Source organism: Pyxicephalus adspersus, chromosome 11 (assembly GCF_032062135.1).
Source record: "Pyxicephalus adspersus chromosome 11, UCB_Pads_2.0, whole genome shotgun sequence".
Classification (NCBI taxonomy): domain Eukaryota; kingdom Metazoa; phylum Chordata; class Amphibia; order Anura; family Pyxicephalidae; genus Pyxicephalus; species Pyxicephalus adspersus.
The window spans coordinates 18,213,396-18,357,574 of NC_092868.1; the positions used below are offsets into that span (position 1 = coordinate 18,213,396).

General features: G+C 39.2%; 4 protein-coding genes and 2 long non-coding RNA genes across 16 annotated transcripts in view; 3 read left to right on the plus strand and 3 right to left on the minus strand.

The window, feature by feature from the left end:
* Positions 1-19,877: 19,877 nt before the first annotated feature.
* Positions 19,878-24,777, minus strand: LOC140340692 (uncharacterized). The gene is made up of 2 exons (XR_011922706.1): positions 23,064-24,777; positions 19,878-22,321 (listed from the first exon to the last, which is right to left on the minus strand). It is a non-coding gene; the product is annotated as an uncharacterized lncRNA (long non-coding RNA).
* Positions 24,778-25,046: 269 nt separating this feature from the next.
* On the plus strand, positions 25,047-65,743 carry CNOT3 (CCR4-NOT transcription complex subunit 3). Of its 6 annotated transcripts, none has more exons than XM_072425822.1 (21): positions 25,047-25,202; positions 36,035-36,093; positions 37,992-38,022; positions 38,143-38,205; positions 38,818-38,892; positions 40,401-40,468; positions 40,660-40,734; positions 41,456-41,545; positions 44,042-44,170; positions 46,445-46,540; positions 51,820-52,042; positions 52,808-52,941; positions 53,077-53,136; positions 55,166-55,502; positions 56,625-56,730; positions 59,768-59,951; positions 60,659-60,758; positions 60,903-61,101; positions 62,095-62,227; positions 62,538-62,663; positions 64,874-65,743. In XM_072425822.1, the coding sequence occupies exons 5-21, from the start codon at positions 38,868-38,870 to the stop codon at positions 64,970-64,972; spliced, it is 2,184 nt and encodes a 727-aa protein (XP_072281923.1). In that variant the 5' UTR covers positions 25,047-25,202; positions 36,035-36,093; positions 37,992-38,022; positions 38,143-38,205; positions 38,818-38,867; the 3' UTR covers positions 64,973-65,743. The 6 variants fall into 6 exon arrangements, with proteins under 6 accessions (XP_072281923.1, XP_072281929.1, XP_072281928.1 ...); XM_072425828.1 differs by having other exon boundaries at positions 51,823-52,042; XM_072425823.1 differs by having other exon boundaries at positions 25,193-25,329.
* Positions 65,744-70,809: 5,066 nt separating this feature from the next.
* LENG1 (leukocyte receptor cluster member 1) lies at positions 70,810-78,413 on the minus strand. Its single transcript, XM_072425829.1, has 4 exons — positions 78,019-78,413; positions 75,343-75,528; positions 74,997-75,256; positions 70,810-72,410 (listed from the first exon to the last, which is right to left on the minus strand). The coding sequence occupies exons 1-4, from the start codon at positions 78,148-78,150 to the stop codon at positions 72,191-72,193; spliced, it is 798 nt and encodes a 265-aa protein (XP_072281930.1). The 5' UTR covers positions 78,151-78,413; the 3' UTR covers positions 70,810-72,190.
* A 9,450-nt stretch (positions 78,414-87,863) lies between these two features.
* On the plus strand, positions 87,864-95,855 carry LOC140340972 (uncharacterized). Its single transcript, XR_011922774.1, has 3 exons — positions 87,864-88,077; positions 95,249-95,418; positions 95,581-95,855. It is a non-coding gene; the product is annotated as an uncharacterized lncRNA (long non-coding RNA).
* Positions 95,856-98,726: 2,871 nt separating this feature from the next.
* LOC140340683 (uncharacterized) lies at positions 98,727-114,665 on the plus strand. Of its 6 annotated transcripts, none has more exons than XM_072426024.1 (5): positions 98,727-98,823; positions 106,940-107,165; positions 108,562-108,637; positions 108,782-108,941; positions 112,795-114,665. In XM_072426024.1, exons 1-5 carry the CDS (start codon positions 98,800-98,802, stop codon positions 113,143-113,145), a joined length of 837 nt encoding a protein of 278 aa, XP_072282125.1. In that variant the 5' UTR covers positions 98,727-98,799; the 3' UTR covers positions 113,146-114,665. The 6 variants fall into 6 exon arrangements, 5 of the variants coding, with proteins under 5 accessions (XP_072282125.1, XP_072282127.1, XP_072282128.1 ...); XM_072426025.1 differs by lacking the exon at positions 98,727-98,823 and adding an exon at positions 103,595-103,963; XM_072426026.1 differs by lacking the exon at positions 98,727-98,823 and adding an exon at positions 101,627-101,765 and having other exon boundaries at positions 106,940-108,637.
* Positions 114,666-140,001: 25,336 nt separating this feature from the next.
* The window catches only part of TMC4 (transmembrane channel like 4), a 135,422-nt gene continuing 131,244 nt past the window's right edge, over positions 140,002-144,179 (minus strand). Inside the window, 4 exon segments of the mRNA XM_072426840.1 lie at positions 140,002-140,043; positions 141,569-141,647; positions 141,759-141,914; positions 143,953-144,083. Coding sequence (XP_072282941.1) covers positions 140,002-140,043; positions 141,569-141,647; positions 141,759-141,914; positions 143,953-144,083 — 408 coding nt within the window.

Genomic DNA, 144,179 nt, shown 5'->3' on the forward strand with positions numbered 1-144,179 from the left:
ACTTTGTATCAGCGGAGGGGAGAGATTTATGCCCTCATGTTGAAACATGTTGTTTCTCTATTTCTGAGGTAGTCCTGTAACTAAAAACATAAATATCAGAAGGTAAAGGGATATACATATATATTTTTTTATTATTATTATTTTGGAAGCCCCTCACATTCTGTCTTGATCGCTCCATCGATCAAGACTGAATGGGAGCGCAGATACATATGTCCCGGGAGGCTCCCGGCCTCTTCTTCTGGCATTTTCCTATACTGAAGGGAAAAAAGGGGCATTTCCTACCCTGAATTGAAAGAAATGCCAGTTTCACACATGCACAGTGAGATTGTCGCTCTTATTTTCCCCTTTACAGCAGGCTGCGTCACCCAATCTTGTGCCTGTGCAGTGCAAGATCAGGTGACGTAGCCAGAAGAAGGCTGAAGATGGCCTCTGCGCCGGGATGAAGGAGAAGTCCAGGACGGCGCAGGACATCTCGAGCAATATGTGGAAATCAAGGTAAGTGTCATCTTTTTTTTTTTTTTTTTTTTTTAATTATCAGTTTAGTTCCACTTTAAACTATGAAAATTGCTTTAACATGTGATCAGTTTGATTAGTTCAGCATTTTCTGGAGCATTCAAGTGCTTGGTAGTGCAATTAATAGCAGATATATAACTATGGATGAAAGGCACTGTCAAAAGATCTTCAAAATTTTCAGACTTTATCAGTCCCTGAAAGCTCAGTTGTGCCTATAATTAAAAAGTGGAAAGCCACACAACCACCCAGATTGCAGCTGGCGGTGGCTTCCTTGAAGATATTTTTTTTAATTTTAATTTTTTTTGAGTTTTTCCAAATAATAAACAAAACAACAAATAGAGGAAGGTAGCCAACAAATACAAAGTAACATTTTAACAATTTAGGAATAACCAGGAGCAGAACTGATTACAGATTTCAAGTAGAAAGTCAACTAGTACTGCACAATCCAATGTGTGTTTGTAACATGGGAAGCTCCTTACAATTATCCATAACCCTCCCTCCAACTATCCCCAATCCACCCTCCACCAGTGTCTGACCCCTGACTAAACTTTCTGTCCCACCCCCTCTGTCCAAGTTTAAATATCCCTCCACCATTCCCCTAAATCTTTCCCCTAGCACAGCAGACCCCCTTTCATTTAGGTGCAAACCATCTCTGGCATATAGTTTGTACCCTAATGAAAAGTCAGCCCAGTGCTCTATGAACCCAAACCTTCCCTATTACACCAGGACTTAAGCCATGCGTTTAGCGGTCTAAGCTTCCTCTGCCTTTCCTGTTTTGTGCACGGCACAGGCAATATTCCAGAGAATATAACCTTGGAGGTCCTTTTCTTCTACTTGAAACCTAGTTCCCTAAACTGATGTTTAATGATCCTCCATCTTCCATCTATATTGTCATTGGTTCCAACATGGACCAAGACAGCTGGGTCCTGTCCAGCCCCTACCAGTAATTTGTCCACCACATGCCGAACCCTGGCACCAGGCAGACGGCAAACCGGTTGAAGGGATCCGGGCGACAAACTATTCTATCAGTCCTCCTGATCTTAGAATCCCCTATGAATACCAATTTTCTTTTCCTTCTTGTGTTTCCCTCCCCATCACTGAAAGGATCTGCTTCTATTTCTAGTTCCTCGAATGCACCCTGACTTCCCCTTCACCCACAGAGACAGACGTCTGGAGAGATATGCCAATAACACACACACAGTATGGTCTTGGGGATATTCTCTAATGTTTATTCTGCCGAAACAGTTTTTTATACAAAAAGGATACAGGAAAACATAGGCGTAACAGATGTTCAGCATCCTGTTATTCATACAAATAATATAACTTGTTCTATTTAACCCTTCAATCCCCTCTTAAGTCATGAATATGACTTATCTTCTTTCTATCATAGAGAGGTACGTAGCATATTTTTGTCCAGGATCTGTGGGTTTTGGACACATTGCGCAGAATATCTGTATGAGAGAAGGGATTCATTGGATACAACAACATAAGATAATCAAGGAAGCAATTGTAATTACAATACCGATAAATAATGTTTTTAACCAACTCAAATCTGTCAGCCAGCTCAATAACCAGTCCCACCAGGAGGATGAACCAACATCCTCCTTGATATTATTGGCAATTTCATGTAACGCTGGAATATGGGACTGGATTGATCTGGAATGGTCAGATGAATTAAAGCAACACATTCCTTTAAAATCTTGACACCCTACATTATGTTTAAGTAACAAATAATCCACAGCAAATCTAGTTTCTAGCACTGCTCCTCTTAATCCTTGTAGATCTAAAAGCATGTTTGATAAGGCGGTAGTAGTATGATTCAGAGATTTAGCCAAGTCACATGCAATAGAATTTATAGTACTATATATTTAGAGTATTATATACAGCCAGTCCAGGCATTCCCAATATAGAGGCCCCCAAACTTGTATATTTTGCACGGCTGAGAAGGGATAGAGTAGAGTCACAGTTTTCTGATAAAGTCTTGGTAACCGATCTGTAAGCTCCCCTGATAGGGGGTTAACTGGGAAGAGCCAAAGTCAGCCTGGATAATGCACAGGGACCTCCAATAACATTAGCAGGAATATAATTGTAAGTGCTGTTACAACAGGACAAAAACCTCCTTAGGGAGCATTATATTATAGATAAACCACTCGGGTGGGTGGTCCAAACGGGAACTCAGTCTGTCTTCGTCCTTTTGCCAGGCCAGAAAGGAGAGGCACGAGCAACATCTTTTTCAACTTGATCTAAAGTTTCTACAAGTTTCCTCACATATTCTCCCTGTACTACTTCTAGATCCCCTTTTTCTGTCACAGGGGCCTTTGGACCCCAAGGGGTGGGGAAGGGTCTTCCTATTAGAACCTTAAATAGTGAGTAACCAGTATTCTTGTTAGGCTGCATCCTACAGGTACTACAGGGCTACAGGCAAAAACATTTTCCAATTAGTGAACATGCCTCCAGTAATACTACCCCAGAACTCTGAGGGTGGTAAGAGAGGTGGAACTTCCAGTCAATCCTAAGGGCTTTGGAAAGCTCCTTACATACCCTGGATGCAAAAGCTGGGCCATTATCTGAGTTAATTTGAACAGGACATCCTCATCTGGGGATGAACTCTTGTGACAGAATCTTTACCACAATTTGTGTGGTTTCATTGGTAGTAGGGAAAACCTCCGGCCATCTAGAGAACATATCCACAATTACAAGGGCACACTCCTGCTTTCTTCCTGTCTTTAGGACTGTACCTTTGATCTAAGGCTTGGTATAAAAAAATCTCTCCTAATAAGGTCAGTGGTTGCCTATGCTCCCCTATAGCCAAGACAATGAGTTTGTGCAAATAAAATTGGGACGCTTGCAACTGGAATACATGGTTTCCCCTCTTTGCAGATAAGACCTGTAGCAGGGTCTTCTGCTGCACCTACTGACTGCCATACTAACTTGTCACTATTGTAGCCAAATCCTGGAGGCTTAGCAATAAATTGTCAGTAAGGGTAATTCCTGAAACTAGGGAGGGCATTTGAACTGTTGCTGCCTGTCTAATAGCAGCCTCCTTTGCTGCCTTGTCAGCTAGGGCATTTCCATTAGCTATGTCCGTTTGGAGGCCAGTATGTGCTTTACAATGGACAATAGCAACTTTACTTGGTAATTGGATGGCGGCTAGGAGATCGTGTACTAGGGTGGAATGTGAGATTTGCTTCCCATCTGCAGCTATGAAGCCTCTTCTCTGCCAGATTACCCCGTGATCGTGTACAACCGCAAAGGCATATTTGTAATCAGTGTATATATTTACATCTCTTCCTCAAAAAGACAACAGGCTCTAGTGAGGCAATCAGTTCAGCTGCTTGGGCTGACTGAAAAGGTATAGGATTCAATTCTAGAATAACATCAGGGAGTTGGACCACAGCGTATCCCGCATGATAAGTGTTGTCATTGGGGCGGGAACAGGATCTATCAACAAAAATCTCAGGTGCTCCTTCAATGGGTGTGGACTGTAAGTCAGGTCTAGGTGAGGTGTGTTCATGTATGAGTTCAGTACATTCGTGGGGAGGAGGCAAATCATCCTGCTCTCCCTTATATCCAAGTAGGGCATTTAGTATAGCCATTGGAGCGAATGTGGGTGCTGACTATTTAATATGAAGTTGAGGATTAGATAGCAACAAAACTTCATATCCACTCAGTCTTTGTGCTGACATATGTTGTGTATGTATGTTTTTCAATAGAGCCTGAACATTGTGTGAGGTATGCAGAGTGGTAGGATGACCTAGGGTGATAGGTGTGGCCATCTCAGCGACCATGGGACAGGCTGCCAAACTCCTGAGACACGCAGGCATGCCCTGAACCTGTACCGGTACCATTTATGAAAAAAAGGCAACAGGGCGAAATTTGCCTCCATGTTCTTGCGCCAGGACTCCTGCCATAATTTTACAATTGTCCCTGTCAAATAAGTGAAACATGACGCCATAGTTGGGTAGGCCCAGACCAGGACTTGAAACCATTGCACATTTCAAATGACTAAAAGCTTGTAACATTTCATCAGACCATTTAATGAAATCAGGCATATCAGTTTTAATGGCTTGTCACAGAATATTATCATAGTAGGAACAATCAGCTATCCATTGGCGGCAGTAACCAATCATGCCAAGAAAGGTTAACATGTCTTTCTTGGTTTGTGGGCGGGGCATACCCAGTACGGCGGTAATTCTGGCATGGCTGATTTTCCTCTCACCTTTACCGAGAACAAAGCCCAAATAATCAACACTTTCCGTACACCATTGTAGTTTCTTCCTTGAAACTTTGTGTCCACATTCACATCACCACAGTAATAAACTAACACAGTCTGCCTGGCAGGCCTCCCGAGTAGAACTACATATGAGGAGATCATCCACATATTGTAGAAGGACAGAACCATGAGGGGCAGTCCAAGGGCGCAGTTTAGCTTGGAGGACAATGGAGTAGACTACCGGGGAGTCTACATAACCCTGAGGCATTCTACACCAAGTATACTGGCGATATTTAAATGTGAAGGCAAAGAGTGGCCATGTCTCCTTGTTAACTGGGACAAAAAAAATGCATTCTTTAAATCCATAACAGAAAAGAATTCTGCATGGGCAGGGACGGCTGATAGCAGAGATGGCACATCTGGAACCACAGAGGCTATGGGTATGATCTGAGCATTTACTGCTCTAAGATCCTGGACAAACCTAAAGGTATTGTCAGTCTTTCTCACTGGGTTGATAGGTGTATTAAAGGGGGAAATAATTTCTTCAATAACCCCTGTCCTTAGGAATTCCATCAACATGCTCAATTTCCTTTTCTTTTTCTGGGGAAAGTGGGTATTGTTTAATATAAACAGGTGCAGTGCCGGGCTTAGGCATTGCCTTATATGGTGTACAAGAGATTAGGCCAACATCTTGGTCAGTATTTGCCCAAACCTCAGGAGGAACCTGATCAAGTAGCAGATCCTGTGATTGGCATTCCAAATATAAAAAACAATTACCGTTTGGTACATGGATGGGCATGACTGAAGATGTGACATGTAGGTGTCCCGTCTTACTAATCCCCAACTGCAACCTCAATAGAACAAACAAATCTCTCCCTAATAAATTCACAGGACAATTTGGAATGATCCTGAAACAGTGTGTGAACATTGACTGGTGATTGTATGGATGTTGGATCGAGAGAGGAGGAGTTTTATAAGATCTTGTAAGTATCCCATTAATTCCCACAGAGGGCTCAGCATTCTCTCTTGGACCACTATAATAATCCTCACATAAAGTGCTACAAGTAGCACCAGAATCTACAGGAAAAGGGAGAGGACGTCCCTCTATGTTTAACACAATCAGTGTCTCCTAAACATAAACCCCTTAACCATGTCCATATGAAAGGTGTCATTAGCCCCTTCCTGAGGGAATGGATTTACACTCTTCATCCCCTCTATCCATTCTGTCATATTATCCACCCAAGGAGTAGCTAAATAATAATCTGTCTGTGCCACAGACACGGGCTACATAATCCTTACATGTTTCTCCTACATACGGAGGGGGTGGAGAGACCTTTCCTTGTATTGCACCTATTTCTTGTAACTTAATTGAGACAGAAGCTGAACTCTCCTCAGGACTGGCTGTACTGAACCATAAAGGCTCCGACAATTCCTGTCAACTGGGTACAGAGGACTTATGTCTATGCTCATCTTCCTTCTCAACTGCCTGTTAGTATTATCCCTTAAAACCGTCACTTGCGTTCACCAGTTTCTGGGTCAGCGGGTTTCCCCCCGCCAGAGTGGTGGGGAGTCTTACGGTTCTCCAGGACACACACACAATAAAGTTAGTACAGTTTTCACAGTATCGTTTGCTGCTTACCTTCAGCACAAAATGAAATTACTTAATGCTTCATAACATCATAACATAAAAGAGAGCATAAGAAAGCGACAGATAAGAAGCAGTAGAAATTGGCTGACAAGAGAAACCAGGGTGCAGACAATAGTTAAATTCTTCCCTAAAGAATTCCTCTTTTAAATTCTTCCCCAAAGAATTCCTCTATTTAGACTTGGCCAGTAGTCTATTTAATTCTGGGGACTTCACAAATAAGTCCACAGTTTAGTCTATCTTCCCTAAAGATGGATACTTTCCCTTTCAGTCTACCTTAAGTGGATTCAGGATAGAAGCAAAAGAGAGTCTCGGAAAGGATCGGAATTCCCCTAAGCCTCAAGGCAGGGACTTTCCGTACTTACCAAATTCCTGTGTGCTCTATCCCGGAACGAGCCCCCAGCTGAAAGGATCTGCTTCTACTTCCAGTTCCTCGAATGCACCCTGACTTCTCCTTCACCCCCAGAGACAAACGTCTGGAGAGATATCCCAATAACACACACAGTATGGTCTTAGGAATATTCTCTAATGTTTATTCTGACAAAACGTTTTTTTGTACATACAGGATACAGAAAAACATAGGCATAGTTTACATATGCAGTTATGCTGAGTAAGCAAAAACAACTCCTTACATGTAAATAAAGCTGATGCAGGCACATTTTACCTTTAGTGTAACAGATGTTCAGCATCCTGTTATTCATACAAATAATATAACTTGTTCTATTTAACCCTGCTGCGCGCTCTCCCCCTTCCCTTGCATTAGGATCGGTCGTCGTTCATCGTTCGTGGATCCGCCAGGACGGATCCACAGACGATGAACGACGCTGACTGTACACACGCCAGATTCTCGCCCGATATCTGGCAGATGCCGATTATTGGGCGAGAAAAATCTGACATATGTACGCAGCTTTAGGGGTAGCAGTAACATCTAGAGTTGCCACCACTTGGTCTGCCACCTGCACATCTTCACATAACTTTGCAAACATGTTGGGTGCTCAAACACAGGGCTGGCCTTCCTTTTCTGGGTGCCCCTACCACTCCCTCTAACTACATTAATCCCAACTCCCTACATGTTCATCCTGATTAACCTCTCCACCCTCTACATCTAAGCCATTAACTGCCCGCTCAGTGAGCAGGGGACCCCTCTCAAGGTGATCCAGTGATTTCAGTGTTGCAATGCTCTTCTCCAGCTCTCCAATGCGCGAGATACCAGAAAGGCGACTTGCTCACATCTGTCACAGCCGTATTCACCTTGGAGCTGTTGCTCCATTTGTGCATACATGTGGCATACTGTGCACTGAAACAAACCTTCCACCTGGCTACCACTCATTTTCCCAGTTACGATGTTTGTTTAGAAGGAGTTTTAAAAGTTTACTTACAGTTTGTGGTTACTTTAAGGATTTACCTCCTTTTGTTTTCAAACTCCACTTGATTAAAAAGCCACTTGTTTCACCAGCCAAGCAGTGAGCAAGCTCAAGGTGAGTCTGCCAGAAACTTAAATCACCTGTGAAGCCTTGACTACTCCCCCTTAGAGGTCAGCACGGAAAGGAAAAAAGCTATTTAAAACAAAAACTGACAGTCAAAAGTTTATCAAAAGTTTTCTGCACACACCGAGCAGGGAAGTCCCCTTCGTATCTAGGAGGCATCCATATGTCAGATGTCCTTAACCCAGGGTCTACCTGTAATTCTACATGTTTTGGAACTACAAAACATACTTTCCTCGCAAGTACAACACCGATAAGGTTCCCTTTTACATATTACCATAGTGCTGGATTCTGGTGGAGAGATAAATATCATAAACAAAATAGAAGTAACATTAAATAATTTTAGCACATTGATTTAATGAAACCAAATGAGCCCTGAGTGAAATTGCTGCTGTTTTGCGCTTAGTACATAAAAGAACATTACAAACCCAATTAGCAATAAATTATATTTTAGTAGCCCAGGGTGGAATGTGTATGGTACTTAATGATTCCTGTCGTATCTGTATTTTAAAAATGTTTTAAAAGTTTTCAGAAGTAAATTACAGTAGATACATTGTAAACCAAAGCACATATATAAAGATAAAACAAAACAAATATTCTGCACTTTTACAAAGTAGAACTTCTTGGATATGATGACTACAAATACAAAAAATGTCTCTTCAGCTGAATACAAATAAAATACCAAAGCCTCAAAAAAACTGGAATTACATCTATACAGTTATTTATGAGGGCAGAAGATGTCAGCAATAAACCACAATACCTGAAAAAAAACACAAACATAAAAAAAACTAAAATGATCACAAAAAAAAAAGCAATTTTAAACTTAAAGATAAAGGCATGTACTGTATTAATAGACACAAAGAAAAAAAAAAGTATATAATTTGTTTCCACAGCTCAGCTAGTGTGTCTAGAAGCCTAAAATTAAAAAAACAAATTAGGGACCCCTGGGGCCACTTACATAGCAAGGAGGTGCGACCCCCAAATTTATACAGACCTGTCACAAAACTAGAAAATGCTCATAATACAGTACACTGTCCCCTTCCCTACTTTCAACCCCAATTTCCCAGGAACGGTGTGGTGCAGGTGAACAAAATCATAGGTGCAAGTGGGGGGATACCTGTGGCCAACACCCCCTAAAATTTCATCAAAAGGCCATCGCCAGAACAGGTGGAACTTCACCCATAAAAAAAAATGACCCTGTTACACATTGCTGGAGGCTTCCAGCACCTGAACCCCAATTTCCCTGGAACGTTGCATGGCAGGTGAACAAAACTAGAGGTGCAAGTGGGGGACAGCTGTGGATAACACCCCCCAAAATTTCAATAATAGGCCAATTCCAGAACAGGTGGAATTTCGCCCACGAAAAAAAACTACCATGTTACACATTGCTGGAGGCTTCCAGCACCTGAACCCCAATTTTCCATGAACGATGTGGTGCAGGTGAACAAATTCATAGGTGCTAGTGGGGGATACTTGTGGCTAACACCCCCAAAATTTCATCAATAGGCCATTGCAACAACAGGTGCAACTACACCGATAACTTTTTAAACAGCAACCCTGATGTTCAATTTTTACTACTTTTTATAATTATGACCCCCATATTTTATAATTTATTAAAGGTGTGGAGATGAAATTTGGGGTACTGCTAGCTATGAAGGTCCCCCCTGAAAATTTCAGGTCGGTAGGACCTAGTGTTTAGGAGATATGGCGGTTTGTACAGGGAAAGATGTAAGGCTGCAGTACATGACATGCTGCATTCATACACAAAGTGAAAGTGAAACTATCCTGACGTTTAGGTCATTGTACACACCCACTGGTATCCGCCCCCTGGCAGTTATTTTTCACGGGTAGTTTTTTTTTGTTAGGACACAGGTCAAAAGCAGACCTATTAATTCAGGAATTTTTCCTTCTTGCTGCAGAATGTCCTGGAGCTGGGGTCCAGATTGGAGAAAGAGGAGAAAGATCTCCACCTGCTGCTGATTTGGAAGATGTGTCCGATAAAATTAGGCCCAATTCTTTGAGCAAAGATTCACCCTCAGAAAATGTGGTAAAGGCATAAAATTGGTTGGAGTAGTGAAAACATAGCCGGAAAGGAAATGCCCATAGATACCTTTTATTGTGTGACATCAGAGATTGCAGCAGAGGTTTGAAGGACCTTCATTTTAGTATTGAAAGGATTTTAAAACCCTGCAATCACGCTGTACCAAGTGCATCAGCACCAGTGGGGAATATGTTGAATAAATGTGTTATTTCATAACTCTGGCTCTCTTCTTTCTGGGCAAAGCCAGGAACTTTTCAGCACCCCCTCGTATATTGCTTAATTACATGTACATTATGTATGCATAATTGTTGATAAATGGCCACCGCAGGACCATAAGAAATACAGTTTAAAACCAATGATATTTTAACATATCTTGCATAGATTACATATTGACAATTATACAAAGTGTTGTTAGTAAAATGACAGGTGGGATCTCAAACCCATTTATTTTTTTTCCCCAAACGTATATGCAGTGCAGTCCATTAACTTCTGACGTATGTGCATATTTTTATGTACCTAGATCTCTTGGTTATGTATAATAGGAGTAGGGTAGGTTGGTAAATTTGGTATGTATAGGTGATACAATAACAATTGATAATTTCATTTGGAATTTATAAAATGGTTTATAACTAATACTGTCATTCAAGCCTTGACTTTGTGTGGCTCTTAGTGTGATGAGCCACTTGGTTTTAAGTTGGAGGACTTTTTTTCCTAGATCTCCTCTAGTATTGGGTGGTACATGTTCTAATCCTGAAAATTTTAGCACATTAGTATCGTAATGATGCCTTGTTCCCACATGTTAACATATGGGTGTTAGTAACTCTTTCTACAGTGATTGAATGAATATGTTCATAGATCCTTTTTCTGAAGAGTTGTTTGGTCTTACTGAAAGCCCCACAGTTGCATGTAATCAAATATATGACTCCAACCGTGCTGCAATCTATATAATGTAGGGGTCTATGGTTCTTGCCATTTGGTAATGTGATGGTTAGAGATTCTTTAATCCAGCGGCACTGGTTACAGTGGCCACATTTGAAGGTGCCTGGAGTTTTGGACTGAACGTTTGTTTGGGGTTCGTGATGGAAGTGACTAGATACCAGTTGGTCTTTTAGATATCGTGATTTTCTATATTTAATTGATGGCAATTGATTGTCTCCATTAAAATTACTTTTTGGGGTCTGATTTCAAAATATAAATAAAGTTCTGCATATGAAACTGTGATTCCTATTGTACTTGGTAATGATGCGTGTCGTGGATGGGGTTTCATTGTCTGTGGTGTGTGCCTTAAAGAGAAGTTCATTCCTTTGGTGTTTCAGAGCTTTTTGATAGAATTTAAATGAAAGCTTTATATATTTTTTGTATGTCACAAATAAAATTGTCTGTGGAGCCACAGCACAATATATGAATAAATATATTCTCCTTTAAGAGCCGACATGCTGCAAGACAGTTGTTTACAGACATACAACAGCATGTGTTCAGGTGTGTCTCCTGTTGCAGACAGAAGTGCACTGTCAAGTTCTGTGTTTGCTGCAATCTCACACCTGGTAGGGAATCTCCATGATTCAAGTAGATCTGTTTATGCTCTGTGCTAAGGAGCCTTCAATCAATTAAATGTGTGTGTGTAATGTTATTATGCAAAATTAGAATCAGTCCATGTGGAAACCCCTTTTATAGATGAATGCAGCTCACTTGCCCAAGTGGTGCCTTTCTACACACTGAGCTTTGAAGCTCAGTGTGTAGAAAGGCACCACTTGGGCAAATGAGGTTGTGAATGTGAACCCCTCGTTTGGTTGCCTACATTGAAATTATTGTTATGTTTCACAATGCAATGTGACAGTGGAAGCTCTGGGATGAGTACCCTGCAAATCTGCGTACTGAAATAATTTCCTTGTGCTGTGGATTAGATGATTATTAAGTTCCATTGCTGTGCAGGGTTTAGCAAAGCATGTTCACTAAGCACTGACAACTTGAGTCTGTCAGCTGGTATACATAGTTATCAAAATGTACTTAAGTTTCCAGTTACTGTCCAATTAGAAGAGTCTAAAAATCATGTGCTAAAAAGTAGATAAAATAAGCAAAAAAAAATTGAATTTCTAAAATCTTCCTAAATTGAAGACACTGCTAGGTGAATGTACCTGCAAGAATTTAAGAAGTAATAGCATAAATTAACAAACCACAAACTGTGAAACTTCATCTGAAGGTTTTCCTTTCCAGCAAGCCCTAGGGTTAGGTGAGCTAATACTGGACTGTGTTTTCCCAGATGCCTTTGGCCCACATGTTCCTGAAGTGTTTCTCAAAGGAGCTCACCTTTTTTAGTCATCACGCTCGACTAGCTCAGATGGCCATTGTGTCTGATTCTAAGGCGTGTTTGGGCTCCACTTCATCTCTAAGTTCTTCTGCATCTCCTCTCTCAAAGTCCTCTGTTCCATCTGAAGCACAAAAAGCAAAAAAAGCTGCACCTGATGCTCTGGATCTTGAAAGGCAAAGGCAGATCCACCTAAGTTGTTATGAATAGCCAGAAAAACGATTACCAATACAAACAATAATCATGTTTGAAAATAATTTAGAGCCTTTACTTTCTCCTTGTTAGTAGGGGTTCTATGATGTAAAGTCTAGCACTCTGGAAACCAGTGATCTGAGTTCAAAAATCAGTGAGACCTTCGTTTTGGACTTTTTTTTAAAGATTTCTGGATCAAACTGTGTGTTACTGCCACATAGGTCATTCAGGTCCAGCTTCAGGTTGCTCGTTATGCATAGGGTCAAAACCGCTACCTGATACCATAGGCTCCGCCAAGCACTATTGTAGCAGTCTTCCCACAACTTATTCTGAAACTCTTTCAGATATGGGCCTTGTGTTTAATACATTGAAAGGTCAGGTTTCAGATTTACCATCATTCACCCGTTCACACAAGAAGGGATCCACCTTTTATTAGTATCAGATGCATTCAGACTAGGGTCAAGATCTCACTGGACCTGCTGTTGCTGAAGGAAACCTTTTTTTTGTGGCTGTCATTTCAGCCAAGAGAGTTTTGAAGATTGTATCTCTGGGTGCTTAAGTGCTTTTTACTGCCTTTCTTTTCAGATAGGGGAGTTAAGTTGCCAATGCTTGGCCTCAGCCCAAAGGTTACACCAACCTTTCATCTTATCAGGAGATTGTGCTCCATTCTTCCAGAAGATGGTCAATGGACCAACAATTTTTACATCAGCAGTACTCTCCAATACCTGAATACCTCAGCACTCCTTTTTTTCTGTTGGGGGCAACCAAAGAAAAAATAGACCTCAGTGCCTCCTGGAATATCAGAACCATCTGTATGGCAAACAGAAAACCTTTTAGGGGTTGCAACTCATTCAACCCGCAGCATGTCCTCTTCCTGCGCCATTGGAATCTTCAATTGCCTTTAGACACCTACTGTAAGGCGAGAACCTAGTCTCCTGCTCACACATTGAGCCTGATTTATTAAAGCTCTCCAAGGCTGGAAAACCTAAACTTTTATCAGTGAACCTGGGTGATCTAGCAAACCTGGAATGGATTTCTTGAAAGTATTTTGCTGTTTGTTAGCAAATTTTTTGAATCCTGCACCAGATCCATTCCAGGTTTGCTGGATCACCCAGGTTCACGGGTTAAAGTGTATCTTCTCCAGTCTTGGGAGAGCTTTATTAAATCAGTGTCATTGTCATTAGTGCATTAAATTGGCAGCCTTACCTGTAGTGAGTTTTGTTTGAAAAAGGTGGGCTTTAAGTATTTTTAACTTCCCTTCCTGGGTGTGCTAGTTATTTTACACTGTCTGCTGGCAAAGAGCAATTAGAAAAACAAAAAAATGTGTTTTTTGAGGAGAACTAGTTACGGATCGCTAGGTGTAGGATCGGCCTTGAACTTATCCAGTTAGGTCCTGACAGAGGCAGGGGAAAGGGATTAACCCATCATATGGAGTTTATCAGGAAATTAAAATTACAGTACGTATTACATTTTCCATTTTCTAAACAAGATTTTCTTCACAAACAATAATCCTACTGTTGGTATGGGTAAAGAAACATCCAATATGTAAACATAGCCTAGGATTTGCAAATCAGGACATAGAAAAAATAATAATATTAATAATAATCTGATCCTTAGCAGATCTTAAGAGGGTAATGTCTTAAAATAAACTTTCTGACCTAAGGGAAAACACAGAACACACAGAGTGAAAAAACAACTCAGAATTAACTACTATGTATGCACCTAAACACAGTTAGTTTGTGGAGAAAGGGAGTACTAGTTGTTAGAAAGGATTCTGGGAAGTAAAGATACCACATAACTGTGATAAAAAAATGTGGGGGGTCTGTATAAAGCATATAAAATATACTCTGCTTATATGAAGAATAGTTAGGTTTTGGGGGAAGGAGTACTACCGTGTTTCCCTGATTTTAAGACATCCCCATTAAATAAGCCACCCCTGATTTTTGAAAAAATAATTAAAATAAGACACTCACCCGTGAATAAGACATCCCCCGATATTTGATCCTGTGTGTGTCTCCCTGATGCTGGCTGCAGCACGTGTCTGCTCCTGGCTGCAGTGCAGAGTGAAACTGAAAGTAACAAGCCGGCATTCTGCACCAGGAAGCAAGCTGCTGATCCCTGCACTTAATTACCGGTGAGTGAACAGAAGGGGACAATCAATGGCATAGAGTGATCAGAAGGGGAATATGAACGGCACATGAGTGATCAGAATGGGACAATCAATGGAACATGAGTGATCATGAGTGACTTTCAACAATAAATGTGTACTGTAGTCTTCTTCATGGAAAAATAAGACATCCCCTGAAAATAAGACCTAGGGCATATTTTGGCATTTCAAAAAAATATAACACACTGCCTTATAATCGGGGAAACGGTAGTTGTTGGAAAGGATTCTGGGAAGTAAAGATACCACATAACTGTGAGAGCAACACCTTTAACAGAACCGGTCAGTGGGATGACCCTGAAAGCTGAGCACAGGATGGCCTTGAAGGCTGATAAGAAACCCTTGCAGTTATTACCAGCTTGAACATGAATCCAAGATGGTGGACAATCATTTCTGTGCCAAAAATGTTAGACACGTGGTTTATCAACCCCATTACCTGTTTGTGAACTTTTATGCTTATATGGACTTCTGATTGTACTGTATTGGACAATCTGCTTAATGACAATTACAGTTAGGTCCATAAATATTTGGACAAAGACAACTTTTTTTTAATTTTGGTTCTGTACATTACCACAATTATTTTAAATCAAACAACTCTGATGCAGTTGAACTGCAGACTCTCAGCTTTAATTCAATGGGTTGAAAAAATGTAAAGAACTAAAGCCTTTTTTGATACAATCACTTCATTTCAGGGGCTCAGAAGTAATTGGACTATTGACTCAAAGGATATTTCATGGGCTGGTGTGGGCAATTCCTTTGTTATGTCATTATCAGTTAGGCAGATAACACTCTCCATGAAGTATGCGTATCGATTAGTGTTGATGTTCGAATTCAGGTTGTCCCTATATTCTACCCGAATATGGCTTTTCGAATTCGGATAGACCCTACCTGAAAAACACAGGATTTGACAGCAAAAATTCCGGAAATAAAAAGTTTAAAAAAAAATATATAAATTAATCTTAAATTAATTTATTTGTATGTGTTTTTATTTTAACTTGTTCTTTTTTTTAGTTTTTACAGGTTATCTGACAATGACATTAGGAATCATAATGTCATTGTGGGATTCCCGGACCGTGGGAACTTTGCGGTCACAGCTAATTGAAAGCAGGTGCCTTCAATTAGCTGTAACCGCAAGCAATACCAGGGCAATAGAGGGTGAATGGAGATACGTATCTCCATTCATTACCTCTACTGATCTGTGATTGGCTGGGAAATAGGAAACCCTGATGACAGCTCAAGCATCATCGGGATTTCCCTTTCCTCAGCCAATCAGGGAGGAGAGCAATCAGCGGAGCTTTACTATGCTGACAGCTCTGCTCCCCTGATCGCTCCCGCAGCCCTAGAGGAGCTGTGACATGTATTACACATACAAAACATGTCACAGCTCCTCTAGGGCTGCAGGAGTGATCAGGGGAGCAGAGCTGTCAGCATAGTAAAGCTCCACTGACTGCTCTACTCCCTGATTGGCTGAGGAAAGGGAAATCCTGATGATGCTTGAGCTGTCATCAGGTTTTCCTATTTCTCAGCCAATCGCAGAGCACTAGGGATGAATTGGCACAAGTCTCCCCATTCATCTCTAGTGCTGAATGGCTGAGAAATGTAAAACCTCAGCCAGAACACTAGGGGTGAATGGAGAGGCAGGTTGCAGGGCACTAGGGGTTAAATGAGGACATTTAACCCCTCACTAGGTGTTTAATGTCCTCATTTAACCCCTAGTGCCCTGCAATCCCTCACTGTCAGGAGGATTTCCAGGGCTGTGTTCATTGCAACCCTGGAAATCCTCCTGTCATTGGGATAACCTGTAAAAAAAGTTAAGTTACACAAACACACACACATTATTAAAATAATTTAACATTAAAGCATTGTCCTATTTTTTACTTATATTTTAACCCTTTCAGGGAATGAGTAAGGGGATTTATGTACCCCTGTACTCATTCCCTAGGGTGGGGTGGTGGAGATCTGGGAGTCTCCTTATTAAAGGGGTCTTCTAGATTCCAAAGTCCTCCTAAAAATGTTTATAAAAGCCCCCATTGTTCTCATGGAAGCTTTCATAAAAGCTTAAAAACGCTTGAAAAAGCCTCCATTGAGTTCAATGGAAGCGTTTTCCTGTGTTTATCCAGCGTTTTAATTTTTTAAATGTTGCAAGCAACGTTTAAGATAACGCTCAAAAATGTGCCTGAAGGAAACGTCCTGGTGTAGATTAGCCCATGGGAATGCATGGGGACTTCAAATTTGGGCTTTAAAAAGCCTCAGGTTAAACGCTGGGGAAACAGTCCGTGTAGACTAAAGCTGCATACACACGTCCAATAATTATCAATAGAAACGAGCAACGAACGACCGATGAACAACCGATTGGCCAAAAAGTGTGACCAAGGACGCTGACGAACGAGGATTGTCGTTGGAAATGAACGACAGCCACGGTGGATCTGATTGGGTGACGATCTTTCACTATCTATCGTGTACGGTCATTCAGTGATCGTGCATGTTTCTGCGGTACACTTTCTCCTTTACATGTCCCTCCCTGCATCGTTCGAACGATTGTATCTAGTGTGTGGACACTGTTGGTGGATTATATATGAACGATCATATTGTTACAGCATGCACAGAATTGTGCACAATATGATCATTCAAGTATAATCGTGCATAATCGTTGACCGGTCGTAATCGTTCATTTTCTAACAAAAATTATTGGAAGTGTGTACCTAGCTTTAGCCTAATATTGATGTGACAGGTGCTCTTTAATCTTCATGTGAAGCACAAGGGTATGTAATAGTGTTATGTATCTATTTATAATGTATCTTTTTATGTATCCTTTTACAATGTATCTTTTTACAATGTATCTTTTTATGTATCCTTTTATAATGTATTTTTTTACATCTGTTTGGAGGCTGTAGAAGTGCACACAGTGCTGAAAAAAACCCGAATTTTTCCTCCTATTGACTTTAATGGTGTTCGACTTTGACATTCGACCACACAAATTTTTTTGCTCTATTCGAGCGAATAGCTGCCGAGTCGAATAGTGAGCTATTCGACCAACACTAGTATCGATATCCAAGTCTACCATAAACAGAATACTGCATGAAAGTAAATATAGAGGGTGCACTGCAAGGTGCAAGCCACTCATAAGCCTCAAGAATAGAAGGGCTAGATTGGACTTAGCGCAAAAACATCCAGCACAGTTCTGGAAAAACATTCTTTGAACAGATGAAAGCAAGATCAACCTTTACCAAAATTATGGCAAGAATAAAGTATGGAGAAGGCGTGGAACAGCTCATGATCCAAAGCATACCACATCATCTGTAAAACATGGCGAGCATGGCTGCCAGTGGAACTGGGACAATAGTGTTTATGGATGATGTGACACAGGACAGAAGCAGACGAATGAATTTTGAGGTTTTCAGAAACATACTGTCTGCTCAAATTCATAATACAGAGGGACAATTACCCAAAACATACAGCCAAAGCAACCGGGGCGTTTATTAAAGCAAAGAAGAAGAATGTTCTTGAATGGCCAAGTCAGTCACCGGATCTAAACCCAATTGAGCATGCATTTCACTTGTTGAAGACTAAACTTCGGACAGAAAGGCCCACAAACAGTAACTGAAGGCCTGGCAGAGCATTAGAAATTAGGAAACCCAGCATCTGGTGATGTACATGAGTTCATGACTACAGGCTGTCATTGCTAGCAAAGGGTTTTCAACCTAATCTTAGAAATGAACATTTTATTTTCAGCTTTTTAATTTGTCCAATTACTTTTGAGCCCCTGAAATGAAGTGATTGTGTTAAAAAAGACTTTAGTTCCTCACATTTTTATGCAATCTTTTTATTCAACCCATTTAATTAAAGCTGAATGTCCGCAGTTCAACTGAATCTGAGTTGTTTTATTTAAAATTAATTGTGGTAATGTACAGAACCCAAAAACTTGTCTCTGTACAAATATTTATGGACCTACCTGTAGATAACGGCTTAAGCCCTCCTATACAGGAGTGATTCTGTATGCCAATAAAGACTGATGTATTTCCTTGGTTTAGTTAGAATCTCTTTGCTTTAACTGCTACTTTTTTTTCTAAAAGCATGTTATGTCGAACGTATGGCATATTCTTAGTTTCATTTTGGGGTCGGGGCACAATGACAATTTCTTCAAACCTTAAAAAATCCCTGGAAAAGAACCATGCATCTAGGGTCAGGATAATTCCTTCCAGCCATCCATACATTAACGTGCTTACCTCTATTTGCCATAGTTTGCAGAAATTCCAAACCTTTCTAACTAATCTCTGAAGGTGGTGAAGGCATATTCACAGTTAAGACATTTTTGTTTTGTTGTCAAAAGCACTATTTACTTTTTCATTTTCAGTTCAAAAGCCATGTTGTCAGTTGCAGGGCCTCAACATGGTAGTGACAGGCTGTCCTCTTGAAAAAGCAAGATTCTTGCCCATAGTTTCTAACATGTTTGTAAAAAGATCCAGAGCTAGCATATCCAGTCCAGTGCTACTGCTGTTGTCCTAGCAAATAAGTCTGATTTTTGTGTCCCCTACAAAAAGACAATTGTGAAATTAGAAATATTCTTTCCAGAAAAAACTGAACATATTCCATGTACTGTTTTGCCTTCTTTTAACTAATTTTCCCTCGGCCACTGATAAGCTACCCCCAATACCTCAATTTGATTAAACGATCTGGTGCTTCTTCAATGGTTTATGGGGTTAGTTTTCAACACAAGTTGTCCACAAACCTGTGCCTGTTGTGATGACCAATTACAATTTCAACCTTCTTACACCAGTCTAAGCTGTTCAAGCCTAATGGAACGGATAGCAGAGTCAAGGTACTCCTGTTCCTTGTCCCATAGATTCGATTCTGTAATGGCCTAGTGTACATCTCCACCCATTAGTCCTAACTATTTCATATCCCAGATTGAACACCATGTGGTTTCTTGCATCTGTTGTGCTGGTAGAGCCAGCCTTTGAAATTTGTCTTGGGGTAACTTTATTCTTTGTGCCTTGGAACTTATCATATACCCACAAATCTACTGGGTTATAGTCAGAAGGTTACTAAATTTGGAAAAGTCTCAACTAAGCCTTTTTGCTGCCCCACAGAAATTCAAAAGTCCATTACATGCTGGTTGCTTTACCTGGTTAGGAGAGTAGGCTGTCTAGAGAGGGTACTACCATTTTAAAACTTTTTCAGGGCTGGGCTGACTGACTTGTGAGAAAATTGACACCATACAGAACCTCTTGTAATTATTATGTCATGGATATGATTTGTAACAGTTTCTGTAAATGATGTGTTCAATTTGACATGTACAAAGAAAACAGAGACCTGCATGTAAAATTAGAGAGTAATATTTTTATTGATGTAAAGACAGATAGATGTAACTATGCAAAAACAAAATAATTACATGTGATGATGAACGATACTTGATGATGCAGAAATAAATTACATTCACCAAAGAATCCATCCTAATCTTGATGGCTTGACAAATGATCATAGACACATTGCATGCAGCAAATTCTGGTAGAGACTGCAGTTTAGGTGTGGTGTTTAAATTACACAAAAAAAACAACAAAATGAGGCAATGACAACTGTTTGACTAATGATCATTCTTAACCAGTATCTTATAAGTAATGCCAGCTAAAGGATGACCTCTTGAAAGGTATATGTTTGTTATCAAGGCATTTATGTATTATTGACAAAACACTGTTGGTAAGACATTTTTTTTTTTTACAGTTTTTATATAGTGCCATCATATTGCACAGCACTGTACAAAGTCATGTCACTAACTATACCTCAAAGGGGCTCACAATCTAATGTCCCTACCATAGTTATACGTCTTTAATAGTCTAAAGCTGTGTACACACTGCCAATTTTTGTCGTTGGAAAGGATCTTTCACGATCCTTTCCAACGACAAGGGAGTGCACGATGCATGAACGGTGCTGTACATACAGCACCGTTCATGCTCTATGGAGAGGGGAGGGGGAGAGCGACGGAGCGGCACCCTGCTGCGCGCTCTCCCCTTCACTTTCATTACGATCGGCTGTCGTCCATCGTCCGTGGATCCGGCAGGTCGGTCGTCCGGACGATGGACGACACCGACTGTACACACGGCAGATTTTCGCCCGATAATTGGCCGATGCCGATTATCGGGCGATAAAAATCTGACATGTGTACGTAGCTTAAGGCAGAGCCGAGGAACACGTTCTCTGGATCTGGGCCTGCAATGGGAGAGTGGGCGGGTTGTGTACAGTGACACAGCCCGCCCACTCTCCCATCGCAAGCTCAGAGCCTGCGATGGGAGGGTGGGCAGGGTTATACCATCATGACGTCACGTTCAGTGGCTTCATGATGGCATAACCCTGCCCACTCTTCCATCTGCCCGGCCCCTCTGTCAATTTCAGATTGTGGCCCTGACTAAAAAAAGTTTGCCCACTCCTGTTCTAAGGTCATTTTTTTGGGAAGCCAATAAACCCAAGCAAACACGGGGAGAACCAGCAAACTCCATGCCGATAGAGGCCTGGCAAAGATTCGAACCTGAGACCTAGCACTGCAAAGGCTAGTGCTAACCACTGAGCCAAAGTGCTGCCATTGATTTAAAAACTGTACACAACACTTTACGACTTTGTCTTGTGTTTTAAGATTTATTATAAGACAAAAAGGTGTTCCTATGGAATCGAAATTCCTCTCCCGTTTCTCTTGAGGAACTTCTTGTAAAAACTGTTTGGAATTTAAAATTTAAAATCATAGATCTCCCTGGAGTGGGATACCACATAGCTTTGACTTTGAATCGGGGTTCTGTGGCCAAATTTTCAGCCAATTCATTCCTTACTTACAGGGTAAGCTTCTACTTTCTAGATCATGGATAGGAACCTGGGAGTTTAGCAAAAGAATTTCCCTGATACTGTACATTTGAGATACCGTTACCTACAGAATAAACACTAAACAATACATACAATAAATATGGAAGGCTGGGGAAGCCCCACTGGACCCTACAAGGGTATAGGTATGGTTGTACCACCTTAGTGGCTGGGTTTTTATATGTAAGCTGGTGAGGCCTCACCAGCTTACATATAAAGATGGTGTTGCCTGAATAGCCCATGGAAAACCAACCTGTAGCAGCCTAACATGAACACTTGTCCAGCCCAACTTAGACTTTGCCAGCAGATTATAAATGCTTGCTTGTAATTTTTTTAAGGGTTGAATCCCATCTATGGGAAACACAAAAAATGTATACATGGCTGACATTTATAATGTGTACGATTTGCGTTTCCCATTTAGGCAGAAGGGGACAACATTTTATATGCTGCCTTGACTTTGGGAAACGTTTTTTACTCTGCTAAACTGCCATCACACGCTGCTTCATTTCTAAGCCTTTTCTCTATTTTTGGAAATGGCTGGGCCCTTCCTCAGGTAGTGTGTTAGGCATTTTCTATTGGGGACCATCACAGGGTCATGACCCCCATCAGGATTATAGTTTGTAAAATTTTTAATACATTCAAACATTGCTTACATGACACATGATCTGGTCCAACAAAGAATACACAACAGGTTAAAAATATTGGAAGGTCAAATGTGACTACATTGAATTAGACTTTTTGTATTCCTTCTAGTTAGGATCTTACTTTAAAAGATGTTAAAAGTATTGATAATGTGGGTTTGTATACATTGTTAGTAGTTCTGGAAGGTGTGGGTCTCATGATCTAGGTCAGTCTAAACACAAGAGGACAGTGTGATCATCTGCTTCATTTTCACCAGGATTATTGATCCCCCTATACCTGTAAACAGCATTGTCAAAGAAGCAGGATTTAGAAGAGTATAAATAAAAAAAGCATGATAGATCAAAGAAGGGTAAATTTAGGAAATAAACATTTATTTAATCACTGGTCAAAAGCTCTCTACAGGATTGGGTTGAATGGACAGAGATGATGAGAGAAGAGGTGACACCTTGTTTTAGACTAACAGGGCTGAAGTAGGTTAGGGAAGATTTACAGGTAAAAGAGTTGAAATGGTATGGTGACCAAATGCATCAACTCTGATTTCATGATTTTGTGTGTCCCATTATGTGGCATGGTATACTTCTCATCACATGGAAGGACATGATACCTGACCATGGTTTTTTGCAGTCCTGGTTATTAATGACAGGAGAACAGGAAACAGGGCCAACTGGTTAACAAGAGCAGGATTTTATAATAATATATATATATATATATATATATATATAAATAAAACACACAAATCTGTGCATTCATATATAGCTTATTCATATCAATCTTACAAGCCATTTCATTTGAGTAGAATTTTGTATTAATAAAAGGATCATCACCTACTATCACTCAATTTTTTGGGATTAGATACAAAAGGATTGGCTTAGCTTCAAGGTAATATTCTATGGTGGCCATCAGTTCAAAGTGATTAACCCAGGCTACAAAATTGGTCATGCAATTAATCAATGCTACAAAATTAGTAATGCACATGTGGAGAAGCCACACAAAACAATTATATTTAAGAAGGACTAACCTGAGAAAGAAGAGAAAAGTCCTCTAGGTATTAATTTTGGATTAAATGCACGGTCAATCATCGCCTTGGTTTCCATTTCACTAGGCGGTTGCCCATGCTCTTCTCATTGTGTCTTCATCTCTAAAGCACTAATGCATTATCATGATTCATCATTATTATTATTATTAAACAGTATTTTTTTGTACCAACATATTACGCAGTGCTATACATTAAATAGGTTTTACAAATAAGACAGATACAGACAGTGACACAGGAGCAAAGGACCCTGTTCAAGAGTTTACAATCTAGGAGGAGGGGTAATCAGCACACAATACGAGGGGGGTATGAATTGGTGGGCGAGTAGTGAGGGTTTTGAAAAAGAGTGATTGTCTAAATGAGCAGAAAATATGAGCAATCTGAATAGGAAATGGGAGACCATTCCAGAGAGTCAGGGCAGCTCTAGAAAAGAGGGAGTGAGTTTTCTTGAGGTCAACAGCCCCTCCTAACCCAAGTCATATGATGGACCTGCAGGCAATGGCCCTTTTGGCTGCTCTGTGGACAGCTGGGCATAGCAAGTTAACCCAAGGCAGGCTTCACCAGTAACATGTAGCCATGTGGTTTCAGGCTGCTGCCTTTCGGTGAATGTTATTTGCAACATCAGACAATACTGCCTGTTTTCTACACCTTATAACTAGTAAACAAATGTAACTAGTAAACATATGTATGGGGGGGGGGGGGGGGTGCAGGCAGCTATCCTGAATAACCTGCCTCTTGTCTACAGAGTTTCCCTGCAACAGCAATGATGGAGGCTCTTTTACACACTTGCTACAATGAAAGTGCCTGTTGATGTTCAGGAAACACAAGCATGATGGAGCCATCTCAAATATTGCCTAAGATGAGGACTTTGGAAAATCTATATTACAGCAAGGTGAAGATAAACAAATCTATAATCCCAATATGACCAAAATCAGATTCATCTGTTGTAAAGACCAGTATTTCTTAAGCAAGGTTTAATGGAACCCTAGGGTTTCTTTAGAGGTTGCTAGGGGTTCCATGACCAATTGTTCCATCTGTGGTCAGTTATTACCGACATCAATAGTCTTTTTGGCTATCTGTTATGAAGACATTCCTCCCATGGATCAGCAATTAAAGAGGCGTTCTTCCAACGGACCATCACACTAATGTACAGTGAGTTGCAGATATAGTAACTATAACGGGGGTTTCCCAAAGATCTGAAAGTTATTTTATGGCTTCCCCTGTGTTAAGAAGGTTGAAAAACACTGGTATAAACAGATTCCATACAATCATTACATGTTGCTGGCATATGTTAATTGTCATAATTAAAATAACAAACAGCAATATTATAATTACCCAAACCCACACGACCTACATAGTCTAAAACAATCTAAATATTAATATCATGCTACATTCTGTTTAATAAAGGTGTCTTAGCCGGCAGAGATGCAGATTAACATCTACAACACCAACATTGGAATTAGGACAACTTCAACAAAGCAAAGCTGCACGAGTACCATTAAAACCTCTGCAATTTCGCCAAACCCAGAAGAACTGTCCCACAAGTGATATCGTAGTCCTACAATCTCTTCTTATTTCATCCATCAACTAGTCACTAGCGGCTCACTTTTCAGCTATTGTTGCGGCCTCTGTTAACATTCGTATTCTATTTCCAGTAAACCGTGACTGCCATACTACCAAAAAACTTCTGCTCAGACTGAGCTCTTCCTCTTTAAGTAACCAATCCGCTAGTACTGCATAGCTCCGCCTGCCTTCCCGCTTGCATATCACTTTGATTGACGGCGTCTCTTCCAACAGAATCAGTCCACCCCGCCCCATTTGCTAGCAGGTTCTCCCAATCGCGCGAAGACAGGAAGGGCTTCTCTGGCTGAGAGGCAATCATAGAGAAGAATTCGTGTAACTGACAGGACACTTGTCCAATAGGATTTGAGAACACGTGTGGAGGGGTTGTGTTTCGGTCCCTCCGTGGAGGAGAGTGAAAGACGAGGAAAGAGAGCGAACGAGAGGGAGAGAGAGAGAGAGGGGGAGGTTGAGTTTGTCGCCGCCATTTTGGATCCCTCCGAGCTGTGGACGGAGAGCGAAAGAGGCAATAAAGAAGCCGCCAGAGCCTATGCAGTCACAGAGGTTGCTGTCCCACTTTATTGTGACATTAGAATTACTGACAGAAGCGCTCACGTTGGGGAAATAAACCCAAAACAAGCTCCCAAACCGGAAGCGGCTTTCCCCACCTTTCTGCATCCTTCTGGGGGCGGTGAGAGCTTCTCATTCAACACTGTGTCACTATAGTTGCCTGCTGGGCACGTTAGTTGCTCAGGAATATAACCTGGGGCTTGCAGGTCATTGGCGCATGATGGGCTCTGCTGGCTTCCCAGTGCTAGGCCCCTGCCAGCTTTATTCTGGTTGTTTGCCTTGGCTTAGGCCTAAACCCGCACTGTAGCGTGTGCTAAGAGCTTGGGGGACTTCTAAATTTCAATGTGATTGGCTGGGTGGGCATTGGGCTGTCCTAAAGGTGCTATGATAACTTGAGTGAGGGTAAAGAGGATGTTGCCCATAGTAACCAATCAGGTGTCTGCTTTCATTCAAACCCGCTGTAGATGGTTCTAATAGGAAACAACAAGATCTGCTGATGCACAAAGTGATTGCCTATAACAGTAGGTTGTGTTTACATGTGGTGTGCATGGTAAAAGGTCTTTTGTGGCTGCATGATTTTTCCCATCACAGTTGGAAATTAGGCTTTAGGCTTCCTGTGCTTAATTTTTTGTCAATGTGACCTATGGGTTCAGTATAATAAGATATGTTCATAGCAGCCATTCAGGCTTCACCTTTAATTTTCTAAACCTGGCTTTTAGGTGGCAATCTGGCAGAGGAGTAAAAGTGTTTTTTCTATGTGCAGTATAGTTTACCCTAGCAGTACTTCCTGTGGTTAGTATACACTAGTGGCTTTGCTATGGTATTAAAAATGTGGCAAGTGCTGTATGGATGCTCAGGGCTTTATTGGTCTGCTTCAGGATTAGTTGAAACCTCTTGAAAAGTAATGCTATGCTCTATTCGTCATGTGGTTGGTGAGATTAGTCAATACTTGTGAATATCGCCTATAGGCAACCTACAATAGACTATAGTTTCCTAACGTAGAGGAAACTGTTCTCGTTCTATCACGTGACATTTAGCACATAAAAAAACATCCTTTTGTCATTTATTTGTTTGCTCTTTGAACTTTGCTAATAACGCTTTGATTGTGATAGTATAGAAAATTAGACTGTTTCAGAGATCTATTGGTTGGTTGCTTTGGATAATTACTTTTTGCATCATGTACCTATCATTTACTTATTTTACATCTTCTGTGGTCCCTCATGGCCTTAAGATGTAAGTTAATGTAAATAAATACCAATACATAATGCTGCCTTCTCTTTCTACTTCATATGTAATTGTATCCAAAGCCAAAATATTTTTGGATTCAGTAGGAAAATGTTGAAAACCTATCAGTTTTTTCTTTCAGGTATGTTGGTGAAGATTCCCTGTTTGTTCTGGTAACCATTGTCACCGGTACAGAAAACCAGCACTACAGAAAAGACAGGAAATCTTTCAGTCGGTACACCTTTGTGCTAACAAGGTGTCTTGATATTTAAAGAGTTTTCTTCAAACTTCCTGATCTCTTTTAAAACCTAATATATTTTTTTAAACATTTCAGCCTTTGTTATGCTTTGAAATTTATCTCTGGACATTTCCAAAGCTGTTAGCTCCGTTTTGAAATCCAGCCATAAGAGATCAAAACTCAAAACTGACAAGGTGTTCAACAGTCTTGGTAAATGAAACCTCGCTTTTTTGTGTTGATTACTAGCTAAAACCATGTCTGTAAACATGATGAGCGTTTTCTGCTCCCTTTCTAATGCCCGTATGCCTGCCCACACAAGTGCCCCCACACGGCTTTCTGTTCTTTTCTGACCCCTCCCAGCGATTCCCCACAGTGTCTGCTTTAAAGGATACTCTGCAATGACATTATAAAGTGTCATAAAAAGGCTTTATGTCCACAAAAGATCCAGGTATGAAAAAAGAATATTATTGTTGTACAATGGAGTAAAAATGTATTTAATGTTGTGCCTGAGGGGAGTTTTTATCATTGGGGTTAACTAAATAATTTCAAAGCATTATTACATATAATTATGCACCCAAAGTGCTACTAATTTTTCAAGTTTTGTGCAGAAAATGGTAAGGATAAAATTTCTTGTGACAGTGATCCTTTTTAATGCACCATTTTCTTATTTGACATTTAATGTTGTATATGGGTATTATGTTCTTCATACTACCCAGTTATTAATACAATGGTGCTTTTCATCCTGTAGTTTGGTTACAATTCATAATTTTTTTTCTGTTTTGGATAAAATAGGAAAGGTTTAAAGACTTTTGATTTATTTTTTGATACCCTTTGTGCCCCTTTTGTTTTGGTGACAGCTGTCAAACTTTGGATTTCACATCATGTGCTAATAATGGTCATCTACTCAAAAAGGATTATTCTGATTTATTAGGGCATAGACTTCAATAAAAACGTATTGGTGTTCCAATCCTTACGTATGCCATCCAAAACTAGAATTAAAGAACTCTATTTAAGGGAAAAAAAAAACATTCCTCAAACAATCCCTGGTGGGAATCTGTTACTGCCACTAAAACATGGATCTGGAAGATACCTACAAGGAAATTTTTGAGGTAATGTCTGATTCCCACATTTATAAATAAATGCTTTGGTTATATGTGTTTTTTTTTTTTGGATGGAATACGTTTGTTTAATTTGTAAGGCTGCGTACAGAAATGCTCATTTATTTTTTCTGAAAACAATCTTTCATGATTATTTCCAGTGACGAAAAAGTGACAGATAAAAGAGCAAGTTTTGTACACACAGCGCCATTCTGTTCTATGGGGTAGGGAGAACAAGTGAGCGGCACCTCACTGTGCTCTCTTTCTTTTACTCCTATTGCAGTTGTTCTTCATCAGTTGTTCATGGAACCACAACGTCATTCGACCTATGTACGTACACATGTTAGATTCTCGCCCTAGACAAGCCTGACCGTTTGTGTCGGGTGGAATCATCTGATGTGTGTACATGGATTTACAGTTTTAGTTTTAATATAATTTGTATAGACTACTTAGCTTAGTAGTCATTTTTTTTTTTTACACGTTAGGAAGAACTTTATGTTGTTGACTTACCCTATCCTAGTACAACCTTCCACTTTGTTTTAAAAAGATAAGCTTCTATGCTGTCACATGGTGGGGAATTATTGATGCAACAAAGGGAAAGTAAACTCCCTTGGGAAAACCTTACAAACACTCCAGTAGTTCATTTATCCAGCCTTGTATATTCTTTAAACTGAGAAGAGCACTTAGAGCTTGTTCAGACCTTAGGTTTTCTCAAGTGTTTTTACTGCTCAAAAATGATTACCAAAAACAGTACACATTGGACTGACTAGGTCCATTTATTATCCTTCATTTGAAAGGCGGCAAGAGGGAGCAGCATTTCCATGTGGTTTTCTGGGCACATAACATATTACAAGTTTCAGGGTGGTTTGCAAACTCCATAGAAAAAGTAGTGGTTAAAAATGCCTAGAAAGGCTTTTACAGGCATTTGCAACTGCCTGTACGGGTGTTTTTTCTAATGCGTAGTGCCTTGATTTTCTTTGTATTAAACTAGGCTTTAAAACACCTTTATTAGCATTTTCAAATTCCTGAAAAAGCAAACGTTTTTGCCTGAAATCGAGTCTGGACACCTAGCTGTGCACAGTATGTCTGTGTTTGCCTCTGCGTTTTTTTTAATTGCCGGTCTAAGCAAAGTCCTACTGTTTTGTCAGCAGCACTGGACGGTTCTTGCATTTATTGAGCCTTACACCTTCAGTTGGCATGCTTCATTTCCTTTTCTGCTTTACTCCTTATTCACATCACATAGTGAGCATTAATGTTGTGCTCACGCATTATGGTCACGCATTGGTAAAATGCATTTAAGTGCTTACTTTTTTCTTCCAACTTGTTTTTGTTCATGGCAGCCACTCCCCCTGCTCTGGACAATAATAATGTGGCAGTAGCTATTCCCACTATTGGTGGTCAGAGCATGGTGGACTGCATTGGTTGGGCAAAGAATGGGGCTAGTTGATGCGAGGTGGTAACCAGGTAAACTATCCCTTTTTTTTTTTTTTTTGAGAACCTTCTATACTGCCAGATAATACACTTCTGCGCCACTTTTGAGTTTTTGTGAAATATGTGATTACATCACTACCTCCTGGGAGCCTAAAATTCTTAAAGAAGGCTCCGAAAGGGAGCAGTGACATTTGCAGAACACTTATGTGAGTAATTTTATCCTGTATTTGATACATTTATTTGTGTGGAGGCTGGCAAAGCAGAGGACCTTCACTTTGAAAAACCACAGCCCATGCTATTTCTTCTCGGGCAGCTTGTTGTTGATGGTTTAATTGTAACCTAATTTTTATGTGTTGTAAGCGTGTGCAGTGCACTACAGTTTGACAGAAAAAATGCACTGTTTTTTTCTGCACTCACCAACACTGCCCCTTGGTGTAAATTAAAGTATTAGATATGAGGCATTCGTTCTTGTGTTAGACAACACTGCACAAAACATCCCAATGTTGGTTGTGTAAATAAACCCTAGAATTCACTTCAATATTTTGCAGAACACCTGGTGGATTCTTGCAAATGATCGCCTGTATGCTTACAGTCAGAAAATAATGTGCATAGCACATGCAGTCATAAGGCATACAAAGCACACTAACTGGCCACACACTGGCATGCAGAATGAAAACACAAATTTTAGAGCCATAAACATGTCTTTTTTTTTTTTTTTTTTTGTACAATAGAACAGTTTCTACCCTAATTCAAGAACCAATATTGTGACACAAGGGTTTTTGAAGTTTGAGCTTTTAGCAGATAAGTTTAGATCAGCTGAGCCTTCACTATGTAATACTGTAATGTGATCATATTAAATATACAGTAATAAACATGGGGTCTCTTTTGCTTTAACTAGCAAGTGGGGGACCTTGTGGTGGCAGCCTGCAGGAGAGTCAGACTGCTATTCTCTCATCCAAAGCAGTGACACCCTCTCCCAACACTTGTCCAATTAGCAGCGCTACTCAAGGCGAGTCATTTTTATAAAAAAAAAAAAATTTTATCCAACATTTTTGGGATATAACACTGTCAGGTTTTTATCTCCACTTTTCTTCTATTCTCCACCTACGGCATTTTACTTCTATGTTGCTGTTAGAAATATATCAATTCAGTTCTTGTTTTGAAGACAACCTTTTTACCAAATAGGAAGTCAATTATTCGTTTCAATGGAACCACTGACTACAGAACCCTTCCCACCCTATGCAAAACAAAACATTTTAGACACAAATACATTTTAAAACTGTGTTTTTTTTTTTTCTCTGGTTCAGGCACTTCCTGTTAAGGTGACAACGCTGTTCTCCCATTTGTCCTCCTTCATGATCAGTCAAGATATATCAGTCAGCATAGGCTTCCAGTGTATACTGCGAGTGACTGTTCAAATGCATGTTACCCAAGCTTGTTTACCCATGCTCCAGTTGGGAAATCTGTTTTTAAAATGTCCATCATGAAACAAGCAGAATTGAGATGAATGTCAAAAAGTATTTTGGAACAAAAAGGAAAAAGTGGCACTTCCATTTCAGTGTTTAACCCAGAATTATTTAAGCAGGGTGGGAAGAAATTGTAGGTGGTGGCAGCCATTGTTTTGTGTCTAAACTCTTCAGTAACCATTCAAAAACAGCCAGGTGGATGCTGAAAAGTTCTGGGAGGTGCGCCCGGGTAAAAGCTGCCAAGGAGGACACTGCTTCTGATAAACACAATTTTATCAAACCAAAGATTATTTTTGTTTATATCTGCTTGAAAGCCGTTTTCCAAAAATATTGTAACTTACATTTGCAGTGGAACTATTCCTGCATTGCAAAGTGATATGCTCATTTAGATGCATTGGGTTAGGGTATTTTAACTTCCCCTTTAAGCGGATGATGCACTTTCTTTCCTCCAGTTAGGCTTTAAGAAAAAAAAAGTAGTACAAAATAGTATGTATGGAATGTGGTAGTTAGTAGTAGCCAATTTATTTTGCTTGCTAAGCTCAGATCAGGGCAGTTAAATGTAAATTGTTACTGTTGGTAGGAATTCTTTTTCCATGCCACTTTAAAGAGACACCCTACTCGTCCTTGCAGAGCATGAAATTTGCTACTCATTTTATCTTGTGTTTTGTAATATTTAAGATAAACCTTTATTGAGAAATTTGGGTGTGCTATCTCTTTTTTTTCTTTTTATTTGATTGCATAAATGTTCCCGACAGACAGGCTGTTAGTTTTTGCATGAACAATTTGCAGACTGACATTTTTGTAAAATTTACTTTGCTCCTCTGGATCACACTGCAAGTTTTTAATTTCAGTTGGATGGGCTGGAAAAATGGTTACCTTAATTCTTACCCTCCAATCACTGACACCTGCTCCTGTTTTTCTCCCCTTCCCTGCCTACCTTGCATCCTTCCTGGCTGTCACATCTCCTATTCTTATTGCATCCTATTCTGGTCCAATTATTCCCTGGACAAATGTCCCCCTTCTGGGTTTATGTCCAGCCTGTGGATTGCCAAAAAAAACCCTACACATTTTTGTCTGGCCTCCAAATTCTTAATATTCTTGACTGTATTTTCCTGCTATCTGGGCTTGACACTGGATTATTAGAGACTCTACAGTCCCAACTACAGATTCTGTGGGTGCAAAAAAAGCTCTTTACTCACACCGGTACTCAATTCTCCTTTGATTTGTAGCAACCTCTTCGATAAATTCCAAACAAAATGTTAAGATTGGAGGGGTCTTTATTTTCCTGTGAAGTGTATTAAGCTATAGGCAAATACATTTCTATAGGGGTTTTTTTAGTTGCCAATCTTGACTTTGAACAGAACCTTTTTTGCCTAATTTTTGGATTATGTTCACCATGGATGCAAGATTCTTCTTGGCATGGTAGGCATACTGGCCATTCTGACAGTTTCAATGTCTCCTGCCTCCAGCAGCCTGACACTAGCATTTACCCTTCTAAAACTCCAAACTAAAAGGAATCAACTGGTACATTGAACTTATTGCTTGGAAAGTCAGCTGAGTTGTGAAAGCCTATACACCGGAGAAATGGCCTTGTGACCAAGAAGTGTTCCAACTAACCTGTAGGGAAGTTTCTGGTCTGGACAAATTCTCACTGATTTTTATTCTGTGTAATGATTGATTTAAACAAATTGCAAATTCTTTAAAATTAATCAGGCTTATACATACACACAACCTTTAGAAGCGTTAGAAATCATATTTTATTAACAAAGAGAACACTCTAGAAATTTTCCAGATTTTGTGGAATGAAAGTGGTGGTAATTTAGTGGTGTACTTTTAAGTTAGTAATACTTTAATATACCCTTGCAGCTTTTTGGAAGATCTCGATTTTGTGTGAGTGCTAAAGACAGGGATTAAAGGACCACATATTTCATATTGGCTATTTTTTGTGCTCAACTCACCAGGTGTTAAAGTGGAACTAAAATTCCACTTTAAACATCGTCAAAGTCCCTTCTGTAATAAGCATTCTTACCTGCCTGATCGCTTACTGTCAAAATTGCTGAGCTTTGCATGCACAGCTCAATGTTTGCTGCTGGGATACCCAGCACATCCCTGCTTTCCTTGCAGTAGTTGGGCTATAAAGATGGCCAAAAAAACGCAACAAGGAAGAGAAGGAGAAAGATGGTGATGCCTGAAACAGAGTGGTGACAGGTGAGTATAACAGGCTTTAACATTGATGTTTTTTTGTTATCTCTCATAATAAATAGTTTGTATTAATGTGTACATTATGCAGAAGTTTAATCTTTGGCTCAGGATTAATTTGAGCAGTTGTAAATCCAGTCCTTTTTATACCTTGTCAGGGATGGGCAAATAAGTCTGGTATTTTATTAGACCTCTGTTAGCAGAGAATGGTTTTTGTTAGGCTAACGTTGCTCTTTATTTTTATTTAAGTTGGTTTGATATGTTAAAAGTTTATTTAATCATTAATGTATTGTTCATAGTTTGTACGCGTCAGATGGGTTTTACAATATTTTACTGGTCCACAGGAATTTAATTCCCTTATAAAGCATGGTAAATGCACCTGTAAGTAACCTTTAAAAAGTCTAAAAAGCACCCTTCATGTTTTTTTTTTTTGTTTTTTTTTTTTTTTTTAATACTGTCCTGTAGCCTTTTATTTTAGTAGGGGCTTTGGATTTGTCTAGCTTTACAGCATATTTAGAAATCTGACTGAACTTGTTGACTAGCGAAAATAAATTTGGTAGTGGACAGTTTGGGTATTTATTTAAAGGAGTAGTTGTACAATTAAAGCTGAACTCCAGTTTCCCCCCCCCCCCCCCCTCACCTTTCATTACTGACCATCTTCTAAAAAAATAAACTTAACTATTTAGCATGAAAGCTTCTGTTAAACCACTGTGTTGGGTTTTAGCAGTTTTTTTTATTAACCTTGACCTTTTGCTGTGTGGTTCCACTCCTTAGCCATTGTAAAGTAATTGCAGGGGATCCTTAGAAGCTGGAGGAGTCCAGTATCTGTCGGTCTGTGACCAATGAGAGTCACAGATGTGTCGGTGCAGGGAACACAAAAATTGATTTTTCTACTGCTTTTACAGCTAAGCCAAGTCACTTCGATTGTCTCCAGTGTCATTTTTGGTTCTCCTACACTGCAGGATGCTGTACACTATTTACAATTTTCAACTCGGTAAAGCTAGATTTCTCCTTCTATTTTTATTTATGATTAAATACCCCACTAACTCATCCAAAATTTAGAATACAGAAGCCTATAACATTACCAAAACCTGCACAGAAATAAATCCAATTGAATGATGCAGAACCAATAACTCGAAATGGTTTATTGAAAACATAAATTTTTCCTTGTATCTTTATATATACCAATGGAAAGTAATCTGTCACAGTCTTAGTGCCATTTCAGACTTGCAGCTGACTGCAACATTTTACTGCAGTGTCAACTTTGCTTCCATTCAACCTAATTGGAGGGGTTGGGAACCATTTTGTGCATGTGTTTGCCTGTGAATAAGGTGGATTGCAGAGCAGTTCCTGAAAGCGACAAGTTACATACATCTTCGCTCCCCATCTGTTCTTTTCTGTTCCTCTCCTTTCAGCTATCTGGGTTCTGTTTTGTGTAACAATTATTCTTTGTTTTATGTGTTAGAGTTTCCTTGAGTGGTCTGTATGCAAATGTAGTCTGTCCTGGAATGCCTCTGTTCTGATTGTGTGAGGTAAGGTCTGCAAGCTGAGATACCCCCTTCCAGTAAACTTCTTAGAAAGGAATCACAAAGCAGTTCCGTAAGTTATGATAATGTTGACACAGATGCTAGTACAATATGCCTGCAAAGAAAGTAAACTAAACATCAAGTTTACTGAATTTTCTACTGTCTGGTAGTTGCAGAAGATTTCTGAACTTAAAAACAGAAGTTAGTGTAAAACTGTTTAGGAAACAAGGTATAGAGCGTGTTTAAAGTTTTCCTACAGTTAGTGCTAACACAAAGGAGAGGGTTGTGATGTTTTTTATAGTCCTTATCTCTAAAATGACTGACAGCAAGATCTGTCCCTATATTTCCTAAATATACCAGTCCCTTATTGGGAGAGGCATTGGACTTCTCATCCTGGCTCCAAAGATCAGAACAGACTAGTGATTACAAAGTACATGGGCAAAGTAATTTAAAACAAGTACCAAGGAACAGTACATAGGTGTAGAAGGGGAGGTTTGAGGATACTTAAGGTGCTGATTGGAGTTCAGCTTTAAGCTAATGCAGCTTCTAATATTAAGTTCAGTGTAAAATCTGTGATAAGCAACTCGCTAAATTTGAAGCATAAATGTGGTGAAAAAAAGTGAAATGTATCCATCCAGGTTACATAGTTACTCAGGTTGAAAAAAAGTTGCAAGACCAACCAAGGAAAATAAACATACCTAAAATCTTACATGTTCTGAACTGAAACCACTGTTATACATACAGTTGATCTAGAGGAAGGCAAACAGCCCTTTAGTTCAGTTTGCAGGAAAGGCAAATTATCCAAGGCAATCAAATATTTGATTGATCAACAGTTTCTAGTATCATTCCTTCTAAAACCAAATGCAAAGTATTATACAGGGCATTTTGAAATGTATTCAGTTTTTTGTTCCTAAAACAAACTATTTTGCTTACTACAACTTACTGAGGAAGACTCATCCACATATTTTTCACATGTGCAGATAAATTTCTTTTTAATGCTTACTATACAGTAGTTGGCGAACCTAAAGGCACGTTTTTTATTGTTCCCCCAAATGTCAGGGGAATTTTATTGTTTTTTTTTATTTAATATAACATCAAACTTATTAAACATTTCCCATAGTGTATGATCACCTTAAGTTGTTAAACAGTTTTGCTATAGCTTTTGTGTGGTTCTGGCCTTTACCAAAATAGATATTGCAAAAAGCCAGTGTACAAAGGTGAAGCGGCGATAGGGGATGCAGGCTAATGAAGTTTACATTAATTCTTACCACCTTGAAGGAATGCACTAATCTTAGGTTTTCCACATGCAGTGGGAATCATTGGGTTGTTGTCATAAACACTACACCCCATGTGGAGTAACTGGGTGAAAACACAATGTATAATAAAAGGAAATATAAAGCATTTTCTTGTGGTAATAAATTACATCTATTGAAACGCATGGGCCTGGAAGATTACCATGGATGAATGTTTGAGCGAATGTCAGATTCCTTGTTTGATAAATAGAGCCCAATGTGTTTTTGGTGGAATTTTCTCATAGGCCCATGTCACCTTCAAAAATTTTCCCTATCTTATTTTTCATATTTTGTTTTGGTTATACATTCTTTTGTCTGTAATTATTATACAATGTTTTTTTTTTTTTAATAAGGTGGTGTATCAATGTACTTTGGGAAGCTTCTGTCCATGAGTTTAGCGTTGAAACAGAAGGTGAGCAACCAGATAATGCTTTTTAGTGTTTCCAGTTATATATAAACATTTATTTCTTTATATGTATCATTTATGTGAAGACGAATCTTAATTTGTCTTGGCATGAAAGCATGTAAGTAAATCTAAAGCATTTCTAAATTGGCACTTGTCTCAGATTTGCAAGTCTGCCACAAGTTGTTCACATTGTAATCTACCAGTTGAATAATGTGGCATCATCTGATCCCAACTTTTGTTGTAAGGTCCTTTGGGAACTTGTATAATTTGCAGGCATTTTGTTGTCTCATTTTTGTGTTGTGTTGCCTGCCCTCAATTGGGCTGCCTTTGGATGTCCTGAAAATGAAGACTTGTGTTCTTCAATGAACTAAAAAAAAATTGTACTTGCCAAACAACAATTTTCTGTCCGTTATTAGGAGATTATAGTTCCACCCCATAGTGTTTATGATCATACACTTTTTACTGGTTTTGATAAAAACCTAAAGCATGTTGACAGTGTAAGGTGTAATCTTGAGCTTGTTTGTCTAGTTTGTTTACCCAATTTTTCTGTAGATTTCAGTCTAAGCCTTAAGGTTAAAGACCTCCCTTTTTCCTCAATGGGCTCCAGGAAATGTATTTTACGATAAGCAGGGCTATGTATTCAAAATTGGTACATTTTTACCAACCCTTTGTACACAATAATTGCTTCCAACTACACAGCATTTATGGTAAGTATAAAAACCATATTATCTTATCAGGAAATTTACTAGAATCCAATAAATGGTGTGGCTGGAATTCAAATAGGTAAATACCAAATATAAATAATAGGACTTTTTAATTTACATTTATTGCTAAAGGTCGAATTGTGTTTGGCTATGTACACACATGCAAAAATTGTTGTTGGAAAGGATCTTTTACAATCCTTTCCAATGACTAACGACTATATACTACTCTATATGGAGGGGAGGGGGAGAACAACGGAACAGCACCCCCCTGTTCTCTCTCCCCCTTCACTTCCATTACGATTGTTCGTCGTCCATCATCAGGGTGGTTGTTTGGACGATGGACGACAAGCGCTGTACACACGCCAGATTCTCGTCTGATAATCTGCTTACGGCTCATGAACCATTGCACTTGTGTACCCAGCCTTTGTTGCACATTCCCTGCTTCCTGAAAGTTCTTGTAAATTTTGCTTATGACATCAATTTAGTTTCTTTTTCGTTCATGCCTGGGGCTAGCACTCTTTATAGAAAGGTCACTTGTTTGGTAATGAAAATGAATATTACTGTTTTAAATAGGCATGGTACACCCAAAAATGCTCCAAGTACTACATTTATTTGCTCAGAAGCCAAAAAGACATGTACATCAGTGTGTTCATGCCTATATAAAGGGTCATTGCCGGAGGCGCACATTTTAAATACATACATGTGAACCCTATTGTCAGAAAAGTTGTGATTGTGTTCAGTATTCAAATCTAGGCACCCCAACCAGACCATATATTCTGCATAGTTTTCTCCACTGTAGTTTAACCATTAAAAATTAGTCTAACTGTGTTTTAGGAATAAAAAAAACAGTAGTTCACTGATGAGGTTATCTAAAATTGGTAAGCTTAATAATATAATCCTAATAATGAACAATGCAGTGAAGTCAGATCAACTAACATAGATGCCTTTTCCTCTTATGGTCTATATGTTAGCATTCAGGGGCCTACTAAAAGACTACTACGACAGACTGAGAAACCATTTAAATTGTGATAATGCTTTTGTGCCAATTCTGTCCAGCAGGGAAACTGTTATACACATCTTTGTAGGTTTATGCCTCTTAAATTGCTACTTCTACCATTTTAACTTTTTTCTATAAAAAAAAAATGCCCCCTTGTTGAACTAACCCTAGCTGATAGCTGTTTTTTTTCTTTTCACTTACAGCATCAAGTGTCAAATCCTGCCTGCTAAGTAGGTAAGTATAGTGCTTGCAGGTGTTTTTACTTCACTTGTTTACCATAAAACAGGATGCAGGAAAAGGTTTCATAAAGAAAAGCTGAATAGGATCTTTGTATTTTTTCCCCTTTTATGTCAGGCTATCATCGGATATTTCTCAGGTCTGTGGCCATCACTCGGCTTCTGCTGAGCAGGAGGAAAGGTAAACTCAAAGCCTAAAAATACCTAATTTATATTTTGACATGCAAAGCCTTATTATTCTGGCCATAATATGTAAATGTACTCATTTTTTGGTACCTAATGGCTGAAGTAAAGTTAAAACCGCTCTTGTGATATGGACACAAAAAGGCTTCTGTGGAAAAAAAGCTGTTTAATATTTTACTGTCCTACTCCTCCTAATGCCATTTTCTGGGATTGTGTTGGCTGAAAATTCTTTCGCATTTGACACAAACTGTCTTACACCCCTGTGTGTTCTACAGGATGTGAAGGCTAGTGGAACTAAGTACATATTATCATGGGGAACCAGATGCTAGACACAACCTAAAGCATGCCAGATGCTAGAGAAACTTTAGCTATTTATAAATTGTGAAAAGAGAGGACAGCATAAGAAGCAAGTCTGGTACATATCAAGCCGCTTCTTTTCCTGGAAGCATGATGTTTTATTTTTGTGTCTACATCACAGGGTTGCTTTAAAACTAATTTGGACACCACTGTTGAACAATATGTTGTCATTTATCTGTAAATATGCTTTCTATGTTTAGTGTTTTCGTAGGTTTTGTTTTTTTGAGTTTGTTACATTTGTTCTGTTCTACAGCACCCTGAATTTGTAAAGTATGAAGAAAGCCCCTTGCTAGTGAAGGAAAGATGGCGGACAAGAGAAAACTACAGGGTATGTTAGTAAAGAGCATATTGGTCACTAAAGTCAGTAGTGTATTTTCTGTCTCTATTTCTTATTGACTAGCTGTGATTAGTGGGACTTCAGGAAAACCTGTATTAGGAAAAGTGTCTTTTGCTTGTTGCCTAGCTTTCATGTTGATTTTTGGACTTTAGTGCAAGGTTGCAGATTCAGTGTTTACTGGTTAAATACTTGTTTTGGTTGTACAGCCAGAAGAACATTAAAACCAGAGGAAGCTACGCATTTTACGGAAGTTGGAGAAGTAGCAGATTACATATTTACTGTTTACCTTTTAGATGAATAGATGAATTTGTCCAGTAGCCATGTTGCATGTTCTGATAAGAAGTCTGTTGCATGGAAATGTTGCAGCACGGCTAACTACACAATTTGTTTAATAGCTGCTAATTCTAATTAGCATTATATGCTCTTATCCAAGTATTGATCAGCTTTATTTTAGCCATATCTTGAAATTGGGCTTATGCATTATTCCTTCAGCCCACACATTTTTAGACTTAGGTTGGAAGAGTGAGCCAGGATTGTTACTCTTGAGCACTTTCCAGCTCCAGAGCTACTGACATTGCTTGGTTGATTGAGTAGGCCTTGTAAAAGCGAATAGGGATCTCAAAAGTTTACCTATTTTTTATTCACGTCTGGATTTCAGTATTCTTCCATTTCTCAATTACTCTGCCCTTGCAGAGGGTAACGCTTTGAAACAGAATGCTGACGTCATTCCACTATTAACATGTTTCATGTACACTCCTTTACTGCTGACTGTATACAGCAACTTAACCCAGAAATTTTCTTGAACTGGGTGGGAAGAAAATCTAGGTGGATGGCAGCCCCTGTATTATGACCGAACTCTTTAGTAACCACCCAAAACAGTGCTGGGGAGAGCACTCCCTTTACTGTACACAATGTCTTACAAATATTTCTGTAAAAAGATTGGGAACCCCTAATAGGCCACTTCCTTACCCTAAGCATATGTGTACCCATTGAGTAAGGATTTTGTTCAAATATGGTCTATTCCCACTGTAAATCTGTCCATTTCTTGCCTGATGATTATTATATCTGTGGAGGTTGCTTCAGTGTTTAGGGATCCAACATCTAAGTGGCTAATATCCTTTTTAGAATTGATTTCTTTTTTGGCTGTAATTTTGCATTACCAAAGCTTTTTTGCTCCCTGGTCTCCCCCCTCCCTCCCTCCCTCCCTAAAGCTGGTCTAAAGGAAGTTCAACTGCACTCTTTTAAAAAAAATCTTAATAATCTAAGGATCTTTGCTGGTTGTTGCTGTTTACTGATTCCACCAACACGGGCCCTAAAGTATTTACAAAAGCTTTTTGATTATATCTCTATGTATCTCTATGTCCTTGTATCTGTATGTATTTTGTTTTTGTAAATTCTAATAGATTTGTTACATAATGTAATATTTGACATTTTGAAATAATAATGATTTAAATCCAGCCCGTCTACATTTTTCTAAATGATTATGTTGTTTCTTTAAGGCGAGATTGATCGGTGCCTCAAAAAAGTTTCTGAAGGAGTTGAGCAGTTTGAAGACATCTGGCAAAAGGTAAAAAAAGATTTTAGAAAGCATATCAAACAGTTTATTACATTAAAATTTTACTCAACTGTTGTATATGAGTTGGAGCTTATTTTAGACATAATATAATTTGTGTAGTTATGTATGTTTCATTCTTAAGACTTTGTTTTTTAGTATCTTTAGGTTTAAGAAATTAATAAAATGTGTTTTCTCATTTAAAGCTTCACAATGCAGCAAATGCAAACCAGAAAGAAAAATACGAGGCAGATTTGAAGAAGGAAATCAAGAAACTACAGGTTTGTTTTAAATTTTGTTAGGAAATCACACACTGAGCAGTTGGCAAGATTGGATTTCCTAATAAAGTTGTTTAAAAATATCTTACTTTATAAATATATACTACTGGTGCCGAGAGTTTAACACCTAAAGCTCAGCAGTTTTTGCTTTGTTTAAACCTACGTGCACGCAAAACGACAACAGAGGTAAAAGCTGTCAGTAGTGCAGGTTGTTATTTAAATGGTTGCAATCACAAAACTGTTTTTTCCATCTTAGTAGAGGAAAAATATTGGGTGGGATTTTACATCAGACAAATGCATAACAGAACAGGAAGTAGGAGGTAAATGGGTGGATGGGGGAAAGAAGTTGGTTTTATTAAATAAAATTCAAGACAACTGCCTTTGCAGATTGTGATTTTGATACCTGAATTTTTATGTGCTTTCTTCTTACACACAAATTAACTTTATTGTATGTATATATTGTTGTATTTGGAATATGCAGGTTTGTAGTATGTTTATTTCCCTAGTAGTTGAACTTGATGGACTTATGTCGGTTTTCAACCAATGTGACCCACTATCCTTGTTCTGTCAGCAGGGCAGAAAAAGCAATGTTTTAGATATAAACCTTTTTCTGTAGGTCTAAAAAAATATGAAAGTGTGTCCTACTTGTACTGTAGGTTGTAAATTTTTTTTGGTTGGCATGTTTTCTTTATTTACTAAATTTATTTATTATACCTATTAACAGCGATTGCGGGACCAAATAAAGACATGGGTAGCATCCAATGAGATCAAAGACAAGAGGCAGCTCATTGAAAACCGGAAACTAATAGAGACGGTAGGAATATATATTTATTACTTGTATAGTACAGTACCTGATGTTATATAAATGTGCTACTATTAGAATTAACAGCATTATTCCTGGCAGCCTTAAATAGTCTGCGTGTAGAAAATATATCATCGAGATGAATGCTGGCTTTCCAAGTAGCAAGGAATTGATCAGCTAGGTCTAACTTGAAAAAAAGAAGGCCAGTGAAAATTGTTAATATTTCTCTGCAGCATTTAGTAAGGTTTCATTTACAAGGAATAGAAAATACAAAAAAATTTGGCCTGGCCTGTTTGTAGTCCTCAAGAAATTGATTTGGACAGCCCTGCTCTAGGCAAAACAAGCAGTTACTTTTGCATTAGTTAGGGGAATTACTTAAAGAGTACAGTACATTTACTTAAAGAGGTAGTACATTTTTGTTAATTATTCCAGAGTTATAAAATGTAAGTCTTACATTCGCTTTGTCATTTGCCATGGAGTAATTTTACCTCCAGTACTGAACGTGGCTTGACAGAGTATGAATCATTGTTTTAGTACCTGTGTAATGCATCTTTTTTGTATCTTCTGCCTCTAAAATACACCATACTTACATTATTCATGCCAAGTGTGAAATGGTCCATGCAATACACAGCCTGCTCTAATACTAGGGCAGAATGTGCATTTACCAGTCCAACCAGTCACCCCAGAAATCATGGGGTCTACACCATCTATCCCCAGCATTGGTAATATAACTTGTATTTTTCTTCTTAGTTATGAGTGTCAAAAGTTTGTGCATTAATCCCTTAATAACAAATCTGTAATAGTAACTTTTTATAAACCTTACCTCTTCAGCAACTGGCCCCCATCTCTTGTGTGTTACCCTGCTACATCTCTTCTGTCATATGTCGTTATCTGTAGGCACCCAGTCTTCAAATCATGTGGATTGGCCCCTCAGTCCAAATGTTTTTATTTAACCTTCTTGGCAATCAGTTTTTAGCTTGCGTGCTAACTCCCTAGATACCAAACACATATCCTGTAACCTGAACCTGTCTGTGTCCACTTACCAGCTTGGTTACTGGAACCCCTCAAAACCCAATTCATGCTTATTATGCTTAGTATGAGCTTTGACCTCTCAGAACCCAGCTTGCAGAACCTAGTTTGCAGTGTATGTCCCTGTATAACCCATTTCAATTTTAGCTAATTTCCTGGATGTAGTTTTTGACATTTATTCCACCTCTGTAAAACTTTCTGTGCATGTCTTCTATCTAGTATGCTGATTTTTAAATCTCTTTTGTATATGGGTGCCAAGTTCATCAGTTGGAAGCAGTTTCCCAACCCTGTCATTTTTATGTATGGCTGACTATATTTTTTTTAATGGATTTTGTTCAAATTTTTAAAAGATTGGTAACCACCTTGTGTGTGTGTGTGTGTCGAATGGTTACCTGCACTGCCTTCTGCTCCTGCACATATGTTGTATATCCTTAGAACCTCCATACTCCTCTGCTAGTCACACTGCCTGCTGTCATATCCTCTACATTCCTTTCCTGTACATATTTCTACTATCCTACCATCTTCTCTTTTGCACATACTACCTGCATTTATGCCTTTCACACTCGTCTCTTGCACATACTGCCCTAAGTCACACTTTTTGGCACTACTTCTCTGCATTTACGGCTGACTTTTTTACCTTTTGCACTCCTCTCATTCATACAATGACTGTTTATTTTGCGTTATTATAATCCTGTTTTGGAACAGGCTCATTTGCTAGTATACTAAAAGAAAATTTTAGATCTGTTCTGAATTTAAAACATCTGTTCTGTCAACATTACCAATTGTGAAACTATATATTGTATGCTTAATGGTATGTACATTTAAATAATAAATAGAGAAAAGAATATATCCCTGGCTGTAAGTAGAGCAGGCACTGCTAGATTAAAGCTTTGGTCCAAGAACGCACTTTGTTTCTGCAGCCTGCGCTACATCACAGGAATCTGTGCCTTAACCCTTCAGCTAGAGCTCCTTTTTTCATCCCACATTCTTGGACTAAAGCTTTAATCCAGCAGTCCTCGCTCTACTTACAGCCAGGCATATGTATACCTACATGTGAGGTATTTCCTCCTAAACTGGTAATCTAATATACCTCTGATGAAGCCGCTCGGCAAAACGCGTTGGGTTACAAGACTCTTAATGACTAATTTTTGTCATAACTACCTCCATAGCAAATTTTTGCCTAGCTGCACTTTTTCAACTCCATGATGCCAATGGACGTTGAGATATCGTAATGCTGTGATATAATATGATGGAACTATGGCTTTGTTCACAATTTTGTATACTTTATTTGAATGAAATGAAGTGTTTAAGCCATAAATTCCCTCTTTCTTTTCTCTCTACTTTATTATTGTTTGATTTTTCAAGGGGAGGCTAGATCTAAAAGATCATCCTAAATTAGTGAGTAGATCTAACCAAAACCTACTTTATTTAATATAAATTTACCTGAGAGTTTTTTTTTTCCCATCTTCATGTTTACAGCAAATGGAAAGGTTTAAGGTAGTAGAACGTGAAACGAAAACAAAAGCATACTCTAAGGAAGGTCTTGGCTTGGCTCAGAAGGTGGACCCAGCTCAGAAGGAAAAAGAAGAAATTGGGCAATGGCTAACGGTAGGATGTGTTAACATGACTGTTGTATTTACAGAACAGGTGATTTTTTTATTGAATGAACATTTTCTTTTTATTCTTTGAGAGACATACAGGACTGCTGAGTATATTTCCTGCTACTAGGAGCTTGGGAACTAAAAAATTAGAAGGGCTATACTATCGTGCACAATCAGTCAACCTGATCGTAATTTAGTGTACTAAAGGTAGGACACCTGTCCCAGCTTGCTGTTGGTTTAAGATTCAAGATTTAATTTTACTGACAATGTCACACTTTCACGGCATGTTCAGTGTCCTACCAAGGTCTATTTCAAAAATAGAGGATAGGGTGTACCTGAGAAAAATTATTTAAATTTCAGTAGGATGGCCTTGCTTGATTAGGGCACAGGTATAGGGGACAATGGAAAACAGGTTTATTTTGTGACCAAAGAAATAACAATAGAGTTTTTAGTGAAAATAATAATTTATATATCATGAAGGTTACATAACAAAAGAAAATAACATGGCTATTAAAGCATACAAATATATTTAGTACAAAGTGATTTACCTCATCTCCTGTACAATATAGGGGATTAGAGGTAGATGCCTAGACAGATAACTCTCTGACAGACATTTATATACAACAGTACATCATTTATGATCTTGCACACAGGTGATGAAAGGAATGGTATCATAATCTTAGAGACAGGGTTAGTTGACCCAATGAGTTTTGCCCTTATGGCTTCCTCAGGTTTATAGAAGCAACCGTGAGATAGGATCAGAATCTGGAGATAGATTCATGCCCTAGTGTGGTAGTAGATGATAGTAGATGATAGTAGCACGTGGTAGCAAATTTCTCGAAATTCACACTGGTTGGTTCTGTGCAAGGCAGCTTGCAAGCTATCAAGCAGGTAGCCTTGAATCTCCAGAACAACATAGGTTGCCAGACTGACATCCTGCCTTAAATTCTCGAGGGGATTGCGTCGTCAGTTTGACGCCATTCCCTTGGGAATTTAAGGCAGGACTGTCAATCTGACACAGCCCTTTTGCAACAGATTGCTGACCCATGCTGTTAGAGCTACTTTCCAGATTGGCTGATAAAACCTCTGTTACATGAACTAATTTTAGGAACAGCAAAGAAGGAATTGTGTACACATTTCTTACTGGCTCCTCCTGCACGTTTTAGCTGTTTATTTCAGGCCCTTTGGACACAGTGGACCACTGTCAGGATAGTGTTTCAGGATTGTCTCTGAAGCTTGCCTTTCTGGGCACCATTACCTGAGCTTGGGTGGTGTCTACATTGGCAGTTTTCTTCTTTCCCTGTCATGGCATGTCACATGGAGCAACGTAGTCTCTTGGCCTCATTTGTCCGTTCTTTTAAGCTGGTACCTTCTTCCACATAGATGAGCACATGTAGATTCTTCCCTCTTTTTGCCCATCTCCTTCCCATTAAAGTAGGCAATTTAAAACTACTGTTTATACCTTTTTTTCAACATCCTTTGTGACTATCGCATTGTGGATCTACCTGACACATTTTTTTATTTTTTTTTTGTTATATTTGGTTTTGGGTCGTGTTTCTTCTCTCGTCAGTGCCTATTTCATTAGAGCTGTGGCAACATCTCGAGCTATAAGACATCAGACCTTTTTTGGCTCCCCATTCCTTTGTTCAATAAATTCTATCAAGTTATTCTGATATTGGTCAAAAAAATTTCCAAGTGGCTTTGTGATGGGCTGGGTAAAACTGTACCTGGAAGTTGCCTGTTAGGTGTGAATTGTTTTTCTGTTGTGCTTGGGGGTGTTTTTGGTCATTATGATAGTCTGCAAATGTTCCAAGTCATCTTCTGTCCCCATCTGTGATTGCTGAAAGAAAAAGGACTTTTTTTTACTACTTGAAAAATAATTTATTGTATTAGTTTATTTCCACACAGGTCCTGCCCATGTTTTTCTTTTTTTTTTTAAGTTGTCAAGCATTTTCTTTTTAGAGTTATGATAACCTGGGTTTGTTATGATAACCTGAGTTTGTGACATAAAGCTTCTTCCAAGCAGTCCTGCTATTCAGTTCAGTAGTATAGCTCTTAAGATTCTTAAGTAGGTATCTAGCCTTGCTTTCTGAGTGGCCAACTAGTTGCAAAGCTATACCCAGGGATTTGCTATATCTCCTAGTAAACTGCAAAAAAAAGTTAAAACTTTCTTTTTCAAGTTCTCTTTAAAAGTATCTAGAAATGCTAGGAGACCTTAAAAGGTATCATAAACTGTGAGTGTTGCTGTTAACAAATGCCCATTTTTTCGCCTTTTTTACAGAGCACAATAGACACATTGAATATGGGTGTGGATCAGTTTGAAAGTGAAGTGGAATCTTTATCTGTACAAACACGAAAAAAGAAAGGCGACAAGGATGTGAGTCTACATTTTGGCATGATCAGTGTGTGTTGTATGGAACAGTAAATCATACTGTGTTTGTGAATACCCAACTTTACACTTTTTCTTGAGTGCATTTCTGAAAGATCACATTATAAAGCATTTGCATGTATGTATGTGTTTGTACACTTAGTCACCCCGTGAGAGTTTTTATGTTTTGTTGTCAAAAACTTTACACCTCAGTGGATTTATTTATTTATTTATTTTTTGAGAAACAAGAAATGATTGTTGTGAAAAATCAAAATAACAGATAAGTGGGAACCTCTACAAATAATGTTTAGTAGATTCACCTTTACCAGCAATAACAGCCTTGTTTAGGTAAAACCAACTGTTTTTTGGTAGACTGTACTTTGGACGTTTATGAACATTAACATGTTTATAGTAGTTTGCTTTTATTCTTTGGATTTGACAATTTATATGGAAAACATCTTTACCCATGGCATGAGGTTTACTTAGATTTTCAAACTAGATTTCTGTTTTTTTTTTTTTTTTTTTTACATCATTTGGTCTGCTCCTCGAAAAGCATACCAGCACCTGCCACAGAGAACTATTGCCACAACATGATGCTGCCGCCACAGTTCTTCTTGGTTGGAATGATTTACAATATTGTACTGTGTTGGGGTTACACCAAATAGGCATTAGACTAATGCACAAAATCTAAAGCTATAGACAATGCAGACAACATCCATTTTTGGGTGTCTTGTTTCATATTAAAAGTCATGTGAATTTTGGTTAATAAATAGTCATAAAAAAGGTAATGATGGTGATGTTATATTTTGATTGTGCTCTTTAGTCACCTTGGTGGTTTATTGCATTCATGTTACATTGATACAGTCACTTAAGACCTTTTGACAACACAAAACAAGTCACCAAATAATTTTAACAAATCGTGTGATTTGGCTGCACCAGTGACATATTGCCATATTAGTGGGAGTCTATATGTATGCAATATGTTATTTTGTGTTTATATTTAGTTGAAATTAATTTAGATCATAGACATGTTTTTACTTTGCTTATTTTAAATGGCTTGTAAGGTAATTTGTGTAACAACAAAAGAACCCAAAATTCAAATCCACAGTGGTCTATGACAAAAAAAACAAAACAAACAAAACCCCCAAGAGTTTGGTTTTGAACAGTCTTAAGCCAAATGGCTGTTAATGTTTTACTAGTATCTTTTACTTATTAAAATCTTTATAAGGGTGGGGAAGCGCTGTGAAAACTACAGAGACATATGTTAGGCTGGGTCTACACGTACAGTTTTAAAAATGCATGTAAATGTTCCTTCCGCGTTTATATGTGTTTTATGCACTTTTACCAGCGTGGCAAAGCTTGGCTTTAAGCCACTGGAAAACGTCTATGCCCCATTTTTACCGCGTTTACGTTTCAAGCACCTATAAACACGGGGGAACCCAGGAAAATGCCCCCATTGAAATCACTGGACAAGTTTCCCTGCGTTAACCTTGTGTTTTAATTTTTAAACCGTTGCAAGAAGCGTTAAAGATGATGCTTGAAAACGTAAAAAAAAACACAACTTTTTCTTTAGCAGGGTCCCGCTACCTCCAGTCACACCTTGTGCCACCTGTGTATGCAAACTTGTACCCAGGAAGTGGAGATGTTAACTTTCTTTTACATCTAATTGGGAACACAATTAAGGGTTATACTACTGTCTACAGGAGTACTGGTTGCAACCAAAGGAAAACAAAGTTTTGTGGTTTCAGGAACAACTCTAAACTCTTTTGTTATGCCAATGCATAAGAGCTATTCCTGAAAGGCTTTTCGTGGGACTCCCTAGGAATGCGTTTTCTCTACTGATTGGTTTTTGACACTGTCTTTTCTGGCTTTTGTCCTTAAGACCAGTATAATGGTGTCTCTCATTTAACTTTCCTATTTATCAGCTGCAATTCTGTTGAATCTAGACCTGGTTTTCTATGTTCTGATCTTGATGTTTTCAACATCTCAAACTTCCTCTTCACTCGCTATACTCTGCAAGGTGACTGTTTGATCTGTCAGCCATGCTATGGAACCAACCTCATTTTAGTTCTGCATTGGCATTAGGTGAGTTAAGGCCAACTTCATGACTGACATTTTGTTAGCTGAAGTTCAGGCTGTGAGTTTTTCTCTCTCTGGGTCAGTGGTTTTGGTTCCTGTTTTGTAGTCTCCCTTTATTCATGAAGAGGAAATAAACAGATGGATGTGTTTAAAAAGCCTTTCCATAGTTCCCCCCAGAGGTTTTTAGCTGATTGCTCCGCCTGGCTGCTTTGAATACCCCGCCCAGCTCTCCTGGCAGCTCTCATCCTCTGCACCGATGTAAGCGAGGCTGCTCTGTGCCATCTTTGCTCTGTGTCATCTGTTCAGAGGATTGCTGCTGATGAGAGGTGAGCACACAGTTCAGCCTTCATGTGAAGGAGACACAGGCAGCCCCGCCCCCATCTCATAGCACAAGCTCGGATTTCTGCCTGTGAAATGTATCCACCTCTAGCTCTGCATGTCATGTGTGTACAAAGCTCCATATCTCCTAATATGTATGTCACAATGACCTGTAATTTTCAGAGTGCACAGGGGACCCTCATAGATACTAGTTATTACAATTTCAAGATATTGAAAGATAGGAAAATATCCTATGAAAGATAGGATTTCAAGATATGGGGGTCACAAATTTAAAAAGTTATGAAAATTGAATATATATATATATATATGTGTAAGTATATATAAATATGTACCTACCTGTCACAAATCTATACATATCTATATATATATATCTATATATGAAACTACTGTCTGCTTCTCTTCTTTGTACACCAATTTCTCTGAGGGTGGGGGGTACAAAACTGAAATTATAGGTGCAAGTGTCGGGCACATTCTCCCCCTACAATCTCATTACTACAGCATCATTAGAACATAAAACACTCTGCCCATTAAAATGGGCTTCCCTGCCGTTACGCATTCCTGTCCATTTATCTAACATTCTGAATTTCAACTGGGGAATGGGGAGGTGTAAGAAACCAAAAATATAGGTACAAGTGGGGAACATCTGTGACTAACATCCCCTAAAACTTCATCACTATGGTATCATTAGAAAACAAACTCTGCCCACTCAATTTTATTGAGGTTGAGGTACAGGAAAGTTACAGTCGTGTGTAACAAAGTGCATTTTGATGGCCAGTTTTTTTTTTTTTAAATGCTGTAATGATGTCATAGAGATAAAAGGTGATATCCACACGTGTCCCCCACTTCCACCTATATTTTTGTTTCCCTGCACCTCTTACTTCTGGAGAAATTAGGGTTTGAGGTAAGATGCAGACAGATATGTGTAACTGAGCAGGCAGCACATTTGGCTAGGTAGAGATTTATGTTCTCATAATGCCATATGCCTCCACGTGTACCTTACAAATTTCAAGTTAAAACAACCAACGGTTTAGGAGATATGAAGGTTTGAACACAGCAAGTTTTAGGCTGCAGAATATGACAAGAAGCTTTTACACTCACACAGCCATCACACTGCGCTGCCGATGACATTACACACTGTGTATAAACGTCACAGACAGTGTTTTTATATAGAATATGGGCAGTGATGAGAGGGGGTCACTGTCTGTCTTGTCCCCATATGATATCACATGCATGATGCTATTAAAGCATCGCCCCATTTTTACATTATATTAAAGAGTGACTTTCTCTGTTATATAATGGAAAAATGTGCGTTTTTTTTTGTTTTTACACTTTTGCGTAGAGGACCTCTTCCCTTCAGTCTTTACTTCCATTTCGGTAAAGACCGAAGGGGAAATCCGCAGCATCCTGGGATATTTGTGTCACATATCCCAAAAGGCTCTGCACTGCTCCTTGTGTGCATGCACCTTCAGAGGATTTTTTATAATGTAAAAAAAGTGTTCAATCTCATAGATACGCAGTGCAAGGCAGCACTGGACGTACAAGTGAGCATCAGAGAAAAGGTGGAAGCTGAGCCAGCATGGGCCTGCTGGGCTAATTTTGTAAAAGAATCAGCACTTATGGCCTGTTACCAATCCTAGGGGCCTAGCAGTTGTCAGAAGTCACTCGGGGTAAATGTTTTTTGCTGCTAATATGAGCTAAGCCTAACTTCTTACACCACATTGATTATACTATTACACTACTACAAAGGATTACACTCTTAAAACCTAGAACACTAGGAAGTTGGGTCACAATACACGCCATAGGACAGTTGTGGCAAAATACATAGAATAGAAAAATAGGATATACTGACGGGGCAGGCATTACAAAGTTGTAACAAATAATTGGGAGAAGGTAGAACAATGAAACAATAAGAGGTTACTGGATACCCATGGCATAAACAACTGGGAGCACTAAATTTGCTGTGTTTTGCCACAACCCCTTTTTTACCACCCGGCTGAAAAAATTTCTGGGAAGAACACTGCTTTTTGCAATGCCGTCAAGGTTCCCTCTTTGCAATCGAAGCTTATTTCAACAGGGCTTGGAGTGTTTCTTTTGAGCATCAAGCGACTGGTTTACAGGTTTGTAAGGCTACCCTGTCTGCTTGCACACAATTTTACATATTACAATGAGGAAATTTCTGTCTTATCTAATGGAAGCTTTAGGTGTAAGGTGTTTCAGGTGGCCCTTTGGCACTGTAAACCATCCCTTGTTTTGTCAGGTCTGTTGGCTTTATTGTTTAACCATTTGAATATTCAGAATTTTGTGCTTTTCAATGGCAAGTGAGAAATAGTATTTTTATTCCTAGGGTAAATCCTTTTTCTTGGTGTCCTACCTCTCTGTTCATAATAATGTTTGATACATGGTTTTGCTGGTAGTAAAAAGTAGGTATACCCTGGGCTTGCTACTTTTTCCTTTGTTTGAGTCCTCATAACTGCAGTATAACACAAAGATTTCAAAATTTTCAAATTCAAAAGAATGTTATGGTGAGTACAAAACTATACTATAAAAATAAAACTATTTTATGTTCCTTTTTTGACCTAAACCCTGGGCAAAATTCCATGCTGTGATTAAAAGCAACATAATTGGTGTTTCCTGCAGCAAAACTTGCATATTTGCAAATATGGTTTAAAAGGTTAGGTTGCTAACTCAAGCAGTCATTTGTGAATGGGAGCTTTAGGCCTCTGGCTGATCAGCTATAAATCTAGGTGAAATAGGCTATAGTCAAAGCTAGATTATAATATATAATTAATCTAAAGTGGACCTTTTAAGAAAAGGATATTTATTTGTGTTCTTTGCATTCTCTTTCATGGCATCTTCTTTATCGGTGTTAGCAGAAGCAGGACAGGATCGAGGGATTAAAACGGCATATAGAGAAGCATAGGTATCACATTCGAATGCTAGAAACCATCCTGCGAATGTTGGATAATGACTCTATCAATGTGGACGCCATCAGGAAGATTAAGGATGATGTAGAATACTACGTGGACTCTTCCCAGGAACCTGACTTTGAGGAAAATGAGTTCTTGTACGATGACCTTGATTTAGAAGACATTCGTAAGTGTCTAAATAAAATAATATTTTATTGTTACATGGAATTTACTCGGTTACTGTGTTGTAAACCTAATTATATCTGCACACAAGGAAACTTGAGTAACTGAAATTTTGCAATTGTGGACTTCTGTTTATGGGAACTTTTTAAAATGAAAGTATGGGATCTACTCTGGCCTCTGATGCTGTTGTTACTAAAGGTGCATGCACTTGGGACTATCATCCTTAATTGGAACATGTATGTATCTGGTAAAGTCAGAACTGGTAATATACGTTCTATATCAGAGGTGACTTACTCCAGTCCTTGGGGTGCCACATACATGCCCTTGAGTTAGACACCCCTTTCCTAGAGCTTGCATTTTTAAAACAGGTCTGCAAAAAAGGTTCCTGGCTGTTTCTGCCACAGTAGCTTTCTTTTTGTTCATTTGGAGTACTGTTATAAGCAGAGCCAATCGTTGCTTGATCTACTGAGTACTATGTTATTCAGTACAGATAAAACCCCAAAAAAAGTTTTACTGCTCTTTATTGCTGACATTTTTTGTATTTTGTTTGTAAAATTTCTTAAAAGCAGTTAACACATGGGAAAAAAACCCAGAAAATTTTAACATAAATCTCATTAAAAATGGAAGGTTATGCAAATCATGTCCTTAAACCTTTGTGTGTGTATTCATTCGAAGCTTAAGTTTAACATTTTTAACAAACTCTCTGATGTTGTTCAGTAATGCTCACAAGTTTTATAAAGCATATTCTCATCATCTTTTTCTTCTTTAGCACAGGCACTGGCAGCTACTTCACCACCGAGTCACAGTCACATGGAGGATGAAATCTTCAATCAGTCTAGTAGTACTCCTACCTCCACCACATCAAGCTCTCCTATTCCACCAAGTCCTGCAAATTGCACGACTGTAAGTTCAACTGTAGAAGGAGAGGCCTTGGAAGCTGTTTTATTTTTAATAACTGGTGAATGGCTGGCTGAGAGGTGGATGGGAGGGGGTACAGCTTTGCCTAGAAATGTGATTTAATGTACCCTAAATTGACAGGAAAACTCTGAAGATGACAAGAAAATTCGTGGCAGGTCTACGGACAGTGAAGTTAGTCAGGTGAGCTGTGGTATCATTTATTTTTTCTATTCTTTTGTTTTATGCTCAGTGTTTATTTTTGTACTTTGTGCATTCCTATTCATGCTTTGTGGGTCTCCTTAAAGCTGAACTACGATGTGCACCTGGTTATCGGACATGGAAATATTTCCTTCCTAGCCATAGGGGCTCACATCTGCCTTGATTTACCCATACCTTGCCCTACTAAGGTAACAGAGAAATGATCCATCTTCAATGGACATTTTGGACAGTGACTTTGTTGTCCAGGCAGGAGACGGTGAAGTGGTGGGCTTAGACTCTTACAAGCCTAATGGTCAGTAACGTTTGTCTTTGTGTGCAGACAAACACTTCTCTGGCATTGAAGATGGATCATTTCTCTGTTACCTTAGTAGGGCAAGGTATGGGTAAATCAAGGCAGATGTGAGCCCCTATGGCTAGGAAGGAAATATTTCCATGTCCAATGTCCGACCAGGAGCACATTTTCTATTTAGCAAAGCAGCAATAGCTGTGGTTTAATTTCCTTGCCTGGATAAATGCAAGGCAGACATTTGTAAGCTATCAGCACTTAGATTTTGGGAAATGGTACATTGAACAAGTAGTATTTCATTGGAACTCCCTCTGGTGGGGGTAGTTGTGTGTGGATCTTGTGGTTTGTAGCCAGGTCTAGGTTTTTAATGGCTTGTTCTTGGCCAGTGTGTTCTTCCACACACAGGGGTTTATTTTAAATGGCAATTGTCTGAATAAGCCCTCTTTTTGATGGCAGACTTTTTTCTTCAACTGGGAGTTGTCAATGTTTTGCTTTTGGCACTCTTAACCACCTGGGCGTTACACTGATGTCTAGATTTCTGTACCAAAAGCAGTAAACTGTTTTTCATGAATTTTTTTTTTTTAAATTGTAGACCTGTAAGTTACAGAAATATGTCCGAACAAGGGTCTAGAAGATATCATGAATATAAAAAAAAAGTTTGAAACACAATCATGTAAAAAAACAAAAAAACAAAATGTACTTTTAATAAAATTAAATAAAAAACACAAAAATCAGCTTAACCCCCCAGCGTTCTAATTCTCAGTTTTTTGATGCAAAAAGTGATCCTATTTTTTTGCATAGAAATTTTTGTTTTGTGGGCTTGTAATTTTTAGGATTAACTCCCGGGTATGATAATTATATTTATTATATTATAATCATAAATTCTAAAAATAATACATAATTATAAATAATTTAAAAAAATGAAATATTAGACAACAATGTAATCTAAAAATAAAATATAAAATAAAAATGTACTTTTATTTTTATTTCATGTTGTGTGGTGTTTTTGTACTGTAAAAACCATTTAAAAGCAGATTACATTGTAATCTGCTTTTAAATTTCCCTCCCTGACACACCCCCATACATCACCACTCACATCACCCGGAAGATGACTCATCCTCCGGGTTGATGTGGGAGTTCCCTGCCTACTCACACAGGCACACGCTGGACGCTGGAGCTGCTTCTGCTCGCATCTCCAGAAAGATGCAAAGCACAATGCAGGATTTCTGCATTGTGCTTCACATCTCACTGCAGATGCCAGCAGCAATAGCAAATTTTTTATTGCTGCTGGGGGAGCTGCGGGGACAGGGTAAGTATTTGCTTTCAGTTGTAATCTGATTGTCATACATTGTTTACATTTTTAACCACCTGAGAAAAGTTCGGGTTTAACACTTTTTGCAAGTGTTTTTACCCCGAACTATGTCGGGTTTAACGTCCAGGTGGTTAAGGGCTAAGTTTTGACCTTTTTTTTTTCTAGCAACCTTTGACAAATAATTTGGTCCATTTGCTTTATTCTGAAGGTGGCCCATTTCCCCCTCACTCTTTGACCTTCACTAGAGCCATAAGCGGACAGGAGGGCTTCATTTCCCCCCCCCCCCCCCAAACAAAAAACAAATCTTTTTTTACATTTATTTGTACCCTGTTAATTTAATGGCAGTTGCTCCTACACTTGGCATTAAAACATGCATGTGTTTTTGTTTTTTTTTTTTAATTTTATTTGTTTAGTCACCAGCAAAGAACGGATCTAAAGTTATCCATAACAATCATCATCCACAGTCCCCTGCAGTGACTCCAAGTTACCAAATAGGAAGCAGTTCCAGCACGTCATCTTCTCTAGGAAATGGGCCAGGTACCAACAGCAATGGCACAGTTTCGAACAGCAGCAGCAGTACGAACAGTAACAGCAGTACTAACAACAAAAACAACCCTCCAAGTGGACACACATCTGGTACACCTACCCCTTATGCACAAGCAGTGGCTCCTCTCCCCTCTAATTCAAATGCATCCCAGCCTAGGCCTCCCAACGTCCAGCAAAACACAAGTAAACAAAATGGAGCAACAAGTAAGTTTAAAAACAATGCATTGTTTTACTATTTAATGACCTGTTTCAATGAAATGATGTACATTAAAACTATGGTATATGGTTCGTCACTTAAGACGTAGATTACTCTGCACTTCTGTTGTAAATGAAACCTTCTTTACTTCCTTTGCAGTTCCCATGTTTTGATTGGCTGAGGTGCAGAATACTATCCTCTTTCAGTTTTTTCCTGTATTTAACCTTGCCATACAACATAATTTTGTCTTGCATACTTTTTATACATTTACATTTTTTTGGCATTAGCATTTAACCAAATTATACAGGTAAATACTAATTTAACTTTATAATTCAAAAGTAAAATAGGATTTTGTAGAGGGTTTTTAACCTATTCTGCAGCAATTGCCAAGATACATGCGTCTAATGTTATGATGACCATAAGGTCAGTCTCTGCTCACATCACATTGTAGCACACACCGAGCATTCTATGGTGCCTAATGTTGTCTAATTTTTAAATTGCAGCCAAATGCAGTTTTAGATGTCTAAAGTAAATAGCTTTTACTAACTTAGCAAACCACAATAAATGGTACTGAGGTGCATGCATTATTCAAATAATTTTAGGTGTGAATGGGTTCATTACCTTAACCTAGTCTGTTATACATAAGCTAGTGTACTATCTGTAGTGTTATTTATATTATTGTTCTCAAGGGCTTATTAAATATACCAGCAACCAAACTTTTGCTTACAATTAACAACTTATTCTGTACTAAAGAAAATTAAAGCCGCATACACAAGTGCAATTATAGTCGTAGGAAAGGATCTTTCACGATTGTTCGGGTGATGGACTTGGGGGGTCCTTGTTGGTTCTTACCTTTCACAAATCAGCCCCCTATTGGGCTGTTTGCAGTAGCTCCATTTGTTTCGTTTTGTAAATCCACCCCCAGGGTGGAACTGGAAATTGGCCATGCCCTTTTCTGGCAGGTTTAAGTAATTTTCCTAATGAGCAGCTCATCTTTAGGAGTGCACGTTTGTTTGGGGCCTGTGTTTGTTAGCTGCACTGAATACAGTTAGAGAAAAATTTAACCTAAAATCTGCATAAGTGGGAGAAAATGAAATCTTGCCGCTTACAATGTCTAAATTTCTTCCCAGGTTACAGCTCTGTAGTAGCAGAAAACGCCACAGATGCTGCGCTTAGTAATAGCAGTCAATCACAATCAAGCCAGTCTGTGATTCACAACCCACCAACAAGCACTGCGTGAGTACAATGGGAAGTAAATAGTTATCAGTATTACCCTGGTTCTATGTAATGGTTATCGAATGTGTGGATGTGTAGTGAAAAAATGTCAGACATGTTTGTATAGAGCTGTATTTTGTGTTTGTATTGTAGCATTGTGTGTAATATATGTTTAGATAACTGGTGACTGCATATTTTGTGTGTGTGTGTACACGCACATGGTATTTAATGCTGAAAGTGTTTATTCCTGCATTTTAAAGAAATTAGTGTTAGACCTTGTCATATTTTAGGAATTAGAAAGGCTATAAACTGTGAAAAGTTTATGCTGTCCATTGCAATTGATAGTCAATTTTTTTTTCTTTTCTTTTACTTGTAGACTGCACATAAGAAGATTGCTATCAGATCTTGTTTCCTCTACAAGTGTAGGAAACAGGGCTTGATTAAGTAATTAGGAAAAGGTGTACTGGAGCCAGCTGTTAACCTTATTCATATACCTTAGTGATTCTAGGCTTTTAGTTAACAAAACACAATTTTTAATTCGTTGTGTTCTTATTTTTAGGGCTTAAATGCAGTTGTGTATAGCAACCTATCAGAATTGTCTTGAAATATGTAGACAAATATGTAGTTGGTTGGTTACTTCCCTGAGGATTTGGGCTGTGTATGTATGGGATGTAGCTTGTAAAATAACAGTTTATACACAAGTAATTTCAACACTTTCAGGCAGCTAGGTTGAAACGGTGCCCTTTATTTCCTATTTGGTAAAGTTAAACATAAATTTTAATAGGAGTGTTTTTTGCTTTAGGAAATCTGTTATCAATGTTTAGCACCACTTATTTGAAAGTCAGCAGCGAAATGACGGATAGTTGTTGCTATTATGTTGCACAAATGTTATTGAAATCTATATTTGCAACACAGATACTAAAATTTAAGTGCACACGTGCACAATAAATCTCTAGTTTTTGTAAATATAACAGGTGAGTTTCCTTTGAGTAAATAGATAACAAATAACTTATACTTAAGCTTCAAAATTGTGTACAGTATACCCACAAAACCATACTCGTGCAATACTCAAAATCCTGTGTTGCTGAAATTCAATATTCTTTACTGCATATCACTTTTCTAAACAATAAATGATGGCTCTGGAATTTTTTTTTCCTTCAAGCATCTTGATTCTCGCTCTGTTGAACATGGTGTTTGTTTGTGTTTCCTTGGTGTTTTTTTTTTTTTTGTGGGCAAAACCAGGGCCCGCAACACAGTCTCCTGTGACATTCTAAATAAGCACTTTGGACAGCAGTGGAGCCCACTTACAGAACTTAAAACAAGCTCAGGACTTCTATTGTATTGAACAAATGTATTAATCAATTTGTCATTTTGTGTGTGTGTGTATATATATTTATATTACATACACTAAATTTCTCACCGGTGACTAGAAAAAAAGAAACTGGTAATGTTTGTAGAGATACAGGCTCTTCCAGTGCACCGGACTATAAAGAAGAAAAAAGAAAACACTCTTTGGGCTTCTTTTTAGGTCGGACACATTTGGTAACTACAGTATTTACTCATTGTTTATAAAACAAAATTTGTATTGTTTTTGCATGTACTAACATTATTTTAATGTTTTTTTTTCCAGCAAAAATAAATAAAGGTATACCTGCCCATCTCTTCTATTCAACAGGGCCCTGGCTTTTAGGAAAAATGTATTGTTTTTAGGGGGTCATATTTAGTCTAAAAATGTGCTTGTGTATTTAATAATATAAAAAATTCGGCAGCAAAGGTGTTAAATGACAACTGTGCTTTTGTTTTAAAAATTGTAAACAATCCAGCACACTTATTAAAATGTACCTAAACGCAACATTTTTACTATGCATAGAAGGGTAGATAGCCCTTTTAAAATTAAGAAAAAAAGGGTGTAGCAATGCCCCTTTAAACCTTGATCACATCGGCAATCAAGACTTAATGGGAGCGCATAACCTACCAGAGCATAACGTAACCCTTTGTCATGCATCCTTGGAGGCTCTGGCTGCTCCTAATTTTGGGCATGCGCAGAACGGGCATCTTTTCAACCAAGGAGATAGAGATGCCAATCTCATGCATGCACAGTATAAATAAACTTTTTCTGTTTTTAGCTTAGTTCAGCTTAAAAAAAATAATAGATCCCAATTCAAAGCAGTGTCTACAGATACAGGTGATATACCTGAACCAAATGGCTTAAGATTTACATTGTATATTATTTTGCCTGAACAAAACATTTGTATATGTGGAAAAAATGAGTACATTGTATATACTAGTGTACATACCCCTGTTCAAATGCCAGGTTTTTGTGATGTAAAAAAAGATACCACAACAAATTCAAAACTTTTCTGTGACCTTTTTGTGACCTTTCAGCCTGTACAATTCAGTTGAAAAACAAATATGTTATGAGAAAAATTAAAAATGTTTGAGTGTGCACATCCTTAAACTAATACTTTTTTGAAACACCTTTTTATTTAATTACAGCATTCACTCTTTGGTACACACCTGCCATCAATTAGAGACTCTAAATAACTTCACCAGAAGACAATTAACTTTGGAATTCACAAGCAATATCCTCATACTAAGGAAGAGGTTCATAAGTGCCATGATAGCCTCCTGATAGACTGAATGTTGTAATCAAAAGGTGCTTCAACAAAGTATTAGTTTAGGGTGTGGTGTGCACACTTGCAACCAGCTCATGTGGTCTAGCTCAATGCAATCTGAAGGTGTGTTGAGGGTCTATAAAAATTGAATGTAACCAAATGGTGGGCACATTACTTAAATATTATTATGTGGATGGGCTAAATTATGTAATCTTTTAATATTCAAGTGGTCTTGATTTCATGTGGCTTTTAATTTGACCAGGACTAGCTAGCAAAGTGATATGGTTTACTGGTTTTGTGTAGCTTTTGTTCTCCCATTGTTACCACAGTGAAAGTACATTTATTATGTAAAGGTTTGGAAGGTGTTGAGATTAAGAAGTTGCTGCTTACCATTGTACTTTTATAAGCTTTATTATAAAAGGTATTCAATTTTTTTTTTCTAGGAAAGAGGCAAACAGTGTATCTCTGCCATCCAGCAACAACAGTACTACCAGCACTGGCTCCAGTTTACTTTTGCCCTTATGTGTAAACTCTCCAAGTTCACCAACACCAAGTTTCAGTGACCCTAAACCCAGTCAGCCACTACTTAACGGCCCACCTCAGTTCAGTTCTACGCCAGAGATAAAGGTGAAAGAACATGAAATATGTTTGTGGCATTTCTCTGTCTTTGCAAATCATGGTGGTTAGGACTCTTTGTTGTTTTTGAACAGCTCAATCATGACTTGTGTATGTGTATATTTCTTTCTTTTTTTATATAATATATATATATATATATATATATATATATATATATATATATATATATATATATAGTACGTAAGCACGTGAAGATAATACTTATCATAAAATTTTATTTGTTAATGTCTTAAAACCTATATGTAAATCTGCCTCCAGACCTAAACTAAGTCTCTGAGCAACTGTTTGTAGATTTGAAGGAGATTGTACAGTCAAATTGCAAGGTGTGTGTTTGGCTAATTTAAGATTTTAAGCTAACCTATGCCCTAACAGTAAAGGTATAGTTCGTGTTAAACAATCTTCTGTTCCTTAATTGTGAGGATCTGATATTTTTAATGCTGGAAGTGAATAATCTGTTTTAAATTTGATCTGAATGACAAGTTAAAATTGATAAAAACTACTGCTCTTCAATTAGTGTTGAGAGCAAGTTTTGTCCAGCAACCTCTGTGCAGTAGTACAAATGCTGTATGTGTGTATATGTATGTATGTGTATATATATATATTTATTTACAATATAGAATTATTGTTGAAATCATTACACAGTAATTTGATCGCCAATAGAAGCTTTTCAAACTGACTTTAATTTTTCTTTGTTGTAGACTCCTGAGCCCCTAAGTACACTGAAATCTATGGCTGAACGAGCCGCTATTGCAACAAATTTAGAAGATCAAGTGCCTGCTATCCACCTGGCTGAGCGAGGTAATGAAAACTATTCTGTTTTTCTGATGTGCTGTTATTTTTATTTATTCATACACAGGAATTCTCAACAGTGTTTTGCAAAAATGCAAAAAGTGTGTAAAATGAATGAATAAACTCTCGTTATAACACTGCTTGCCCTTTTAGAAATTCTCATCACTACAACTACAACACAACCACCTGCCAGCCAATCCACAACACAACTTACTGAAGTGAGCATCCCTCTTTCACTGGGTGTGTGTCCTTTGGGTCCTGTCCCACTTACCACAGATCAGCTTTACCAACAAGCAATGCAAGAGGCTGCGTGGCATCATATGCCACATCCATCAGATTCAGAAAGAATACGGTATGCTCCTGCAATTATTTTGTTTCAATTTTGTAATCAGTATTCAACTTCTAATTTTGTATGTTTAATACACTGATTAAGGTATTTTACAGGAAGGTGTGTAAAGTTGTGTGTGTCTGTTTTTTTAAGTTGGTATGTGTGAGGAAGTGTGACCCTAAAATGATAATTTACTCTCTTGCAACAATCTGGGCTATTTTAATCTTACTTTTCCCAGCAATTTATTACAGTAAAAAAAAAAAACAATGCTGTTTAACCAAATTTTGTGTGTGTTTGTCTGTTCATGAAGATAAATTAGGGATTACTACAGACATGACAGAATTTATTCTGATTTTTTTATAATATTTTGAAATGTTAATGTTTTTATTGTTCAGTGAGGGACATGGCAGTCTGCATTGTTCCTGATAGACTGACAACTGATACCCCCCATTTGTCTGGTCAGTTTCTGTAGGAGCTTGGAGTAAAATGCCTTTGACACAAGCAGTTTGCCTTTAAACCATTATGAGGTAGCATTCACACTAAATCCGACTCCAGGAGACACAAGTGCTCTTTGCTATCCATAACCCTCCCATCACAATCTTTTTCAGGGGTCACAATGACCCCTTCTAAAGTTATGTACAGGTACTAGATTTTTGTTGCCTGGGATGAATGATAATGATAGTCTCAGGTGATAAACTAGAATGTGTACAGTGATCCTTCAATGACCATTCTTCCTAGTAGATCAATGAATGACTGAGCACACATAACCACTGTACTTTCCTGTGGAGCAGACCAATGCGGGGTGCCACACTCTTGTCCTCCCCTCATTGTAGAACAGGACAGTGCTGTATATACAGGGCTTGTTCATTCTCCTGTCACTGGAAATGATCATGAAAGATTGTTTTCAGCTACAGAAAACCGACATCTATACAGGGCTCAAGAACATGCAGTGTACTGGTTGGATTAGTCTATTGGTTAAATCTTTCCTGGTGTAAACAGATTCCTTATATTTTACAGGCAGTACCTCCCAAGGAATCCATGTCCAACACCTCAATATCACCATCAGATGCCTCCACCTCATTCAGACACAGTGGAATTCTACCAGCGACTTTCCACAGAAACTCTTTTCTTTATCTTCTACTACCTGGAGGTATTATAAGCCACCAATTAGTGATTGCAATTGATACACATTTATTTTAATTTCTTTTTGCTAAGTTATTTTACTTGCTTATTGTCACTGGCAATATCTGCACTGTAGTCCACTAGCCCAAGTCATTTTATTGTAGAAGGTATGATTTATTGGCTATTACTGTACTTTACAAAACAATTCATACCTTACTTTCACTTCTTCCAGTAATACGAGGGTTATATTTCTATAATTTAGTGTTTTTTCAGAAATATTTTTTTTGTTTTTGGCTTGATGTGCAGGCCTAAGTTTTGTTTTCTGGTTTATCTTTCAGGGCACTAAAGCACAGTATTTAGCTGCTAAAGCATTGAAGAAACAGTCTTGGAGATTTCACACCAAATATATGATGTGGTTTCAGAGGCATGAGGAACCCAAAACAATAACTGATGAGTTTGAGCAGGTTTGTTTTTTTTTTTTTTTTTTCTGGAGCTGCTGATGTACTTCCAACAGTGTCACAACTGTTGCCCAGTCTATTGCAACCAGTAGGAACTTATAGATAAACTTGTGTAAATAATCACTTCTTCTTTACTTTATCATTCTTGTTTGCCTTTAGTAACATACATTTGGTATTTTCAAGCAGAAAACAAAAAAAATTCTATTTTTTTTCATACCTGTGCATTTAAAAAATGCACTGGCCACTACTACTTAAAAGGGGAGAGTATTTTTGCAGTCTTCTTGCCCCTGACTGGCCTATGTGAATTTGGCATGCAAACCTGGTAAACATTTTTCTGTCTCCTGGTCTAATTTGCTATCCTGCTTCAGTCATTGGGCTTAACATCATGGCTGTTTAAAGCCCAGGTGTATACATACAGACACATTTCTTCAGTCAGTGATGCCTATGTCCACATCCCGCAAGAACCATCATCCAACATGGAGGGCATATTGCCTGATATTACCAAGCAGTGAGCTTAAATTGTGATGATATACTGCAAAAAGCTGTTTTAAGACCTAGGAATTCCTTCTTTCTGAAGGTAGTTTCTGCCTTTCACCTTTTATTATTCTTAAACCTTATTTATGAATTCATTGACAATTTAACTCTCTTGGAACTTCTGTCCCTTGAGTCTCCTGTTTTAACAAGCTATTGATATAAATGTGGTTTGAGCTGTGAAAGACTCTCTCAAATAGTGCTTCTTTAGAAAGACTGATTTTAGTCATCTCAGATGAACCCTATGGAGATGAATTGGCTTCTTGTTCATATATCTTTGTGACTTAGTCAGACCATCATATTTCAAGCCAATGGTCTGAAGAATTGTTTTTACCTTTACCTTTTGTGCATCATTCAACATGATTCGCTTCTTGAATTTTGTAGGGTCCACTTCCATGGCATTGAGCATCAGGGTACTGCCATTTGTCTGTGTGCTGTAGTGACTCAATTATAAATTTGCCCGCTCACCAAACTGGACACTTACTTTCTTCTCTGGAACAGAGGGATGTTAGCAACTAAAAATGTGGAAAACACTTTTTGTCCTCATTCCCCCCCCTTATAAAATGTTATACCCATCATATCATGCTACCTTGTCATATAACTATCCCCTTACTCTCTATGAACCCTAATTTCGCTAACATCTCGCTATAGATGGAGCTTTTATTAACACATTTGTGAGCAATCCAATGTGACTATTGTTCTAAATGTTTTGTGTGCTGCATGAGTTTATAACCGTAAAATGAATAAAAAAATTACATAAAAACAACTCAGGGACTTTCTACTTTACAAATAAATAAAATGTGTACATTTTGTGCCGTATAGAAACCGTTAAGTGGCATACACACGTGCAATTATAGTTGTTGGAAAGGATCTTTCACAATCCTTTCCAACTACTAACCACTGCACAATGCATGAACGGGTGCTGTACATACAGCACCCTTCTGCTCTATGGAGAGGGGAGGGGGAGAGCGACAGAGCGGCACACCGCTGCATGCTCTCCCCCTTCCCTTGCGTTAAGATCATCCATAGATCTGCCAGGACGGTCGTTTGGATGACGGGCGCTATACACACGCCGGATTCTCGTCCGGTATTGGCCCTGAGCGGATTATCAGATGAGAATCATTGTCCAGTCCTCCCATAGGGGGTTGTAACATAACGGTTAGCCTTCCTGTTTCCTTCAAAAAAAAATCGTTAAACTTTTAGAAAAATCCTACAGTGGCATTTATAGCTGCAGGCACTGAGGAAGAGTTGTTCTGGTAGGCATTTTGCATTCTGTTTTTACCCTGTTCCTATGCACATTTCACACATGTATTAGATGTTACAGACTAGAGTAACTTTAGTAGTAAAACAATTCCTCGATTTGTACCATTTTTTTAAACTTGCATTCATGTCTGAGCCTGCAGGTGCCATCAGTACTGAAAGCCCTGGTTGCAGTACTTTTTCTTACATCATGATTAGTGTTGGTAAAAGTAAATATAGTGTCTTATGCTATAGTTGCCTAGCATCAAATTTTGTTTAGTTTTCAAGATCAAGTTTCTGATGTAACAAATTTACCCTAAACACTGTCATAACTCTGTGATATCCTCCAACCACTGCAGAGTTCTGGGAAATATGTTGTACGGTGATGATTGTAGTACATTTTGTGATATTTTGAAAGTTTGCAGTGTCTATTTTTCTCTTTACAGGGGACATACATATACTTTGACTATGAAAAATGGGGCCAGCGGAAGAAGGAAGGTTTTACTTTTGAGTATCGATATCTGGAAGACCGCGATTTACAGTGACCTTTTTTTTTTCTTCATCACACTTAGCCTTCCGGTTTCACAGAGGCAAACAACGAATCGGGGAATAAAGCAGGGAGGGGCTAAAGTTACTTCTTCAGTCTCATTCCCTTGAAGAGTTGGGAGGAGGGAAATTTGGACAAACACTTAAATGCATGCAGTTTAAAAAAAACAAAAAAACAAAAAAAAAAAAAAAGGAGTAAGATTATGTGTGGCGGTAAGAGGATAAAACACAATACAGCCAGCATCCCACAATAACCTCTTCACTCTTCAGCAGGCTAAAAGGACAGTGAATGGTGACTGTCTATTTTTAATGTAATTAGTTTAAAATAAAAAAGAAATGAACAAAATGCATAAGTCTTTGTAAGAAGAAGAAAAAGCTATTCTTCCCCTGGTGGTTATTTCTGCAGGCGGGAAGATCTTGTCTCTCTACCCCAAGGGGTTTCTCCTGGCTGATATTTGTTTCCCCTTCTCTTAAAAAATATATATATAAAAAAATGTTTTCTATAATTTTGTCCTTTTTGGCAGATACTGGATCTTTTTGTTTTGATAACAAAGTACATCAAAATTTAAAGTGTCTTTTTTTTTTTTTTTTTTTTTTTTCTTCCCTTGGCACCCCTTCATCACTTATACCCCTCCATCCTCGATATACGTATCTGTACCGAATGAATTAATGGTATGGAAAGCTGGTTTAAAATATTTTTCGTAACCTATTTTCATTTTGGAAAATATTTATGAATAAATAGTTTTATATGATGTCTTCTCATGCAAGAACGTTAATGTGTCTTTTTTTATTTTGACTTTTATTTATTTTTTTTTTTTTTTTTTGAATTTGTGACTGCTACTTTTGTGTATATTATTTTCCATTTAGTGTTCCTAATTTACCCTAAGAACAAGTAAATAATCTAATAAAACAGTGGACAGGAAGGGTGTTAAAAATTTGCACATGCTGCACAGCACATAACCAGGACACTTCAGGTCAGCTTTTCATTTTTTTTTTTTTTTTTAATGCGGAATTTTTTTTTTTTCCTATTGACCGATGTTTAAACATACAGAAAGTTCAGCTAAACCTTTACTGCAATGTAGTCCTAAAGAAAAGGGGTTTCTAACCATTCCCCCACTCTGTTGCTGATATTTATTTTTTCTGGAAAATAATGTAAATGAAATTGGAATTGGGTAGATTTCTATTTACTTATTGTTTTGTAGACACCATAGAAAGCCTGTCAAAATGGAGTAAAATCCTTCTGAGATGGTTGTCACTGTCTCCAAAAAAATATTCATTTTTTTTTCTTTCTAGTAACTACTTGAGTTTTTGTTTTCTCACTTTACTACTTTTTTACAAATATATCTACCCTGGCAATGAAGGACATATGTATAGGACATATATATAAGGTCTTATTATTTACACTTTCAAAATCTACCTTGGAGCTTATAATAATGTGAAACAAGTTTTGAAAGCAGTTTTTTGTATGATCTAAGCCCCACGAAGATAAACTAAGTGCAGCAGGACATATGTCTCTGAATTTCAATAAAGAATTTTATGGTAAAGTACAAAATCCTGTTAGCTTTCTCGTCCACTCATTTGGACACAGATTGTCTAGCTTAGGCAACACCACTAACAACCATTCCCAATGGAAAAACAAGTAACTGGGGACTGTCTACAGTTCAAAAAAATAAGAGCATGTGGCAGCCTTGCCAATCTGAGCAGTAGAAGCTTGAACCTGATCCTTTAAACCAGTGTTTCCCAACCTTTCTTAGTCGCGGCACATATTTTACAATTAGAAAAATCCCACGGAACACCACCAAAAAGTCAGACACGTAAATTAGCTACCTGCTGCTATCTAGTGGAGGAGTTTTTTTTGGTTCTGCCTATCACTATACATCGCTGGTATAGACAAATGAAGACAAATTTTTTGCAGTAAATAAATCATTTTGGGACCAATTAACTGAAATTGGATAATTTCCCACGGTACACCCGAAGATCTCTCAAGGCACACTAGTGTGCCGCGGAACAGCGGTTGAAAAACACTGCTTTACTATAGCCATAAATGATAGTCTTTCTGAACGACCTACTAATGATTGAGTAGCAGAGATTAGTCCGTATGAATAGAGATGCCATATGACATCCACCTAAACCAAGTCGGAGCAATGAGGACCATCAGAATGCCCTTCGTGTTGATCTTGAGGAACAGGCAAGAAATAAGCTTCAGAAGGAGAAAGGCATAGATTTAATGATTTCACAAAGCCACAGCAGCAACCACAGCTTCTTCCAGCAGATCACTGGGCCTGCATCCAAACCTGTTCATGTTGTTGATCCTGGTGGTCCACACCTGGTGTCTACACCCACTTTTGGTCCAAGGTAGGAACAGACCGCTTTTGAACATAGTCCTCATTAGTGGGTTTAGAGATACCACAAGCCTAGGAGGTGTTAACATCCGCATTTGCAGCATCAAAAACCGGGATGATGACTGGCTGACCACCCTTCTGGATCACCGGTACAAATACAAAATGTCACCATAACATGCCACAATCCATTGCACAAGTCTCCAATCTTCCTACAAAGTGAAGGTCTTTGGGGCTCTAGAAGACAGAAACGACATTAGTGTAAGCAACAGACAGATCCTTATGAATCAGTGGTGGATATTGTATTAGTGGGCAGCAGGATTCCAAGCTACATAAATCAACTCCCTAGTGGAGAGTGGTCTGGCGGCACTCTGGGACTATCCCCACCATGTCTAGGTTCAGACATGCTGTAGGTCGGGGGTCGAGGGGGGGTGTTAGTTCACAGGGCACATGCCTTGTGACTTGGTGTGTTCTTGAGGCTGTGACTATCTTTTTTTTTTCCTTCATATTTTATTGTTTTTGTGCAACACCTCTGCACTGTGGCCACTGGCTTTCAACGTTTCCTACCAGGCCTCATATAAAGCAGATGTTAGCACTCCCAAAGTATCCGGCAACTAGGACCAAAAGTTAGTTCAGAAAGTTATAATCTCCTGAACATTGTAGCATTTTCAACCTGTGGAATTATAATCCAATCCCATAATTCAATGTCTGCATCTTTACTGTGAGTCTACCAAACAGACCCAGGACCATTTTTTGAAAAGGCTGGTTTAACGCTCAAAAACTGCAGCAATGCTGTACAGTTTATCTTTCCATGTCCAAGTCCCACCTTACAGCGAATAGTGACCTGCCCCCTTGAATCTTGTCTCCTCTTTTTTTTTTTTTTTTTTTTTATGCAATTTTCCAGTTATTTAAACAATTCAAGCAACAAGTTGCCATAGAAATGCATGCCAATAGAAATTGAATTCCAATGCCATGGAACTGCAAGCGTCATGTTATGTTGTTTTGGGATTGTTCATAATTGTGGTGCCAACAACCCCTTTTTTGACTGCATTGGTGGTTCCACTGCAGCTGGAGAGCAACTTGTCTTCCCTCATTGGCATGCATGCTATAAGGGCTGTGGCTCCAAATGTCCTTTGCTACTGGAAAGTCCTTCTCTCTCCACTTCTAGTACATTCTTGGAATATCCACAATGCAGGGCATAGTATAAAATGTATGCAGGGTGCTATGGGTTGTGCTACAGCCTCTGTATATGTCCAACCCCACAGAAGATAAAAGTAAAGCTGCACTGGGTTTCAAAGCCAGTGATTCATTTCTCAACTGCATCGGAGCTGTTAAAGGCAAACACTTCCAGATCCAGATGCCCCCGTGCAGTATCTCTAAATATTTATTTTATATTAGTATTTTAAATTTTAGTGGCCATGTCAGACAGCTGATATGTGATGTTCTGACCATTGACATTGGAGCCTACCTACGGCTTTAGGATCTTGAATTTTGGTCAAAGATAGTATTCCAGCTGAATGTTACATCCCTTAAGCTTCTTGTCAAGTAATGTCCTAAAAAAGCCAAACCACTAATCAAATCTGAATACAACTAAAAGAGTCTTCAATTACCATCGAATACAAGCCAGGATATATATTGAATGCATTTTGGAAAACCTGGAATATTTTTTTAACACATCCATGATGCCTGTCTCATAGAATGCAGAATGAATGGTAAAGGCAACCCTTTTTTTTCACATCTAAAAAAAACAGACTCCACATGAGTAAACTTAATGAGATTCACTTGTAGGATCTATCTGTTCCCTCTATATCCACACTGTTAAGCAAATTTCTTCCCGATTTAACCAGGCTGAATACCCTAGAAATCACTATTCTGGCAACCCAAAGAAAAAAAACTTTGTAATTTGATTGTAATGGTGTTTGTATGTATTGGTCCTGCTGGTTTGCAGTATTTCTTCTCTTCAGTCCTGGTGTCACACAGCCGTTTGATTCTCTGGAGCTTATTTACTAAAGTAATATTGAATCCCCCCAACAGTAATGGGGGGTATAGATGAGGGGGAAAGGGCCTTATCCCCATAACATGTGCCACAATCAGTTGCATGAGTCTGCAGTTAGGGTGGGGGTTGACATTATCCTAATCTGGTTGCCCATTTTAAATATGAAGCCCTAGATATCTTCCCCACAACCCTGGGAAATGTGTACATGGGCAACAAGGCATATATTTATTCCCTGGTTTTATTGGGTATATAAATATATAAAGTCCCCTATTTTGAGATATGTATGTAATGAACAGTCATGGCCAAAATAATAATTATATGTAATTATAATTACATATAAGAAAAAGTGGTCCCAGATTCCAGTGGAGAGATGTAAAAGACTCACTGATTGTTGCATACAGCGATAAACAGTTATTTCTTACAAAGGGTGTGCTACCAAGTATTAAGTTGAGGGTGCCAATAATTTTGTCCAGGCCATTTCTGCTATTTTGTGTGGAATGTCTTAGATTTTTTTTCTCTCCTGTTTTTCTTTTAGTGCCAACAAAAGAAATAAACATGACCGTACCAAAATATTTGTAATTGCAACAATTCACTGGGAGAAATGGTGCATGTTCTGACATAAGGGTGTCATTATTTTCAACCATGAATGTATGTATATAATCCCTTATTTTTTCCAATATTTAGGAATTTGTACATCCCCATATATTTCTTGTAAAACATAATTAACAAAGCTAAATAAAATATCACATTAGTGGAAGTGTTAAGTAGCACAGCTGAATAGTAAAAATCAAATGGGTTTGTTTTAGCAGTAATTGATTCTCCACCAGGGAATGTATAGTGAATGTCACTGCTTTATAAACAGCAGACAGCTGCAGTGCAACATTGCAATACATATCCCGTGGAAGCAAACAGTTGGCATAACAATAAGGTAAGATCAAACCTGATAATATAAAATAAGCCGAATGCAAATGCTAGAACTTTGAATGCATTTCCTTGCATGAGCATTTGATACCTGCACAATTAATGCAAATGTCACTCAGCTCATCCACCAATATTGTTTTCACCTTGGTGGAATATTTGTGGTTAGACCTTAATGCAGCTTTGCAACAACTTCTCATTTCTGACAGTGATCTGTTTCTGGTTGTAATCAGCCAGCAAAAGATTGCTTTGATCTACAGGGAAAGGGTGGATAGCCTGCCTGGGCCTCTGTACTAGAGAAGAAAAGCTACATTATAATTGTTCATAAATCATACATGACAATAGATATAGTGTACTGACCAGTTCCACTTTCTGTTTTACTTGGATCCTATCAAATAACAATTGGATCATGCACAAATATCTTCTTCTATCCTGCTATCTAACACTACTACTTGTGAGGGGATGTGGTACCGTAACGGTTTAGTGGAAGATTGTAGTAATGTAGCAATGTAGCAGGGATTTATTCCTTAATTACCCAAATAATCTCCCATGGCATTCTTTAAAAAATAAAAATAAAGCTATAGTAAATTAACATCAATTTATTGAAGCAATTCAAAAATCAAAATTTTGACAGAAGTATAGAATTTAATGCTGAAAAGCAAACCTTGGGAATGCGTTTGAGTCACGCTTGCTGGATTTACCGTAAAGCAATAGGCTCAGATGTTTCCCTTGACAAATTCAGGGAATGTTGAGGAGGATTTTCTACAGACCAGTGGCAATGTAGACATTTTTAGAACTTTTTACATTAATGGTAAATCTCTTAGCACCATGAAGCCTGCACAACGAAGCCCATACTTCTATAAAGAAGGATCCATTCAAAACAGTCTATAGGGTTTTATGGAAGAAACTGCTGGATGCATGCAACAAGGAACAGCAGCCACTAGGATCTTGGTTTAAATGTTTGTCAAATGTATTATCCTGTTATACTTGAAGCAAACCTGGATCGTATCCATGAAAAAGACAGGATACATAGAATGTGTTTTGTTTAAAAGTATATCCTTTAAAGCAGCGGTTGCCAACCGGTGGTCCACAGCTCTGAAGTGCGTGTCAGGAGGGGGGAGTGCACTGGCCAGAGCCATGGATCATATACCCTGTATAGATCGCAGGCTCAGGGAAGTGGGCGAGTTGTGTCCAGACCACTCTCCCATTGCAGGCTCAGACCTGCGATGGGAGAGTGGCCGGGTTCTGGCATCATAACGTCACTATGGGGGAAGCGCAGTCCGCAGTAAATTTAGTGGTCAATAGACCACTGCTTTAAAGCAGAACTAAACTCTGTCGGTGGTGAGCTTCAGCCATAATCAGCAAGTATGCACAGCAATGCAACCAATGTGCAGGGATGCTGCACTAGATCCTTGGAAGGCATTATTGGACCTTTAGGTCCACTGCATACTTATATGTGTCATACAGTGGGGAGCTTGAACAGAAAGCCATCAAAAGCCAGGAATTTTTTTATTTATTTTTTTAACAAAAAAAGACATTCCTCCTGGTTATTTTTTTCTGAGTTTAGGTCCTTTTTAACCTTCCTGGCGGTATTCTCGAGTGTGCCTCGGGGTGGAATTTCCAGGGAGGTTGTAAGTCCTACCTTGTTCCCACGTTCCAGTGGCGTCCTCCAGCGGTGTCCACGATGTCCTCCAGCGATGTCTGGTGTCTTCTTTCCCTGCCATTTGCGGCCGAACATCTGTGCAAGCTGGCGAATGTTGGGAACGGGAGGCCAGGGGAAGTGCGTGCCTGGGCGTGAAATTTAAAATAATGAGGATTTTAAATGCACTGCTTTTGCATTTAAAAATCCTCAATTATACTGCCTGGGGGGTTAAGGAGAGGAAAAGATTGGGGGTTTGGGCTCTTCTGTAACTGACTCGAGAAAAGACTTGTTATAAAATAATTTCAGGTACAAAAATATATATTTAGTCCATATGTTTAGTCCAGTGCTCTTCTCGTAATTTGGGTTTTCGAGCAGCCTGTGAATTGAACTGTGAGTTGTATTGTCGCTTTCTGTCATCCATTTCCTGCTTTGGACTAGAGGATTTTTTTCTGTTGGACAGTAAAGCTTTAGCGCGTTCCCGCTCTGCAGCTTCCCTTTTCAAGCGTTCCTGTCTTAGTTGCGCAATGGATGGTTTTGAAGCTCTACATTAGTTTAAAAAAAAAATAAATATTAACTTTGGCATAGTACAGACTTTAAAACTTTAAATACGATTGCCCCAAAAGTATATCTTAAAGATAAAACGTATGTTAACAGAAAGAAAACATACAATGTAGTACAGACCTACATTATATACACATTTCTCCATGTAAAACTCTTTAAAAACCCTGAAAGTATAATAAAAGTTTAAATTAAAGTCAGTTCTTGGGTTCTCCCAGTCTTGGATATCTACAACAAGTCTTTAGTCCTCCTAGTTATCTTGGGCTACAGGACAAAAACAGATTATTTAAGGCAGGCATGTCCAAAGTCCAGCCCAGGGGCCAATTGCCACTGTGTTCAGATTTCTACCGACCCGCAGCCTCTGTCATAAAATCAATAATATGCAGCCTATCAGCACTGTTGACCACAGTATAAAAAACACACATACAAAAAGCTATTTTATATTTCATTAGAGCTGATCAACCGCCTTGCAATTATCGGCCCGCTACTCGGTGGGCATAATCGGCAGGACGGGAGTCCACATGTGTGCACAGGGAATACCCTACATCATTATAGTGGGTGTGTGCTGTGTGGGACCTGCGCAGACCATGCCCACATTAACCCGGAGTACGTGCTGAATGGTCGGCCCCCACACATTTTCACCTCACCAAATCTGGCCCTTTTTGCAAAAATTTTGGACACCCCTGCTTTAAGGTAACCCAAAGTATGCAGAGAACACATGGTGACAAGGCCAAAATATTTTTTGACCTTACAAAAAAAACATAAATTGCTTCAACAGTAAAAGAAACCATAGGGCTTGGTCTACATGGACGTTTTCCCCAGCGTTTATTCCGAGGTTTAAAATTCCCATGCATTCCAGGGCATTTCCTTGAGGCACGTTTTTGAGCGTTAAAGATAAAATGAAAAGTTAAAACACAGGGTTAACGGGGGAAAAGGCGTCCATTCATTTTAATGGGGGCATTTTCCCACATTTATAAGTGCTTAAAACATAAACGGGGCATAGACGTTTTCCAGTGTTTTAAAAGGAAGCTTTAAAATGCTAGTAAAAATGCATAAAAACGCATATAAACCTGGTAGGAACTTTTACATGCGTTTTTAAAACTGTCCGTATAGACCCAGCCTAAGAGGTCCCCTTGGGTCCCTGAAAGTACTTTAGTTAGGAGTTGATTCTATGAATCTGTTTCTGTGTCATGGTGCAAAGAGACTTAAAGCATACTGTATACAGTTGTCCAACATTAAAATGGTTTAAGCTCCTGCCACAAAAAACTTTGCTATTTACCTGTCTTATAATGAAACTCATAAGACCAGAGATAGGGATATTGGAATACTAAAACATTGAGTAGGACAAAATATTCAACAAATAACACAGGTGTTTCAGCATTTTTAAGGTAATCAGTAAAGTCTAAATTTTTAATACCGTTGGCTGTTAAGCTGAAACTCTAGTTTCAATACTTTTCATATAGTTATGGTCAGTGAATTAGACCATACAAGATGCTTGCTGATTTCAGACAAATTACTAAATTCCTTTCAATATAATTGTTATATGAGTCTGCAAGGGTATCCTAAACATGCCCTGAGACCCCAAGATTCTTGAACATCTAGGAGTCCAAAAGCAATTCTATCTGAGAGCTGAGCAACACAGGCTAACAGGCCCAAAAACAAGAACTGTATGAAAAAAAAAAAAAGCTGCCCCCAAAACTTTTACACCCAAAGCTGTCATCAGATGTAAACGTCCACTTTTTAAAAGACTGGGTGGAGGCATTACAAACCCTCACAGCTCCAATACAGTGAGCTTTGACAGGACAGAAATGAAACACTATCATAGAGAGGCACAAACAATTGTCTTACATAACAACCAAGAAAAAGTTCAATGAAAAGTCAGGGCATCCTCCCTTGACAAAGGCGATGTGTAGAACTATTGTCACACTGCTAGTTCCTAAAATGGAACTAGGGAAATAGGATAACTTCAGAATAAACTACCATCAGACCCATGACTTTCATGCTTTTGGATGCCTCCCTGACTGTGCTGTTGAGACGGCCAACATCTCTGAAAGTAGTAGGTAATAGCACAGTGGCGCAGTGGTTAGCACTGTGGCCTTTGCAGCCCTAGGTCCCAGGTTCGAATCATGGCTAGAACACTATTTGCAGGTTCTCCCCATGTTTGTGTGGGTTTCCTCTAGGTTCTCCAGTTTCCTCCCTCATTCTAAATACATGCAGTTATGTTAATTGGCTTCCCCCAAAATTGATGTTAGATTGTTTTAAAGATTATAGTAGGGACATTAGATTGTGAGTCTCTGTGTAATACCAATTATAACCAACTCAATCCTCCTGAAGAAGCTGGTATACTTGCCTGACAAGCCCGCACAGAATAGGCAGCACTATGGTGAACTTCTGGTAAATGTTGCAGTTTTACACTAATTATATTTAAGCTGATGTAAAATAATATGTATGAATACAATGAATTTGTACTGCCTTAATAACAAACCTTAATGGGTACATCATGTCAAGTGTTCTACATCATAAAATATTAAACCGCACGCATATAAAGACAAAACAATCGTCACACATACCTTTCTTCTCGTTTCATTGTTTTATTTTTTATATATTTTTTTTTTGAGCACTTCTTTTTACCCCTAGTTTTTTGGTGGAGGTATTTCTCCATTTTATGCAATGGATCAAGCTTTTCTTTCAGCTTCTCATCCTTAGGAGTGTTAGCAACTTCCTTCTTATAATGGGTTGGAGCCTCCTGGTACCAAGGGCGACTGGTCTGAGCTTCTGATGCACTTTGACCCAGATATGTCAAAATTCCCAATGCCTTTTCTTGTCGCTCCTGCTCAGGTTAAAAAAAAAGAAAAAGGCTTTTAGTAGCATCCTAAATATTGTAAAATAAAACAGATCTGTATGCAAAAGTTGTACCTTTTCTTTTTTTTTATCCTCTTCATACTCCTTGTTTCCCTGGTTAGTTCCTTTGCCATCTTCAACATCCTGAAAGAAGTTTATGTGGGACGATTCTCTGCCCACTTCAAACAATGCAACTGAATCACTATTTGAGGTATCTGGCAATGACAGACGAGCCTTCTTACGCAGGAATTCAGTCCTTGCCTACAGGAATGGGGAAAAACAAAATAAAATACTGTTTCAGTTTCACTAAAGCATTGCCACTTACAAAGAAAAGTTACACATGAGCAGGGTTTCTGGCAGTATCATCTAGAATTTTTTTGTACTTCCAAAATTAATAAAGAGACAAAACATGGAAAAATATGCAAGCATTGCATATATACAGAATATGTGTATTTTGTCCAAATATACACTTTCAAGCTCAAGCTGTTTTTTTCAGTGTAATGCAAGAATAAAAGCTCTGGGCATATGTTGAAATTTAATGTGCGTTTCATTAAAACAGTTCATTAAAAATTATTGGGCAGGCCCAGCAGTCTAGTGTGGGGGTTGCGGCGGCCTGCTTCTTTGTGGAAGATTTTGCTGTGAACAGACAACATGCGGTCAAAAGAGCTCTCCATGCAGATGAAATAAGCCATTCTGAAACTGCAAAAACAGAAAAAACCTATCCGAGAAATTGCTACAATATTAGGAGTGGCAAAATCTACAGTTTGGTACATCATGAGAAAGAAACAAAGCACTGGTGAACTACACAACGTCAAAAGACCTGGACGTCCACAGAAGACAACAGTGGTGGATAATTGCAGAATCATATCCATGGTGAAGAGAAGCCCCTTCACAACAGCCAACCAAGTGAACAACACTCTCTAGGAAGTAGGCATATTGATATTACAAGTCTACCATAAAGGGAACAGCGCATGAAAGTAAATACAGAGGGTGCACTGCAAGGTGCAAGCCACTCATAAGCCTCCAGAATAGAAAGGCTAGATTGGACTTTGCTCAAAAACATCTAAAAAAAAGCCAGCACAGTTCTGGAAAAACATTCTTTGGACAGATGAAACCAAGATCAACCTTTACCAGAATGATGTAAGAAAAAAATATGGGGAAGGCGTGGAACAGCTCATAAACCATAGCACACCACATCATCTGTAAAACATGGCGGAGGCAGTGTGATCGGTCAGGCGTGCATGGCTGCCAGTGGCACTGGGACACTAGTGTTTATCGATGATGTGACACAGGTCAGAAGCAGCCGAATGAATTCTGAGGTGTTCAGAGACATACTGTCTTCTCAAATCCAGCTAAATGCAGTCAAATTGATTGGGAGGCATTTCATAATGCAGATAAACTATGACCCAAAACATACAGCCAAAGCAACCCAGGAGTTTATTAACCTCTGGGCGGTAACCCCGAGTATGACGTCCCGCATCATTCTTCGCGTCTTCTCTCGTCTTCCTCTGGCGTTTTCTGCACTCTGAGTCACCGGGGGAGTTCCCAGTGACGTCGGTGTGTGAGGATGTTGCCGGCGGGGGAAATTCAAAATCCATTTGAATTGCATTCAATACAAAATAACTGTATTGAATCCAATACAGTGGATTTATATAAATCTACAGTTATATATATAGTGGATTTATATAAATTTTCATGAAAAACATATGTACAATATGCTTTTAGACATATAAATCCAAGAGGTTAAAGCAAAGAAGTGGAATATTCTTGAATGGCCAAGTCAGTCAGCTGATCTGAACCCAATTGAGCATGCATTTCACTTGTTGAAGACTAAACTTCAGACAGAAAGGTCCACAAACAGCAACTGAAAGCTGATGCAGTAAAGGCCTGGCAGAGCCTTAAAAAGGAGGAAACCTAGCATCTGGTGATGTCCATGAGTTCAAGACTACAGGCTGTCACTGCCAGCAAAGGTTTTTCAACGAAGAATTAAAAATGAACAGTTTATTTTCAGCTTTTTCATTTGTCCAATTACTTTTGAGCCCCTGAAATGAAGTTGTTGTGTTAAAAAAAAACTTTAGTTCCTCACATGTTTATGCAATCGTTTTGTTCAACCCACTGGATTAAAACTGAAAGTCTGGAGTTCAACTACACCTGAGTTGTTTCATTTAAAATGAGTAGTGGTAATGTACAGAACCAAAATTAGAAAAAGCTGTCTCTGTCCAAATATTTATGGACCTAACTGTCCATAAGGTTTTATGTCTAATATATGTTTATTTTCCTTGTGGTTGAACTTGATGGACTTGTCTTTTTTCAACCTGACTTACTTTGTAACTATGACACTGCAGAGGGGGATCTGGACCAATTTGTGTTTTGAGAATTGGTCCAGTCAACCCCCCTAAAAAAAGCACCTCTGTATTCATTATTACATTATCAAGTGTGTAAAAGCATAGGGTAATTTAGTTCCACAATAGTTGCCTCTTGCCATTTTAATGCCCTGTAGGGCAGTGGACAGGAAGGGGTGGTCAGAACAAAATTATCTGGCAAGTAAAACAGCCTGATCTATTTTATATGTGTATTTTGTTGCTTACCTGCGCTTTATGGAAAAATGATTTGTTATAACGATTGACATCTAGAAAAAAGCAGGAAACATCCACCTGTCTGACCTCATGTCACAGTAGCATACAGTAATAACATGATGCAGTGAGAACTGCAGGGAAACTAGGAAATCAATACTCCAGCCACATCACTTACCTCTTGCTCTGCTAGCTCCGCTCTCTTCCTGCGTTTGTGCTCCTCTTCTGCAGCCTCAGCTTCGTCCCTCCGCACTCGTGCAACATTGTTCTTATTGCGCACATGCCAACTTTTTTTGGGCAGTATATTCATTGTGCAAGTGAAGGATGCGCTTTTTCTTCAGGGTCCCCACAAGATGAAATCAACACCTTTTTAGAAAAAAATTATATAAATGTATTGTTTTTGAAGCTTTATACTACGGAAGCACAGATGCATCTGGACCGTCACAAGTCCTTGTCATACTCTGAAGGCTTAAAGTGGAATGTCACGCAAGCAATAATAATAATTTCCAACTTGCTGCGTCTACACTAGCTGATAAACCAGTAGCAGATAGTCCCTATACAGTAAAAAGACCAGGATGTGACGGTGCACAGAGAACCGGAAGTGGGCGGGGTCCCCTGATTAAACTTGAAGCCCAGTGTTTTATGAAATAATCCTAACGTCGGAATGCGTACTACCAGCTTGATTGGGCGTGTACAAACGTCACAATAAGCTTTTTCTTCTCCGTGTGTGCGGGCACCTCCTAGATTTTTCAATGGGATTCTGAAAATAATAAGTTGAGAGATACTGGGTCCCAAACATAAAATTCTAATAATAATTGGGGATCTTTTCTCATTAAAGTGGACCTAAATGAACAAAAAAAAAAAAAAAAAGAAATTACATCTTTACTTGTACAGATCTTTGACATGCTGCTGTATTTGTAAAAAAAAAAAAAATTATTATTATAGAAAAAAAATATTTATGCTGTGTATTGCGCATGTGTGAGATCGCAATCTTTCGTTTTTCACTGACAAAAAAGTTCCTCCTGCACATGCATGTTCTCGGCTCTGCGCTCCATTTAGTGATTACCGCCATGGCACTAATGACAGAATGGGAGGGGCTTTGCCTTTTTGTTTTAAAAAACAAATTTGAATAAAAAAAGAAACAAAACAAAGTGTTATCTACATTTCTGTATAAAGTACAAATTGTGGTGATTGGCTATTTTAACCACCTGGGCGTTTCACTGATGTCTAGATTTCTGTGCCAAAAGCGGTACACTGTTTTTCATGAAATTTTTTTTTTAAATTGTAGACCTGTAACTTACAGAAATATGTCCGAACAAGGGTCTAGTAGATATCATGAATATAAAAAAGTTTGAAACACACAATCATGTAAAAAAAAAAAATTACTTTTAATAAAATTAAATAACACAAAAATCATCTTAAACAAGAATACATAAATCAAAAATACTGAAAAAGCAATAATTCGGTATACTGTATAGTAATATATTTTTCTAAAACAACTCCCTAGTGTGGTAAATTTTAAAACCAGTCCAACGTCACATACCTATAGACAAAACCACATAAATATATTTTGTATTATTTTGTATTGGATTGGATACAGGACTTTGTATTGAATCCAATACAAAATATTTGAATTTCCCGCTACGACCCCCATCGATGGGCGCATGCACGGACATCATCAGGAATCGCCGAGGAACGCGTACGTGAACGCCGAGTGTTCTAATTCTTTCCGAACTTCCATACTTCCATGCAAAAAGTGTTAAATTTTTTGCATGGAAATTTATTTTAGATTGTAGGCTATAATTCACCGAATTACTCAATAATTACTTATAATTCACCAAATTACTGCATAACTCACCGAAATATGTCCAAAATTTTATAAATTTAATAATAAAAAATATTTTTTATAAAACATAAAAAAATAAAATAAAAAAAAAATAGTGTATATTGTAATGTAATTGTACAGTAGCTTGTATAATATATATATAATACCATTATATATATTATATATAAAGATTTCTTTGTATTGGACTGAATACAGCTTTTTTGTATTGAGCTCAATACAAAGTTATTTGAATTTACCGGCCCGCCTCCCGCACCGACGCATGGAGCGACGTCACCGGGAAGCCCCGGAGATCGTCACTGCACTCGCCGGGAGAAGAAGAAAGAGAGAAGACGTGTCCGGAGGAGCTGCGGGGACCGGGTAAGTATGTTCTTTCAGCTGTAATCCGATTGTCATACAATGTATGACAATCGGATTGCAATATAACGTTTGTTTATATTTTTAACCACCTGAGAAAAGTTTGGGTTTAACACTTTTTGCAAGTGTTTTTACCTCAAATCGAGGTCGGGTTTAATGGCCAGGTGGTTAAGACAAGGGTCCCCAAATGGAGTTTGCATACTGGGGGTCACTTCCATGGCATTGAGCATTGGGGTACTGCCAATTGTCTGTGCGCTGTGGTGCCTCAAATATATATTTGCCCGCTCAATAAAGTTTAAGGCTGTGTTCAGACTGGTAGTGAGGTGGCGCTGCGGTTACCCCTTCCTCATGCTTAGGGGGAGACACTCAGTACTGCCTGAAGTCAAATCTGAAGACGCTGCTGTGCGAGGGACTGAGTGGCTGGCCGGGTGCCTGTTACACATAGCTGGGCACACACCTTCTCTGGAACAGAGGGATGTTACCAAGTGAAAATGTGTAAGCCAGTGGGAAACACTTTTTGTCTACAACCCCCCACCTAATTAAAATTTTATGCCCATCATACTGTGCTACCCTGTCACACTTAGTCTCTATGACCCCCAATTTCTCTAACATCTCACTATAGATGGAGCTTTTATTGACACATGTGTGAGAACAATCAAATGTGACTATTGTTCTAAATTTTGTAGGTGGTGCATGAGTATATAACAGCAAAATGAATAACAGAAATACATAGAAACAACCCAGGGACTTTCTACCTCACAAATAAAACATGATAGAAAATGTGTACATTGGGGTTCAAAGAACGTAAAGGGACATTTATATGTGACAGGGCACCATAGAATGATAGTGGTTGCCCCCCAGGAGTCCCTAATATGCAAACTCTATTTGGGGTACCTGGTCTTAAAAATGCCAATCATTACAATTTTTATTTTATATAAAAGAGTAGATAAGCCGAAGTTGAGGAGGGATTACCATTCATCACCGCTTCTGGGAGGACACAGTTGGGAAACACCTCCCTCCGTCCTCCCATTCTCTCCTCATATTCGTGCGATCTTCACATTTTTCCCCTATGCCGTCTATGGGTGGAATTCATCTGTGTTTGGCTTCAAACCACCTACTTCTACCTACCACCTACTTCCACTTAAGAAATGCTGGGAAAGTACCATGAATTGGGGGGAGACCTGCAGGGCAGTTCCTCTGGAAGCTGACTGCTGTTATCTTGCCAGTGTCTTTCTTTCTCAGACCATCAAACAAGTAGGAATCTTCTCTAATTATCCCCTAACAAACACTTTTTGCATAACTATTGAGTAGTATTCAACAAAAGTACTCTCTTTTTTCAGGTACTATCATTTTTCAGTTTTAAATCAACATAACAGTTGTAGCCAATTTGAAAATTTTTTCATTTCCTCTTCCTTGAATATATTACAGTAAGTAAGTCACATATTTCTTTACTTATTTAGTACCCTATATTAGAAACTCTTTAAAATGTATATTCTAGAATCCAAAATCATTTTGTGATCCTTTCTCCCTGCAGAGTATAACCAGTCTAGCAATTCTACTGCCTCCAAACCAGCAGTATTTATTGCTCCCTTTTGGAAACACTACCACAGTAAGTGTTTTCATTGGAACCAAAAAATGTATCCTTATTAGAACAGATTTCTCTCACTATAACACTTCCCTACATATTTATCTACTTTTACACCAGATACCTCAACTACTTGTACTATTCACCTGCAACCCTGCATCGAAACTATTTCAACTTTACCACTATTATCATACTCAACAGCTTCAACCCACCTCCAAGTAAGTCAAAAATTCCCTTTCATTTATTTAATTACTTTAGTAAATGTTGGACATACAGTGTCTAATATATGGTTACTTACCATACTATCCATAAACAACTCAAACATACAAGGGCTGTTTGACAAGTAATGAGCCTAACATATAAATAATACAAATATGTGTAAACACTCTGTAAATTAATAAAATATAAAGCCAAAAAGTATATCTATTTTATATTTTTTTAAAACAAATTTAAAAATTGTATGTTGGTGTTTTTTTTTCGGATGGAGAAAATCAAGCACAGAGCAAGTCATCAAATTCCTTCACTTAAAGGGCCTAAACACTAAATAAATCTATAAAGAGATGCAAGAAGCATTAAAAGATGATTCTCCTTCTTATTACACTGTCAAAAGATAGGTTGTCGAGATCAAACAAGGTCGAAAAAGCCTTTGTGATAAAGAAAGGCCTGGAGCACCCAAAGTTGTCACAACCCAGGAAATGAGGTCACGATATTGTCCTCAAAGACAGAAGACTGACCACCAGAACCATTGCTAAGAGTGTGGGGATTTCAAATGAAAGAGTTTACCACATTCTTACTGAAGAACTTGGAATGAGGAAACTTTCTTTAAGATGGATTCCGAAACTTCTGACTCCTGACCAAAAGAGAGAACGGGTGAGATGCTCCAAAGTCTTTCTTGAGCATTTCAACAAAAATGAGCAGCAATTTCTTGAAGAATTCATACCAATGGATGAGACTTTGATCCAGAGACAAAACAGCAGTCTCAACAATGGAAACAGAAAGGTTCACTGAAAGGAACTTACCTTTCTAGTGAGTTCGTGGCATCCCTGGGGATCACAGCCGGCGAGGGAGACACCGCTGTAGCAGGCAGCGTGGCCGAGGCTGCTGCCCTGCTTGCAGCGTGTCTCTCTCTGCAGGCGGAGAGATCCGTTCTAGCCGAACTACTGTTCAGCCAGGCGGCATCCCCTGCATCCCTATGGACCTGAACAGAGAAAGTCTTGTTCTCAGCACTCCTGCGGATGTGCAAAGTAGGGCACGTCCCAGGGGTGCTGTGGGAAGAGGTGCGCGCGCTACCACGCGTGCCTCTTGTACCCCCCGGGGCCGAGGCACTCCGCTGCCTCGCTGCGGGGCGGGACATAGTTAGTTTGAATTCCCTGCGGCCAAACGACCGCAGGGGATTTAGTTATCCTCCAATCAAATGGCGCGAGGTGGCGCAAGGTCATTGGGCACTCTGGCCATTTAAGGAGAACCTGTCCTGAACACCATTGCCCGCTATAAGCCTCTGTGTGTACAGTGTACATTCTCTGTATTGGTTCATATTAACCTGTTGTGTCATTACCAATAGCAACACGGTCTGATACCTGATTCTGCCCGAACTCTGCCTGCCCTGACCTTGGATTGTTTGTGACTACTCTTGCCTGCTGCCTGCCCTGACCTTGGATTGTTCCTGACTTGCCTTTGCCTTACCCTTCTGTACCACTCTTATCGGACTGATCATCTGTGAATAACCCTTGCCTTGTTTTATGACGGCAATAAAGCTTGACAAAAGAATTCTTGGAGTTGGCTGTGGTTTGTGTGCCCAGGCCCATAACATTCACCTACCCCAAAGAAGGCAAAGATCACAAAGTCCTCAATGAAGGTTATGGCCTCTGCCCTTTTTCATCTTATAGAAAAGGGTCAAACAATCACAGGGACTTATTATTCCACATTAATAGGAAAACTAAAGGAGGAATTGAAGGTGAAAAGATGGGGAAAGTTGACAAAAGGCCTTTTGTTTCATCAGGACAATGCGCCAGCATACAAGACAGCTGTTGCAATGGCAGAATTCATGAATGCAGCTTTGAATTGTTAGAACAACCACCTTATTCGCCAGATATGGTCCTATCGGACTATTATCTATTTGGAATTTTAAAGAAATACATGAAAGGGAGGAAATTTGACTCTGATGATGATGTCATCAAGGCTGTTGAGGACTTCCTTGAGGGCCTTCCTTGAGGGTTCTTTAAAAAGGGTATAAAGGCCTTAAAAGATTAGGTGCATTCTGCTTCATGGAGATTATTTTGAAAATTGTAATTGAAAATACAGTTCCTAGCTTTTGTCTTTATGGTTGAGGCTCATTACTTGTCAAACAGCCCTTGTATATACATATACATTTCTTTCCACAAATTTATGTGTATAGTATATGCAAAATGCTGTGCATATATTGTTGTAATGTCTTTTGTACGCACACAAAATTAAGTAGATGACATCAATCTCTGCTCACATAGTTTATGAAAAGTTTATTTTATTGTAAATGAATTCTGTTAATACTGTTTTCTGTATTTTACTAAGTAGTGTAAGTCTCTGTGATGTCCCCTGAAGAAGCCTAAATGGTGAAATGTGTCAGAAATTTGAGTGCTTAATAAATAGATGTGGTTTTTCATCACATGTAAACTTTGTGATTTGATCATTTGCACTGTTTTTTGCGTGTTTATCACAAGTTGTTGAGCTCTGTTTAGTTATGACGCCTTCAATATAATTGATTTTTTTGAACAGATTTGTTGACGTAAAAAGGTGTTATTTCTGTGTCCTCTTCTAAATACTTATCTAACACTAGGCTTGGCAAGATATTTACTACTGAAATTATGTACCGTATTTTTCGGACCATAAGACGCACCGGACCATAAGACGCACCAGTTTTTTAGAGAAGGGAAATGAAGAAAAAAAAGATTCTGAAACAAATAGTGTCCTAAAATATTTTACGTGCATTAAAAACCAACATCACAGTCATAAACACATGTAATCAACCCTGTAAAGTAAACAGCAGCATTTAGAACCATTATTAACAAATAAAGTCAGCAAAAGACAAAATTACTGCCATTGATTGTCCTCTTCTGATCACTATATGCAATGATTGTCCCTATCTGATCACTCTATGCAATGACTGTCCCCTTCTGATCACTCTATGCCATTGACTGTCCCCTTCTGATCACTCTATGCAATGATTGTCCCCTTCTGATCACTCTGTGCCATTGATTGTCCCCTTCTGATCACTATATGCAATGATTGTCCCTATCTGATCACTCTATGCAATGACTGTCCCCTTCTGATCACTCTATGCCATTGATTGTCCCCTTCTGTTCACTTACCGGTAATTAAGTGTAGGGATCTCCGTTAGGGCAGGGATCTCTGTTAGGCAGGGATCAGCAGCTTGCTTCCTGGTGCAGAATGCCGGCTTGTTACTTTCAGTTTCATTCTGCACTGCAGCCAGGAGCAGGCACGTGCTGCACAGCCAGCATCAAGGAGACACGCACACAGGAGAGTAACACGGTAAGAAACTTTTTTTTTAACAGCATATGTGTAGGCTGTATTTGGACCATAAGACGTAGGGACTTTTTCCCCCCACTTCTGGGGGGAAAAAAGTGCGTCTTATGGTCCGAAAAATACGGTACTTTGGGACCCCACTTCTATACCATAATATTACCATATTATTGTGTGTACAAGTAGATTTGTAGGCATTGCCAAGCAACATTTCACTTCTCAGTGGGGTTTACAATACAACCATTTCTACTGGCCTCAGTACTCTATGTTCTATGGTTATCTTGAATTATAGGTTCATATGTTCTGATTTATTTAACTTTTTTCTTCATTTTACAGCTATAATCGGACAGCGTTAGGATTCTGATTTTGTTTCCTCCAAGTATCACCAAGAATGTTTAGCACTGAAAGCTATGGTTTCACAGAGCAGATCAGTATATATCAGTATATAGATATTTAAACAAGCAGATCTACCATACATTGAGCAATATTTAAATTTTATGTGCATTTTAACACATAATGAAGGACGATTTCAGATGAACAGCATTGCATAGTCCATTACGTATTTACTTCATGCTTAGTTCATTTAATATTATTCATTTACCTATTTATTTACCTATTTACTGCAATAAATTTTCTGTGTATTCATGTTTCAAGAATTCCAGTATTTCATGTAGACATGTAAATACTTAGGCAGCCCTTTCTGACCTCCCTGTGAAACTTCTACTTACCTACAAAAAGCTTCCAGATTCTGACTCAGCAGTGACACCAGGCATCTATCATTCTTTTTGTAGAAGTTGGTGGTAACACCCATTTTTGACTCCTTGTAAAGGTTTCTTTATGGCCTATTAACATTGGTGCATTGTACACAGTAAAGAACACAATTCATTCTGAATGGCACCCTAATGCACTTTGGGGACTGATGTGCTTTGCAGTCCAACATGTGAAATGTGCTACCTGATGGCACATGCTCCTTCCTGATGTGTTAAGTAGCCCATTCATAGTTGACACTGTTGTGAAAGAGCCTTCAATGTCATCCAAAATATATAAAACAAAAAACAATAAAAAATGTCAGTGGGGGCAGGGGCTGTTACCTAGCTATGGTGGGCGTGAGGATGCAACTCCCTGCAGCTATGTGCCTAACCCTGCTGTATTATAGTTCAGTTGTTATCCCACCCTGCCATTTAAAGTTTATGAACAGTACTGTATGGGAATTAGCCATATATGAGGTGGCTTATTTCTATCCTTATACTAGACCTGACCTTTGAAATATTAATGAGGTCCTTGTACTGAAAAGGAATTAGCTTTGTTTTAAATAGGCGGGCTATTTCCTATACTTATACCAGACCTGACCACTAAGAAAATGATGAGGTCCTTGTACTGGTAAGGAATTAGCTTTGTAATATATATGAGCAGGCTATTTCCTACCCTTATTCTGGAGCTAACCACTGGCAGGCATAAGGTCTGTGTACTGAATGGGAATTAGCCTGGTCATATATGAACAGGATATTTACGATCCCTATTTTGGACCTGACCACTAAGCGGCAAAAGATCCTTGTACTAGATGGGAATTAGCTTTGTCATAGATGAGGGCTATTTCCTATCCTTATTCCAGACCTGAACATTAGGGACAAAAAGGTTCTAATACTGGATGGGAATTAGCCTGCTCATAAATAAGCGAACTATTTCCTATCCTTATACCAGTCCTAACCACTAGAGGGCATCAACGGGTCTTTGTACTGGATGGGAATTAACAATACTAGCAGGCTATTTCCTATCCAGATACTGGACCTGGCCAATAAGGATCAATAAAGTCATTGTACTTGATGTGAGTTAGCCTTGTCATATATGAGAGGGCAGTTTCTTATCCAAATAGTGGACATGACCACCAAGAAAATTATCAGGCCCTTGTACTGGATGGCAATTAGTTTTGTTATATATGAGCAGGTTCTTTCCCATCCCTATACCAGAGCTAACCACTAGTGGGCTAAAGGACCTTGTACTGGATGGAAATTAGACTGCTCATATACGAGTAGGCTATTTCCTATCCAAATACTGGACCTGACTACTAAGATAATGATAAGGTCATGGGTGTACAACCTTTTGGATTCCTGGGGCCACATGACAAAAAAAAAATGTCTGGGGCCGAACATGAATTATTAAAACACATACTGTACTATCTGATAAGCAAGAAAAAGGTGGAGCCGGGCCCATGTATGCCATCAGTTATATAAAAATACATATCTATTAGTAAATAAAACTTTAGATAGTTTTGATATTTTTTATTGTATAAGAAAAAGAGGACAACATAAAACTAGTGTGAGTTTTGACATTGCGTTTGAGAAACCAACTTATCAATATTTTGTTCAATGGAAGTAGTTGCTTATTGAATTTTCAAGGTGATCATCAGATATTTTGGTTCTAATTTTACTCATACTGTGCTTCATTCTTGAAAATATTGTTCACAAATGTACATGCTAACAAAATGTGATGACATGAATAGAGCATGATTGGGAAGTTTGGGATATTTTTCTTTGGGAAGATAGGACCTCCTAAAGTCCAGTTAAGAGACATGATCACATTTTTCCCTAAGTTGAATATCAGATTGCAGCTCTATGCATACCATCTGAAAATTGGCAGGTAACGTTTATACTGACTGAAAATGGAGTCACTATTTTCACAGAAATTTTGTGTCAAATTACAAAGCAAGGCTGCATATTTTTCACTGTTCACAAGACTATGTTTGGCCAATGTGTCAAAATGCATAAAATTGTTTTCTGGGGACTTCCAGGGGTGGAGCCTGAAGAGCGGCCGCATTTTAGCAGAGCTCACTGAAATCGGTACTTCATCCGGCTTTAATCCACGCGATCTGTTGCCCATCGCCTCTCAGGATGGTGGGGACTAGTGCAGGGAGCATCCGAGCAGCATGGAAGCTTGCAGTAAGTTGATCTCACTCTGCACAAACACCTCGGAGCCGGCGCCGTTTTTCCAGGCTGCAGGGTCAGTGGCAGCCATATTGGATTCAGAGTACACTATTCTGGCTCTGTATACAGGCATCTGTAACATAAGAAAAGCTGCTGAAGTTTAACAATTGGCGGTGAAATCGCAAGAAATCATTAATTATAGTACTCTAGCTGGTTTAACAGATTGTGCTCAACAAATAATGATTGTTCCTTAAACCTCTAAACTTACTGGGCAAGGGAAACAGAAATCATTTTTTTTTTTTATCTGTTTATTGAATACCCTGGATACCATACAGACTGCTGCTTGAAAGTGTTATACAGGATTTTGTTCTGTCCTCTTTATCAGTATTTTAAATTGTACTGAAGCTGCAAGTCCATCATCGGTGGCCTTATTTTAATATACATAACATCTTACTTATATTGCTATGGACAAATACGTTGGGAGACATTTCTCCTCCATGGGCAAGCACGCCAACAAAAAGTTAAACCTCTACCTAAGGCTGACTTCCTTCCCCCCCATCTCCTTCTCTATCAATCTACACACTCCAGAAAACATTCAGAGGAGGAAGAGCAGGGCGCACTGATTGATCTGATTTATCAATGATAGTCTCTGAAGTTTCCGAGGTTCTGCATCCATATTTTGATAATAAATTTGATTCTTAGCAAAAATCCATAGAGACTGCTCTAGCAAATATCTCCTCCAACACACAACGTATTGTTGAGCTGGAGCAGAGAGTGAGTGACCTGGAGGACCAACTTCTGGAATCTAACACTAAAATTGCTGCACAAGGCACTATACTTACCTTGGTGGAAATAAAATTAGAGGATTTGGAAAATAGAAGCAATAGAAGATCTAACTCATGTTTTATAGGAATTCCATAAACGTATAAAGGCCAAGACCTAGTTCATTTTCTTACTACTCCCCTGATGATGGCATTGAATCTGCCTTCTGGCACAAATCGCAGTATCGAGAGAGCTCATCGGATAGGACCAGAACGTCATGATGTGAACCAACGTCCACTTCCTTTAATGGCCAAGTATTTTCACTATGCTGATAAAGAGTCCATCTTGGGTGTCTACAGAAAAGTTTGTGATGTTCAGGTGAAAGGTAATAAGATCCTTATGTTCCAGGACTACTCCGCTGCAGTATCACAAAAGAGGAAGAGTTTTGCTCGAGTTTGTGAGAGACTTGTTGATATGGGACTACGTTTTTCGCTGCTTTACCCAGCCAAATTGAAGGTGTCATGGCAAGGGGAGACCAAATTGTTTGAAGATCCTGCGGATGCGGTTGATATTCTTCAATTGTCCAGCTCATCTTTGGAGAGACACTAATTGATAAGGAAATTCATTGGACTCTTTTTGTTCTTTTCCTATATGTGCCTTACATGCCAAATAGTTTATTGATATTTTTGCTGCAAATTCTTTCGATGTTTACATATGTTTTGCAATTTGTACAAGTGCTGTGGCCCTCTGTTGGTGTATCCCAACAGCGGGTGTTCCTTAAGTATTGAAAAAAATAAATGAATAATGTTTTTTACAAGGTTACATTATTTGTTTTGTTAATTTATTGTCCACTGGTATTGTGTTCTCTATAGGCAGATAGTGTATTTTTTTCTGAGATTACCGTTCACTATGGTTACCTGTTTCTAAGGGCTGTAAACACAATTTTTGACTTTTTTTAAGATCTGTAGCTGCTGGCTGGGAGAGCTACAGTTCCTTTTTGGGTATTACATTATGTTTGATACATTCTTAACCCAGCCTCAATGACGACTCCTAGGGGACATACTTCACCATTATATGAAACAAAGCAGTCATCTTTAAAAAATGGTTTTTGTGGAACGTAGCGGGTTTGAATAGCCCCCAAAAGCGCATGAGGGTAATAATGCACCCTAAAAAATGTTCTCCTTTTGTAGTATTTCTTCAGGAGACTCATTGGAAAGAGGGTCAGGCTTTGCTGCTGAGAGCGCCATGAATTGGTGATGTAATCCATACGGTTTATAAAACTAAAACACGAGGGTTGGTGAGGGCTGGTACAGATTTTGGGCATTACATATACACTTTGCTCAGTAAATCCTCCAAATATTAATTCTCCAGCTTTTTTTACTGATCTCTACAAAAAGATTTTGACAAATTCTTACCCTAACCTTATACTGGCTGGAGATTTTGAATGGGATTGTTGATCCATCAATGGGTCGGTTGAAATTAACAAATATACCGCCTGATCTGCCACATCTGAATTAAAACACCTTTTTTTGCAAACTTCCTCAGTAGATGCCTAGCGTCTCCTTCACCCAAATGAAAAAGATTATACCTGTTACTCCAAAGCTCATTCCACATTCTCTAGTAGTATCATGATACATTCTCTCTACAGTATCATGACAAGGAAACTAAGAAATCTTGGCAGGCGGCTGGTATACAACTTAACACCCATGTGGCCACCCATGCGACTGCACAAGCTCTTTACACTAGGCATACATTTTATAGATGGGGCAATAAAGTAGGGACTTTTCTAGATTGGCTAATCCTTTGGGTACAAAACGCCATATATTAAGAGTTAAAAATTAACCTTCTACTTCCGGGGGTGGAGCTTGAAGAGCAGCCGCGTTTTACCATAGCTCCCTGAGCTCAGCTTGTCTACATCCACCGGCATCCCGCTGATCTATCCGAAAGGTGGAGGCCGTTGCAGGCAGCAAATTAGCTGCCTGAGAGCTCTACCTGAGCTGCTCACACGCTGCACAAATATCCCTGGGTCGGCGCTTGATGTTTTGGCCGGGTGGTTGACGGCGGCCATATCAGGTCTACAAACATACACGCTGTTCAGCTCTGCATAAAGGCGCTTTTTTTCTTTTTGAATCCTTTTTGAATAACTTGGGACTTGTGAGTACCTGTTTATCTTCAAGCTTCTTATTTATCTATTTGTCTCTTTTTTATAAAAGTTATAACATCTTATACAGAGGTCCTTTTTTCCTCTTTTCCATTTTTAAAGTATTGGAGTTTGCAACTACATGAGACTTATATCTGTATGTTCTCTTTTTTGAAGACTTTAGAGTGTTACCCCAAATATTGCTACATATTGGATTAATTTGTTGGGAAACAGTCCTCTTCAACACGCAAGAACACTAATAAGCAAAAACTTAAACCCCCATTAAAAGCTGGTTCTCCTACTCCCTCTTCTTCTGTAAGGGTGATTCACTAAGCAAAATCGGAAGTTCACTCGCGCATTCGTATTCGCAATACAAAATCGGAAGCCTTCGATGAATTTATTAACTAAATTTCAGGCGCAAGCATATTTGCGCGGAAGTTATCAACCGAAATGAGCTTGACACTGGCGAGCTTGCATCAAAAGTCACTGTTCCCCTAAAAAAGATTTTTTTTTCTAATGGCACACATCTTTCACTTAGCCCTAAATAAAAATGTTTGGCCTGTTCAAATGTTTTAAACATTTATATTAGCTGCAAAATAATCATATTTTTAAGTGACCTATTATTTTCAGGTTTAGAAAGAGTTAACTGATTTCAGCTCTTTACAGAGGTGCCTACCTAAAGGCATCGGTTGCTAGACACGGTGATCCGCCTGGAAAGAAATTCCAGCGGGCTCTGGCGGGCAAAACCTCGCTTTTGCCAGGGAACTAGATTTTTTCCACCATGTCCAAAGCACACACGCAAGTTCTTGCTTTCTCCTGTAGATATATATATATCTATCTATATATATATATATATATATATATATATATATCTCTATATTTATATATATTTATATAAATATATTATATATATTATTAATATATTTATATATATTTATATTATAATTATATTTATATATATAAATCTAAAGGATCGGATCGCTAAATTATTATGGAATGTCAAACTGTCAAAAAACCAAAAAGCCACATTTAAGGTACTGCGCACGCCCAGTGGCATGTTAACGCCTGTGCGCATAATGATGAGCATATATAAGGGTGCTGTGTAACTTTTTTCCTTTGTCTTTTTTTTGGGTCAAGGAGGGGCTGTTGTTTTGTTTGTTCACCTAATCTATGTTGCTACATTTGATACTTTACTTACAATTTAGCGCAATAGCTGCTTTTGCTTTTTGTACTTTGAATGTTTTAATGTCCATTTTGCAATTAAGAAGTCAATGTCAATGTTAATGCTTTGTTCCTGTGTTTTTGGCCATATTGTTTCATTGGAATAGTATGTCTATATTACCACCTTGAAATGTTTGTCCTGCATAAATATTTTCTGATCCAGGTTTCCAGCCTTGATAGGTCAAAATAGCATATTGGTTTGGTAAATATTTTTTGAATGCAATATTTTTGGGCCCACTTTGGAAATAATTATGCTTTATATGCAAGTGTGGGTTTACATGTGTGTTGTTTGGTTGATTTTGTCATGTAAACTTAGTGTTATCAGTGTGTTCTATATTGTAATGTGACCTTTTAGCAAATAGGTTAATTTTGAATAAAGTTTTTGTCCAAATTTTGTATATTTTTTCTTGTGGGGGTTGTTTTTGTGATCTTCTTTACTATGTCCCAGGACCTCCAATGCAAAAATTCTATTATGCTTGTTTTTAAGCAGTTCCCTTCTATGATTATTTTGATTGGCTAAAAACAGCACAGTTGGCTTAATAAAACTCAGTGTCATGTAATGACACTATGTGCGTGTCAACTGTTCTATTAGTAGAAAAAATTCCCAGAGAAGGATCCTCATTCCCGTACGTTTTTCTTTTTAGGTGTATATTTTCTTCATGTGCACCCATGTATGTACATACATGCATATATATCTGTATGTATGCATTTATGTGTGTACATATTAAATTATAGGAAGAAATAGTCAGAAATAGGCAATGAGGAATTTTTAGGCCATATTGCTTAACATGATTCAAATTGCAAAGATTTCTTCCTATGATTTCTGATGTCATGGGCTTAAGCGGCTGCAAGCAACATTCATGTATGATATTGCTTCTGGTAACCCCCTTTATGTGCTTCCTCTACCAAGATGAGGTAGGCCAATATATAGTTGGGCAAGATCAAACATGCAATTCAAACGGAATAAACACCCTGAAAGGCTTAAAAAGCAAGAAGTACAAATCAGCATGTTAGTCCATAATTCAAAAAAGAAAAATAACAAAAAATATATACAAAAAGTATATTAATATGAAATAATATGCATGTACCTATGCGCAACATAGAACACCAGTTACATGTGGGTATTAATGCGCATACAGCAGGCGTACGTGCAAATGCGTGGCGTAGGCATGTTTTTCAGTAGGCGGTAGTAAACCAGGAAGTTTTATTTCTGCTTTATCATCATGCTGTGCCCATTGTTTGTAGCTTCATCATTCAGGTAAGTGATTTTTTAAAAAAGTTTTAGCGGGGGGGTGGGGAGAGGGATTCTTTTTAGTACAATAAGCAAACATGTTTCTCCATGTTTCCACATTTAAATGTGTTTTTATGCATCATGCATGTTTGCTCATTTAAATGTGTTTTTATGCATCATGCATGTTTGCACATTTAAATGTGTTTTTATGCATCATGCATGTTTGCACATTTAAATGTGTTTTTATGCATCATGCATGTTTGCACGTTTAAATTTGTTTTATGCATCATGCAAGTTTACACATTTCAATGTGTTTTTAGGCTGCTTCTCATATTCCTCAGCCTAAGAACTCACGGTCTTTAATCCTTCACATGCCCTAAACCCATGTTTGTAACTACTTGAAATGTTGAGGATCCTACTAGCTACTACTCAATCACATTTCATGGAGGTTGTTGCTGTTTAAAAAGCAAGTGCATCTAGGAGGCAAAAGTCAAAAAGGGCCATTCATGCCCCCCTGGGCTACTTAACTTAACTTACTTAATTTATACCTACATTTCAAGGAACCCCAATTTATTGGGAATGGTGAGGTGCATAAACCAGAAAATGTATGTTCAAGTGGGGGGACTCCTTGCTATGTAAGTGGGCTGCAGGGGGGGGGGCACTTTTTCAATTAAAGACTCCTATGTGCCCTTGCTTTGGAAAAAGCATTCCCAATGTAGGATTTTCTATAGTGTTTGCAATTGAGATCCCCATATCTTCAAATGCTTGAAATCTGGTGGCCTGAGATTTTGTAGATATTTTGGGACTATTATCTATGAGTGTCCTCTGTCCTCTTGTACACAGAGTTGTAAGGCTGCAAGATATGACATGCAGAATTCCCACACACAGATATCACACTGTGCCCATGATGTTGTTACACTTGCCCACAGAGTTGATATATTTTCCCAAGTAGTTTTTTTTTATATAAAAGCCACAGCACAGCTATAGAATGGGGGAGGGACAGCCTGTGTCCCCATCTGATTCTAGCTGCGCTCTTCTCACTGGCCAGCTCTTATCGGCAGATGGAATCCTCTGCACGGATGACAGCTGAGAATGGAGTGTCCTCTATTGTCTTTTCAATGGATTAAAGCTGCAGATGAGAAGTGGGTAGAGGTCCACATACCTAAAGTTGGCTGTTGACAACAATGTACATGCACATTTCAATGTGTGTATGTACGGTTTGTAAAAATCTTCATGATTCTACCCCATTAAGCTCAATCAGAGGTAGATCATTCGAAGAGCCCTAGTTATCCTCTTCTCTATCACGCAAGGCTGGAAATGATTTTTCTTTGTCCGGAGAACAGTGGAAGCCTTCTGGTAGAATGTCCTCTGGATAGCTCAGACCACAATCCTGATTTTGGTGAAGGCACATCATTCCACTGTGTCACATAGATATTCCTGTGTTTGGTATTTATCCACTTTTTTACTTAATTTTTTTTTTCCTGTGTCAACAAAATAAATCCACATGTGCTGCATTATCTGACCTAATGCAACCGTGCTTACATTTTGCCTCTAGATTGTATGTATGTATATCTGGCACTTACTAATGCTTCACTAAAACCGGATAAACAGAGTTTACATCTAGGACAACAATTATTGTTTTTACAATGGTTTAACTAGGATTAAGCTTAGTGGGGTTCAAACCGGAAGCTTCTCAGTAATAGTAATAGTATACCCATATATATCTACACACAATAATAATAAACAAACAGTTTACAATGGCAACCAAACTATGTCAATTTGGTGTTTGGTTGTTGTCAAAATAACTCAATTTTGTTTCTCTTTTTCTTTAGACAATGATTCTGCACCAGTACGACCAGCAGCGGTCCATTTATGTTAAGCACAGGATTGCGGAGAGGCTGGCAGACGCGCCCAACAGTCGCCCAAATCCAGCATGTTTGGAGTGACCTAAAGCGTAGTAAAGCGGATTTGGTATGCGAAGTGGGGGACCGCATCCTGTCTGGTAAGTTTTGCATTTTTTCTTCTCCTCTTGTTAAGGAGTGGTGTTTTAGAATGTTTGTTGTTTGTGTAAAGTAGTATTGTTTAGCCTAGAACTGTTTGTTTTTCACTTCCTATATTTTACTACCCTTATTATATATTTGGATATTTGATTTTGTTATTACAGCCAGCTCTCTATCATGCCGGCAGCTACAAATTTGTGGAGGAGGAGGAGACATTCCCAGGGGAGGAGGAGCCAGTCAGGGAGGAGGAGACAGCTGAAGAGGAAGTGCCATCCCCGGGGGAGGGGGAGCCATCCCCAGAGGAGGAGCCATCTCTGGAGGAGGAGCCCGCTGCCCAACATCTGCAGCCAGGGTCCTCCTATGAAGGAGAGGAGGCGGCTGAGGCCAAGGAGATTGCCTGTAAGCTAACCTTAGAATCAACTTTTGTAACATAGTGCAATTCAACACATTCTGACAATACTTTCACCAATTTTGGTTACAAATACAAAGAAATATCTAGCAGGATTTCATGTAGCTTCCAGTCATTAATCATGCATCAAATGAAGGTTCTTTCTAGGTTGTTGGCTAGCATGAAGAAAAATAGACATGAGTTGTTTAGTTGTCCATAGTTGTACTGACAAATGTTTGCTCAGAATTTTTGGACGTAGGCAAAAAGTATCAGTTAGAAGTTCTGCAATATTCTATTCACCTTTACTAACCTACAAATCTAGTTAAGTCCTGCCCACCCACTTTTACTTATGGTGTTCATTTTTTATCTACAGTTACTGGAGCGCCCTTGCCATCACATTCTCCACAGGACACAAATTCCTCATCTGAATGTAAGTATTTCTCCATTTTAGATATTGTGAACATTTCTTAAAAACTATGAAAATAAAGTAGGAGATACTTTGTTAGGCCTAGGTCCATCAAGTATCATTAGGAGTGTATGACTAGCTTCATGTCTAGGCAGCTTTTAACAGAAGACAAATTTTAAATGTCACTTAGCCACGTTTGTCCCTCGTGAAAACCCACAACCTTCATTGCCAACAAACTGCATCACTTTAGTTCCATAGCCATAATTAGCTTGGACCCAGGAATAACCTTTCTTTCTTGTTTGGCACGGTGTAAACAGCAAAACAGTCAGATAAGATGACGTAACTTGAATTCTTTAGCACTGTGCAATTTAGAAACTAGCTGTATATTATACTGTTATATTTGGTCACTACTTACCTCTTATTTTTTTTTGGTCTCCTTCTACAAACACAGCCAGTTCCACATCGAGGGAGGCAGCCAGCCCTCCTGAGGAGCTTCCAAACCCCCCACCACCACCGCCACCCCAACGCCGGCGACATGGCAGACATCCTCCTGGTAAGTTTATATTTTCATTTGTTTGGTTTTTACAAGGACAGTATGCAGTGGCCGGGTTTGGTGCGTCCCAACGCTAGGCTGTTGCTGCTCTCCAGAAGGGATGGTAAGGCGTGGTGCACCCCAATGGGAAATATGTCCAGAGAGTCACGGTCTGCAGTAAACCAGGGTGCTCTTTTACTGGAGGAATTCAGGTACAAAACAATACAGGCAAGGCATTAGGCTGGCTTCTCCAGTCTCCTCCCTGGCAGAAGAAGCGTTTGATGCTGAGGAAAGGCCTGGTACCCTGGTCCAAGGCTGGTTATCCAGGGTCTGTGGCAGCGTATCCCCGTCTCAGCGTCTTCTTCTGGTCACTCAGTAGTCTGGCAGAGTCTCCTCTTCCAAGCACTGGTCCCTAACTGCAACATACTAGTGGCTCTGACTGCTCTCCTTATATACAGTTTTTGCTAGACTAGAACCTTCCAGAAGGTGGAGTGGAGAAGCTCAGCACTAACAGATACATTGGCCCTGATTCATCAAGCAAGATCGGAAGTTTGCTCGAGCATTCAAATTCGCGATCCGAAATCAGAAGCCGTCGCGCTATTTAACAACTGAATGAGCTTGCTGCTGGAGCTGCGCATCCCCGGCAGTTTTACACTGGCGAGTTTGCATTATTAGTCACTGTTCCCCTAAAAAAGCATTCTTTCTAATGGCTCACATATTACCCTTAGCCCTAAAAAAAAATGTTACTTATGTCACTTATTTCTTTCCTGTTGGGCAAGAGTTAACCGAGTTCTTGCGACTTTCCACGGGCGAAGGCTCAGCTTTGCCATCGGACTAGATTTTCCCACAAAAGTGACAAGCAAGCACACACACATTCTTGTTTGCTTCTTATAAATGTATATATGTGTGTGTGTGTGTGTATATATATATATATATGATTGTATTTACTATAGTTATTATAATAATAAGTGCTAATTGCAAGTGAATTGCTATCATCTGTGCGCATAACTATGCGCATAAATGTGAGCATATATAAGGGTGTGGTTTAACTTGCTTTTTCCTTTTGTCTTTTTCTTTTCTTGAAGGGGCTGTTGTTTTGTGTGTTATCCTAATCAATTTATGTTGCTGCATTTGATACTTTGCTTACCATTTAGCACAATAGCTTCTTTTTTATTTTTTTTTACTTTGAATGTTTTAATGTCCATTTTGCAATTTTGAAGTCAATGTTAATTCTATGTTATTGTGTTTGTTGCCATGTTTGATTGCAAAATTCTGCCTTTATTACCACTTTGAAATGTTTGTCCTGCATAAATCTTTTCTAATCCAGTTTTCCACCCTTGATAGGGCAAAATTGCATATTGGTTTGGTAAGTAATTTTTAATGCAATATTTGTTGGGCCATTTTGTTATTGTGTGTTTTTTTTGGTTTTGATGTGTTTTTATATTTTATTGTGACCTTTTAGCAAATGTTTCTTTTGAATAAAGTTGTTTATAAAATGTTGTTGTTTGTTTTGTGGGGGTTTGTTGATCTCCTTTCCAATCTCCCAGGACACACAGTTTTAAAAGACAATTGTGATTGTTTTTAAGTCGTTTCTTCCTCTGAATTATTTGTAAAGCAAAATACAGCACAATTGTCTTAGTTGTTTGATGCGCAAAGTTGTGCGCCAAACTTCAGGAGCGTGTAACTCATAGTTGTGCGCCACGGCAGACCCGCTACGTTTTATCAGTTGAAAAATGCACCGCACTTTTGCACAGTCCTCATTAAGGTAAGTTTGTATTTTTTTGTGTATTTTGCATGTTTTGCTTCATATGCACTCATGTATGTATAGACATGAGTGCACATAAAGCAAAACCTGTATGTATGCATTGAGATGTGTGTACATATACATAGAAAAGAGAAATTAGAAGAAGAAATAGGCAAAGAGGGCTTTTTAGACCCTATTGCTTCACATTGAAAAGATTGGGTATTTCTTCCTATGATTTCAGATATCATGGGCTTGGCTACATGCAACATTCAGGGAGGATATTGCTTCTGGTTAAAAGAAGGAATCCACCTATATGTGCTTCCACTACCAAGCTGAGGTGAGTAAGTCAATTATATATAGTGGGCCAACATCTAAAATGCTGTTCAAATATGCAAAAACACCCTGAAGGGATGAAAAAGCAAGAAAATGTTTGGCACAAAGTGGATTTGGCCTTGGAACTTTGATATACTAATACTATTTGTTTTGTGTAAACACCTAAATAATGCATACACTCCAGTATTTATGGGCATTAACTTAAGCAACAACACATCTGTTCATTTCTGAAAGTGCGAGACCCTGCTTGTGAGGTTGACAATCAATGTGCTTTGATGTTGTGCTTGGCAACCTGGACCTCTTTCCATCACCATTAGGTGTGTTAGAATGAGTATGCAACTCAGCTAGACAACTAATTGACAACCAGTTTGGACAGCAAGTGGAAATGTGTTTGTATACAATATGGCTAAGATCAAGCAGCACAGCACAATGACAACAAACCTATAACACAGGAGTTGTGTGGGGACAAATCAACACGAGTGCAAATGTCAGGCTATTAAAAAAAAAAAAACAAACAAAAAAAGGTAGGAGTTTGGTGTGGAAACCATGCAGACATTTGTACACAATACTTGTGGAAAAAATGACAACACATTGCTGAAGAATTGCTAAACTACAGAAACTGGCATTACAAACCAGAGACAAAAACATTGCAGCAAGAGATGAAGCTAACAATCATGAGGATTACAAAAAATCACATCAATGCATACCATCCAAGCAAACCTACTTACCCCCCCACACACACACACACACACACAAACCAGTCCAGTTAAAATAGTACTAATTAAAAAGCATATGTATTGCATAAATGTATGCACAAGTGAAATCACTAAATGGTAAATATGCGCGTCGAGCGTACGCACATTTCATTGATGAATCAGGGCCATTGTTTCAGCTCCTGTCTGGTATAGACTTACATTAGAACGTCAATGATACCCAATGGCAATGACACAGCAGGTTTTCCAGACAAAAACAAGTTTCCAGACATATCAACAGAGCTACAACCAGACATTTAAAAGGTCAGGCTGTCTGCCTTTTGAGGTGGTAAACAAGTCTGGATTTTTCCCTCAAAAACATGGTAAACAACTCTGGATTTTTCCCTCCAAAACATGGTGGTAAACAACGTCTGTTTTTTTCCCTCCAAAACATAGTCTTCTTTAAACCCAAGCTGTGGAAAATTACCAGCTTTTCTAATAGTCTCTCATTAACCCTTTCCACAGAGCCATGTAAACATTGTGATAATGAACAGGATATATATATTACAACACATAAAATGCAATTATACAGTATTAAACAGTGCAAGTCAACTCTTTTAGGTGAAATAAAGGAAGAAGTTTTAACTTTACATAGGGGAAATAGGCAAATATCCACAAATGTCCAAATGTCAACGTACTCCCTGCTCCAGGGCACTACACTCTCCCCTACTTTAACTGTGGCGTCCCCGACACAAACACAACTATTGAACAAAGAAGATTTGTGCAACAGGGCACCAACTATGTACATTGTGTTTGAGATAGTCCAGCTCTAGGGGGGCCTTCAATGTTTCAGGATCTTAGATGTTACGAACTGGATTCATCATGCGCTTGTTGTGTTCTATATCAGATTGGTGGGCTGTCGATGCTGTAATACGTCTGGCAATGATGTATTCTTGTAGTTGGTTCTATGGAACATGCGGAATGCATGTGGACAGGATGCCCATGGCTGAGTAAGGCTGTGGTCATCAAGTTGGAATTTTGCAGAGATTAGCAAGGTCTTCACTGGTCACCGCTGGGGCAGAACAGGACAGCAGGTACTGTATTCAAGTCGCAGATTTAGAAAAGTAGGGCTAGGGGCTCCCCTACTTTTCATGGGCTCTCTGTCCGGCATCTGCACCTGTAGCAAAAAGACTCAAAAGGACATCATAAACTGGGCCGGACCAATTACTGGACTGGCAACCGGTACCACCAACATAGTCATCATGCACAATATACATGGTGTACATGAGAAAGCCCCTTCTCAACATAGTCATTTCAGTATGTCAGGCATCATTTTGACCCCTTTTCACTTAACCCTTCACAGGGCTGACCTTAAAGCCTTTTATCATAGCTTTCAGCAACACAATAATATTTTCCAAAGGGTACAGATCTTCAGCATTATCAGCAAAAATATGCAGCATCATAGATGAACCTTAGAAGTTTAGGTATATTCATACAGTATATCATCACATTTTCATACGAATGCAGTTCTCACCCATAAATCACATAACAGAAATGTGGATGGAACAGTTAATCTGGGTATCTGGCTGGTTTGATACATTTGGTGGCTCTTTCAGATCTCCTGGGCTGTGTGTCGATCATAGGATCAGAAAGAGCATTATTGGTGACCTTGGCACTTGTTATTCACTAGACACAGGTAATGACATTTTTGGTACCATCCACCATTCTAGAATTGAAAACTGAAAGGGCCTGAGACACTCCATTTTGTTTCCTATTCTAGTTTTTAGTTATGAGAGCTTAGTTATGGGAACTAGTTGTATTCCTTGGTTGTTTAGACTATATGTGTATAAACCTGATGTTTTGCCAAGATGAGTGTCCTTGTTAATTCTGCTAAACTCAGATAATGTCGACTGTTTATGAATAACAAGATGTTTTGTATGTGTCTGAAATTATGTTGCTAAACAGTTTTCTTAGAATACATATGTCAGTGATTTTCCATTCCATTCTAATAAATGAGCATGCGCTATGGCATATTGTTATGATATATAAACTAGATGTTTGTTATAATAAAGTTGGAGATTGCTTGATACCATACAAGTGTATGTGTCGTTGAATGATTCTTCCCAGGCGCGCCTGTTCTGATGCAATGAGAGACTCTGGGATGGATTGAGAGGACAGAGGAATAGAGCCAAGAACTTTTCAGAACCTTTCAGCTGGGGGCTCGTAGGCCGGGATAGAGCACACAGAATTTTCGGTGAGTACGGGAATTCCTCCCTAACGGGTTGGGAACTTTCTCGCTTCTTTCCGAATAATTTCTGTTGCTTCTATCTTGAATCCGTTAGTAAGAGATAAAGATAAGAGAGGTGCTAATTAACTATCTTTAGGGAAGATAGGGACTATCTTTAGGGAAGATAGGTCTTGATATAGGACTGATTGTGTAAGTCCTCACATGTAGATTTGTGCACGTCTACAAGAGATTCTTTAGAGAAGAATCAGTATAGCACATTTTTGAGTTGTGACGTTACACACATCCTAATGTCTCTTATGGTCAGATTCACTTTCACTTTTGTCTGCTTCAGTGTTTGTGAATATAGCAGCTGTTGTTTTTCCTCTCTGCTTTCTCTCCTCTATCGCGTAGAAGTATAAGATAATTTTTTTGTGTGACACAAGTGTCTTTGAAGGTTGTGTGACCAGGGTCATTGAAGGTTTTGTCAACAAGGTGTAAGATGCACCACCTCCTCCATTGATCCTTGACCCGAGACAGGTGAAAGCACGGTGACACCGAGTTGGGTGCCTATGTCATGTTACGTGTTAATTGTTGTGTAGGATTATTATTAGAAAGGAGAGGGGGGGGATATTGGAACAGATATTATTAGAGCTGTAGTGCAATCAGGTTATAACTTACACTTATGGTCTGCCACTAGAGAGTGTCCCTGTAGGTATACTAAACCACAAAAGCTCTATAAATTAAATCTGTATGTACCTGGAATTGATTCAGGAGTTGTTGGACGGGCCATAGGGGAGGGTATTCCACTGTTTGAAAATCTTTTGGCTCCTTGCCTGGAACCGCCAAGACAGAGTCCATACTATCCCAAAGTCTATCCTAAATTCTTTACTTATCCCTTAGGGAAGATAGTCTTTACTATCTTTAGGGAAGATAGATGGTAGTAATAAGATTGTCAAGCATTGTCCTAAGCCAACCTTCTCCTCTTCTGGAACATTCCATTATCTTAAAAGGGCATGTAAGGGAAGATGTATGACACAAGAGGACATGCGTTTGATAATAGATGGCATTGTTGGGCAAAATTCTCCCTGGGATTGGAGTAAGGTTCCCTCTATAAGTACTATAGAACCCCCTAATACTTCTGCTGGTAATTATAAACTAAATACTGAAGCAGGAATAGAGGAAATGTGGGCTGAGGTAAAGCAGGAGTTGGAACGGTGCTTTCAGACAAGGTCTTCATTACCTACAGCGGTAGCCTATAAGCAGAAGACAGGAGAATAAGTAATTGATTTCTGGAAAAGATTTAATGAGGTGTGGACTTTGGAAGCTGGAATGAGTGTGCAGAGCTTATCCAGACATTTCTGACTAATCTTAAACCACATTTGCAGCTTACTGTAAAGCAAATGATTTCAGAGTGGCCACGTTTGACCAAGGACCAATTTCAAACCAAATAATGGAAAAAGATGCAGCGGGATGTTTTGAAGTAGTGAGGCCTAAAGAAGCTCATTATCAGACTTAGGATAGGAACTGTCCCTCAAATCAGCCCTGTAGGGGGGTTTAGCAGGACGTGGAATAAGTCGGGGAAGAGGTAGGGGTACATCTTTTGGAAGAAGGGGTAATATTAGAAAACGCCTTGCAGGTTGTTTTAATTGTGGTAGGACAGACCACTGGATTAGTCAATGCCCCTACCCACCTAGGCAAAACACCCCAAATGATACTCAGGTCCAAGGCACTCAACCATGTCCACAACATTCCCAGACCCCCGATTTTCCTCCACCACTGCCACAGCCCCAGAGCAATCCTCGCTTCCCCATAGCTTGGGGACAGCAGACACCGCAGTGAAGGTGCCCAGGGGACAGTATCCCAGCATATTTGCTCTGGTTACCAACCACTATAGGGAGTCGCCACTAATTGGGTTAAATATAGAAGGACGACCTCTTCCTTTTCTTGTGGACTCTGGTGCTACTAGTAGTACTATATTAGAAGTGAAGATTATTATAGTGGTCCAAGAGAGAATGCTGAGCCCTCTGTGGGAATTAATGGGATACTTACAAGATCTTATAAAACTCCTCCTCTCTCAGTCCAATATCCATATAGTCACCAGTCAATGTTCACACACTGAGTTATCCCAAATTGTCCTGTGAATCTGCTAGGAAGGGATTTATTTGTTCTACTGAAATTGCAGTTTGGGATTAGCAAAACAGGACACCTACATGTCACATGCTCAGGTATGCCCATTCATGTGCCAAACTGTGGTTGTTTTTCATATCTGGAATGTCAGCCACAAGATCCACTGCTTGATCAGGTTCCTTCTGAAGTGTGGGCAAGGACTGACCAAGATGTTGGTCTAATCTCTTGTACACCTTACAAGGCAATGCTTAAGCCCGGCACTGCACCTGTCTACATTAAACAATATCCACTTTCCCCAGAGAAAGAAAAGGGAATTGAACCAATGGTAATGGAATTTCTAGAGGCAGAGGTTATTGAGGAAATTGTTTCTCCCTACAACACACCTATCAACCCAGTGAGAAAGGCTGACAATACCTTTAGGTTTGTCCAGGATCTTAGAGCAGTAAATGCTCAGATCATACCCATAGCCCCTGTGGTTCCAGACGTGCCATCTCTGCTATCAGCTATTCCTGCCCATGCAGGGTTTTTCTCTGTTATTGATTTAAAGAATGCATTTTTTTCTGTCCCAGTTGACAAGGAGACACGGCCACTTTTTGCTTTTACATTTAAACATCGCCAGTATACTTGGTGTAGAATGCCTCGGGGTTATGTAGATTCCCCTGTAGTCTACTATTGTTCTCCAGACTACACTGCGCCCTTGGACTTCCCCTCATGGTTCTGTCCTTCTACAATATGCGGACGATCTCCTCATATGTAGTCTCACTCGGGAGGCCTGCCAAGCGGACTTTGTTAGTCTATTACTGTGGTTATGTGAATGTGGACATAAAGTAGCAAGAAAGAAATTGCAATGGTGTACAGAACGTGTTGATTATTTGGGCTTTGTCCTCAGTAAAGGTGAAAGGAAAATCAGCCATGCCAGAATTACTGCTGTACTGGGTCTGCCCCACCCACCAACCAAGAAAGACATATTAACCTTTCTTGGCATGATTGGTTACTGCCACCAATGGATAGCTGATTGTTCCTACTATGACAATATTCTTAGACAAGCCACTAAGACTGATATGCCTGATTTTATTAAATGGTCTAATGAAATGTTACAAGCTTTTGGTCATTTGAAATGTGCAATGGTTTCAAATCCTGGCTTGGGCCTACCCGATTATGGCGTGATGTTTCACTTATTTGCCAGGGACGATTGTAAAACCATGGCAGGAGTCCTGGCGTAGGAACATGGAGGCAAATTTTGCCCTGTTGCTTTTTTCTCAAAAGTGGTTCCGGTACAGGTTCAGGGCATGCCTGCGTGTCTCGGGAGTTTGGCAGCCTGTGCCATGGTTGCTGAGATGGCTACGCCTATTACCCTCGGTAATCCCACCACTCTGCATACCTCACACAATGTTTTAGCCCTACTGAAAAACATACACACACAGCATATATCAGCACAACGACTGAGTAGATATGAAGTTTTGTTGTTATTTAATCCTCAGCTTCATATTAAATACTCAGCACCCACATTTGGCTATACTAAATACCCTACTTGGATATAAAGGAGAGCAGGATGATTTGCCTCCTCCTCACGAATGTTCTGAACTCATACATGAACACACCTCACCTAGACCTGACTTACAGTCCACACCCATTGAAGGAGCTCCTGATATTTTTGTGGATTGATCCTGTTCCCGCCCTAATGACAACACTTATCATGTGGAAAATGCTGTAGTTCAACTCCCTGATTTTATTTTGGAATCAAATCCTATACCTTTTCAGTCAGCCCAAGCAGCTGAACTGATTGCCCTCACTAGAGCTTGTTGTCTTTTTGAGGGAAGAGATGTGAATATATACACTGTTTCTTAATATGCCTTTGGGGTTTTACATGATCACGGGGTAATCTGGCAGAGAAGAGGCTTCATAGATGCAGATGGGAAGCAAATCTCACATTCCATCCTAGTACATGATCTCCTGGCTGCCATCCAATTACCAAGCAAAGTTGCTATTGTCCATTGTAAAGCACATACTGGCCTTCAAACGGACATAGCGAGAGGAAATGCCCTAGCTGATAAGGCAGCAAAGGAGGCTGCTGTTAGGGAGGCTGCAACAGTTCAAATGCCCTCCCTAGTCCCAGAAATTACCCTTACTGACAATTTATTGCTAAGTCTCCAGGATTTGGCTACAAGTAGTTACAAGTTAGAATGGCAGTTGGTAGGTGCAGTACAAAATCCTGATATGGGTCTTATCTGCAAGAGGGGAAACCATGTATTCCAGTTGCAAGCGCCCCAATTTTAATTGCACAATATCATGGCCTTGGCCATAGGGGAGCACAGGCAACCACTGATCTCATTAGGAGAGATTTTTTCATACCAAGCCTTAGATCAAAGGTACAGTCCAATGATTCACGATGTATTATATGTCTCAGAAACAACCCAAATAACTCAAAGAAAGCCCAACACCAGCATCTGAGTTACCCGACTTCACCATTCACTCATTTACAAATTGACTTTACCCATATTCCAAAGACAGGAAATAAACAGGAGTATGCTTTTGTAATTGTGGATATGTTCTCTAGATGGCCAGAGGTTTTTCCTACTACCAATAATACCACACAAATTGTGGTAAAGATTTTGTTGCAAGAGATCATCCCCAGATGGGGATGTCTGGTCCAAATCAACTCAGACAATGGACCAGCTTTTGCGTCCAGGGTATGTAAGGAGCTTTCCAAAGCCCTTAGGATTGATTGGAAGTTCCACCTCCCCTACCACCCCCAGAGTTCAGGGGTAGTAGAAAGGATGAATAGAACAATTAAGAAAAAACTAAGGAAAATTACTGGAGGTACGTTTACAAATTGGAAAAAGTTTTTGCCTGTAGCCTTAGCAGAGATTAGGATGTAGCCTAATAAGAATACTGGCTACTCACCATTTGAGGTCCTAATGGGAAGACCCTTCACTACTCCTTGGGGTCCAGAAGCTCCCGTGATAGAAAAAGGGGATCTAGAAGTAGTACAGGCAGAATATGTGAGAAAACTTGTAGAAACTTTAGATCAAGTTGAAAAAAATGTTGCTCGTGCCTCTCCTTTCTCTTCACAGGAACCTACGCATCCTTTCCAACCAGGGGATGTAGTGATAGTCCAGCGCCTGGCAAAAGGACGGAAACAGATTGAGTTCTTGTTTGGACCACCCACTCAAGTGGTAGCAGTCACCAGGACAGCGATTCTCACAGAGGAGGCTCCAATTTGGATTAACGCTAGCAGAGTAAAAAGGGTTCCGGAGGTTCCTTCTCTGGCATTAAACAGGGACAAAAAGGGTGAAGCAGGTGTGAAATCCCTGAAGGGTGCCCTATCACAGGCTGATGATGTTGAACTCACAGGATTCTGGGGAAGTGCTTTGCCTATTGACGATTTGTAACTTGTGTATATTCCTGCCTATATGGCTTACAACTACATGCATCTATCACCCTGAAGTGATACCTTTTCTGTGTGGCACACAGAGGAACAGGTCAAGAGTAAAAAGGACAATTGAGGCTGAAGTATCAGTCCATTTGGGAGATAATAGTATTGTGAAACTAATGAGAGCTCTAAATGTTAGTTCTATGTGTTTGCAGGACCCTCTTAAGCCAAGGCATGTTACACACACATGTTTAATAGCAGTGGCCACTCCACAGAGCATAATAGCACAGCTGTGGTATAGCAGACAACAGTATCCCAAACTCACATTACCCTCCCCCATATACTACTATTGTGGGGAATGTCATATCCGGAAGCCAAAGGATAAGATTATAGTAAGCACTGTTAATGTCACAGCAGCCCACAATTGTTTTAGTTTTGGTCGGGTGTGCCCCAACCTCCATTGGATGAATGGCTCTCCAGGAAATAATGTTGGATACGCTAATGTCAAAGCATACTTGCAATATACATATAATAGTACTTGAAAGTATAATGGTATAGACATGAAGGTACCACTACGTAATGTTACCAATAATATGAGTTGTAATGCCACCCATCCGGTGCCTGGCGTAAATGAGGATATTGGACTACCCACTGGGTGGTTCCTTTCCTGTGGTAATATTACTTTCAATTATATCCATGGTAATGTTACTGGAGGTCCTTGTACTTTTTCTAGACTTACAGTAGCACTCCCAAGAGAGAAACCTACAGGGGATAATCGGAGAGGGAAAAGATCAATTGCCAAACAATTGTCTCCTGATTGTACCTCTGGGTTGCCCCTATTAAGTGCTTCTGAGTACATTAGCCCTGGGAGCATCTATTGTAGGAGTTCCAGGATTGGCTATATATAATACTCGTACTATAAATTCTATTGCATGTGATTTAGCTAAATCTCTGAATCATACCTCCACTGTTCTAGCCGACATACTGTTAGATCTACAAGGTTTGAGAGGAGCAGTCTCAGAGAATAGATTTGCTGTAGATTATCTATTGTTTAAGCATATTCTAGGATTCCAGAGTTTTAGGGTATGTGTTGTTTCAACCTATCAGATCATTCAAAGTCCATAGAGGAAGAAATACAGGCATTACAAGAAATTGTACAAGGTATTAAACAAGATGTGGGATCATCCTCATGGTGGGATTGGTTTCTGAGTTGGTTACCTGATATTACCTGGTTAAAAACGCTCTTTATGTATGGAATTATTATAACTGTCTGTCTAATCTTGCTGTGTTGCTGTATTCATTGTATTCCCTCCTTATTGCAAGCATTACAGGCGTTCTGCCCTAGACCAAGGGACGTTGGACATGAGTACATTGAGTACCTACAGATGAATCATAAGAGGTGAAGTCATATTCGTGACTTAAGAGGGGATTGAAAGGGCCTGAGACACTCCATTTTGTTTCTTATTCTAGTTTTTAGTTATGAGAGCTTAGTTATGGGAACTAGATGTATCCCTTGGTTGTTTAAACTACCCTGTTTCCCCAGGATCTCCGTTAGGACAGGGATCAGCAGCTTGCTTCCTGGTGCAGAATGCCGGCTTCTTACTTTCAGTTTCGCTCTGCACTGCAGCCAGGAGGAGACACACACTGCAGCCAGCATCGAGGAGACACACAGGATCGGATATCAGAGGATGTCTTATTCCCGGGTGAGTGCCTTATTTTAATATTTTATCAAAAATCGGGGGTGGCTTATTTAATGGGGATGGCTTATAATCGGGGAAACACGGTATATGTGTATAAACCTGATGTTTTGCCAAGATGAGTGTCCTTATTAATTCTGCTAAACTCAGATATTGTCGACTGTTTATGAATAACAAGATGTTTTGCATGTGTCTGAAATTATGTCGCTAAACAGTTTCCTTTTAGAATACATATATTAGTGATTTTCCATTCCATTCTAATAAATGAGCATGCGCTATGGCATATTGTTATGATATATAAACTAGATGTTTGTTATAATAAAGTTGGAGATTGCTTGATACCATACGAGTGTATGCGTCGTTAAGCGATTCTTCCCAGGCGCGCCTGTTCTGATGCAATGAGAGACTCTGGGATGGATTGAGAGGACAGAGGAATAGAGCCAAGAACCTTTCAGAACCTTTCAAAAACCAGTTAAAGGGGGTCTTACTGACTGTAGCTGGTTTTAATTTAGTTTCCGGTAATACATTTTCAGTTGGTACATTTTCTCGAGCCGTAGGGGTTTCTTCCCCAAGTTCCTTGGATAAACACAGCTTCAATTGATTACGGTGAACATAATTTTAGGTTCTCATACCCTTGTTTATTTATCTGATAGGTTTCAGCAGTTGGTATGGCTTTGATCTCATAGGGCACAGATTCCCATTTATTTTCCAGTTTGTTTGACCTGTGTTTTTTTCGTAACCATACGTGATCTCCTACACATAGTGGTTTAGCCTCAGCTTTGGCATTATAGTCATCCATTTATTTTTGTTGAGCCTCCTGGGTTGTTTCATTGGTTTTTTGTTGGATCAGTTTGAGGCCCCTCAGTTGCTCTTTTGCCCAGTCAGTTTGTGGTATTGGGTTATCATCATGTCAGTTGGGACACTTAGCAATATATCGGCCAGCAACCAACTTTTGTGACCAGACATTAATGTATAGGGTTCTTGTTTAGTTGAACAGTGCGTTGTATGGTTATATAGCAAAGTCAGTTTAGATACCCATGTCGGCAATTAGCTTTCTCACACTCTGGCAATTTACACAATAGATTTATTATGTTTTGGTTCATTTTTTCACATAAACCATTGCATTGTGGGTGATAGGCAGTCGTACACCTATCAACCCAGTGAGAAAGGCTGACAATACCTTTAGGTTTGTCTAGGATCTTAGAGCAGTAAACGCTGAGATCATACCCATATCCCAAGTAGTCCCAGATGTGCCATCTCTACTATCAGCCATCCCTGCCCATGCAGAATTTTTTTCTGTCATTGATTTAAAGAATGCATTTTTTTCTGTCCCAGTTGACAAGGAGACACGGCCACTCTTTGCCTTTACATTTAAATATCACCAGTATACTTGGTGTAGAATGCCTCAGGGTTATGTAGACTCCCCGGTAGTCTACTCCATTGTCCTCAAAGCTACACTGCGCCCTTGGACTGCCCCTCAAGGTTCTGTCCTTCTACAATATGTGGATGATCTCCTCATATGTAGTTCTACTCGGGAGGCCTGCCAGGCAGACTGTGTTAGCTTATTACTTGGGTTATGTGAATGTGGTCACAAAGTGTCAAAGACAAAACTGCGATGGTGTACAGGAAGTGTTGATTATTTGGGTTTTGTTCTCAGTAAAGGTGATAGGAAATTCAGCCATGCCAAAATTACTGCTGTGCTGGGTCTGCCCCGCCCACAAACCAAGAAAGATATGCTAAATTTTCTTGGCATGATTGGTTACTGCCGCCAATAGATAGCTGATTGTTCCTACTATGACAATATTCTGAGACAAGCCACTAAGACTGATATGCCAGATTTCATTAAATGGTCTGATGAAATGTTATAAGCTTTTAGTCATTTGAAAATGTGCAATGGTTTCAAGTCCTGGCTTGGGCCTACCCGACTATGGCATAATGTTTCACTTATTTGCCAGGGACAATTGTAAAACCATGGCGGGTGTTCTAGAGCAAGAACATGGAGGCAAATTCCGCCTTGTTGCTTTTTTCTGAAAGGTAGTTCCCCTACAGGTTCAGGGCATGCCTGTGTGTCTCAGAAGTCTGGCAGCCTGTCCCATGGTCCCAGAGATGGCCACACCTATCACCCTAGGTCACCATACCACCACACATCATACATCACACAATGTCCAGGCCCTACTTAAAAACATACATACCCAACATATGTCTGCACAAGGGTTGAGTGGCTGTGAAGTCTTATTACTTTCAAATCCTCAACTTCATATTAAATACTTATCACCCACATTCGGTCCAATGGCTATAATAAATGCCCTACTTGGATATAAGGGAGAGCAGGATGATTTGCCTCCTCCCCATGAATGTACTGAACTCATACATGAAAACACCTCACCTAGACCTGACTTACAGTCCACACCCATTGAAGGAGCACCTGATATTTTTGTGGATGGATCCTGTTCCCGCCCCAACGACAACACTTATCATGCGGGATATGCTGTGGTTCAACTCCCTGATGTTATTCTAGAATCAAATCCTATACCTTTTCAGTCAGCCCAAGCAGCTGAACCGATTGCCCTCACTAGAGCTTCTTGTCTTTTTGAGGGAAGAGATGTATATATATACACTGATTCCAATATGCCTTTGGAGTTGTACATGATCATGGGGTAATCTGGCAGAGAAGAGGCTTCATAGCTGCAGATGTGAAGCAAATTTAACATTCCAACCTAGTACACAATCTCCTAGCCGCCATCCAATTACCAAGCAAAGTTGCTATTGTCCATTGTAAAGCACATACTGGCCTCCAAACGGACATAGCTAAAGTGAATGCCCTAGCTGATAAGGCAGCAAAAGAGGCCGCTATTAGACAGGCAGCAACAGTTCAAATGCCCTCCTTAGTTCCAGGAATTACCCTTACTGACAATTTATCGCTAAGCCTCCAGGATTTGGCTACAAGTAGTGACAAGTTAGAATGGCAGTCGGTAGGTGCAGTACAAGACCCTGATACGGGTCTTGTCTGCAAAGAGGGGAAACCATGTATTCCAGTTGCAAGCGCCCCAATTTTAATTGCACAATATCATGGCCTTGGCCATAGGGGAGCACAGGCAACCACTGACCTCATTAGGAGAGATTTTTTTATACCAAGCCTTAGATCAAAGGTACAATCCTATGTTTCACGATGTTTTATATGTCTCAGAAACAACCCAAATAACTCAAAGAAGGCTCAACACCAGCATCTGAATTACCGGACTTCGCCATTCACTCACTTACAAATTGACTTTACCCATATTCCAAAGGCAGGAAGAAAGCAGGAGTATGCCCTTGTAATTGTGGATATGTTCTCTAGGTGGCCGGAGGTTTTTCCGACTACCAATGAAACCACACAAATAGTGGTAGAGATTTTGTTACAAGAGATTATCCCCAGATGGGGATGTCCTGTTCAAATTCAGTTCAACTCAGATAATGGCCCAGCTTTTTCGTCCAGGGTATGTAAGGAGCTTTCCAAAGCCCTTGGGATTGACTGGAAGTTCCACCTCCCTTACCACCCTCAGAGTTCTGGGGTAGTAGAAAGGATGAATTGAACAATTAAAGAAAAAATAAGGAAAATTACTGGAGGCACGTTCACTAATTGGAAAAAGTTTTTGCCTGTAGCCTTAGCAGAAATTAGGATGCAACCTAACAAGAATACTGGTTACTCACCATTTGAGGTCCTAATGGGAAGACCCTTCCCCACCCCTTGGGGTCCAAAGGCCCCCGTGATAGAAAAAGTGGATGTAGTGTAGTACAGGCAGAATATGTTAGAAAACTTGTAGAAACTTTAGATCAAGTTGAAAAAGATGCTGCTTGTGCCTCTCCTTTCTCTCCACAGGAACCTACGCATCCTTTCCAACCAGGAGACATGGTGATAGTCCAGCGCCTGGCAAAAGGTCGAAAACAGATTGAGTTCCCATTTGGACCACCCACCCGAGTGGTAGCAGTCACCAGAACAGTGATTCTCACAGAAGAGGCTCAAATCTGGATTCACGCTAGCAGAGTGAAAAGGGTCTCTGAGGCTTCTTCTCCGGCGTCAAACGAAGATAAAGAGGGTAAAGCAGGTGTGAAATCCCTAGGCAAAGAGGGACACTTAGAAGAAGTCTCCCTGAAAAGTGCCTTGCCACAGGCCGAAGATGATGACCCCACAATATTCTGGGAGATTTGTTTGTCTGTTGATAATTATTAATCTTTGCGTTTTCCTGCAAGTCTGGTTTATTACTACTTGTATCTATCATCCAGAGGAGATGAGTTACTTATGCGGTATACCGAATAATCAGTCAGTATCTAAAAGAGCTCAGAAGCAAGATCCCTTTGCTCCCAGCCCCTTTCATCCTGAACAGAATAGTATAGTCAGGATGGCAAATGCCCTAAATGTTAGCTCATTGTGCCTTGAAGACCTACAGAGCCCACGGGACCTTGTGAGAACATGTGTTGTTGCTGTGCCTACACCCGATGAATCCTTCCTTGAAGTCTTGTCAACATCTAAAAACTCACAATCTCCTATTCCCTTGTATGACTTCTGTGGGGAATGTCAGAAATTAGGATATAGTAGGGATAATATTAGAATAACTACTATTAATGTGACTGAAGCAGATACCTGTTTTACCTTTTCCCAGGATATAACCTTATATTGTGATGATAGAGAAATAAAAAGAGGATTACCTAAGAATAGTGTAAATGATTATATTAATGACACCTGTAAAACGAATGGTAGGATTGTTAGCTCCCTGGATAATTCCCTTACTAGACAACCCCCTGTCGGGAGAACCCACAGATTGGTTACCAAGACTTTACCAGAAAATTGTGAGTCTACTCTACCCCTTCTCAGCCGTGCAGAATATACAAGTTTGGGGGCCTCTATATTGGGAATGCCTGGACTGGCTATATATAATACTCGTACTATAAATTCTATTGCATGTGACTTGGCTAAATCTCTTAATCATACTTCTACCACCTTATCAAACATGCTTTTAGATCTACAAGGATTAAGAGGAGCAGTGCTAGAAACTAGATTTGCTGTGGATTATTTGTTACTTAAACATAACGTAGGTTGTCAAGATATTAAAGGAATGTGTTGTTTGTATTTATCTGACCATTCCAGTTCAATCCAGTCCCATATTCAAGCATTACATGAAATTACTAATAATATCAAGGAGGATGTTGGTTCATCCTCCTGGTGGGACTGGTTTTTGAACTGGCTGCCGGAGTTGGTTAAAACATTATTTATCAGTATTGTAATTATAATTGCTTCCTTGATTATTTTATGTTGTTGTATCCAATGTATCCTTCCCCTTATACAAACATTCCACGCTATGTGTCCAAAGCCCACAGATCCTGGACAAAAAAATGCTACTTACCTCTCTATGTTAGAAAGAAAATAAGTCATGTTTATGACTTAAGAGGGGATTGAAGGGTTAAATAAGTATTGTTACAGGACTGTATAGCTAGAGCTAATGTGAGCCACATACATGTATAAGCTATATTTCCATATAAGTTGTTGTATTTCTTCTTTTCCTATCTACTCAGTTTAATTGTAACCAGATGGCAAAATTTTGAAATTCTTTGGAATGCAAAAACCACTACATATGGCCAAAACTTAAACAGCTGTGGAAATTGTGCGTGTGGACAACGAGAACGCCCTTGTTTACCTATGTGTATAAAAAGACTGCCTTGTCGAATAAAGAATGGAATACTCTTGTAACCATACTCAGCATGTGTGTGTGTTATTGGGGTATCTCTCCAGATGTCTGTCTCTGTGGGTGATGGAGAAGTCAGGGTGCATTCGAGGAACTAGAAGTAGAAGCAGATCCTTTCACCTTGGTCAGTCAGAATCTCTTCTGGTGGTCTGTGAACCTCAATAAACCTCTTTTCAAACACATCCACAGTCGTTTGCGCTGATAAGTCTCTTACTGGTAGTACCATGGCATACTTGCTATAATGGTCAATGATTGTTAGAGCATACACATACCCATCTCGGCTGGGTCTTCATTTAACATGGTCCAAAGCAACAAGCTCAAATGGCCTATGACTCTCAATTGGGTGCAGTGGTGCTTTTTGTCTGGGCTGGTCATCCCTATTGATGGCACAAATAGGACACTCGCAACACCATTTTTCGATGTCAACTCGCATTCCGACCCAAAATAATCTATGTCTGATTAGTGACTCGGTTTTCTGGCACCCAAAATGTCCTGATTGATTGTGGTATGCATCCAGGATCAGATGGGCATCCTGTCTGGGTACCACAATCTGTTTAATACAGTCATGTGTCAGAGGATCAATAATGCAACGTTTGAGCTGACCCTTGTCATAAAAGAGGTGTTTACTCTGTCTCAACAGTTTTAGTAACTCAGGGTCGGCTTTTTCTCTCTGATGTGGTGTAAGGCTCTTACCAGATTGTATAACAGTCCATATTTCCTGTAGCACTCTGCTTTCATGTTGTAATTGGGTCCAATCCATTCTGGCTGCTTGTGGATTAATGGGATTTTGTTGACTGGCCTCTCTGGCAGTCATCGTATTGTGCTTGAGCCCCAAGACGAAAAAGGCTGGCATTTCAACGTCTTCCCAGTAGTCATCAGGCAGGTTGGCTGGTGCACCTATAGGAAATCTCGAAAGTGCATCTGCATTAATATTACATTTGCCAGAACGGTATTTGATGGTAAATTTGTAATTAGCTAATCTAGAGACCCAGCGCTGTTCTATGGCACCTATATGTGCAGTGGAAAGATGAACCATCGGGTTGTTGTCTGTATAGGCCACCAATTCAGTAGCAATCAAATAGTCCCTACCGTGTTTCTCCGATGATAAGGCATTCCCATCAAATAAGCCACCCCCCGATTTTTGCTCAATTAAAATAAAGCACCCCCCGCAAATAAGACATCCTTTGATACCTGATACTGTGTGCAGAGGTGTGACTCCTCGATGCTGGCTGCAGTGCAGAGTGAAACTGAAAGTAACTTCAAAGGACAAGCAAGCTGCTGATCCTTGCCCTAACAGAATCTGTTACCCGGCCGTAGAAGCCAAAAAAAAAGTGAGTCAGTGATCAGAAAGGGGACAATCAATGGCACATGAGTGATCAGAAAGGGGACAATCAATGGCACATGAGTGATCAGAAAAGGACAATCCATGGCACAGAGTAATCAGAAAGGGGACAATCAATGGCACATGAGTGATCAGAAAGGGGACAATCAATGGCACATGAGTGATCAGAAGGGGACAATCAATGGCACATGAGTGATCAGAAGGGGACAATGAATGGCACAGAGTGATCAGAAGGGGACAATGAATGGCACATGAGTGATTTTCAACAATAAATGTGTACTGTAGTCTTCTTCATGGAAAAATAAGACATCCCCCTGAAAATAAGACCTAGGGGAATATTTTGGCATTTCAAAAAATATAAGACAGTGCCTTATTATAGGGGAAACAGGGTAATTTTTCTGTAACTGCCCAGACCAAAAGGGCTAGTTTAAAAGGGCTGTAATTACAGTCATTCTTCTCAGTAGGCCTAAGTGATCGACTGGTGTAAGCAATGACTCGTTCATGTTGGTCTTGCACTTGAGCCAACACTGCTCCCAAGCCCTTTTTACATGCATCGGTATACAGTCTGAAGGGTTTAGTATAGTCTGGGTAAGCAAGAATAGGGGCTTCGGTAAGTTTCCGTTTCAGATCATTAAAAGCTGTTTCCTGAGCATCAGTCCATACAGTAGTTGTCTTATTTGAACCTTTTTTATTAGGCTGGCCTTTTAACATGTCTTGCGAAGGGGCTGCAATCTTAGTAAAATCTTGAATAAATCGCCTGTAATATCAAGCAAAGCCTAGAAATTTCTTCACCTCATAGATATTGATAAGTGGGGGCCAATTTTTAACTACAGTGATTTTATTGGGGTCAGGGAGGACTCCTTGAGCACTGACCACATGCCCCAGATAGTGCACCTCAGACTGCAATAAGTGGCACTTTTACTTAAAATGGTTTTACTTTGAGTCCATGTTTATGAGAATAGCAGAAGTATTTACAGGTAAATAATTACAGGTGTTGTAAATGGTCTTCGTAGGATTTAGAGTATATATAATAATATCATCCAGATACAATAGTACAGTCTCAAAGTTTTTGTGACCTAAGCAATACTCCATGAGACGCTGGAAAGTGGCTGGAGCATTACACAGGCCGAATAGCATATTATTGAACTCATAAAGTCCCATAGGTGTGGTAAAAGCTGTCTTTTCCCGGGTTAAATCTAAAGTAGAGAAGAATGCTGCCAGCCCAGGGCTGACAGGGACTCCTTTATTCTAGGCAGAGGGTACGCGTCTTTATGGGTAATGTTATTTAATTTGCGGTAGTCTACACAGAATCTTTTTGTACCGACCTTTTTACGCACAAGCACCAAGCCCAAGGGCTATAACTGTCCCGAATTACATTAGAGGCTTTCATATCGTTCACTAGCTGTTTCACTTGCTGGTACATGGCTGGTGGTATGGGCCTGTATATTTCTTTAATGGGTAGGTGGGACCCAGTAGGGATGGTGTGTTGGATCACCTCTACTTTGCCAAAATCTGTGGGGTGTTTACTGAAAGCAACCTCATGCTCCTTAACAACCTTCAGGATGCCCTCCTTCCACTCAGGGGGGGTGCTCTGATCCCCAAGGTGCAGTTGCTCCCACCAAAGACCCCCTGGACAGTCTTCCGCCTGGCTGGCAGACTGCATGGCTGGATAGTCGAGGTGGACATTATGATTGTTCCCAACATCTATTAATTTAGCAACTGTCTGGTATTTATTCAACTGAATAGGTCGGTCACTAATGTTTAACATGCGGATTGGCACCCTGCCACGCTTCACAGTAACTAAACTGCAGGCAGCAAGCAAATATTCCTTGCCCCCATCCAGTATAGGTTCCACAAGGGCCTGGTAAGCTTGCCCATGTGGTCCTATACATGCTTTTCACCAAAAGTAGTGTCTCAGAGTGAGGTTGCAACCATATGGGTTTCGCATCAGTAATCCTTACATTTCCAATCTCACCCTTGTGATCACTGAAATTATTTGTGCCCTCTAAGTGCCCTCATGGTATGCTGTAACACTCTGCGGTGTGGCAAAGGGGCTGTGACTAACTCTTGCTGGAGTATACACATGAATTCCTCCACACAATTTTGTAAAATATTAATTCCCAATACAACTGGGGGAAAACCCTCATCATGCACATGTAAAACTTTTAACCCTTGCCGCTGTAATTCAGTATTACCAATTTGCACAGTGGGCTCCCAGTATCCCTGGGATGCTATGGGCTGCCCATTGCTGGTGATTACATTTATCTTACTCTGAGTGGGATGGATAAACTGGTCTAGCTCCCAATGCCGCTGATAGAATGGCAGTTTCATCGTAGTCACTTGTGACCCAGTGTCCACTAAAGCAAGGCAGGACACACAATTAATTCTGACAGTAATTGTAGGACATTCACCAATATATGCAGAAAAGTTTGGACCCAAGCAGTCTCCCCCTGAGGATTGGTCCATTGCCCTAAGAGACACTAGTATAACTGCTTGCATTCCTGTTCCACATGGCCACCTTTTTGACATTTATGACATATCGGTAAGTCTGTCTAAAATTTGGTCACCAGTACGCTTTTCAGTACTAGTCCATGACTTACCCTTCCTTAGGGCTGCTCCCTCCAATTGGCCAATCAACATAGCGACTTTCTGGTCATCATTAAGGGAAATCATCTTGTAAAGGCACTCATTTGATCCCTAAAATCTTTGAGGCCTGCAGGCTCTCCTCCATATTTCGGTAACCATGGTGCACCAAAAAAATATGGTACTGACAAGGGTATTGTTGGAGAAGGGCTAGAAACCCCAGAACTGGCAGGCATATCACGGTCTCCATCTACTGACATGGCAGCAAAGTATAGAAGCACTATGACCCAGTCCCTCACTAGCAAATCTTTAGCTAATAATGCAGGATACAGTCTCACTAGCACAGTCACTTGCTTGTGGCAGACCCCACAAGGGGAACACTTACAGTACAGATGCTTAAATGTTGCTGGTTCACCTCAGATAAGGGCTGGGGCGTTCCTGTAGTTGCCACTGGCTGTCTTGATCCACTGGAGCTGGATCCAAAATAACTGCTGGTGCTGGACCGGATCCTGTTCGTGACGCCAAATTGCAGTGGCCGGGTTTGGTGCGTCCCAACGCTAGGCTGGGTCCCCTGGACACTGTCGAAGTGTCACCACGTGTTGCTGCTCTCCGGAAGGGATGGTAAGGCGTGGTGCACCCCAATAGGAAATATGTCCAGAGAGTCAGGGTCTGCAGTAAACCAGGGTGCTCTTTTACTGGAGGAATTCAGGTAAAAAACAATACAGGGAAGGCATTAGGCTGGCTTCTCCAATCCCCTCCCTGGCAGAAGAAGCGTTTGATGCTGAGGAAAGGCCTGAGCTAGCTGTCCCTCTTTCTCTTCAGAAGGCTGGTACGCTGGTCCAAGGCTGGTGATCTAGGGTCTGTGACAGCGTATCCCCGCTCAGCTTCTTCTTCTGGTCACTCAGTAGTCTGGCAGTCTCCTCTTCCAAGCACTGGTCCCTAACTGCAACACACTAGGGGCTCTGACTGCTCTCCTTATATACAGTTTTTGCGAGACTAGAACCTTCTAGAGGGTGGAATGGAGTGGAGAAGCTCAGCACGAACAGATACATTGTTTCAGCTCCTGTCTGGTATAGACTTACATTAGAACGTCAATGATACCCAATAGCAATGACACAGCAGGTTTTCCAGACAAAAACAAGTTTCCAGACATATCAACAGAGCTACAACCAGACATTTAAAAGGTCAGGCTGTCCGCTTTTTTGGTGGTAAACAAGTCTGGATTTTTCCCTCCAAACATGGTAAACAAGTCTGTATTTTTTCCTCCAAAACATGGTGGTAAACAACGTCTGTTTTTTTCCCTCCAAAACATAGTCTTCTTTAAACCCAATGGCAGTTAGTGGAAAATCACTAGCTTTTCTAATAGTCTCTAAGTATTCATTAACCCTTTTCACAGAGCCATGTAAATATAGTGATAATGAACAGGATATACATATTACAACACATAAAATGCAATTATACAGTATTAAACAGTGCAAGTTAACCCTTTTAGGTGAAATAAAGGAAGAAGTTTTACCTTTACATAGGGGAAATAGGCAAATATCCACAAATGTCCAAATGTCAACGTACTCCCTGCTCCAGGGCACTACAAGTACTTTAAAAAAATGTTTTGACCAAACTCTTCCAGTTAATATATTATTTGTTTTTTCCTCACCCGCCAGGAAGTAGATGGGATAGCCTATATTGGCTGCACCGTGGGATGTCTGCCATGGAGCGCCGCTTCAGGATGGCCCCTCCTCGGGGTATTCCCAGGTGGTACCATTCTTTAATAAAAAACATATGTATATATATTTACAAAAAACTTTTGTTATATTTTTATATTTGTTTTGTTTTGCAAATTTAAGATTTAAAATTTTTTTTTTTTTTTGTGAATGTTATTTTCTTTGTGTGCACATTTAAAATCTGTTTCCAGCCTGGCCAATCAAATTCCATCCCTAAAAAAACACAAACAAAACCCTTATTTTTTACACAATGGTTCTTTGAACAAAAAAATATCGAGCATGCTCTTATCCCACACCAACCTGTTTTGCAGCTTGGCCGAGTTTGCTCCATTCCTGCATTTGTCACTTTATTTTCCAAATATCCTTTGACCTTAAAAGTAACATTGTAACATCATTCAAGAATGCATTTGGCATAGAATACACAGCTGAACACCTTAGTATGTCATTTAACCAACAGAAAAGTAGTTGACCTATTAGCAAGCACATTTATCTGTTACAGACAAGTGTCAGAGAAGGGAGCCCTGGAACATACGAGAGAAAGGAGTATAGTGCAAGGGTCAGCATGACTTTGCAGACATGCAGGGAGACAGCAGAGGGTTAATCATTTAGTAAGTGGCACGTGCGGAGCGTGAGGAGAAGGAGAAGGGGAAGGGGGGGGGGGGGGGGGGGGGGGGGGGGGGGGGGGGGGGAAGAGGTGCAGGGAAGGGATGAAAGGAGGGTATATATATATATATATATATATATATATATATATATAGTTCTAATTAATATTTATATATTGTTTTATTCTTGTTTAATATGTAATATTTATACAATATATTTAACATATTTGTTTACTAAAAGGCTGGCGGGCCATTTAAGCAACGATGTGTTTAATGTGTATAAATGGGGTGGGTAATGTTTGGGTAATAAAGGGGGAAGTTAAGGTTTAAGGGGAATTTGGTTTGGGGGGCTAGTTGACTGAGCTATGTCTTGCAGCAGTGCTCCCTATGTCTAGGGAGCAAATATGGCACACCTTGCAAGTGAGGTGTGCCATATTTGCTCCCTAGACATAACTAGATTTGTGTTCATTTAGCGAACAAAGATGCAATCATTTGGAAATAATGTTTAGTTTTTTTTAAGGTCATTACAGCAATAGTTGTAGAGAATTGAGCTGAGACTTCATACTTGATTAGAATCACTTTGATAAATTTACAAACTGGAACATTCTTCAGGGAATAGATAACAAAACTGCATTTGGAGCATACTTGGGCCACATCAAAAGAAACTTAGATAGGTAAAGTGTCAAAGTGCGAGGGTCACTAACCAGTGGACATTGGGCAAACACAAAATAGAGATGAAGCTGTCTTATCCAAACAAGCGTCTTCACACAGGATACCAACTCAAACCCACAATGGCGATCTCATGTAGTCCTGAAAAATTTGAGTGAAGAATGACAGGAAGAATGTGAAGAATGTTCTCACCTGGTACCTGGCATCTATCTACTTACTTCGCCCAGACCAGACACGGGCCACTTGAACAGCCTGGCCACGGGCGCGGCCCACCCCAACAGCCCGGCCACGGGCCACCTCTACATCCTGGCCTTGGCCACGGGACACTCCCACAGCCTGGCTACGGGCCCTGCCCACCTCAACATCCTGGCCTCAGCCACGGGACCCCCCCACATCCCGGCTATGGGGCTGCCCACCTCAACATCCTGGCCTCGGCCACAGGACCCCCTTGGCACACCCACGATCCACCTCCACAGTACGGGCGTGGGTGCGGCCCACCTCCAGAGCACGGCGATTACTTGCCCGCGTGTTAGGGAGTGGGCGAACAGGGGCACGGGGTGGACGGCCAGGGGCACGGGGTGGATGGGCAGGGGCATGGGGTGGGCTGGCAGGGGCACTTATTGGCCCGGCAGGGGCAGAGGGTGGGCTGGCAGGGGCACAGGCTTGGCTGGCAGGAGCACTATTTGGATAATCAGGGGCACTAATTTGGGGGGCGGAGGCACAGGGTGGGTGGGCAGGGGCACTAATTGGGCGATCAGGGGCACAGGGTGGGTGGGCAGGGGCACTAATTGGCCGGGCAGGGGATGGGCGGCCAGGAGGTGGAAGTGGCTGGGGAACAGGGTGGAGCCGGGGAGAAGGATTGCGCTGACCTATTGGGATTTGCCAACCCAGCCTGTGAATAATTGCCTGATTTAGCTGAGATTGTTGGCCCAGGGATTCACTTAACATGTTACAGAGATGGTCAGCTCTAAAAATGTAGGCACCCAAAGTAGCCGATTGTTCATGGACCGATTCTATCAAACGATGCATGGCCGCCAGATGTTGTTGGTTAATTTCTTGGTCCTGGCGATTTTGATTGAGGTTTTCATGTAGGAGCGTAAGGACCGGTTCCAAATTATTTGATTTTGGGGCAGACATCCTTGACTCCACTACTCTATCAAAATGGCCACCCAGCCTCTGAGTGAGGCTTGAAAGCTGGCTGCCCACACAATTACTACAATATCACATAACTTTGTGGGTCGCCATAACATTATGCAGACAGCATCCTGACATTGGAACATCAACAAATGTTAGACAAAATGTTAGACACATCTATTCTGAATTCTAAACATTAAACATGGGTTGCTTACGGAAACTTCAGGTGTCTCCTTTTCTTGTGGTAAATGTCCACCTTAGGGACCCTATACAAAAAAAAAAAAACACAAATGGAACACATAGGAAAGGGTCATTCCCCCAACACATCCCAAAATAAACACTAATGGACCAGTTCTTGCCTACCTCTACAGTGGATGCAGCCCGTGAAAACTCTTCAGAACCAGAAACCAGCAGACATGGATGTTCTACAAAGGCACGTGATATATCACATCAAAATGAATGAATGTGGTGACAAGTCTTCACATATCAAAAGTCCCCAAAATTATTTTTGACATATGAAGCTCACACATTCCCAAAGGAAGGCTGCACCAAAAACCTCTGCCAAGAAAACATAACAAAACTTTTATTATATATATATATATATATATATATATATATATATATATATATAAATATAATAGAAAGATCGAAGGTTATTACTTAGCTTTTGGAAGGCTGAACACACACAAACCAAATTACCTGTATTCTCCTCCAGGCTTCTCTGCAGTGGATCAACAACCTCCTCCTGTAGATGGTGATCTGTTAATTAAAGCACAAAAACAAATGAAATAGAGTGAGCTTGACTCTAACCCAAGTTCATTTGGATAGATCGGTTCACCAGAACCGTGTGGTTAGAAACATCAATAAAGACACGTGCACAATGTCGAACAATATATACCATGAAGGTTCATCTTACCAGGAGGAAGCCCAGTGTAATCTCGATGCGAAGTGACATCCTCATCATCCACATCACCCCGACCACAGTGGGCAGGAGGGGACTGCTGCGTCTCAGGGCGTACTATTGTAAAAAATTGAAATACACACATTGTTGATGCAAGTCAAAAGAAGGTAAAAATACACTAAAGAGGTCATTTGAAAAAAATGATCTCATATTTCACCCCAAACATTAATAAGTAAAAACACAATCCAATTTTGTTCTCAATGCTAATGACTAAACTGTTGCAATCCCATAAAAATGAAAAAAAAAATCAATTCACAATGGTAATTAGGTAATATAAAAGGATTGAACCTACATGGTTGCCAAGCATCAGAGTCATCCCAGTAGTCCACCCCTACCACCGTGTCTGGCCCAATGAATGACAACGGCAATCTTTCGTACTCCCTGAGAAGCTGCATGATAGGTCCCACTCTTGCTGGCCTCTGTGCCCAGGAGCCTTTTGACGTGTCTGAAGATGTCACTCACACGTTTTTGACACTGGGTAATGGTCCGTTGTGTACTGCCCTCTGCATTTACACTCCTGGCACTTTCCTCCCAGAGTCCCTGCCTTACAGCATGGGAGGTCTGGGAGTGCAAGCCCCCACAGAGTCGTGGAAATTGTTGTACGTAGGACTCCTTGAGGGCTGCATTTTGTTCAGGAGTGAAGCTGGTTGCCTTGGAAGCAGAATCCCTGGTCCGGCTCAAACTGGCTGAGGTGCCAGGTTGAGGGGCCAGGGGTCTAGATGTTACTTGGCCAGCTTCACAGAGCAACCTAGCTGGCCTGAGGGAGCTGCCTGTTGGTCTATGGACTGAAGACCCTGGGGTGGTGGTGGTGGTGGGGCCGCCAAGAGCAGCAGCGACGGTGGTGGTGGTGGTGGTGGCAATTCTCCTTGGCTCCATGTAACTAGAAGTAAAAAAAAAAAAGAGTCACGGGACAACTCTTAACACACCCAAAACATTTTTTGGAGGAATAAAGTCAATGGTGTAATCAATGCGTTTTTCTTGTAGCAGCCTTCTGGTTTGTGTGTTCTTTTTTGTCTTTGCAAAGTTTTGGTTTCCATGCAGAATGGCTAAGAAGCTTTGTGAAAACTTATAGGGATACAGTACGTGCTCACGTTCATGCGCATTTAAATGTGCACCGGGGCAAGAATTTTGCTTGTTGTTGTCATGGAGCACGATTTGGAAGTAGACTTGCTCTTCAACACTGCTGTTGTGGCATTAAATAGAATGCTGCTTGTCACTGCAGAGGAGGAGCAGCAACAACAACAACCATGGGAACAAGCTTCTACTTCACAACGGCTCCGGGAGCCACGCATCTTCCTGGAGCGTAGCCGCCTTGAGACTTTACGTGACCAGGATGTCAAAAGGCGTTTCCGCCTGTCTCGCCAGGTCATCCATGACCTGTACAGCTTGCTGGAAGATAAAATTGCTCCAAAAACCAAGAGAAGCCAGGCAGTGCCAGGAATGACCAGGCTCTTGGCCACTCTGTATATTTTAGGAAGGGGTTCTTTTCAAACCTCCTCGGCCTTATTTTGTGGACTAAGCCAGCCTACAGTTTCCAGGGTTTTTACGAAGGTCATCAATGCCATTGTGGACCTTGTCCCACTATATATTCACTTCCCTCAAACAGCTCAGGAGTGGAGGAAGGTAAAAGTGGATTTCTTCTTTCCGAATGTTTTGAGGGCCATCGGTGGCAATTCAGGCCTCTAAACTGCAGGAAATCACCTTTCGCAACCGGAAGCAATATCATTCACTGAATGATTCAAATAGTCTAGAACTAACACTTATTATGTTTGTCTTTTTACAGCTGACAAATGATATGGGCAGCTTCCATGGCTTATGACAGCTGAAGAAGGTCTGAAGCAGAGCATAATTACAACAAGGCTCTGCATAAAAGCCGGGGGGTTGTGGAGCACACCATCGGGCTGCTAAAAGCACGGTTTCTGTGCTTGTCGGGGCCCGGTGGTGAGCTCCTGTACGCACCCTGGAAAGCTGCCTGAGTCATCATAGCATGCTGGGTGATTCATAACCTGTGCCTGCACCATGGGGATACCTGGGACATCCAGAGGAACTCGAGCCGGAGGTACATCAACATCCTGCCTCCGGCTCCCAAAGTCTTATTGCTAATGTCTTTGCGCATGAGTATTTACATATGTTTACAATGCATGCATTACATATTTCAGCACATCATGTTTGGGTTACAAACCAACCTAGAAGTTTAAGTCATAGCAAGCACACTTTAATTGTTTGGGAAATGAAATAGTAGACATATTTGTGTAAGAGCTGGACCTTTATGTGACACTTTACAAAAACACATTGCCAAACTAAGGCAGAGTGCAATTTAGTTTAGATTTGCACAAGCATTGCTTATGCAGCCAGAAAAGCATGAAAAACACAATCCAGCAGCATGTAGTTACCACTAAAGCATGATTACCCATGCTGCTTAACATATCCTAATAATGTTATCTATTTCTTTACAGGGCGATAACACCCCTCTGCTCTGCTGCCAAGCCTCTGGAATGTCACATCACAGACTACTGTACATTCGTGGATGATATTGCTTCTGGGTAAATGAGAAATCCACCTTTATGTTCCTCCACTCCCAAGCTGATGTGAGGACGTGAATTTACATATGTTTACAATGCAGTGGGCCAAGGTCTAAAATGGCATTGAAACCTCCATAAACACCCAGGAAACTGTAGACTGGCTCAGTGCACAAATTAAGGGCCACGTGGTTTGAAAGGACACCCTTCCTAAAATATATAGAGAGTCCAAGAGCCTCGTCATTCTTGGCACAGCCTAGCTTCTCTTGGTTTTTGCTGCAATTTTACCTTCCAGAAAGATGCACAGGTCATGGATGACCTGGCGGGACAGGCATAAACACCTTTTGACATTCTGGTCATTGGGTTTAGGAACAAAAAAAAATGAGTTTGTTGGCACAAAGCAATAAAATATGTTTGGCACTAAGTTAAATTGTCCTTGGCATTTTTCTATACAAAATGACTAATACGATTAGAATCATGTAAACACATAAATAAAGCATACTATCTGGTATGTAAGAGTGCTTGATGTTCATCAACGTGGTTTGATGTTGTGCTTGGCACAACTCCTTCCATCACCATCAGCTGTGTTAGAATGAGTATGCAACTCTAGACAACTAATTGACAACCAGTTTGGACAGCAAGTGGAAGTGTGTTTGTATACAATAGTGCTAAGATCAGGCAGCACAGCACAATGACAACAAACCTATAACACTACCAAAAATGAACAGAGGAGTTGTGTGGCAGCAAATCAATATGAGTGCAAATGTCAGAGTAATAAATATGTACATAATAAATTCAAAAACCAAAATGTGACTTTGAAAATGGGACAAAGGCAAACAGGGGGTTCAAGTAGTAGTTTGGAGTGGAACCATGCAGACATTTGTACTGAATATTAGTTAAAAAAATGACAAAACATTGCAGAAGATTTGCTAAACAACAGAAACTGTCATTACAAACCAAGCACAAAAACATTGCAGCAAAAGATGAAACTAATAATAATGAGGATTACAAAGTCACATCAATGCATACAACCCAAGCAAACTTACTTGATGCCCCCCCCCCCACAAACCAGGCTAGTTAAATAAAAATAATAATGAAAATGCATATGTCTTTATATGCATTTAAATGTATTTTGACATACATACACAAGTGAAATCATTAAATGTTTTTTGATACATCTTTGGCAATAATCCTTTTTTCAAATATTTGATTTCTATGAAGCCAAACTACAATGAAATTTTTATTAGATCACAAATGCTTGGTGACATTTTTTTTTACAATTCATACTATTGTGTGATTACATATTATGAAGTGTTAACTAGTATATACACAGCTTGATCTAAATTAGTTTGGAGTGTTGCAAAGCAAACCAAAAAGTATGAAAACAGTGCAACAAATGTAACAAAAAAATATTTAGTTTTGTTAATGAGTACAATGTAACCTAAAAAAGTAGCACCTACCCAAAAGGTGAAGCATTAAAGAATCTTATTGACCTGTAATGTACTGTAGATTTGCACAGAACAGAGAGCAGGTGTGCTCTAATTAATTGCTATGATCCCACCATTGAAAGCTTAACTCATCCTCCTTAATCGCCCAGCTGAAAACGAATCGCCTTAATTGGCAGATTCGCGACCCGTATTGTTCATTTATCAAGGCAGGAATCCGGCTTGGCAAATGAAGGTGTGTGTACTAGCACCCAGCTCTGGTCCGCGGAAAAACGCCTTGTATATTGGCGCATACATACGCGCGTGGAGCGTACGCGCATCTCATTGATAAATCAGGGTGTTTGTGTACCGTTGTAACATCCCTGGACTACTATCCCATATGGGAGTACCAGAATACTGAGCAGAAGACTGGCGGCTTTTCATAGTTCCACTCGAAGTTTGAAATCTGTTTTACTGCATAATGGCAACTGTTATGCATCAATTCCAATTGGTCACTCAACAAATCTTAAAGAAGAATATGAAAATATCAAAATGGTCTTACAAAAGCTTTGCTATCATGAACACCAATGGTCCATATGTGTTTATTTAAAAATGGTGAACTTCCTACTTGGACAGCCAAGTGGATACACAAAGTACCCATGTTTCATCTGCTTGTGGGATAATGGAGCAAAGCAGGATAACTGGAAAAAAGTGACATGGCCTCCAAGGGAAAACATGAAGAAAGGTGCAGCGAACATTATTACCGAGCCAATGGTTGACAAAGAAAAAATCATCCTCCCTCCACTACACATGAAGTCAGGATCAATGAAGCAATTTGTTAGAGCTCTGAACAAGGACAGTGATTGCTTCAAATACATTTGTAGATTCTTCCCTGGATTGAGTACTGAAAAATTTAAATCAGGAATCTTTGATAGACCCCAGATTCGGAAACTGATAAATGATTCAAATTTCACAAGTTACATAATGATAATGAAGCTTCTGCCTGGCACAGCTATATCATGGTTGTCAGGAACTTTTTGGGTAACAATAAAGCACAAAATATGAAAAACTAGTATAAAATTTGCTCTTAAACTTTAAAATTTTTGGTGCTACTATAAGCATAAAGGTACACTATCTTTATAAAGATGCAAAAATTTCCAGAAAACCCTGGAGATTTCAGTGAAGAACAAGGGGAGAGGTTCCATCAAGATATAAAGGTGATGGAAGAAAGGTATCAGGGAAGATAGGATAGACACATGATGGCAGCATAAAAGGTAATCATTCAAACTGAGTTTTTCAGAGAGTTCTTTGTGATTAGTTTTGTAAATAAAAAAGTGTACAAATTCTTCTATCCTTCTGTTTGCAAGGCCACATCCCTAATACAAGGTATACTTCGAAAAAAAACACACAAGTAGAAAATAGCAACAATGATAGTAGGAGCTGCATACATTTTTTATATACATAGTACATACAATCTCCTGTGTAGACACCAACAAGAGTGGTGTTAAATCAGTCCACGCGTTTCGCGGCAAATGTAACCGCTTCTTTAGGACAAGTCAGGAGATCTACAATATATGGACACATATTCAACTCCTTTTTAAGGAAGACTAAATAAAACATATAGTAATATGTATACATATCTTTCAGTTCAACAAAGAACCATAATTGTAACAATTATTACCTACAACAATGAAAATGCTCATGATTGTCCATACAGCTTTCCGCACATGATGTAAAAACAAGCAATGGAAGGCAGCAAAAGGGGCTAATATGTTTATTTCTATTTCCAATAGGATTATTAAATTAAACAAAGAATATATTTATGTGAATAAGGAATATTTATTTTATGTGTTAAAAATAATCTATTTTACATACAGTAAAAAGTTGAATTAATAAAATGTGATTGTGTATCAAATGCACCTAATTAAAAAAAAAATTATCTGTGCATTATATGCACTTAGTGATATGCAAGGTGTGAATGTGCATTGTATGCACCTTGTAAGGTGCATATTTAAGTGTAATTGTGCATAACATGCACCTTGTGAGATGCAAAATTAAATCAATACAATGTGAATGTGCACAATATGCACCTAGTAAGATGCATAAGTAAAGCAATACAATGTGATTGGGCATTGTGTGCACCTAAATAGGTGCATAGTTCAATCAATAGGATGTGATAATACATTAATCAAATTCACTATCAGGATTAGTTATAGTGCTGTGACAGGGCTAACAGATTGTTACATAGTTATGTAGTTACATAGTAGGTTAGGTTGAAAAAAGACATAGGTCCATCAAGTTCAACCACTAGAGAAATAAACATATCACAGATAGAAAACCCTATAAGACATAGTTGGTCCAGAGGAAGAAAAAAACCCTGGTACAATTTGCTTCAACAGGGTAAAAAAAATCCTTCCTGATTCCATGAAGCAATCGGATGTTCCCTGAATCAACAGTCACTGTTATTTTTACTTTAAAACCTTAACCCCTCTAGCGATCTAATTCTGTCAGTTTTTTTATGCAAAAAGTGATCCTATTTTTTTGCATAGAAATTTTTGTTTATATTGTGGGCCTGTAATTCTCAGGATTAACTCCCAGGTATAATCATTATATTTATTTATAATATTTTAATCATAAATTATAATTTAATACATAATTCTAAATCATAATTATAAAAAATAATGAAATAATAGACCACGATAATGTAATTTATAAAAAAAAATATTTTATCAAAAATTTCTCACTGACATTTTCCAAACAAGTGTGCAATATTATTGATAAGTAATAATATAAATTAAATGCAGATTTTAGAAAAAAAATTAACATTTTTAGCAGACATCCTGGGTTGATTTTGAAGCAGGGTGCTGCACGAAGTCCAACACCACAGTCAGGACAGTAGAACCTGGTTTCCTTGCGTTTCTTCCTTCCTCTGTCATAGGTCTTTGGGCAGCAAACCATGCACATCCTTGTAGGTACTGCCTTTTTCTGGGTTGGTGGGATGTATTCAATAAGGTGACGACCAGTCAGGCGTTCTGGGTTGACAACGGTGGAAGCACGACGTCCAGGTCCATTCATAGCCACTGATGGTCTTTGGTGGTTCTTGACTATGGATTCGGAAACTTGCAAAATGAAGTCTGAGTGATTCACAGGCCTCTATTTTTTTTGTACAGAATGTAGGCATTCCATAGGCACTGCTCAACAAGATGCCTGAAAATCTTCTTGTAGTACTTCCTTTGCTGTTTCCTCATCCATGGGTAGAATGTCATGGCTTGGTCAGCTCTGTCGACACCTCCCATGGTGTTGTTGTAGTCAATCACCACCTGTGGCTTCATCACTTCTTTCCCACGTTTTGTGTGTACCAGAAGGATGGAGGCATCATGGACAGTACTCATCAGGTACACATCTTTCTTGTCATGCCATCTCAGAGCCATCATCTTTCCTTTCTGCCAGGCAACAATTTCTCCTGTCTTCAGCTTCCCTTTTCCAAACAGTGCTGACAGGTTGCGCCGGTTAACCCTAACGGTTCCATAGGCATCTGTTCTGTGTTGCAGAAAGAACTCATAAAGCTCAGGAGATGTGTAGAAATTGCCAGTTGTGACGCAATAGCCCTGACCTAGCAATGGCTCAATGAGGGATAGCACTGAAGATGTTGCTAACCAATAATGGCTGTATCTGGGTTTGAACTGAGTCCCTTTTCCAGTGTACAGTACTGTATTCCAGATGTAGCCAGATGAGGATTCGCACAGCATATATGTTTTCACACCAAATCATGCCCTCTTGGACGCAATGTACTGCACCCAGCTGAGCCTCCCCTTGTAAGCCAGTAAGACTTTCGTCAATGCTGACATCACTTTCTGGCACATAGGTTTGCTAGAAATTTTGTAGAATCATCTGGGACACTTCCCAAATTTTCTTCAGTTTTGGTGCAGGATTGGTAGTCTCATCAAATTCTTTGTTGTTTGCCAAGTGCAGGTACATCATGATAAGGGAAAAGCGGTATTCTTGCATTACTGTGCCAAAGAATGGAGTGGCAATCATTTTATTCTTGGACCAGTACCACTTCTGCATGGGTTTGCCCACAACTCCCTGCAGGATCACCAAGCCCAACAACAGCCAAATGTCATCCTTGGTCACAGGTTCCCACTTTCTGCTTCTTGCAAACCTCAGGTGTGGAGCACCTTGTTGTTGTCCAGCATACCTGCATAAAACAAAATAAAAAAGGTATTTTAGGATATGTTCTTAGAGTGTGAAGGTTGCAAGTAATATGTTAGCAAACACAGAGCAGCATACATGTTGGCATAAACAAAATTAAAAAGTTAGCAAACACAGAGCGGCTTACCTGTTTGTCTCTGCAACAATTGTTTCGATAACTTCATCAGTCAAAAACAACTTCAGGTATGCTAGGGGGTCGTCGCATTCAGCCTCATTTCTTATCCCAGGTGCGCCGGTGAATGGAAATCTTGGCGGTGCTGCCTGGTCCGCATCAAGGTCAACGGAGCACGATGTGCACACAGAACTGACCTCAGGTTTAGAATCGTTCACTTTCCCTGTCTGATGACAAATTTCCTGGTGAATGACTATCGCTCGATTCCACAAGGGATTCCAGATCACTATCGCTGCTTTCAAATTCCTCCAAAACAGAGCTTGCGTCTGCGAGATTCCTTTTGGATGCCATGTGGTCTCCAGCAATCAGTCAGGAACAATCAATGTCAAAGACAAAGTGATGAAATGATACATTCAGGAAGTGATCATCAAAAGGTCAGATCAAGGTCAGGGCTAATAGTGGGCAAAATGTAAATCAGGGCACTGGGCAATGATGCTTGGTGCACTAAAATGTGTTTTTATACTTTTAATATAGGTTTTGTAACGTCCTAACACTAAACCCTGGGGTACAGCACTAATACCTTAGACCATTCAGAGTATGAATCATTAATTATAATTCTTTTAATGCAGTCTTTAAGCCAGTTTTCTATCCATTTACAGATTGACTTTTCTAAACCTATCAACCCTAACTTGCATATTAACCGTCTGTGGGGTACAGTGTCAAATGCTTTAGCAAAGTCCAAGTACACTGCTTTTCCACTGTCTACCTGTTTACTTACTTCCTCATAAAAAAAGAGTAAATTTGTTTGACAATTTTCTGTCTTTCTTGAAGCCATGCTGACAATCACTTTTTTTCTAGCAGAAACTCCTCTATGTGGTTCTTTATCAAACTCTCTAGGACCTTTCCAACTATGGACATTAAAATAACAGGTTTGTAGTTACCTGATAATGACTTTGCTCCTTTTGTGAAGATAGGAATCACATTGGCCTTATGCCAGTCTATCGGTACCTTGCCAGTGACTAAAGAGTCTCTAAAAATGAGAAATAATAGCTTTGAAATAACTGAGCTCAGCTCTTTAAGGTCACGTGGATGCTTTGTCAACCTTAATTTTTCCCATCTGTTTCTCAATCATATCAATTCTGAATCATTTAGGCAGTGACAATGCTATTATGAATTTGGACTTGAGCTCTGCCATTTTCCTTCGTGTACACAGAGCTAAAAAAAAGTGTTTAGTAAATCTGCCTTGTCTTTATCCCCAGTTACCAACCCAGTGACATCCTTTAAGGGACCTTCACGCTCAGATCTGATCTTTTTGCTATTAATATATTTGAAAATTTTTTGGGGTTGTGCCTTACTTTTCTTTGCAATCTGTCTTTCATTTTGAAGTTTTGCACATTTTATCTCCTTTTTACATCTTTTGTTATATTCTTTATAGGTTTCAAATGATAAAGGTGATTCTTCATTATTATATTTTTGGAGTGTCCTTTTCTTGTTCCCTATGGCTTTTTAACATCAGCTGTGAGCAACATAGGTTTTAATTTTAGTCTCCTAAACTTATTACCCATTGGAATGTATTTTTCAGTTTTCTTTTGTAGAATAGACTTGAAACATTCCCATTTCTGTTCTGTGTTCTTTGAGGACAATATTGTCTCCCAGCCCCAGTCACAGAGAGCTGCCCTTAATAACAGAAAATTTGCTCTCTTAAAATTCATTGTTTTTATCTTATATCTTATATTGTTTTTATCCTGTTTTTGCTCCCTGTTTACAGCTTACATTATATGAAATCATATTATGGTCACTGCTATCCCAATTCTCTTTTATTTGCATATGTGTTATAAGCTCTGCATTGTTAGAAAGAACTAGGAGAGTATCATTTCTAGTTGGGGCTTCTATAAACTGTACCATAAAATTTTCTTGTATTAAATTTACAAATTTCCTCCCTTTTGCTGTTCCTATATGCTATAGGCCCCTCTGCCATTACTGTCAGGGTAGTTGAAATCTCCCATGATTAAAACACTTCCACTTTTTGCTGCTTTTTTTTATCTGTGTTAGTAGTTTATTTTCTATTTCTTCCTTAACACTGGGGGGCCTATAGCAGACTCAAATAATTAACTGTGTGGTATTCAAACCCACATTGAACTCCACCCATTATGCCTCAACCTCATTGCTTGTTCCGTTCGCAAATTCTTTTTTCACATTCACTTTTAGATCACTTTTCACATACAGACACCACCCCCCTTTCGTTTGACTCTGTCTTTACGAAAGAAAGTATACCCAGGAATATTGACAAGCCCAGTCATGCGAAGAACAAAGCCAGGATTTAGCAATACCAACTAAGTCATAATTCTCCTCACTTATTAAGGCTTCCAACTCCCCTATCTTGTTTGCTAGACTTCTAGCATTGGTGAACAGGCTCTTTAAACCATTGCTGCTTTCACCATCATTGTTTGCCAAATCCTTTTGTTTTTTAGTACAATTAGTACTGCACAATTCAATGTTTGTTTGTAAAATGGGAAGCTCCTTACAATTATCCATAATCCTCCCCCCAACTATCACCAATCCACCCTCCACTAGTGTCTGACCCCTGACTAACCTTTCTGCCACCTTATTTGACTGTCCCACCCCCCTCTGTCCTAGTGTAAATATCCCTCCACTGTTCCCCTAAATCTTTCCCCTAGCACAGCAGACGCCCTTTCATTTAGGTGAAAACCATCTTTGGCATACAGGTTGTTCCCTAATGAAAAGTCAGCCCAGTGCTCTATGAACCCAAACCCTTCCCTTCTACACCAGGACTTAAGCCATACGTTTAGCTGTCTAAGCTCCGTCTGCCTTTCCCGGGTTGCGCATGACACAGGCACAATTCCAGAGAATATAGGCTTGGAGGTCCTTTTCCTCAGCTTGAAACTTAGCTGTCTAAACTGATTTTAAGGATCCTCCATCTTCCATCTATATTGTCATTGGTTCCAACATGCACCAAGACATCTGGGTCCTGTCCAGCCCCTCCCAGTAGTTTGTCCACTCTGTTCACCACATGCCGAACCCTGGCACCAGGGAGACAGCAAACCATTCGGTTGAAGGGATCCGGGTGACAAACTATTCTATCCGTCCTCCTGATCAAAGAATCCCTTATGACTATCAATTGACGTTTCCTTCCTGCGTTTCCCTCCCCACCACTACTAGATGTGCTGGTCTCCCAGCTTTTAGGGGTAGCAGTAAACATCTAGAGTTGCCATTACTGGGTCTGCCACCTGCACATCTTCACATAACTTTGCAAACATGTTGGGGTGCTCAAACATTAGGACTGGTCTTCCTTTTCTGGGGCCCTTACCCTTTAGTTACATTTACCCAACTCCCTACATGCTTATCCTGATTAACCTCCACATCCACTAAGCCATAACTGCCTGCTCAGTGAGCAGGAGACCCCTCTCAAAGTGATCCAGTGATTTCAGTGTTACGATGAGCTTCTCCAGCTCTCCAATGCGAGATATCAGAAAGGCGACTTTCCCACATTTGTCACAGCGGTATTCACCTAGGAGCTGTTGCTCCATTTGTGGATACAAATGGCAGACTGTGCACTGAACCAAACTTTTCACCTTGCTACCCCTCATTTTCCTAGTTACAATTTTTGTTTACAAGGAGTTATAAACGTTTACTTACAGTTTGTGGTTACTATAAGGATTTAACTCCTTTTGTTTTCAAACTCTTAGATCTATGCCTATGATCTATGTTAACCTAATAAATATTATCATTAACCTCCCTAGAGGTAACCCCGAGTGTGACTCGGGGTAGAAAAAAGCTGGTAAAAGCGGTAACCCCGAGTAACACTCGGGGTAGGTGATACTATGGGAGGTAATAGTAAATAGAGCCTTACCTGATCCGCCAGGGTCCCGTGTCATCCATCGCCGGGATCTCTGTCTTCTTCGCTCTTTTTCTGGCCAGCTTCTGCATCCCATGAGTCATCGGGGAGTTCCCCATGACGTCTGTGCGTGTGTATGTTGCCGGCGGGGTGGGAAATTCAAAATCCATGTATTGAGTACAACACCATGGATTTATATGTGTAAAAGCTGTACATTGTTTTCAAGAACATTTATTTTACTGGATATATATAAGTATGAGTATAACATGTATTTTTTTTTTAAATTTAAAAAAAATAAACTTTTTTTTTAATATATAGATTTTTTAATTTATTCAATTTATAATTTTTTTTATGATTTTGTGTTTCAAGCTTTATTATACTCATACTATTATATTATACTGTAAAATAAATTTTCATGAAAAACAATGTACCGCTTTTAGACATAAAAAGCCGGAAAGAAATGAACCGCTAGGGAGGTAAATACAAATCCTAAATTTGCCTTAAGTTATCACATTAATTTCCAAGGTATCAGAGGCTTACCCATGTTTTCAACAAATTAAAAGCTAGTAACCCAGATACGAAAACTATCATCATTGCATGTAAGAAGCCTGTTCAAAGACAAGGAAAATGTTTGGATAAATATTTTACTGTCAATTAGCCAGTTCCAAAGAAATGAAAAGGCATTATTCTCATAATAGCATTATCAGCAAAGCCTGCCTTCTATTATTAATTACAGTATATCAGAGGTGTAGTTCCATGTCTCACATAGGAAGAAAAGCCACATGTGTTCTGATGTCAGTCATGGCTGTTATATAAGGGTGCTCTATGTGGGAAACACCTGGTTATAAAAACAGGAAGTTTACTCACATGGGATGGGCATGTCTATAGGAGGCATGTCACCTTCAAAAACCACTAATCATACCTATCACTCAAGGAAAGAGTGGGCTTGCACATGCAGGACTGAGGTCCGCTCACCCCTCCGAGTTTATAAACCCCTTATTAGATGGTAACTGTTGGGGCTGGGTTAATGATAATGGCTGTGGAGAACAGGCAGGATGAGGAGGACAAGCAGGAGCATCTTTGGATATAGGTACTTTGATTGGATAATTCACATTGTTTATTGTTATCTATGTCAGATTTGATTATAGTATATAATCTTTTCATGACTGGACATTCATGTTGGTGATTTATATTATATTACCATTTTGCATTTCTGGTCTTTTGGAAGTATATTATCCATAGTTCATACACACAAAGGGTATATCATTATCTTTGTGTAAATGAGAATATAAAACTTTATATTATACAAAACAATACATTTATATTAGTATATTAAACAATTTGCATAATTCCTTATATAACTTTACATAATTTCGATATTACTTCATGTGAAGAACATATATATAATTTGATCATACTTATGTAGAAATATATAATGCTCAAGGTTATATGATGTCCAGATTAATTTATGCAGTGATAAAAAATAGATGTACTATGTATATAAAAAATTTTATGCAGCTGCTACAATCATTGTTCCTATTTTGTACTTTAATAAGGGTTTTATTGGTTTATACTGGATTCTAATTGGCCTGAAAAGTCCCACTATTGTGTGTTTTTGTTCGAAGTATAGTTCTGTTAATATACTGAATATAGAATATATTGACATAGTAAATAAGTATAAGTATTTCAAAAATTTAGTTTTGTACACGTAGGCATATCCAGGGATAAGTGTGAAGTGCTGAAAAAACATAAACTTGTGTTTTAATTGTAATGTTTTTCGAACATAACCTAAAATGACTTTAATCTGTTTGGCAAGAAAATGTTTGTTGACTATTTTTTTTTGCTACAATTTTGTAAAACCTATTTAGCAACTGAAAGTAGAATGTTGCATGACCAGTTTTGTTCTGCTGCATCTGATACAACATGCAACATTTATCAGGCAGCCCTCTACTAAAGTGCATCTTTAGCTAAACTAATTTTTACACTATACCAATAATTGCTCACCCCTGACACTTCTAAAACATAAAATAAACGTCTTATGCATGATAGATCATGAAATATAGTATAAGGATCTTACAGGGCAAAAATGCTTATTTCTTAAACTCTCATTTTAAAAACACACACCTTTATATAGTATACACAGAACCTTGTATAATCCCCTTTGTCCAAAATGCCTACAAACTTGGAGTGTGCTCTAAGGTCCAAGGACACTTGTGATATTGCGGATAACAATAATGTCTGATCCACCCTTGAATGTAAAATTGTCTCTCTTTTTTAAGGACTTTGTTTGAATTATAGCAGACCAGGGTCATAAATTTCCCCTTATCATATATTTCTGTATCTGAAAACGAGCATCCTTCCAGACCCTCCAGTTTAGAACACCCATTGTAAAAGTTGTTTTTTGTGTCTCTAGGTGTCATAAAACTCAGATAATAGTAGAGTGGCCACTAATTGACCTCTAAGCTGTAGTCATAAACCCATTTATTAATATTCTCAATATTTCCACTATACCATTCTGTTTAAAAGTAGTAGTTGGCTGATTTGTATCCAGATCATGGTGGGGACTAGAACTAGTCTGCTAGGCCACAGGAAACCATATTTAGCCTGTTCGGGTGAACCGTAAGTCCCTGATACGCCTAGTTTGGTGTATTTGAACTATGTATTTTGTGGTGATTAATAATCTGGGGGTTGGCATTTCATAAAACCTGTACTTTTGAAATTTTGAATTTTTTTGTATGTTTTTACTTATTAAACACTATGAAAAGTGTAAGTTGAATCTCTGAATGCTCTAAGTAGGAATAGTGTAACTTGCTAACCTGAAACACTACCATAAATATTGTGATTGCTGAGACATCCCTGTCTGAAGTGGCAGTGGATGACACAGACAGTAATAAAGAAGCGGAATCATACTGGGATTGTCAAGGGTAACAGTGCGTGCTTCCATCTAAGCAGTCTATCTGTGATGGTGTGTTTGGCAAGGGGTAAAAGAGTGGTTAACCTTGTACCGTGACGTCCCTTCTCAGCCTCCTGGCGCATGGACTGTTGCTGAGCGTGCTGGAAAGTCTATGCGCAGGGGTGTGAGCTCAGAGGGCGTTTGTCACAACACTGACAACAAATGATTTTCCCCGTTCATAATTAGGTGGTTGCACCATTGGTCCAAATGCACCCCCAAATGCACCCACTCTCTATTTTGGAAAAAAAAATTCTATAAATTGAGGTTGTCCCACCAATTACAAATGGTTGACTTGTCTACTTTTTAACTCTCAAGATTACTCCCTCCACCTAAACTCCACTATTTCAGTAACAAAAAAGTTACTAACATTAAAGCAGTAAGCAACAGAGTGGCCAGTTCATAGCTGTAAAATGTACCATGTACAGTGAACAAACTTAAAAAATGTTCAGTTAACCAAAAACAGTTGTTTAAAATTATCTGTTTATTGTTTAAAACTATAATATCTAATCATTTATATATGTGCAGAGACATTGTAAATCTTACAGTACAAAATATGCTTACACATTTCTTGGAATCAGAGTAGTGGTTCTGTAATTTATTCATACTGTATTATACGAAACCTGTAACATTTACAAATCAAGTAATCAACCAAGTAGGCTTTGAAACATCACAACAAAGATAGGGATAGGAAGCTGCACAATTATATGCCAAAACAACACAATTAATCCAATTTCTGCATCAATGAAAAATAGGTAAGTAAGCCCAACACTTTCAGACATCCCTGCCCTTCATAGGGTGCACAGATACCTAAAAAGACTTCTTCTGCAAAAAAATGTATTGACCACCTGAAGTGCATCTCATTAAACAAAATAATTGACAGTATTTGTATATAGCATTGTTTAGGATGTGACACACATTTTAAAGATAGCCCTTGGTTAAAAACTACCTTTGCAAGATCAAATGCTTGCTTTTGCCTAGGAGAGTTGTAAAAAGCAAGTTTACTTAACTTTACCAAAATCGGGCATGTGCAGAAAGAGCCCTTTCTTTAATGGGAGAAAAAAATTGCTGATCTCACACATGCACTTGACGATTCTTCATCAGATGTTTCAGTGAATTTCAGATTCGCTGCTTTAAAAATACCATATAATGCCAGTGTAATAGTGTTAATAAAAAAAAGCATATAAATTTAATGAACTCAACATACACCCAAATGTCCTTGTTTAGAACATTTGCTTTTTGCTTGTTAGATAAATTTCATTTACTGATATGCTTGATTCAAAAACACCTTCCTGTTTCTTTCCTATAAAAAAAGCAAAATTCCAGTTTTGTACAACAACCAAGTAACGACTGTGTATACATATTAGCATTTTTCAAATCCTAACTTGGTAGCTAACCTATAAATTTTAAATAGGTGCACTGAACACACTGCATATTTGCTGTGAATTCTTAAATTTTTAAGTGTTATTTCTATCTATTGTTCCTCCACAGTTTCAGGGTCATTCTTTTTTTTGTCTATGACTACTGGATGTCATTGGTTCATTCTTCTGTTGGCATAGGTGATCCGTGTAATATATATATATATATATAAATATATATATATATATATATATATATATATATATAAAAAACACACTTCACTTTGAAAAAAACTAGTTATTTTGCACTAAACTTTTTATGTAAATGATTCAATTTAGTTTAAAAAGACACTATAAAGCAAAATAGGGGTGTGGCAAGGGTGTGTCACTTGCCCATATATTTTGAGCTAAAAAGTTTCCCTTTTCCCTATCTCTTAAAAATTGGGGAAAAAATGCAGAGCAGATGCAGAGCGCTCTGGACATATAGTTACAGACACGACAACAAGGAATGAAAAAAGGAGTGCAAGCTCCTAGATGCCACAACCTCTTCTACTGTATTTATTTGTTTGACCTAATAAGTTCCAGGGTTCTTTCTTCATTTTTTACTAACTGGACTCTGAGCCCTCTGTATTCTTCACACTGGTATGGCTATTCTCAAATATTTCAATCCATGACTGAGAGATGAATTTGTTCTCCTGGCACACCACCTGCCCACAGAAAAGCTGTTCTTTGGTGCAATTTTTAAGTTTTGCAGCCATCTTCACCACAACTTAACAATGTTTATACTAAACTGAAATGTTGGCTGGCTTACCAGGCAGACTAGTCACATGACACTCTCGGACATGACCAATTACTAATCTTCCCACCATCACTGTTTTCAACAAAAATATAGTGCAGAAACGTTTTGAAGACCTCTCGTATGTGATTTAGTATCCTTCAAGTACAAATGAAATGACACACACAATTGAAAATAATTTATTATTGTTTAATATATTACAGGTTGCAAAAATATTTACTAATTTTGTTTCACTGTAATAGGCAGGATCTGTGAAATCTAGTAGTAGCTGCTTTGGTACTTAGTACTCCCTGCTGATTGGCAGGAGACAGCAGAATGTTGGGACAGGCCCTTTCACATGCCCAACAAAACATACTCAAACCTACAGCCATGGAGTAGAGGACACCTGCAACTGCTTGCACATGCCTAGCAACTTACACCATAGAAAATATTATGGAAAAGGGGGTGGTACTGGAATGTTGTAGTAAACACCATCCCCAGCACCTACAGGGTTATGAAATCACATTCCTTCTATTCAGCATGGCTGGAAAAAGTAGGCATGTAATTTCCTAAGGTCACTAAGCAATACCTTAGGGCTCATACACATGTGTAATCCATTATCAATATTGGTTGTCCCTCAATAGATAAATATAGAAAAATACAAATTTTCCTAAATCTAAATTGTTTACACTTACTATTTGCAGATGATCCTTGAGTGTGCTCACCAGTTCCCCATAAGCATTTCCCAGCGCCATCAGATAGAACATGAGAATACTTTTGGTGCCATGAACATGGAAAAAAGCACAAGTGTTAATGGTAAATTAGCCATTTTAGTAAATAAAGGCTTACCACATGGTTTATTGTGCAGAAGACTTATAATCTCACCATGAAAGGAAGAACAGAGGCACAACAAATTCTTGTGAGCCAATAAACAGGAAGAAATCCTTTGCAACTTGAGGCAGAGAATAAACTGCTGTGGTTATTGTTTCCCATATATACTGCTGGTTTTTAAAAGGCCCACATGCCTTTGATGGAGTTTTGCTGATAAAGAAAGGAAACATGTTTTATTCATTATTATTTAGAATTTTTAAAATGATGGAAATTCATAAAATTATCAAAATAGATCAGCACTGAGAAATCAGTGTCTCTGTAGCTGGGTATACTCCAGAATACTCCTCTAGAATATAATTCACCATTCAAAACAGTTCAGCTCATTTGATTTTAACATGTCTATACAGCTGTACTGACAAATTATTATTATTATTAACATTAATAAATAGTATTTATTTAGAGTCAACATATTACACAACAATACATTAAAGAGGGGTTGCAAATAGCACAGATACAAACAACGACACAGGAAGAGTAGAGGGCCCTGCTCAGAAGAGCTTACAATCTAAGAAGTGGGGGAAGTAGCACACAATAGGAAGGGTGATTTGGGATGGTGACTGATTAGTGATGGACAGAAGGTAGGTGAGTTTGAAAAGATGGGTTTTAAATGCTCTTTTAAATTTGCAGAATGCTGGAACAAGCAAAATGGGATGAGGAAGATTATTCCAGAGAGACTGGGCAGCCCTAAAAAAGTCTTGGAGCCGTGCATGTGACAAGATTATAAGTGGGGAAGTCATTACCAGGTCATTGGAGGAGCGAAGAGAATGGCTAGGAATGTTTTTTTCTATCAGGTAAGTGGGGCAGGACCTGTGGAGGGATTTGAAGACAAAGCACAGGAGCTTGAATTTGATTCTAAGTTGAAATAGAAGCCAATAAAGAGAACTACAAAGGAATATACTGAAAGTGGAGAGGTGGAAAAGATGGATAAGTCTAGCTGCAGCATCCATAATAGATTGTAGATGAGAGAGTCAGGTTAGTAGAATACTATAAAGGAGGATGTTACAGTAGTCCAGACGAGAGATAAGAGCATGTACAAAGAGTATGGTGGTCTCCGAGGACAGATGGGGTTGTATTTTGGAGATGTTGCACTGGTGAAAGTAACAGGACCTTGAAATGTTCTGAACGTGAGGTGAAGGAAATGGCACAATTGTCACTGTCCCTTCTGTGACTGAAGTTAGAAGATCTGTGGGACAAGCTGCACATGAGGTCTCTTTGTTTTTACTTGTTTCTGTGTTGTTGTTTGTAATGACCACACCCCTTGTAGCAGCTGCAGCTGATGGTCATTACTAGTGTTGATGTTCGAATTCGGGTTGTCCCTATATTCGACCCGAATATGGCTGTTCGAATTCGGGTAGACCCGACCTGAATTTTGCTGCATTCGACAGCAAAAATTCGGGAGGAAAAAAAAAATAAAAAAATTTTTTTTTTGGGGGGGGGGGGGGGGATAAGTTCTGTTTTATGCAGGCTGAGTTTCAAAAACTTGTCAGCCATCCATGATGAGATAAATAATAAAATAGATATAATAAAAGTGTTACATTAACTTTATTGTATAAAAAAAGTTGCAACCGTGAAAGAAGGTTAAGAAAGCTGTAAAAATATGGGATATGATATTGTAAAAACGTATTTTTATAAAGTTTATTTTTAAAAAATTGAAAGTAGTAGAATTGGATTAACATACACTCAGCTTATGGTAATAAAACAAAAATAGTTATATCCTGAAATTTATGAAAAAAAATGTGCAATGTACACAATTTAGGATGTTGACATTGTACGGGAAGTGGTTTTGATGAATTGTTTTATTATACAACTTAAAATAATAATTTAAAATTTTATTATGCTATCTGCATTGGTTAATCAAAATGTTGAAAGAATACTGGTTCCAGTGAAAATGGCCCCCACACAGTCTGGCAGCTGATCATTTACCCAGTGCTGCAGTATTGATCAAGTTCAGGGGAAAGGCTAACCATTGCTTCTGAAAAGAATCAGTTCATATGAGGACTGTAACTCCACAATACTGCCTTTAAGACCCCATTTTGCTTTGCAGTAATTGTTGTAATTCCTTACATAACTTCAGCCTGGAACAACTAGTAGTACTTATAGCATTTAGCCATTTATATCCATGTATATTGGTATAAAAAGCTCCAAATTCATTATGATTTACTTAGCAAAAGTACTTGTCAATACTTACGAAAATATATTATACAGGATTGGCACCCAAGATTTGGCGAGACTCAGAAGTAAAACCAGCAGAAAAAAGAAGTTAACACTGGATGCTCTGAATATTTGATTAGCAGGTCGACAGTTGATGAAAAGTGTTAACTGGAAGAAATTAAGACATGCATTGTACACAAAGTAATACTTTAAAGCAAATTTATAGGTTTTTTACTTAACATTACATGAAGTTGTGATAGGAAT

Excerpts from the sequence above, each read along its gene's own strand:
- CNOT3 (XM_072425822.1), top strand. The coding sequence starts at position 38,868 with ATGGCGGACAAGAGAAAACTACAGG. Across the intron at positions 53,137-55,165 it reads CGGACAGTGAAGTTAGTCAG|TCACCAGCAAAGAACGGATC; the intron begins GTGAGCTGTGGT and ends TTATTTGTTTAG. Across the intron at positions 62,228-62,537 it reads TTATCTTCTACTACCTGGAG|GGCACTAAAGCACAGTATTT; the intron begins GTATTATAAGCC and ends TTTATCTTTCAG.
- LOC140340683 (XM_072426022.1), top strand. The coding sequence starts at position 106,784 with ATGGGAAGACCCTTCACTACTCCTTGGGGTCCAGAAGCTCCCGTGATA. Across the intron at positions 107,166-108,561 it reads GGACAAAAAGGGTGAAGCAG|CATTACAGGCGTTCTGCCCT; the intron begins GTGTGAAATCCC and ends CCTTATTGCAAG. Across the intron at positions 108,638-108,781 it reads CTACAGATGAATCATAAGAG|GATCTCCGTTAGGACAGGGA; the intron begins GTGAAGTCATAT and ends CTGTTTCCCCAG.
- LENG1 (XM_072425829.1), bottom strand. The coding sequence starts at position 78,150 with ATGAATATACTGCCCAAAAAAAGTTGGCATGTGCGCAATAAGAACAAT. Across the intron at positions 75,529-78,018 it reads CGGAGCTAGCAGAGCAAGAG|GCAAGGACTGAATTCCTGCG; the intron begins GTAAGTGATGTG and ends CCATTCCTGTAG. Across the intron at positions 72,411-74,996 it reads ACAATGAAACGAGAAGAAAG|AGCTTCAAAACCATCCATTG; the intron begins GTATGTGTGACG and ends AAACTAATGTAG.